This window comes from Caretta caretta, chromosome 21, assembly GCF_965140235.1.
Source record: "Caretta caretta isolate rCarCar2 chromosome 21, rCarCar1.hap1, whole genome shotgun sequence".
In the NCBI taxonomy this organism is placed as follows: domain Eukaryota; kingdom Metazoa; phylum Chordata; order Testudines; family Cheloniidae; genus Caretta; species Caretta caretta.
Genome location: NC_134226.1, coordinates 379511 through 523689, shown reverse-complemented (window position 1 = coordinate 523689; position 144179 = coordinate 379511). Strand labels below are relative to the sequence as shown.

Sequence of the window (144179 nt, the reverse complement as noted above, 5' to 3'; positions counted from 1 at the left end):
TATCTCTTACTTTCAGTATATGTCCCAGGTACTGTAAAAGTGGGCCCATAAAAATCAAAAGTGCTCACGGAGAAGCTTGCTCCTGACAGGCTAAAGTTCTCTGCAGCAATCTGGTCGGCTGGCACAGTTGGAAAGCTGCTCTGTCTCTGTCTCCATTGCTGCTCTCCATCCCAGCCATGGCCAATCTGTAAGGAAAGTATACAGAGCTAGTCTAGTGATCTAACACATTGCTCTGTAACGCTATGCAAGAGACCCTGGTTAGATGCCTAGTTCCAGCCTCTCACTCCCTGGGCCAGAAGGCACAAGGGCATGCCAAAGCAGTTTGGTCAGGCCCTGGCTGAGAGGGGATTTCACTCATGTCCTTCTAGCAGACTAAGGTGAAGTACTGACTGATCCCAAAAGGAATTCCTTCCAGTCCTCCTTGCCTGAAGGATGTGAATGTGCTGTGGGGCCCATAGGCAGGGGAAAGTGGGGTGGGTCTCAGGGATCCATCTAAGCTTGATTAGTCTTGGGGAAAGAGAGGAGAAGAGTAGATAAATGAGCAAGTGCCTTTGGATCTGCATGCCTGTGTTTGAGGCAGGAGAGCTCTGCTGGTTTTTCAATAGCTTCTTTTTAAAAGCCAACAAACTTATTACTCCATTAATTGTTTCAGGTAAAAACCCCCCCACAGTTCCATTAACCAGAATAATTTTAAATTTCACAACAGATTTACTGTTTATTTTGCCCTACTTGTTTCTGATTTGAATAGTCTAGAGCGAGTACAGGGAGAACTGCAGGGTGTGATCCTCTCCCCCCACCAATATCAGATGTAAGCTGTGAAATGGTTAAAAGCTCACCATTCTATTGGGTCCCCCCTTTCAGGGAAAAGAAGCATGGTTTTTATGTTTGAACAGTGTTCCCTTCTCTACAGCTCCCTGGGAGGAGATTTTTTTCTGTGTTGGATGTGGGGGCAGGAGGGAGTCCCTGCTTTACAGTCCCTTGACTGGAATTTTCTGCAACCAGTCACTAGATCAAAATGGGAAGTCCTAGGAGTTTGGGAAGCCTCCATCTAGCTTCTCCCACAACATTCATTCTATTTTTGGATTGTCTGAAGGGTGGAAAGGGAATTTTAAGGAACTAACAAAGTACTGAATTCTGCTAATGTGTTTGTGTTCTACACTTTAAGCAAATAAATTATACTCCAAGACAACTGTAAAGGAGCAGACTCATCCCTGCAGCGCCTCCTCCTGGTCATTGGGAATTAGCTCTTTGCACCGCCCTTGGAACGCCCTCTGCAGGCCAGTGATCTACACAGCTCTTGCCCCCGTATCCCTCACGGACCCCAGTCCCCCTTTCCCTGGGGTTCTGCCTCCCTGGCAGTACCCCCACACTCTGCCTCTGGGTCTCCCCTTCCTGGGGAACCCCCAACCCACTATCCCCACCTTGCCTCAGTCTGGGCTACTGCCAGTCATCACCAAGCCCCCACTCCCTGGGGCAGACTGCAGTATAAAGGCCACTCATCATAGGCAAGGGGGTTCAGACCTGTTGTCTTCTTCTACCTCCCAGTATCTCTAGAGGCCTTAGACCAGGCCCTATAGCCTGAGGAGTTGCCAGCCTAGAGCACCCCCGCTCAGCCTGCTCCTTCCCCAGCATTGCACCACCCTCAGAACCCTGGCAGCCAGGCCCTACTCTCTCCTAGCCTGGAGAGAGACTCCTGGGGCCACTGGCTCACAGCCTTTTTATACAGGACAGCTGGGGCCTGATTGGGGTGTGGCCCAGCTGCGGCTGCTTCCCCAATCAGCCATCCCCAGCCACAGCCCTCTCCAGGACTGCTTTTAACCCCTTCTATTTTAGTAGCAGGGTGCCAACCCGTTACACAACCCTTTAGGTAATTGTATGTAAACCAGTTAATATGCTATTCCCTACTGCACCTTCTTTGGTGCTTACAGTGTGTGCAGCCTGCTTCTCCCTACACTGGGATTCAAGGAATGTGAGGCCATTCTCAGGATAAGCAGATGAAGTTGTAACCAGAAAAGCTATAAAACATGGGAAGGAAAGCAAGAGTGGGAAAGAAAGAAAGTAACAAAACAACAATGAGAAGCAAGTGTCAGGGCAGGACACAGCAGCTGCACTGGACAGGCATCTGGAAGACTAAATTCCAGGAATAAAGAGCAAATCAGAGCTAAAGCTCAGTGGATGCAAGAGGAGGGACATCAACCGTGCACTCCTGAGCTCATTAGAAAAATACAAGGGGAAGAGTTCATTCAGTTACGGAGGCCAAGCATAGAAGAGATCAAGTATCCAGAATAAGAACCTCAGTATATCTGCATTCAGAATCCTTCCGACCAAACCACAGCAAGGAAGCTGATGTGTCATTTAACCCTGGGGGAACATACTAGGAAGAGAATCCAGTACCAGCATGTGAATGTACACGCCCTGTGTTGGAGAAGCAGAACAGAATTGCACTCAGGCAGGGCTGGCAGTAGATGTAGTCTCAGATTAGTAATCTGCTACAGAAAAAGTGCACACTGGGATTATTTTGTGAGCTATATAACTGAGAAAACTAGTGAGAAATTAGCTGACACCATTGCTGAGATAAAAGGCAATGTACTAAAGCACCTTAATAACACAGCAAAATCTGAACAAAAGTCCATGGCAAACTGCGGAAAAAAACTGGCTGACCTTCCAATAGATTTCCCTGCAATAAAAATCACACTGGCCATCTAGGTATACTTGTTAACCACATGATTTAGGTGGGCCCTTGCAGCTCCTATGCTTGCTTTCAGATTCTCTATCTCTGCCACACCACCATAGCATTTGGGTACCTTGTTACTATTTACATGGGTCCTATAATCTCCGAAGAGGAGCATGATTTCCTAGTTTCCTCCAGATTTTTCTTGTTACCTTCTAAAATAGCATATAAATTACTGAATTGCCATCACATACAGCTGATCCTTCTGAGGGTCATGAGCTGCTTCTGCTCTTCCCTTCTGACATAAAACTTGTTTGGTTTGGCAGCAGGTCATTCTCACCTGCAGAGCTCACTCCCTCTCGTGGTGTATCTGAGCATCTGTGAGGTGCATTTGTTCCAGTCACCTTTTAATTTAATTTTGATTATGGCAATGAACTGGCTTCTTTTTTGTTAGTTATCAGTGGGATGTGACCATCTTCTATAGGTAGCATTGTTGTTGTCATTCTATGTTTTCTAAAGGATATAGGGATTATCAAATTATTATTTATTTATACTATAGTTGCACCAACTGAGATCAATGCCCCATTGTGCTTGGTGCAAAAAATACATAGTAAGAAACAGCTCTCACCCCAAAAACTCATAGACCTTAAGGCCAGAAGGGACCATCATGATAATTTAGTCTGACCTCCTGCACACTGAAGGCCACAGAACCTCACCCACCTGCTCCTATAATAGCCCTATAAGCTCTGGCTGAGTTTCTGAAGGCTTCAAATCATGATGTAAAGACTTCAAGTTACAGAGAATCCAATCTCAGTAGATATGGAAGACAAAGGGTGGAAGAATGGAAGGATTATTATCCCTATTTTACAGATGGAGAGCTGAGGCCCAGAGAGACTGAGTGACATGGCCGTGGTCACACAGGGTGTCTGTGCCAGAGCCAGAAATAGAACCCAGATCTCCAAGTGCCAGGTCTGTGCCTTAAACACAAGGCTATTCTTCTCAAAGCATTTAAAGTTGCTTATGGGCCATAAGTATTTGGAGGAGAAAAAATTAATGCCCAAACTCACGGCTTCATTGTAGCACCAGAACTGCCAACACCCTGCATTCTCCCCTTACCCTCAGTTTGTGGGGTTGGAACAGAGAAGGCGGTTACCATGCGGCTCTCACCCCCAATAAAATGTTAACAGATAGATGCACAAAGGGACTCCGCTCTGTACTTGTGCCTAGCCTTGGTTCACTGACTGTGACTTTCCAGAGGTGCAGCCATCTTAGGTAGCATGTTTTGCTTGTGGATCTGACTACAGTTTGGGGTAGGAAGAACGTGTTTGTTGCAGCTGCTTATCCCACTCTGGACCTGTTCCCTTTCCCACCTGGCCACAGGCTCCTGTGCGGAGAGGAAAGGTGGTGAAGTGGAGTGGGTGGGGAAGCTTTTCATGGTGCCGGGAAGCACATGGGCCTGTATCTGTTACTGGTGGGAGCACAGGCACTGACTTTTATTTTTCCCTGTGGGTGCACCACCCCCACCCTGCTCCCAGGCCCACCGCCACTCTGCTCCTTCCCCAAGGTGCTGCCCTCGCTCTACCTCTTCACCACTTTGCCTCCTCCCAGAGGCCCAAGCCCACCTGCCACTCTCTGCTCTCCCGCAAGCACCTCCTTCCAGCCACCAAACAGCTGATCAGCAGCACCGCCGAACAGCTGTGGCTGTTGGGTGCTGAGCACCCAACTATCTTTTTTCCCATGCATGCTTGAGCTCCGGAGCATCCACAGAGTTGGCACCTATGGGTGGGAGTGTTTCCAGAGTGCCCAGGCCTAATGGTTGCTTTTCAGGGGAACTGATCTCACCTTACCCCAGGTGAATTCACGAAACATCAGGCCAGTCATCCCTAATGTATGCGCCTTTGACACACATTAAAAATACAACACAACAGTTCCCCAGACCAGAAAGAGGCAATAAAGACCCTCATTCCAGCCAGCAAACCAAGCCCACAATGTAACCCAGCCCAGTCCCCAGCTCACTACCCCCAAAAGGCCTAGGAGAAGGGTTGGGCTTTACTCAACAGGCACAGAACCATCATCAGAAAACGCCACAGAGTGTACTAGCAGTGTAATTCTATTGGCTTCACGAGAGTTACCCTAGGAGTGAATGTGTCTGTTGCTTTGGGGTTTTCTTGTCTGTCTGTGGTTTGTTTCAAATCCATTCGTATATATTTGCACAGTTCTCTGCTTTTCGTATTACCAAACATGTTCTTAAATACTCTGGGTAAACCCCAGTCTGCCCTCTTCATTTGATCAATATGGAAGGAGTGAAAAAGGTCAGCAAGATTTGCTGAGTTTACTGCTAGGCTTATTACTAGAAAATGTAGAACAATGTAAATACTTAAGACTTGGGTTGAAGTCATTGAGTGGATTATGACTACGAGCTGGCTGCATTGTTTGGGAGTTTCAGGTTTCACACTTGTGTCATTTGGTGCCGTGGTGACACTGCCAGTTCTGGAGTAGGGAACCTGATTTATTGTGTGTCGTTCGGACGAATCACTGCTGAAACGAGGCAAGTTTCATTACAGCTGGTGTGCGGTTTGTACTGAAGTGTCATCATTATACACTTGTGCCAGTGGTCGTGGAAAAGCAGATGGGATTTTACTGGAGCAAGAAGCTAAGCAGCAGCACCAGATTTGACCAAAAGAATTCTATCGTCTTAAAGTCATTATAATATGTCTCAGAGTAGCAGCCGTGTTAGTCTGTATCCATAAAAAGAAAAGGAGGACTTGTGGCACCTTAGAGACTAACCAATTTATTAGAGCATAAGCTTTCGTGAGCTACAGCAGCTGTAGCTCACGAAAGCTTATGCTCTGATAAATTTATTAGTCTCTAAGGTGCCACAAGTCCTCCTTATAATATGTCTGAAAGTCAAAATTACTATAGACCAAAAACGTTGAACAAACACATAAAATGCACATGTGCACACTGGGCATGCACACACTTTTTTGGATACAGCTGCAATATCGGAACTTTCTACTGCTGAAAATGCAATGGATGCAGAAATATGGAAAGTTTAAAGGGAAGAATTTATGTCTGTAACTTCGTTAGGATCATCTATGAGTGTTAGAGCTGGGTGAACATTGAAATAAATTGGATTTATCACGTCCTAGGTTATTCTGTAAATAAATAGATACAGTATTGCCAACCGCAAGCATTCAAAACTCATGAATCAGGCCCCCAAAATTAGAAGATAGGCTTGAAAATTATGAAATTTAAAAATGATAAATGTTTGGTTCTTTTTACTTGTCTTCTAGTGGTTGACGCTTGGGGGTCATATTTTCAAGCTCTTCTCCACAACCAGGAGAGCTAGAAACTTTTTTTTAAACAAAAACGTAGATTCTTTTGTGATCAGCTACCTCCAAAAGCTGTAACTTTAAGAAAAACATCAAATATTATGGAAGTTTTCAATACTGTAGATAAAACAGGATTTTCCAAATAAAACAACTGATGATTGGAGGACACCAAATACAGAGACGCTGAGGCAGGTATAGTGGATGAGAGAAGAAAGTTGGTCAGAGATTTATGGCACAAACTAAATTGGTTGCAACAAATTTGAAAAACTTAGAGACTAGAAATATTCAGAGCAAGACTTTAATGATTCAGGTACTTGCAAACAAACTATCTGATTACCAGTAAGTTTATTTCTCAGAGAAACTCTAAGGTACCACAAGTACTCCTTTTCTTTTTGAGAATACAGACTAACACAGCTGCTACTCTGAAACCTGTCTAATTGAAACGTGACTCCAGGAAATAGATTTGGTAGTCAATCAAACCCACTTTCAGCTCTGCCATCCTTCTCTCTGAATTATAAACATGAGATTATTACATCTTATTTCCTGCATGTGTCCTACATGTGTCTCAAATCTTTACATCATGAACGCTGCAAGTAAACACTCCAAACACAATATTAAAGTGAGGCCGGATGCGTTACTCATCTGACCCAGAGATAATGTATACACAGAAAGCACAGGAATGGGACAACTGTGAGATGAATAAAGAGTAATTCTCTTCTCTGTAGCAGTGTAATCAGAGTCCTGTCTGTTTCCAGTGTTAGAATCTCAGGTGTCAGCTACTCAGGAATGCAGAAAATGCTAAGAAGAAGCCCATTTCAGTCCATCTCCCCTGCCTGTTTCCCTTAGATACTTTATGTCTCCTTCAGAGGTCTCCCATTCCTTTCTAAACTATTTAGACAAGATGTTTCTATTGATGATGATTGTGGAAGTTTATTATGACTAATCTCTTCATAAATTCCCTTAATGCCTGGCACTTCTTTAGCCTAAGCAGAGGCCCCAGGTTTCCTTTCAGTGACCCCAGTTCATGAAGCCTTGTTACCATTCACTTTAGAATTTTTCAAATGTAAGACATGGTTCATTACTAAAGTCTCATCTGAATTTCTTTGCCATGTGTATAGGTGGGATAGAACAGCTGGTGGTGGCTGCTTTGAGGTGTGGATACTAGTACATCCACCCTCTCTCTTCCCTGGCCCGAGTGCACATGTTTTATTCCCATCTGCTGCTTTCCATGCTGTGCAAGGACAGACACATAGGGCCTCAAGTGATCTGTGCTCATCGCTTCACACAAAGCTTTTTCTTTTACTTTTCTTGAACAATTCAAATATTTTGGCACATTCTCCCATGGTGATTCCATAGCGACTCCTAAATTGAATCCAGATATTCTAGACACTTGACTCCTGTGTCTGTCTATTTTCAGTGTATCTATTGGAATTGTATGTGCAGGTGTATAGTTTCTTTGGTGATATACCTATCAGTCTGCAGCTTTTCTGTGACTACATTTGAATGACAGTTATCTTAGCAGCACAAATGTTCCATGTAAATACAACTGAACAATCAGGGTCTCCTTGTCTTGTGTGTTCGGCCTTTTGTGTTCTGTCTCTACTCGATAATTGAGGAGCCTCTCCTAGGAACACAGAGCAGTATTATCAGCGACTTCTTGCCCTGTATATGTATAGCAGACTGTGCTACTGAGGACATTCCCTCCCATGTATGCAGTGGAATGTTATTGGGAACCCCAGCACTGCATTAAATTGCTTATGGGATAAAATTGCTATGAGAACCCTACTTCTCTGCATAAAACTGCTAAGGTTGAACTTCACGTTTCTAATCAAAAGTTGAAACCAGATGGAAGTGAAATGCCAGAAGTAATATGAAAAGTATGTTGAAAAAAGATCAAATGGAAGAAAAAAGATGAAAATGTTTTCAATTGAGTGGAGTGTTCTTTCAAAAACAGATGTATGTGAAAGCAGCACCATTTGCACTTTACCCCTGTTTTGCCTTTAGATGCACACAGGTGAAATAAAATACAGCCTGGCTTGGTTGGGAGCCCTCCACTGTGACAATGCTAGTGTCAAGGTCACACAGCTCAGATTTCCCACATTATGGGGTTAGATTCAGTGTAAGCATGTTTCTGTGATCTCTGAATGTAAACCTTGCAGTGCCTACCAAAAAATGCAACATTTGGGTGCAAAATCTTCCTGAGCGGACCCCTCTGTAACTTCCTGTGTTACTTCATTTACTTTCTGAGTTAGGGTATGTCTACACTATGAAATTAGGTCAAATTTATAGAAGTCGGTTTTGTAGAAAGCGTTTTAATACAGTCGATTGTGTGTCCCCCCCCACACAAATGCTCTAACTGCATGTAGTCGGTGGAGTGTGTCCACAGTACCGAGGCAACCGTCGACTTCCGGAGCGTTGCACTGTGGGTAGCTATCCCACAGTTCCTGCAGTCTCTGCTGCCCATTTGAATTCTGGGTAGAAATCCCAGTGCCTGATGGGGCTAAAATATTGTCATGGGTGGTTCTGGGTACATATTGTCAGGCCCCCCTTCTCTCCCTCCTTCCGTGAAAGCAAGGGCAGACAATTGTTTTGCGCCTTTTTTCTTGAGTTACCTGTGCAGACGCCATACCACGGCAAGCATGGAGCCCGCTCAGCTCACCGTCACCACATGTCTCCTGGGTGCTGGCAGACACGGTACTGCATTGCTACACAGCGGCAGTTTATTGCCTTTTGGCAGCAGACAGTGCAGTATGACTGGTAGCCGTCGTCAACGTAGTCCTGGGTGCTCTTTTAACCGACCTCGATGAGGTCAGGGGCGCCTGGGCAAACGTGGGAATGACTCAGTCAGGTCATTTCCCTTTTAAGTTTCGTCTCATGGCGATTCAGTCCTACCGGCAGTGCACTGTCTTTTAATCAGCAGCCAGCAGAAGATGATGGCCAGCAGTCATATTGCACCATCTTCTGGCAAGCACCCAGGAGATGACGATGGCTAGCAGTTGTACTGCACAGTCTGCTGCCAGCAAGATGTATAAAGATAGATGAAGTGGATCAAAACAAGAAATAGACCAGATTTGTTTTGTATTCATTTTCTCCTCCCTCCCTCCGTGAAATTAATGGCCTGCTAAACCCAGTTTTGAGTTCTATCCTTGAGGGAGCCATTCTGTTTCTCGCAAAGTCACCCCCTTTGTTGATTTTAATTCCCTGTAACCCAACCCTGTAAACCATGTTGTCAGTTGCCCCTCCCTCCATCAGGGCAACAGCAGACAATCATTCTGCACCTTTTTTCTGTGCGGACGCCATACCACGGCAAGCATGGAGCCCGCTCAGATCACTTTGGCAATTAGCAGCACATTAAACACCACACGCATTATCCAGCAGTATATGCAGCACCAGAACCTGGCAAAGCGAAACCGGGTGAGTAGGCGACGTCAGTGACAAGAGTGATGAGGACATGGACACAGACTTCTCTCAAAGCACGGGAGCTAGCAATGTGGGCATCATGGTGCTAATGGGGCAGGTTCATGCAGTGGAACGCCGATTCTGGGCTCGGGAAACAAGCACAGACTGGTGGGACCGCATAGTGTTGCAGGTCTGGGACGATTCCCAGTGGCTGCAAAACTTTTGCATGCGTAAGGACACTTTCATGGAACTTTGTGACTTGCTTTCCCCTGCTGTGAGGCGCAAGAATACCAAGATGAGAGCAGCCCTCACAGTTGAGAAGCGAGTGGCGATAGCCCTGTGGAATGCCAGACAGCTATCGGTCAGTCAGGAATCAGTTTGGAGTGGGCAAATCTACTGTGGGGGCTGCTGTGATGCAAGTAGCCCACGCAATCAAGAATATGCTGATATCAAGGGTTGTGACCCTGGGAAATGTGCAGGTCATAGTGGATGGCTTTGCTGCAATGGGATTCCCTAACTGTGGTGGGGCCATAGACGGAACCCATACCCCTATCTTGGCACCGGAGCACCAAGCCGGCGAGTACATAAACCGCAAGGGGTACTTTTCAATAGTGCTGCAAGCACTGGTGGATCACAAGGGACATTTCACCAACATCAGCATGGGATGGCCGGGAAAGGTACATGACGCTCGCATAGAATCATAGAATATCAGGTTTGGAAGGGACCTCAGGAGGTCATCTAGTCCAACCCCCTGCTCAAAAGCAGGACCCATCCCCAATTAAATCATCCCAGCCAGGGCTTTGTCAAGCCTGACCTTAAAAACTTCTAAGGAAGGAGATTCCACCACCTCCCTAGGCAACGCATTCCAGTGTTTCACCACCCTCCTAGTGAAAAAGTTTTTCCTAATATCCAACCTAAACCTCCCCCACTGCAACTTGAGACCATTACTCCTTGTCCTGTCCTCTTCCACCACTGAGAATAGTCTAGAACCATCTTCTCTGGAACTACCTCTCAGGTAGTTGAAAGCAGCTATCAAATCCCCCCTCATTCTTCTCTTCCGCAGACTAAACAATCCCAGTTCCCTCAGCCTCTCCTCATAACTCATGTGTTCCAGACCCCTAATCATTTTTGTTGCCCTTCGATGGACTCTCTCCAATTTATCCACATCCTTCTTGTAGTGTGGGGCCCAAAACTGGACACAGTACTCCAAATGAGGCCTCACCAATGTCGAATAGAGGGAAACGATCACGTCCCTCGATCTGCTCGCTATGCCCCTATTTATACATCCCAAAATGCCATTGGCCTTCTTGGCAACAAGGGCACACTGCTGACTCATATCCAGCTTCTCGTCCACTGTCACCCCTAGGTCCTTTTCCGCAGAACTGCTGCCTAGCCATTCGGTCCCTAGTCTGTAGCTGTGCATTGGGTTCTTCCGTCCTAAGTGCAGGACCCTGCACTTATCCTTATTGAACCTCATCAGATTTCTTTTGGCCCAATCCTCCAATTTGTCTAGGTCCCTCTGTATCCTATCCCTGCCCTCCAGCGTATCTACCACTCCTCCCAGTTTAGTATCATCCGCAAATTTGCTGAGAGTGCAATCCACACCATCCTCCCGATCATTTATGAAGATATTGAACAAAACCGGCCCCAGGACCGACCCCTGGGGCACTCCACTTGACACCGGCTGCCAACTAGACATGGAGCCATTGATCACTACCCGTTGAGCCCGACAATCTAGCCAACTTTCTACCCACCTTATAGTGCATTCATCCAGCCCATACTTCTTTAACTTGCTGACAAGAATACTGTGGGAGACCGTGTCAAAAGCTTTGCTAAAGTCAAGAAACAATACATCCACTGCTTTCCCTTCATCCACAGAACTAGTAATCTCATCATAAAAGGCGATTAGATTAGTCAGGCATGACCTTCCCTTGGTGAATCCATGCTGACTGTTCCTGATCACTTTCCTCTCATGTAAGTGCTTCAGGATTGATTCTTTGAGGACCTGCTCCATGATTTTTCCGGGGACTGAGGTGAGGCTCACTGGCCTGTAGTTCCCAGGATCCTCCTTCTTCCCTTTTTTAAAGATTGGCACTACATTAGCCTTTTTCCAGTCATCTGGGACCTCCCCCGTTCGCCACGAGTTTTCAAAGATAATGGCCAATGGCTCTGCAATCACAGCCGCCAGTTCCTTTAGCACTCTCGGATACAACTCGTCCGGCCCCATGGACTTGTGCACGTCCAGCTTTTCTAAATAGTCCCTAACCACCTCTTTCTCCACAGAGGGCTGGCCATCTATTCCCCATGTTGTGATGCCCAGCACAGCAGTCTGGGAGCTGACCTTGTTCGTGAAGACAGAGGCAAAAAAAGCATTGAGTACATTAGCTTTTTCCACATCCTCTGTCACTAGGTTGCCTCCCTCATTCATTAAGGGGCCCACACTTTCCTTGGCTTTCTTCTTGTTGCCAAAATACCTGAAGAAACCCTTCTTGTTACTCTTAACATCTCTCGCTAGCTGCAGCTCCAGGTGCGATTTGTCCCTCCTAATTTCATTCCTACATGCCCGAGCAATATTTTTATACTCTTCCCTGGTCATATGTCCAACCTTCCACTTCTTGTAAGCTTCTTTTTTATGCTTAAGATCCGCTAGGATTTCACCGTTAAGCCAAGCTGGTCCCCTGCCATATTTACTATTCTTTCGACACATCGGGATGGTTTGTCCCTGTAACCTCAACAGGGATTCCTTGAAATACAGCCAGCTCTCCTGGACTCCTTTCCCCTTCATGTTAGTCCCCCAGGGGATCCTACCCATCCGTTCCCTGAGGGAGTCGAAGTCTGCTTTCCTGAAGTCCAGGGTCCGTATCCTGCTGCTTACCTTTCTTCCCTGTGTCAGGATCCTGAACTCAACCAACTCATGGTCACTGCCTCCCAGATTCCCATCCACTTTTGCTTCCCCTACTAATTCTTCCCGGTTTGTGAGCAGCAGGTCAAGAAAAGCTCCCCCCCTAGTTGGCTCCTCTAGCACTTGCACCAGGAAATTGTCCCCTACACTTTCCAAAAACTTCCTGGATTGTCTATGCACTGCTGTATTGCTCTCCCAGCAGATATCAGGAAAATTAAAGTCACCCATGAGAACCAGGGCATGCGATCTAGTAGCTTCCGCGAGCTGCCGGAAGAAAGCCTCATCCACCTCATCCCCCTGGTCCGGTGGTCTATAGCAGACTCCCACCACTACATCACTCCTGTTGCTCACACTTCTAAACTTAATCCAGGAACTCTGGTCTGTTTCAAAAGCTGCAGGAAGGGACTTTATTCCCAGACCAGAAAATAACCATTGGGGATGTTGAAATGCCTATAGCTATCCTTGTGGACCCAGCCTACCCCTTAATGCCATTGCTGATGAAGCCATACACAGGCAGCCTGGTCAGTAGTCAGGAGCTGTTCAACTACAGGCTGAGCAAGTGCAGAATGGTGGTAGAATGTGCATTTGGAACATTTAAAAGCACGCTGGCGCAGTTTACTGACTCAGTTAGACCTCAGCGAAACCAATATTCCCACTGTTATTACTGCTTGCTGTGCGCTCCACAATATCTGTGAGAGTAAGGGGGAGACGTTTATGGCGGGGTGGGAGGTTGAGGCAAATCACCTGGCTGCTGGTTATGCACAGCCAGACACCAGGGCAGTTAGAAGAGCACAGGAGGGTGCGGTGCGCATCAGAGAAGCTTTGAAAACCAGTTTCATGACTGGACAGGCTACGGTGTGAAAGTTCTGTTTGTTTCTCCTTGATGAAACCCCTCCACCCCTTGGTTCACTCTACTTCCCTGTAAGCTAATCACCCTCCCCTCCTCCCTTCGATCACCGCTTGCAGAGGCAATAAAGTCATTGTTGCTTCACATTCATGCATTCTTTATTAATTCATTACACAAATAGTGGGATAACTACCAAGGTAGCCCAGGAGGGGTGGTGGAGGATAGAAGCACCAGGAGGGGTGGTGGAGGAGGGAAGGACAAGGCCACACAGCACTTTAAAAGTTTAAAACTTTAAAACTTATTGAATGCCAGCCTTCTGTTGCTTGGGCAATCCTCTGGGGTGGAGTGGCTGGGAGGCCGGAGGCCCCCCCCTCCGCGTTCTTGGGCATCTGGGTGAGGAGGCTATGGAACTTGGGGAGGAGGGCAGTTGGTTACACAGGGGCCATAGCAGCGGTCTGTGCTCCTGCTGCCTTTCCTGCAGCTCAACCATATGCTGGAGCATATTAGTTTGATCCTCCAGCAGCCTCAGCATTGAATCCTGCCTCCTCTCATCACACTGCCGTCACCTTTCAGCTTCAGCCCTCTCTTCAGCCCGCCACTTACTCTCTTCAGCCCGCCACCTCTCCTCCCGGTCATTTTGTGCTTTCCTGCACTCTGACATTGTCTGCCGCCATGCATTCGTCTGTGCTCTGTCAGTGTGGGAGGACAGCATGAGCTCAGAGAACATTTCATCGTGAGTGCGTTTTTTTCGCCTTCTAATCTTCCCTAGCCTCAGCGAAGGAGAAGATCCTGTGCTCCTTGAAACACATGCAGCTGGTGGAGAAAAGAAAAGGGGCAGTGGTATTTTAAAAGACACATTTTATAGAACAATGGGTACACTCTTTCACGGTAAAGCTTGCTGTTAACATTACATACATAGCACATGTGCTTTCGTTCCAAGGTCGCATTTTGCCTCCCCCCACCGCGTGGCTAGCCCCTCCACCCTCAAGAAAAGCACCCTATTTCAACCAGGTGACCATGAATGATATCACTATCCTGAGGATAACACAGAGAGATAAAGAACGGATGTTGTTTGAATGCCAGCAAACATACACTGTAATGCTTTGTTCTGCAGTGATTCCCGAGTACGTGCTACTGACCTGGAGTGGTAAAGTGTCCTATCATGGTGGATGGAATAAGGCTGCCCTCCCCAGAAACCTTTTCCAAAGGCTTTGGGAGTACATCCAGGAGAGCCGCAAATGCCAGGGCAAATTAACCATTAAACATGCTTGCTTTTAAACCATGTATAGTATTTTAAAAGGTACACTCACCAGAGGTCCCTTCTCCACCTGGCAGGTCCGGGAGGCAGCCTTGGGTGGGTTCGTGGGGTACTGGCTCCAGGTGCAGGGTGAGAAACAGTTCCTGGCTGTCGGGAAAACCGGTTTCTCCGCTTGCTTGCTGTGAGCTATCTACAACCTCATCATCATCACCTTCCTCGTCCCCAAAACCTGCTTCCGTGTTGCCTCCATCTCCATTGAAGGAGTCAAACAACACGGCTGGGGTAGTGGTGGCTGAACCCCCTAAAATGGCATGCAGCTCATCATAGAAGCGACATGTTTTGGGCTCTGACCTGGAGTGGCCGTTCACCTCTCTGGTTTTCTGGTAGGCTTGCCTCAGCTCCTTCAGTTTCACGCGGCACTGCTTCGGGTCCCTGTTGTGGCCTCTGTCCTTCATGCCCTGGGAGATTTTGACAAATGTTTTGGCATTTCGAAAACTGGAATGGGGTTCTGATAGCACAGATTCCTCTCCCCATACAGCGATCAGATCCCATACCTCCCGTTCGGTCCATGCTGGAGCTCTTTTGTGATTCTGAGACTCCATCACGGTCACCTGGGCTGATGAGTTCTGCATGGTCACCTGCAGCTTGCCACGCTGGCCAAACAGGAAATTGAAATTCAAAAGTTCGCGGGCCTTTTCCTGTCTACCTGGCCAGTGCATCTGAGTTGAGAGTGCTGTCCAGAGCAGTCACAATGGAGCACTTTGAGGTAGCTCCCGGAGGCCAATACTGTCTAATTGTGTCCACAGTACCCCAAATTCGACCCGGCAAGGCCGATTTCAGCACTAATCCCCTTGTCGGGGGTGGAGTAAGGAAATTGATTTTAAGAGCCCTTTAAGTTGAAAAAAAGGGCTTCGTCGTGTGGACGGGTGCAGGGTTAAATTGATTTTACACTGCTAAATTTGACCTCAACTCCTAGTGTGGACCAAGGCTAAGTGACAAAGTTTCTGTGGCTTCACCTACAAGAGCTGGAGTAAGAGGAACAGGAGTCTACTGAATACACTATGCTATGTGACTCAAGGATCCAAAAATCCAGGAAGGGAAACAGAAAAGAAATAAACAATAATGAAATAATCCTCACAACCAAGTGATGTGTCCTTATTCAGAGCATAGTAATACCATCCTTTCCTTCTTTGGAGAATACATGAGCAGAAAAATGAACCCATAAACAATAAGAGAACATTGTCAAAGTATTCAAGAAAAATAAATGAGATGCTAAATGAGAATGCCAAATGAGATGTACAGATGCCAAAGAGAACTTTGGCTGATTCTCTGTTGAGAATTTTGCAGGGTAATCTTCTGAATTCTATTAATTTAATATGCAAATACAGTTCAGATGTTGTAGCTCTATGTTGTGAGAACATGTGAATACAAACATCGTCAACTGTCTTAAGAGGCCAAGACCAAATATGCTTTTCAATAAAAAATTTAATAGAGAACCAGAACTAAAGATGATTAAATAATAGAGTAATGAAAGAGGACTGAAAGGAGTGGGCAGCACAGGAAGAGTAAAATATCAGAGATCTGATTAATAAGATAAGAATACCTGGTACATCGTTCATCTGAGGATCTCAAAGTACTTTACACATTTTAATTCTGACCCTCACCCATTTTGATTTAGGTATAAAATTGAGCTAATAATTCATAAGGAGTACACTAAAGCACCGAGGCTTGCCTGTATCAAATAGCAAGCCAGAGCTGGATAAGAATCTAGAGTCCTAACTTCTAATTTCCTACTCTATCCATGAGGCACAATTCCTTATGCAAGACACTCTCCATCTAGCTATAAAATGAGATCAACAATCAGAGGAAGAACATTACTGTGTAATATTGAAATAAAGCATTCAATATTGTGCAAAGAGTACTTTTTCTGATTTTAATGCAGAATAAAAACTGGGCACTGAGCAACCATAACTGGAGTCACAGATGTCATTTTTCAGCAAGATGCCCACCAGCGAACTCAGAAATGTCACTTTCAATTAATACCTTTATTTTCACCTGATAGATTTTCCAGATTATGCAGGGTGAGATTTACTCCCCTTCTCACAATTTTTTTGAAAGAGCTTTGCTGAACAAAACTGATGGTGCCTTCCTTTAAAAAAAAAAAAGCCAGTGAGCTTTTAATTCACCATTTACACTCTTTTTAGGTAAGATCATTCAGTAGATTAGGCAACATATTTAGTGCACATGATTGGCACCTGTCAGTTAAGATATCTTGCCCATCAGGCCTTTCTTCATGTTAATGTAATTAGCGGCGGGCTTTCTAGTATTTTAGACTTGTTCCTGTGTACCACTTACTATGAGGCCACCTTGTAATGGACGCTGGGGATGTGTGTCTAAACCCACTTAGCAGATAATAAACTATTATTTGTGCTCAAGCATATGCTATTGTAACCCACACACCTGCTAAGTGTGGTGTTTTGTCCCCCCTAGTGGCACCAAGATCACTTAGAGATTAATGAGTCTGCTACAGCCTTAGCTGGGGCCCTGAGGCTTCTAGCTCATACAGTAGAGGCTCATACACTAAGTTCCTGAGGTCCCAGATTCGATCCCACCCGCCGACTCCGTGTTATGCTATCACTGAATCCTAACATGTGTGGTGTTCCATCCATTACAACCCCCCTTCGCTGCATGGCCTCTAAGCCATTTCTGACATGTTATTTGTAGAACACCGCAGTTACTTAAGAACTGCAGATTAGCTGTATGTTTCACAGGGGATTTAAATTTCCTCTCCTGCTCCGAGGACACAGTGTTTCTAAGCAGACTGGTAGACATTTTATTCATTTTCTTTTGACACATACGTTATTGTTTAACTTAAAGTGATTGTATTTACTCCAGAAAAATGTCCTATAATTGATTCCCTCCAAATGGGCGGTTCACTCATGTCTCATGGTCCTATCTGTTTATATAATGTGGGGCCCTCAGCTGTGCAGCCCCAGAAAAGCTTGTATGCAAGAATAAGCTGATCTCTAGGCTTCCTCTGAAAGGCTGCTAAAGATGCATGAAATACAAACTCTGGAAATGTGATGAATGTCTTTAATTAAAACATAATTTTGCCTAGAGAAATGTCTCTGTGAGAAGAAAATCTCATTTCCACAGATGCTTTGGTAACACAGCCAAATCCCCTTCAAGCTTCTATTCATTCATGTATCTACTGTAGAGTATATGAACTGCTGGGAGTTGTTGGAATTTGCTATTCTCATTTAGAAATTTTACTTCAGTAGCCATTGAGTTCTGTGTTCTTATACAAGTTCTTACCAAGAAGGTCTGAGAAGCAGCCTATGGAGGTATTGTTGATTCACGCTAACCATGCACTCAGTTTCTAGAGCTTCATGAAGAAAATCCTCTTAGCTTCTAATCTCATTCTACGCTACAAGAAAAGGGGCCGCAGCCATGAAGAGGGAATCCTTGTGTAAGTGACTTTTTGATTATGATGCATTGTGTTGAGGACAGACATGGGGAACATTCAATGAAACTGAAAGGAAGCAAATTTTAAACTGATGACAGGAAATGCCTTTTCACATAACACACATCCAGTGGAGCTCATTGCCACAAGATGGCAAGATTAAAAAAGGGATTACATATTTATATTGATACAAGATTTATCCAAAATGTTAAAGATAAACAATGGTTTTGGAAGGGATGTCATTCCTTCTACCTCATGGCATGACCCAGGCTCTCACTACTTGGGGTTTGGAAGAAACTTTCCCTGTGGGCAGGTTATCCCATCACAGCTGATGCAGATTTTCTTGGACCTTCCTCTGAAGCAGATGCTGCTAGTCTCTGACAGAGACACTGGATACTGAGCTAGATGGAGTTTTGGTCAGATCAGGCCTGGCAATTCCTACATTCTTGAGAGGACAAGGAATGAATCACATTTTCTGTGTATCTTAATGGCTCTATCTATGTGCTGAAAGTCAAGCACCTGCTTAAGTGCTTTGCTGGACTGGGGCCTGAGAGCCCAAAGGAAGTGTTTCTGCAACAAACAGAGGGAGCTTCTGGTTCTTGCTGCTGTTGGCTCTAAAGGCCTTTCTTATTTGTTACTTCAGAGTTTTATTTTCTTTTTCTTTCACTTTCACAGAACTTCCTGCCCACTGGCCAGATACTCATTGCCTCCTCCTTAGGCCAAATTCTATACACATGCAGCAGGGTCATCAGCTTCCTAGTATTTACTGGAAAAGGGTTCTCAGCTTTGTGGTATTATTCCTTCAAAATTCACCTCTGATAAATCTAAGACATTGTTTGTAATGTACATTAACATGATTTATCACATAAAAACACCAGGACATTCTGATTATTCCATCACACTGTGAAAATAAATACAAAGAATTTCAGAATGACCTTTGACTCAGAAGTGAAGTGAATTTAAACATCTGAGAATAAACATAAAATTGGCCACATTCATTTAAGAAACAATAAGTCTTCCCTGTCTATTTATGTATTTCACTATTGATTAGACTTTAGTTTACAATGGACCTTTTGTTCTAAATCACAGCAGATATTAATGGAAATAACTAACACAGTATTGTGCTAATATAACACCAATAAAAAGACAGAGTTACTTTGTGCAACCTTACTTCTGATTTGTGGCAGGTTAGAAACAATCAGTCTGCAAAAGATTTCATCTTCAGAAAACCTAGGTTAGGAAGACCTTTAAGCAAGGCCCTGAATAAAAGAGATATTTTCTTCACTTGAAAATTGAGTGGTACGATAATATACTTGAAATAATGAGTTATCAGATAACTGAATGTTGAGATGGAGCAGGAAATACATGGATCGCTACCTCTTTCAAGAGAAATAAGAGGGATGAGACTCATACATGAATACAACTAAAAAGGACAGAGGATTATTTAGTTGGAACTGAAACCCTAAGTACATTCTCACTAATATATCACTGTATCATGGGCTATAGTGTGGGTTATGTATGTGCATGTGTGCATGTTGTGGCTTTGTGTTATCTATGCCTAGGTATTGTGGCCATAGGTGTGATAAAAATTATTAAGGGTATGTTTACACTGCAGTCAAAGGTGTGATTACAGCTCTGGCAGGCATACCCACACTGGTTTTAATCTAGCTAGCACAGTTAAATTAGCAGTGAGCCGCAGCAACATAGTCTAGCAATATAAGTATGTACCCCCATTCTGGCCAGGCTTATATGGCCTGCCCTTGCCACCATTCCTTCACTGCTATTTTTAGCCATGCTAGCTAGATTAAAGCTACTACAGGTATGTCTTCCTGAGCTGCAAATTGTACTTTCAGTTGTAGTGTAGGCATACAGTCAAAAGCACAGATGAAGAAAAGGGTTAAAATATGTGTTATTCTACAATGTATTTTTGCATAGCAGCCTTCAAGCAACACATCAGAGCACTTCTGAGAGAGTGAAATTGCTTTAAAGAGTTAGCATGAGTGAGCCTGATTCTGATCTCACTGGCTGTTGTACACTGGTGTAATTTCATTGGTTTCAGTGCAGTGATTGCTAATTTATACTACTGTATATATAAGACCAGGCCCAGGGACTCTAGCCTAAAGCAGAAGGGGTAAATGACAGGCAGGAAAGAGAACAAGAAGCTTCTTTTAAATATCCCTGCAAAATAGAAAGGGCGGGGGGGGGGGGGGAGACAGGAAGGTGTTATAGGGAGTAGAAAACAGAAGGTGTCAGGAACTGGGGAAGGGAAGGTATGAGGAGATGAGTTACAGTGAAGGAGGAGCGGAAGGAGATGGGAATGGGGGAGCACAAAATGAGCGGTCCTTTTGGAGTGACTGACACTATACTGTGTCGATGCTTATCTTCATCTTCGCCTTAGAGACTGGCCCACGCAGCTGTCTCTCTAGCCCTGGTGTGTCTCACCTATCTTTCTTCTGCATATAAGTCATTTCATTGGTTCCTATTGTCAGAAACATTTTCAAGGAAATGTAACCTCTGAAATTTCCATCTCCTCACAGATGGAAACAACTTGGGGCCCAAGTCGGGCAACAGAGCCAGCTTTCCCTGCTGGAATGTCTGTGACACTAGAGGAGCCATTATCATCATTACAGAATTCCTGAAGCAGGATTAAGGGCCAGATGTTTAGATTAAATTCACCAGTCTCTGTGAGGTGTACTCAGGTGCACTCCCAATAACTCGCAAAGGGCCAGACTCTGATCTGAGTTACATTGTCATAAATCTGGAATGACGGAGAGCAGACTCTGACCCAGAGTCTGTAGGTAAAGCTCAGTGAACACAGAGCGAGGCAGAGGTTGGATATTATACCTTGAGCATGAGGCGAGGGAGGGATAGCTCAGTGGTTTGAGCATTGGCCTGATAAACCCAGGGTTGTGAGTTCAATCCTTGAGGGGGCCATTTAGGGATCTGGGGCAAAAATTGGGGATTGGTCCCGCTTTGAGCAGGGGGTTGGACTAGATGACCTCCTGAGGTCCCTTCCAACCCTGATATTCTATGATTCAGGAGCTGGCTGGCTCAGACATAGATCTAAGGCCTAAATGGCATCCATACTCCACCCTTTGGATACCTGTCTGTCAAGGAACAATGTCCTGCATTTCCAGTGCTTCCCTGTAATGTTTTTTCTCATAATGGTCCTGCCCTTCTGACTGTACATGATGGGATGTATAAAGTCCACACTGGCCAGGAAGGGGTTAACTGGAGCCTGAGCACTATATTAGTCCTACCTTGTTACACCTGGAGCTTGCATCAGGCTCAGGGAGGAGTTAACAGGAAGGAATTCAGAGCAGTTGCTGGAGGTGGGCTGGAGGTGGGCTGGAGCTGTGGAAGGGTCTGACAGAAACCAGGTGAAGGGAGAGGAGAGCCATGGGAAAAGCTACATGAATGGATTTACCTCCTGTGACAGATCTTGGAAAAGGGGCAAGACTCCAGGGAGGCAGCCCTGTGGGTCAGTGTTCTGCAGAAGAATGGAAAACTGGGGAGAACCTGAGATGGACTAAAGGCTCAAGCTCAGTATGGTCAGAACTTGCTTGGTTTGTATTTTCATCTGTTTTTTGAGTTTTGCTGAGGGGCTCCAGGGGGAAGCCCTGTGAGCCATTGTCCTGGAAGACAACTAAGACTGAAGAGGAGCCCAGGATGGGTGGAAGAGGTTGTGTAGATTGCCATTATTTATTTGGAACACTGATACCCTGCGAGTGGTGGAACTACAGCATGACCCAGACTCCTCCATGACTATTGGAGGAGGAGTCTGAGACAGAGTCACTGAAACTCCAGGTCACACCACAAGTGGGTGACTTGACACTACCTTCCAAATCTCCTTTGGTGGCTCCTTGTCCTCTGCTCTCTCATCCTCTGTGGGTTCCCTCAGGGCTACGCCTTTGGCCCCCTTCTCTTCTTGCTTTACATCTTTACTCTTGGTGACCTCATGCACTCTCATGTCTGTGCTGATGACTCACAAATCTACCTCTCTGCTCTGTCCTGCACATCTAACAGTCCCTTTGACACATCATCTTGGATGAACAGTGTTTTACACACTTAACATGGCTAAAGTTGAACTTATTCTCTCTCCAAAGCCCTCTTCACACCCACTTTTCTCCATTGCCAATCTTGGTGTGCCTGCTCCCCCCATTTGGGCACTGAGATATGAAGATGATGAGCACAGTATACTAATTTAGTTCCTCCTAAAGATTCACTTTTTCATCAGATCTCCAAACCTAATACATGGTTCTGGTGGTGAGAACATTTTATACAGAGAGAAATATAAAGTAACTCCTTCCTCTGGTCTCCTAGCCTCTCTCTCTCTCTCTCTCTCCAGGCAGGGATTTTCTTCATATTTGTGTTTTGTACATAGCTGGTGCTTAACAGATAATAAACGTGGTACATTGGGTCATTGGCATCCCTGCTTTTGGTTCTGTCCCTCCTGCTCAATGTTTCTCTCCCTCTGAGCATGGTAATGTAGCTGGGTGTTCTCTCTGTAATACACATCATGCTGTGATTGTATCTTCTTTGAAATTTTCCCGTAAACTTTCCTTTTATTACATAAATACCACAAGTACATCCCTCAGGAGTATTGTTGACTGCAGTACTTTGCCTAAACATTTTCCCACTGTGATACTGGATCAGATCCAATTTGGGATCGCCACTGTCATGAGAACATAACAAATCACTCTGGATAGGTCTAAACTTGCCACTATTGGTCAATGTAAAATCTGTGTGTAAAAGGCCAAACCGCGTGGGACTCAGGAGACAATACTATTGCACCCCTTCTAATAGTGTACTAAATAACCGTAGAGCTTCCTCATTTTTATATGCAGATTTGCAAACCGCAAAACTGCTAGTTGAACAACTGCTGTTTTGAACATCATTGAAGGAAAGCCAGAAAAGCAATTCAAGTCAGCTCAAAAATAAACATCCTTGGTTCTTAACAGGCACTTTTCTTATTAAAAAAAAGTTAGCAAAATTTCCTCTCAGAAGCACAAACAGTGTTTGTAAAATACCTTTTCAACCTTTGTTTTACTTCAGCACCTCTTTGAAGGAAATCTGTTTTTTGGGGGGAAAATCACAGGGTATACCATAAATCTACAAATATCTCTTCTTCAGTGATTCTAAACATTGTTTTATATCTCAGTATATCTTTGCAAATTACTGTGTGTGTGTCACTACGTACCAGGATGCGAGAAGCCACCATCTTACCTGACACCCAGTACAGACTATGATTAAAAATGAATAATTTCACAAGCAGCCGTGTTTTGAATTTTTCTAGCTGAATAGATTATGGGCTGATTTATGTCCCCAGGGTGCTGCTCCGATTGCCCTTTCACGAGGAGAATTCTGGCAAGGCAGAGCTGCATAGCTAGGGCAAATGACCATAAAATATTCCATTGCTGGAGTCATATTAGGCTTTTCAGAGTGTCTGTCTATTTTTCCCCCTCTGCCTTAATGGGTGCTACTGATCCTTATATGCAGTAATGATCCTCTGCATTTAACGGATGTCACACGAGCCTAGAAACAGCACCTCTCCAATGCAGGTTCTGTCAAACCATGCCTGGTGCCAGATTTCTACCTCAGAAGCTGCCAGTGCCACGTGGGGTATTGCCAGAAATGATTCTGTTACACAGAAAATTATGTCAGTTTAGACAGGACTGCCGCTGGAATAGCTAATTACCAAGCCCCAGGGAGCCCGTGCTCATGCAATATTCTATTCACACACATGATAAGTGTCACTTATAGAATCTGCTGAGGATTACTAACCAAGGTGGTAGTCTGAGAAGCAAAGAAGCAGCAGGATAGAGGAGGAAGATTTACAGGATTTGGTGCAAAGTAAATAATGTTAAGTGGAAGTAATAATAAATGTCCAGAATAAAGTGTGAGTTGCAGCTATTGAGAAATGTTCCTTAAGTGAAACTGGGTGGCCAGATGCTGAGCAGAAAAGGGTATGCTACATGAGAGTAAACTGTATCCGATGAAGTGAGCTGTAGCTCACGAAAGCTTATGCTCAAATAAATTTGTTAGTCTCTAAGGTGCCACAAGTACTCCTTTTCTTTTTGCAATCATATGGGAGTGGGAAAAAAATCTGAAAAAACCCAATACAAATAAAAATGAAAACTACACAAATTTCTGAAGAACATTGTTCAACTCAAATTCCCATATGTCTAATTGGTTTTCATTAATATGAAGAATAAACAATCCCTTACCAATGAAAATTACAGTTTTCCAGGAAGTTAAGGGAAGGTAGTTAGGGGAAACCCTGGTCTCCAAAATCTCACTTCTTTAATTTGGCTTCCTCTATTTGGCCTCAGGCACTTTGCCCTTTGGAAGGTTATTGTTGGTTGGTTTTAATCTTTGTTGCAGATTGCAGCTGTCGGGGAAAGAACTGACTCATACCCTAAAAGCATTATTTGTGCACTTGTCCTATATAAAGTCTGAGCCGAAGTACAGGGTGATGAGGATGACATATATGTCTGCATGAAAGACTGGATAATTAAGTAATACATATGTTTTAATGGATCCCAAAACCATTACAGGAAAATAATTTGTGTAAGAATTGCCCATACAGGTAACTGAGTATTCTTCTAGGAACAAACAAGTAAACTGGGGTCTTTATTGTCTAAAGTGGGTGCAGAGCAGAGAGCAGATATTGACTTTAGACTGGAATCTTTGGGGAAAAAAGATTGTTTCTAACTTCTCCTCAATCTACAGGGACCCCAAACCCTTCTAATTCAAAAAAGAAGAATAGAAGCAAAAATCTCTTTGATACAGACTATTGGGTAGAAGTTATCCAGGATGGAAAAGGTGTGAAATCCTCCAGTGCAAACAGCAGAATTATAAAGGATTTATCCAAGTCACCAAAAGATTCATTCCACCTAGTTAGTCTCACCTGCTCCCCATGGGAAAGGGACTGTCTATAGCTGCGAGTTATGAAAACTGGACTGAAAATGCCAACTGTGAACGTTGCAGTTCAGGGACAGACTTCAAAGATGTGTGATGTTTCTTCCCCGTTCACAAATGAAGGCAGGGGATAGTGTTGTCATGGGATCTTTGAGATTTTGTTTGCTAATAAAATAGAATTTCTTACTGTTATATGTTCAAATGAGATGGCATTGTTGAATGTTTTCCACGCTATGGGGGTGGAGTGGGTGGTGCTGAACAATACACAATGCTTAGCAAACTGATTATAATGAGACTTCATGCTGTGTGGCAAATTATTTGCCTCTTTCCCATGGTCCTCACAAACTAATCCCAGGAGTGGATATTTCATTTTGGGAGTGTCTCCTTGTGACAGGGTGTACTAGGCCCTTTGTGGTCCCCAGCTGTAGGTGGTCCTACTACACCCTGCCTGAGAACAGGAGCAGTAAAGGTGGGTCCTCCAGGCCTGCCTAGAGAGGCCACAGGGAAGCAGCCCTTCAGAGTGCAGCAGGCCTAGTTTAAAAGGAGCTGCAGGGCCTGAGCAGATCAGTTCCTGGAAGGGACCAGAGTAGTAAGGAAGGTGCTCCTTGCTGGTGCAAAGGAACAACCAGAAGATGTGTTCGGGTGACACTTGCATTCCATGAGGAAGGAGAGAAGCACTTCAGCCCTGAGGTGAGGGTGAAGCAGAAGGGGCTACATGGGAAGTGGCCCAGGGAATAGCAGCAGCAACTATTACAGGAAGCAGCATGTGGCTACTACTTATAGGGCCCCTGGGTCAGGACCTGGAGTAGTGGTCGGGCCAGGGTCCCCCCACTGGCAGGATGGTCTAAGCCCCAAGAAGGGGATAAGGCTTGTTCAGAGGCCCAAGTAGGCTTGCCAGGTGTCCAGTTTTCAACCGGAATGCTCTGTTGAAAAGGACCCTGGTGGTTCTGGTCAGCACCACTGACCGGGCCATTAGAAGTCTGGTTGGTGGTGCAGCCGGGCTAAGGCAGGCTCCCTGCCTGCTGTGGCTCCGTGCGGCTCCCAGAAGCAGCGACATGTCTCCCCTCCAGCTCCTATGCGTAGGGGCAGCCAGGGGGCTCCGCACACTGCCCCAAGTGGTGGCTCTGCAGCTCCCATTGGCCAAGAACCGCAGCCAATGGGAGCTGCAGTGGCGGTGCCTGTGAACGGGGCAGTGTGCAGAGCTGCCTGACCGCACCGATGCATAGGAGCTGGGGAGGGAGGGGAGACATGCTGCTGCTGCTGCTGCCAGGAGCTGCTTGAGGTAAGCGCCACTTGGAGCCTGCACCTCTGACCCCTCCCATGCCCCAACCTTCTGCCCCAGCCCTGATCCCCCTCCCACCCTCCAAACCCCTTGGTCCCAGCCTGGAGCACCTTCCTGCACCCCAAATCCCACATCCCCAGCCCCACTCCAGAGCCCGCACCCACAGCCGGAGCCCTCACCTCCCTTTCCCCCCAACCCCCTGCCCCAGCCCGGAGCCCTCTCCCACACTCTGAACCCCTCATTTCTGGCCCCACCCCGGAATCCGCACCCCCAGCCCAGAAACCATACCCCCTCCCACACGATAACCCCTGCCTCAGCCCGGAGCCCCCTCCCATACTCCAAACCCCTCAGCTCCACCCCCATCCTGGAGCCCCCTCCTGCACACCAAACCCTCATCCCTAGCCTCACTCCAGAGCCTGCACCCCCAGCCGCACCCCAGCCCCCTGAGCCAGCCCGGTGAAAATGAGCGAGTGAGTGAGGGTGGGGAGAGCGAGTGACAGAGGGAGGAGGGGGTGGAGTGAGCAGGGGTGGGGCCTCAGAGGAGGGGCAGGGTAAGGGTATTCGGTTTTGTGTGAGTAGAAAGTTGGCAGCCCTAGGCCCAAGTGAAGTGCAGGCCTTAAAGAGGCTCCAGCAACACCACCCTGGGGGCACTGCTCTATACCAGGGCAGACACAGACTTACAGCTAGCCCAGAAGGGGCTGAGGACTGAGCCCATAGAAAGGGCTAAGGATACCAACAAGGTCTGTTAGGCCCTGGTGGATCTTTGTTGCCCCAGAAGGGGTTCTGTCATGTGATGAGACTGTGCGTGACTCGGCCAGAGGGCTGAGCCACTGAAGATCTGCCTGACGAGGGCAACAGCCAACCGGGGTGCCAGAAAAGGAAAGTGTGCAGGTTTGCACTCTGCCAACAGGAAGCGCTGGGTCAGTGTCCCCATCGCACTCCTGTACTGTTTAAAACAACTGTTTGGGTTTAGCCTGCATAAAAAGCTATTTTATACTCATATTAGAACACATACCCCTTTATGCCAGGTCTGGAGTTAGGACTTCACAGCGTTAGTGTCAAAGTAACCAGCTAATCACATCACAGAAAGTGCATACAACAGATACTTTTAAGGAAACGGTCATGGTTGGATTTAGTCTCAAGCTACTCTATTTTCAAGTAACAGAAAAATAACCTTTAATTCCCATTAAAACAAAAACCATCTCGGGAAATATTTAGCTTGTGGCTGATGTGTACACACTTTTTGGTAAAATCTCCAACACACAGACCCACCTGAAACACATGGATCCACTTGCAGACTTTATTTTGCCATATTTTAAGGCACAAAGGAATTAATTACAAGCAAAAGAGACTCACTGAAATCCCAGAAAAACTCCCCAGAGATGGAGCTAAGAATGTACAGTAAAACAGCTCCTTTTGGTCAACTCTTTGTTGAGTACATCATGTTTTAAAATAATGGAATTCTTGCTCTCCTTTTGCTGATGTAGGGGAGAAATATTGTAACATTAAATGTGGGTGCACACAGTGACATGATGTAAACCATCAGCTGATATGGAAGTCAGCATCTCTAGTGGTTCAAGCACAGAAATAGGAATCTGAAAATCTGAATTTTGGTCCTGGTTCTGCTATGACTTGCTGTGTGATCACTGGGAGTTCGCTTTACCTTTCCATCCCTAAATTCCTTATCTCAATGATGAGGACAATAAATATTAAAGTTTGCAAAATGATTTGAGATCTTTGGATGAAACTAAATAAATACAAAATCTTAGAGGGCACTGGTTAGTTAATATGGGAAATGAGTGTAGCAATGTTATTGGTAAGCAACATATATATGTATGTTTGTGTATTTGTATACTTATGAAATGTTTCTTTATATTATTACAAATATATGGAATAATACAAATGCTACATTCGTGCACGGACCATATAGAAAAGGATGAAGGGCAGCAGAAAACAATTCACAGTTTAATTAATTTATGCAGTCTTATTGAGAAACGGTATATAAAAAAGACTATTTCATTTCCATTAAAGAACACTGAACTATTTGCAGAATAGTCTAACACGTTGTCCAGTTTTCGGTGATTGCAATATGCCAGGTCCCTACTGTAAGGGGTGAGAGCATTTATTTTCCTTCCCTCCTCAACATCAGCTCCCTCCCAAAATACAAACTGAAAAAATTTAACTCAAAATGAATTATTTAGAAATCAAAAATGTGCTCTTTTTTAATGTTTAATCATCTCCAATCTTCAGGGGTCTCTGTCCTTCCTCACATTGTCTCTGTTACCATGCTAATGAATGCCTTGCATTATTTCCCATTAGAATAATCACTTTCTTTACAATACTTGGCATTTCCAAAGATAATGCTGTGAAGAGGCAGTGGATCTTGAGGTGTCATTTCTCCAGTACAGTGCCCCAGAATAACACCAGCATATGCTGACTGCACCAAAAATATTACGGTTCCAGATTATTAAAACAAACATAAGGCAGAACAATAGATTTAGCATGTATGGTACCACTAAGGTGTGGTCTTCGGTATCAGAAACATCAAGCGTTGGTTGTTCGAACAAAATGAATTCCGCGTGTTTGGCCCTGCACATATGTCTCTCATCAGCCAAGCTGCCCTTCTTGGCTTTTGAAGAGTTTCTGTTTGAAATTTTCAGAGCTAGGGATGGAAAGACTGTTTAGCTCAGTGTGTAGAAATGAGGCTCATCCACAGCTGTAGAGAGTCCCAAAAGTCACTCCAAACTGCTGGGCAAGGTTTGGACAATTAATTTGTTTTGAATAATCCACATTCAAATTACATATTGTTTAGAGGAGGCAAAGGAAAATAATGTATGTTATGCTTTCAGCCACTGATGGCTACCCTGGTGCCTTTCCCTGGCATCCCTTGGTAGGGGCAGAGGCTTTTTCTATGAAAAAAGAGCACATTAGCAAGGTACCAAGGCCTGTAAAGATCACTACTGCTCTCAGCATGTCAATGGACCCTATGTTCAGGGCCTTGGGCTGGCAGGCAGCAAAGCAAGAAAACTAAGAGAATGAATTTGTCAGGATTATTTTTGTTTTGGATTTTGGAGAACTTCCACTCACTTGTCTCTAGGACTTGCTACCTGTGCAGGCTTAAGGGGTAGAAGGACATGAGCACAGGATCATTTTGTACCTTTTTAAATGGAACCAAATTTCAGTTCCAGCTTGTCAAACATACAAATATTTTATGTCTCTAGAAATTGATGTTCAGGTAAAGAGTGAATAAGCAAAGTTTGCAGATCTCCCCTCTGATTTATCTGCCCATCCTTAAACCATCTGCCTGAGTTCCTCATTATTTAAATGTTTTTATCTTCTCTGTTGCTGTATGAAAGACCCACACAAACAGTGGAGAAACTAACTAAAAGTGGGAAATAGTGCAAGTTACTGTAAGCAAAGTTCTGTCAAATGCAGAAAGTAAACAAACCAAAAAGAGAGATTTTTCTCTAATCTGTCACCTCTATTCATTTTAGATATTACTTGTATGTTGAGAGTGATGCAATGTTTGCGTTGAAAGTGTGCCTTTAAGACAGCAATGCTGGGGATAAAGTCAGATGGTAGTGCTTATTGCAGGTAGGTTTCCTGCTCCAACAGCAAGTTGCTGACAGTCTCACAGTATAAAAGCAGCTGAATTTTTGAGCTGGTCTTTGTCCAGTTTTTACTTTTTACTGATATAAAAGATGGTGTGAGATAATTGGAGTTGGTGAGTTACTCATAACAAGAAAGACTTTATGTGGAAAACTGGAAGTGCTGTTGTCTGAAATTTCTGGACTTTCTTTTAATGTTAATTGGTTCAACTATAATCAAAGTAAAGTTGTTTGTTCCACTGCAACTTTCAAAGAAATAAAATAACCCTTGTTAGGTTTGTTGTGTTTGGCTCCAGTGCTTTGCTTTCAAAGTGAATTGGAGTGAACGCCTGCGTCCCCTAGCTCAGAAGATTGAACTTTCATCGCCACAAAGTCAATAAACATCCCCATTCAGAATAATACTTTCCCAGCAGACTCTGCCTTCCCCACATTGCTGATCGCTTTAAAACCTCAGTCAGCAATATTTTTTTAGAAAAGGACTGCAATTTTCTCTTTCTTTCTTCTCCTTTTCTTGTGTTTCCTTGTTATAAAGATAGAAGAAAATGATGGAGGACAAAGGACATGTGGCTGTGCTCAAACTGTTTTCTCTTTTCTGTTTTAATTCCTCCTTGTAGCTAGCTGGTTCTCTACAGAAGTGATTCTTGGAAGACATTTTCATTCTAAGCCCTTATTTTTCGTAGGATATAACTTTCTCTCAAATTACATTTTGGGCTATAATTTCTCATGATTGTTGTCATTCCAAATGTGAGGCATCTTAGAAAGTTTGTGTAAAATCTGTCTGGCTGATTTTTATTTATCCTAGCTGGAAAAGGCAGTTTTTCACACTTTCAAAAAAGTGTCTAGAGGCCATTTTTTTCACGGATAACTCAGAAACAAGTTAAATTTTAAAACGTTAGGGTTGGCATAGATAGTGCATTGTCCTTAGTGAGGAGTACGGCTTTGCTTGAAAAAAACTGGTTATGAATTTAAGTTGTAAATGAGTGAACATAGTATATTGTGCGCACATGCAGTCTCCTCTTTTCTTAACACAGCCAGTCACAGCCTCCCATGCTCAACACATTAGTTCCCATTAGCTACCTTAAAACTCATCCAAAGGGGCCCAGTTCCAATGTGAGGTGTTCTAAGGGCTGTTCCCTTAAGTGCACTGGGCCCTACACAGCATGCCAAACTGCACTGCATATACAGTGTAATGATCACAGTCAGGTGATTTACTAACATTTCCATCTTTTTATCTCATTCCCATTTCTCTTTCTTTAAGCTTTCCCCCGCCCCCAAAGAAATGCAAAATTAAATTAATGGAGCATTAATGGTGATTTAATTTAAATAGATGGTTCCAACAGCACCCCAGAACAGCCAGATTGTGCATATATTTAAAAGACACTAAAGTTAAAGCTGCACATAGTAATATAGAATGTTGCATATGCACAAGGGAAGGGGTAGGGGAAGTACAATTGCTGTGGGGACCATAACTTTGAACTGCTTACTTTTGAGTAGGATTAGCTAGTAGCCCATTGATGTATTTGCATTTGTGTTCCTTTAGTGTGTGAGTCAGAACATAGTTAAACTCCTGAATCATGCAGCTCCTGTCATAATTAGAGACAATAATGAAGGTTTTTATATTTAGGGATTTGGGATGGTGCACATTCCTTCTTTTCCTCAGCTGCTTAAATCATCCCCAGAGTCTGAAAAATTCCAGTACTAGCTGCACAAAACCCAATTAAATGAAAAGATGATTCAATAAGAAAAAAAACCAGATGCATGTGATCAGTAGCATGCAGCCAACACACAGGCAATCCATGAAGAATCTCAGAGCATCTGTGGTAAATTCATCACCAACTAAAGCTATCACAATTTCATTGGTCTTACTCCCCAACTCACTCCCCTTAGCCCTACAATTGTATGAATAATTTGTCAAGTTGTGCCACAATTTAGATTGCAAACTTTTGGGTAGGGACTGTATAATGGCCGGAAAAGGCCTACCATGTGTATTATGCCATGTAAAAGTCATACCAAAAAAGAGGCGATCCCATGCAGTTGATGTAATGCAGGCAGCACACTTGGATCCTCTAGGCAGCACTGAATATAATTCAACAATTAAAGTGGTTAAAAAGTATTATATAGTGAAACACCAGTTTGCACAATGATTTGCTTATTGGCCAAAGCGAATTGCAGTGCTCACACTCTAGTGCTGGCAGAGGGAAGGCATCCGGGACAAGGCATCGCATTCCTTCTGTTTTGATGGCTAATCACTTAAAAGGGTGACTTGGCACCTAAGGAATAAGCAAGATTCTGACCCACTTGTAAGTGGGTATGAATGTAAGGAGCTAAGAGACTGTGAGTAAGATTCCTAGCCAAGAACAAGAAATAGCTGTCTGCACAGTGTAAGAGGATGCTCAATATGTTTAATCCCATTGAGCTGCCTTGATCGCCACATAATAGGATTACACCACCAGTATAAAACAAGCAGGCAGGTGTGTGGGATGTAGAGAAGCATTTTAATGAAGTATCCAATTCTAGCTCTCCACAGGGGGCCCCATCTCTGCTCCACTGCTTGGCCAAGTTTCACGTAATTAGGTTGGCAGGTACCCAAACATGTTCCACAAGGGAGAAGCCAAATACAATGTGAACTAAGCCCACGGTTCTCTGGCACTCTCAGATACAGTGCTCCACATTCATTCTCACAGGGCAGGGCACCAGTCTCTATCCAGCAACACAGGGAGATGCTCAGAGATTCACTTTAGCAGACAACAAGCTGTAAAACATCAATAAAAATATTCTCAAATCTGAGAAATGTCAGCACTGACCAGGGAAGAAGAAATGAGACAAGTCGATGATACAAACAGGCCTGTAAAGCAAATGTTTGTGTTAAGTTGGTTAAGTGCTGACAGCATGCTCAGTGTTGTGCAAGGTGAGTAAGAGGGGAAGGCATCATTAATCATAAGGGGAAAAGACAAAGGATTTTATTCATCATCACAGACGGAGCTGTGCTTGTGTGGTGATTCACCCCTGGGTGAAGGCAAACAGCAATATTGCCACCACCCTCCACTGGAGAGAGCACTTCTAGGCTCCAACTGGGATTCCAAAGAAGCCTTAGTCGAGGCCACGCCGGTCAGCTCCAGGTCACTGGCAGAATGGCGTCTGTAGTCCTGCCACTCTGCTCAAGGTGAGCTTTGCTCCAGCAGGGGCTGCTGCCTCAGTTCTCCCGGTGGAACCTGGGCAGCGATTCAGGTTGCCTTCTGGTCTCTGCCTTTTACACAGAAATATTTTTGGCAGATACATTTCCAAAGTCAGTTTATGGCCGGTAAAAGGTGTAATATCAGCAGTCTTAGAGACTGAAGTCATCGGTGTATCCTAAAAATAGGTACAGCAAGGGTCATGGCAGAGCAAGCTTTCCTCTCACACTGCCCCCTACAAGCATCTACAACCCTGATCCCTTAAGAAATAAAGAGAACAATTGTAACAGAATAACGAACTGCTGATTGTATTTAATCCTAAGAAATACAGCCCCAGTTACAAGCACTGCTTCTTTCCTTCTGTTGTTGGCAGCTTTAAACAGAGCCTGAGGTAGATGGGCTCTGGAGGAAGTGTTTTCCAAGAGTTACAGACACAGATGTTTTGGAAATTTAAACAGGCTGTCAAAACTAATATTTTGTAAGTAAAGAGCTGTTTGCATTTAAAGTGATAATAATACCATTTAATTCAGTGGTTTTTTATTTGTGGAGAGAGCAAATTTAACCCTCGATCATCCCTGCACAAGTCCTTTGGTCTTTGGCAGGCATGGCCCAGGAACCACTTGTTACCAAGGTTTTCAATGAAGTGTAAAATCAGTGATGTTCCCATCACATGCTACTTGTAGTATGTCTATGACTTTCCTGCACCTACTAAGACAGTAAAGTCCTGAGATCTCTTCCTAGCTCCTAATTTCTGCAAGAAGGGGTGAGGGAAATCTTCAAAACTAATTAAAAATATCAAATTCAGTGAGGAAATACTCAATGCAAACTTTTAAACATTTGGGAAGACTACAAGGAACATGTTCCCATTGTGACAGAAAAGTGAGGGAGTTTGCATTTGAATGGGATAGTGGAAAACAATCCTTACAGGAGCTATTAGCACTAGTGGAAGATTAAAGGCACCATATCTCATCCAAGGAATTTTGACTCATCCCCAGGGTTTGCCATGGAACAAAGAACACAAGGAGATGAACCTCTGGTGCACAAGGTTCTGCTCTTGGAAAGCCAGCCTCTCTATCTAAGTGTAAGATTGTAATCATCATCATCATTTACATAACAGCAGTGTAGAAAGGTGCCGAAGTTGCAAATTTTATTGCAGGACAAACACCAAGAGAACAACACTAGAGATATTTTGCTTTATAACTATACGAAAATTCCCACAGGAGCCAGTGGGTTTAATCGGGGGAAAGCACAAATCCAATGTACAGTAATTCCGACATGACGTGAAGAGGCTGTTATATTCACTATTGGGCAACTTATATAACTGCTCTGGGAAACTGAAGCTTGTGACAGAGTCACCAGCTGAGGGTCTGGTATCAACAGCATTTCTTTTTATCACATGAATTTAATAAGGGAGAAGCCAATGTGGTACACACAGGTTGTGGAGGTAGTATTTAGGGTATGAGTGGCTCTTGTCTTGTAATGGGACTCTTGGCTGTGATCATGTTGAACTTCCTCTGTACTGTAATAACAATAAAAAGCGTCTGAGCAGGACCTCATAAACCATAACCTGCCTGGGGGGTGGGAATGTTAGAAAGAGATTTCTGGTGTTCCAGGTTCTCGCATCAATTCAGTAAGCAAAGCAGTAATTACTCATCCAACAGGATTTCACCCTTTCATGTTTCAAAGACTCCAGAAACCCATTTAGTCACAGCAGTGATGAGACAGTGAGTCCCCTATTAGGTGATGGAAACTGATTATAATCCTCACCCACTCCATCCTACAGGAGAATGAACTGCATTCCCTATGGCAAAATCTACACTTTCACCCCTTAGTCCAGTTAGTGAGCAGTGCTGGATTCTTCATCCCAGTGTGTCTAGTGTTGTGCTTGGTTAAAGGTGATGCCAGGAAGGTCACTTCCACTCTGCTGAGACGGAGCATATTCTGTTTGTTGGTTTGTTTTCTCTCTCTCAGAATCTGTGGGTGAATTTGGTACTCTTGCAAGAAATAATTCACCCATCTCCACTCAGAATCACATGCCTGATTCACAGCCCTCCTAGCAACCGTGATTGGCTTCAAGTGGCTTCTATATTGCTATTGGCTTTTCATGTTTGTAACACTGATGTTAAGAAAAAAGCAAGACACAACACAATCCAAACACGCCTAATGGCAGTTAATTATCTCACTCTCTACAAATGTCACTGAAATCCTGACAGGCATCTTAATAACCCAGTTCCCAAAGAGAATCGAGAAAACTAGATGCACAAAACCTACATCTCACACAGGAAATGGCAAGTTGTGGATGCCTGGGCCACTCTTGTGAAATGAGGAGCTGCCTGCTAACTATTCCCTTCACACTGAACACAGGTCCTGTGGTTCTCACATGTAGAAGTTCTTCTCTCCAAGTTCCCATCTATGCAAACACTTTGGTGGGACACTCAACGCATCTCCTGGTGGAGGGGCTGCAAACCCTCCAACCCGTCTGGATTGAACAAAAGAGTCTTGAAATGCTGTAGAAGTTCACATGATGGACTGAAGATCATGAAAATACTGTGTACAGATCACAGTGTCCCAGATACCCTCTGCATACAGCAGAAACAAAGGGAATGTGGTGTATAGCTTGGGAAGGTGTATGTGGATTGAGGTTTTTGTGATAATTTTGTGAATTGCTAGTATCTTGGATTATTCTAATTCTTTCAGACTTCCTCAATAAACAATATGTATTAAAAAGTTATATAATAGAATATCAGGGTTGGAAGGGACCCTAGGAGGTCATCTAGTCCAACCCCCTGCTCAAAGCAGGACCAATCCCCAGCTAAATCATCCTAGCCAGGGCTTTGTCAAGCCGGACCTTAAAAACCTCTAAGGAGATTCCACCACCTCCCTAGGTAATCCATTCCAGTGCTTCACCACCCTCCTCGTGAAAAATTTTTTCCTAACATCCAACCTAAACCTCGCCCACTGCAACTTGAGACCATTCCTCCTCCTTCTGTCATCTGGTACCACTGAGAACAGTCTGGATCCATCCTCTTTGGAACCCCTTTTCAGGGAGTTGAAAGCAGCTATCAAATCTCCCATCATTCTTCACTTCTGCAGACTAAACAATCCCAGTTCCCTCAGCCGCTCCTTATAAGTCACGTGCTCCAGCCTCCTAATCATTTTTGTTGCCCTCCGCTGGACTCTTTCCAATTTTTCCACATCCTTCTTGTAGTGTGGGGCCCCAAACTGGACACAGTACTCCAGATGAGGCCTCACCAATGTCGAATAGAGGGGGACGATCACGTCCCTCGATCTGCTCGATATGCCCCTACTTATACATCCCAAAATGCCATTGGCCTTCTTGGCAACGAGGGCACACTGCTGACTCATATCCAGCTTCTCGTCCACTGTCACCCCTAGGTCCTTTTCCGCAGAACTGCTGCCTAGCCATTCGGTCCCTAGTCTGTAGCGGTGCATTGGGTTCTTCCGTCCTAAGTGCAGGACTCTGCACTTGTCCTTGTTGAACCTCATCAGACTTCTTTCGGCCCAATCCTCTAATTTGTTCAGGGTCCCTCTGTATCCTATCCCTGCCCTCCAGCGTATCCACCTCTCCTCCCAGTTTAGTGTCATCCGCGAACTCGCTCAGTATAGAGCTCTAGCTCCAACACTGCTAACACTGAAGACAGTAGATTCAGCCTTTGTATTTTACCTATAAGAAAAGTTGTATGTGATTATTGAAGCCCAGGACTGCGTTTACTTGCATTTATGATGCCGAAATTGATCTGAAAACAGTCCAGGAGGAAGGATTTATTTATGTAAATTGCATCTCATTGATAGGCAGGAGCACTGGTGGATATTGTGAAGGAAGAGCTTGTTAAACATTATATAATGTTTTATGCCCGTAAGCTATACTTGTCACAATGGCATTTAATATGTTGAAAGCTCAGCAGAGGAAATCTTATCACTAATTAAATTGTTTTGAACCAGAACAATGTCAGCTCTTTTCCTTGGTTTGTTTCTTTCTTAATCAAAGACAAACATTTAGCACAGCGGAAAAATATAACCTAGTGACTTAACGTCTACGTCCAGGCTACGTCCATGTCCCCCTCACAGCTGCTTATTTGTGGGGCCCTTCCAAATTCACGGTCCATTTTGGTCAATTTCACTGTCATTGGATTTTTAAGATAATAAATTTCATGCCTATTTAAATCTGAAATGTCACAGTGTTGTAATTGTCGGGGTCCTGACCCAAAAAGGAGTTGTGCACGGAGGTCGCAAGGTTATTGTAGGGGGTGGGGTGTGGTGCTGCTACCCTTCCTTCCGCGCTGCTGCTGGCGGGGCGCTGCCTTCAGAGCTGGGCAGCTGGAGAGCGGCGGCTGCTGGCCAGGAGCCCAGCTCTGAAGGCAAAGACACTGCCACCAGCCCTGCAGAAGTAAGAGTGGCATGGCATGGTATTGCCACCCTTACTTCTATGCTGCTGTTGGCAGGGCGCTGCCTTCAGAGCTGGGCAGCTGGAGAGCAGCAGCTGCTGGCCGGGAGCCCAGCTCTGAAGGCAAAGACACTGCCACCAGCCCTGCAGAAGTAAGAGTGGCATGGCGTGGTATTGCCACCCTTACTTCTATGCTGCTGTTGGCGGGGCGCTGCCTTCGGAGCTGGGCGCCCAGCCACCAATTGCTGCTGTCCGGCCACCCAGCTCCGAAGGCAGCACAGAAGTAAGGGCAGCAATACCGCAATGCCCCTAAAATAACGCCATGACCCCATTTTGGGTCAGGAGCCCCAGTTTGAGACACGCTGGTCTCCCCCGTGAAGTCTGTGTAGTATAGGGTAAAAGCACACAAAAGACCAGATTTCACGGGGGGGAGACTGGCTTTCACGATCCGTGATGCATTTTTTTAATGGCTGTGAATTTGGTAGGGCCGTGCTTATGTGTGAGAGATCAGAGCCAACATCCAAGCGGCAGAGGGCATTTACAAGAAGTGTGTCTCATCCCAGCCAGGTCAATCAGAGAAAGAAATTTTATTGAATCATAAGTTGGGGTTTTCTTGTACTCAAAAACAATCATTTGGGGAATAAAATAAAAACATTAGTTTTTAGTACCTTAGTACTTAGTACATTAGTACCTTAGAAACCTGTTATGTGAACATCAGATGAGGACATATCAAACCAGACTCTCCTGCCGACTTCCTGTAAGCCAATGGAGTAACGCTGGTGAGTAGCACTATTGGATCTGATGAGAGAATAGCTTGCTACAAGGAAAAGGGCAGACAAGTCACTTAGAGAAGGCTTTCACATTCTACATACAGCCAGTTTATCTCATCTGATGTCTACACCACTTTCTGGATTTTGTCAAATTTTTTTTTCTAGAGATTGGCATATATGGTACAGAGTTCCTATTCTACACAACTGAGTTCCTGGATGCCTTAGTTAACTTCACTTGGTCAAAGAGGAAAAGAAATGTGTCCAAGTTCTTAATATGCATTTTTATATGTTCAGAAGTGGTTGAATGTTCTTCTAATATTTATGGTTTTATCTAGTGATCCTGTATCTTTAAAGAAGTGAGTCTCATTCTCCATCTGGCACTTTGCTTCCTGCGTCCAGACAAATAGTGTCTTTTCCAGTGTATTTCCATCTGTAATCACATTGTATGTATCTGGCTGTGACATCACAAGGTCTTCTGGGTACCAATAGAAATTTTAAAAAAAGAAAGGGAAATAAGAGAGATTACAAAGTGCAAATTCTTTCCAGTTAATAACAACAAATAAAGATCATCCTGACCAAAAATGTTTCTGAAAACGCCAGAGACTCAAGACAACAGGATATGCCAGAGGCAGCAAAGAAGAGTTAGTGAAATAACTCAGACGTCTACTTTTCGCACTTGACTCCTGGCTACCCAAGTGGTTTCTTTTGTGTGAACTGATCGAAAAAGAGTGAAATGTCCAAATGATTTACACAGTGATGATCATAATCAGAACCCACACAATGATTTTTCTGCTGTTGTAGCATGAAAGAATATAAGTGACTTGGTGATGTCATCAGATGAAATCAGAGAATATATGAAGCTCAGATTTGTTAATTGCTCCGGGGATACTTTAAGTGGATGTGCCAGTGTTTTATAAATATTTCCCATCATCATCCTCAACTGGCAGTTACTTGTTCAGATCCAATATTTGCCTTACCCACTCAGTTAATCATCTATAGAGATTATAATTATGTTACAATCTACTGTCTGTCATTATTATTCTATCTCTCATAAACATTCTGACAGTGATGTTAACAATGAGCTGGGAGTATTTCCCTTAGTCTGTCAGGAAAACAACTTCAAACTAACATAGTCAGATCTGTTGGGAATAGATGGAGAGAGAACCTGAGAAATTATTTAGAAGGCAGCGTACCAGTCAGTGATGAATTTGCTCTTTTGGTTGCCCTGGATCACAACTGAAATGTTGCAGCTGGGTCCCCGTAAAGGCCTGAAGTAAAATCCCTGTCCTCAGCTTCTGCACTGGCACCAAACAGGCAAAGCTGTAAGTATCTCATGCAGCTAACCGCTGGAGTCAGTTTGTTGATTAATAGTATAGCCAACTGATTGAATATGCTTGCGTTCATTATTAAGAATGTTCAAGAGACCAACTAACCAAATTTAGCCAAATTTACCATCTAAAGACAAAACACAAAGGAGACATACATACCCTCTGTCTGGGAAGCAATTCTTGCCTCACAGGATGTTCACCTTACACAGAAGGTATGCTTCAAAGACTCCTCCCACAAAACAACTTATATTTATGTCATGGCTTTTTACAAGTTAAAGAGCACTTTATAGCTCACCTAAGATCCGACCCACTAATTCCTTAATGTGCTTGTCTGTACCTTCCCTTAGCCTAGTTTTGTACGCCACACTCCAAACAGTGGGGTGTAGAGGTACAGCCTGTGCTAGGGCACACCATTCGTGATCTCGGCTTTGACAGGCTTCCTGTTTTCTGTCGTCAGCGCTGACCTCAGCTTTGCACAGCGTCGTGGAATACATACCATGGGTAAATAGAACGGTGCGAAGAGCATAATATATTCAGTTTACTTCCCAACACATATACATATATAATGGATATTGAAACCATGCACATACCACCCGTTGACGTGGTGTATACTGCACCTCTCATATATGGAGTGTCTAACAAGTGGTTACAGCCCTCCAGGGATATTGACCTTTGTGACCCTGCTCCAGGTCATGTGACTGAGGACAGGCCATAAAGTTCAGTCTCTTCCAGCACCCTTATTACACCGGCCATGTCGGAATGCAGGGGGCACAGTGGTGCAGAGGCCAGGGAGCAGCTAGGCGCCCCACTGTTCACAGCTCCCCGGAGTCAGAGTCCTAACCAGGTGCAGCGGTGCAAAACGCCACCTTTGGCAATTAGTATTCATGACTAGCATTCACAATCCATCATGTCAAATCCAAACTGGACTCATCTGTGGCTCCTTTTCTCTAACTTCTGGCCACTTCGTGTTAGCCCTCATTTACTGTTGCTTGGAGCACTGGCCCATCTGGCCCATAAGGACTCATGTGTCAACGGGTTCTGCTACAAAATGAGAACAAAGGTAATGAGAACCCAACGCTCACTCCTTATGTCTAGTGCCAAGGTCAATATTGATGTTAGCTCCTGAGCACTGAATTGAGTGGGAGGAGAGAAGATTAACTAATTGTCAGTTTGTTTATGCTTAAACAGGTTTCTTTTCCTCTGCAAGGTCAGAGTGCTGGTTTGAAAGAAGTTGGTACAGTTCCCTTTACATAATAACACGAACAATACTGGAGCACGATTATATCTTTCACTGAAGAAATACTATAGTGATGCCTGTCTCCATCAATTGTTTATGGGCCCAAAGCCCTCCAGGACGTGTCAGAAATCCACATACTATTCTGCAGTTTGCATTTGGATCTCTAATTAGGATAACACATGTGAGAAAACACCCATAACAAGGCAATTGTCTCTTGTGTGCACATCTGCCGCTGTTGAAGAGTGTAGATTATTCCAGCTAAAGTTTTCATTAGATTAAGTTGACTTTTTCCTCCAGAGATGCCTTTTTTTCAGACAGTACATTACAGCATTTTGTCTTGTTTTACTAAGAGTGCCCACGTTTGATACACGCCTTCCTTCTGGCCCCCTAGTGGCAGGTCAGTAGGATGTTACATACAGATACACAAACTGCATTATGCAAGCCTCTGTCTTCTGTAGGTCAGTGTCAAGAAGCAGCTTCTCCATTGACCTGTAAAAGGCAAGATTTCAGACAAGCATTTCAGTGTGAATGCAAATGTTTCTTCCAGACAGTCAGCTTTTGTGTTGGAACCTGCTCACACCATTAATAAGAAAAACTCCTAGAAACTATAATTTAAGAAAAGTTGTCATCTAGTTTTTTAGTGACTTCCCAATCATGTCTCTCACTGACACTTGATTGGCTATAAATCCTCTGAAGCATGGGAAGCAGGAGGTCATGGAAGTTGTTGTTGCCAACTAACTAAAGAATAACTGAGATTGTTTTGTTTTTTTTATTTTTAAACCACATTCTTTAAATATGACAGTGTAAACATGCTGCCTTCTGAAAAGTAGAATAAATTACATGAATACTGCCCTGGGGAACTTCACAAATCCAGTTTCAGTGATGGCAGCACCGTATATGCGGTATTGAGTGGCTATCCAAGCCAACTGCTTTAAGGTGAAAGCACAAATACCAGTTTAGATTGCAATATTTTTGTTACTAACTCAACTAATTTTATTTCAAACTTTTCCTTTATTTACATTACCAAAAGATTACAGATTTGCATGGATAATACGTTTTCCTTTCCACAGATGTCCTTAGTCTGCCACGTCCCCTTGGCAGCATGCATCACTCTACCAAACACCTGCTTCTCTATTATGCATCACACTGGAGAGTGGGTCACGAGAAAAGTGGCCAGGCCATGAGAATAGGGATGCGTAGCCTTAGCAGTTCTGAGTGTCACAGGCTGGTGTTTGTAGCTATCTCTACTATGTATGGAATTCTGAATTCCATGGTTAACTACAGTGTCAGGATCCAGGTGCATAAATTCCCTCTGGGAATTTTCTGATGATAAGGCAGAGACATCAACACATAGCACAGTTCCTTGGCCATGTTTCTGTACTAAAGGATGAAGTAATATTCTAATCTCAGTGGTGGGAGCACAATCAATCTCTGAGGCAAGAAGCTGGGTGTAATAAATCAGTACCCTCACTAAAAATATGCAAAACCACATGGAATAGCTGAATGTTTTACTAGTGGAAATTTTAATCAAAGTCAAGATTTATAATAATGATGACGGTTATTTTATCAGCAACTATAGGCCCCCTAGATTGAGCTTTGTTGGGACTGATCTCATCCTTGGCGAGAATTTGTTTTAAGGAGTAACAGAAAGAACTGCAAGTGGGCTGATTGTGGAAAGAATGCCAGCTCCCCAGATTCCTATTGCAATCAGAAGAAAGCCTATCTCAGAGTTCCACAACTCTCTGAAGAGACTCCAGGTCTTACACATGTTTCAGATTATCAACTACAATCTTGAGACAATGTTTGAGCTGCAGTTTTGTTATGTCAATGGTAAAATAATGGCAGAGTTTTGATAAACCATGAAAAGCTAAGACATACAGAGATTTTATTCTTTGCTAACTGCATTGCTCTCAGGTAAGGCAGAAGATCTGACTAGAACACATAATATGTAACATCATTCATTGCTGTGAGGTCCCCCTCCTTTAAAGGTTGCAACCAAAAAGCATACACAGGATTTAGCTCCGACTCTGGATATTTCTCTGCTTCAGTTGCTCTGCAGGTGGCATCTCATTCCATTACTCCTCAGCTGATCTGCAGGAGGTTGCCACTGTTAAGAGCACATTCCCAGCATAGTTGGGGGCTGCACCATTATCCATCACACCATGAATGTGCCTGTTTCACGTACATCCCTCCCCAGAGCAAGAATTAATGATTCTGGAGGCTTTGAACAGGGCAGAGTGAGAACCATATGATTCTGCCCTCCACCAGCCTTCTACCTAGCAGCTGTACATGCAAACTTTGCATCTACCTTGCTATTGAGAGGGAAAAACGTTAATCTGGTGCCTCTGTTCTGCACTATAACCAGCCACTAGAGGGGACTGGAGAGTAGCTTACTGCTGTTCTTCTCAAGCCTGAAAACACTCCTGCTTGAATGTGATAAACTAGCCCAAAGGTGGCTCAGACTGATAGGCCGGGATACACAGTACTAGGGTGACCAGATTAAACGGAGAAAATATTGGGACACATGGGGGATGCGGGACAAAGACCTAAAAATCGGGACAGTCCCGATTTTATTGGGATGTCTGGTCACCGTACATAGTACATCCCAATGGGCTGTCAGAATTTGTGATATATGCCTCCTGATGCCAGCCCAACTGGCAGTATTTTAATAAAAAGAATATTTTGTCTAGTTTTAGGTTATTTCCTGCTTAGTGAAAAGACAGTGACACAGGATGGGTTTGGGGTTGGTTTCAGACAATGTGCGGCCTTCAGTGCAAACATCAATGTCTCTGTAAGTGAAGAATTGAGTGAAGAGATCAAAAGCTGCTGTCCCTCTTCGCTGTTTGTATAGGCCAGGTAACAATGAGAGAGGTTTTTTAGAGGAAATAACAGTATTTGTGAGGTGGTGAAAGTTGGGAGATGGGTTCATCCTCTAGGGCTTGGCAGACACCAGACGAAAAGTCCTTGGAATACTTGTTTTGAAACAGTTTATTGGAGGGATAGCTGCTGCTTTTCCAAAGGAAACAATGGGAAGGTTTATAGATTTTGTTCAGATTGCAATGGCTGGAACACACATTACAGGCCTCAGGCTGGCAGCTACACCAGGTCTATAAACCGTAGTGCTCTCAAGAGAGTGAGAGCAGAGAAACCATAAATGGGAGGAAAAAGAAAAGGAGGACTTGTGGCACCTTAGAGACTAACATATTTGTTAGTCTCTAAGGTGCCACAAGTCCTCCTTTTCTTTTTGCGGATACAGACTAACACGGCTGCTACTCTGAAACCTGTCATAAATGGGAGGGTGGTTTTTGGACCATTCTTACTGAAATGTGGCCAAAAAATCTTTTTCTAACATTCGCTCCACGTTAAGGCACTGTCGTCAAGATCCAGCTTTAAGTGAATGCCTACAGTTAAGGTATACACCCCCGGAAATAGAGATTTCTGATTAAAACCATCATTAGTCCCATCACTCTAGTACAACTCATAAACGATACCATTATTCGACAAAAATCTGCATCTTGAGCAAAGTCATAGTCTTCTTTTCTCCAACATAACTTAGAGCTGGTTATTTTCATCATTGAAATATTGGGCAGTTTTCTCCGGCACACTGAGAATTTTACTCTGAAATATCCATAGTGGTATAAAACTACTGTACACTGCACCAACAGTTCACAGGATCCTATGACTGACTAGAAGAATGGGGGGTAAAACCAGCAATATTTCTGTGGGTTTTTTTCACGCTTTCATGAGTTGGAGAAGAACATAACATTCTGGAACAAGCCACATTTTCACACCAAAAAGGCAGGTTTTGCCTGTGAAGATTGGCTTTTTGTGGCAAAGAGTAGGGAGGGGGAGATGAAAAGTGCAAAATGTTTGTTTTTCACAGTACTCTAATGGCCAAGCTCTGTGACTGACAAGGCTGAGATGAACATTTCTCCAAAAGATTATTATGTCATTAAATTAAGTTCACAACACACAAGGAGTTTCCAAAAGAGTTTAATAAATAGCGAGGTTCTTTCTTTACTGTATAAACTATAAATATACCATGCAGTCCTTATAACTTAAAATAATTTACAGGCTGAGGTAGGGGGAATGGGAGGATGTGGGCATGAGTGTTTGTTCCATCTCAGGGTCTCACTGTTTTCCGGCTGAGCACGCACACACAGGCGGTATCGATTCGGATAAATCTCCAGGCTGCTTGCTTGCCTTCCATTGTCAGTGCTTTGACAAAGGTGTGCGTGGTGGTGCAGTAGGAATTCCAGTGCTTAGCATCAATTCCCCGGCACCCACTGGAGACTGGCTTAGGGTCCCTGCACTTGGTTTCGAAAAAGTACTGCTTGAAAACATTGTTGTTAATGTTCACCTCTCCCAGCACTGTCACCTCTTTGCCTTTGATGTCAGTAGCTGTGGTTTTGTCCCCAACCCACAGGCTGATGCTGTCACAAACTGAGAATTCTCCCCGGTGCAGCACAGGATGAGCAGTCCGCTTGGTTCGAATAGTCCTGTTAAGAGAATCTGCACTGCCCAGATACTCCATGTTCTGTCCATCCCCTAACACTGGAGGGGGCTGCGTGCTGAACAGAACCCGAGGGGATCGGAATCGTCTCTTTCTGAAAAGCTTTGGATCCACAGTGATGTTTGCTGCCTGTCCAGCTTCTCTACTGTCTACCTTCCCAGCAAGGTGATGATTGGCTGTGTGTGGAGCTGCCTTGGGACTGGGATTTGCTTTAGTCCGATGGATATTTGGAATGGTGGGTCCTGCAGGAAACCCCCATGGAGCATTGTCCTCTGACTTTGGTGCTGCCTGTATGCCGAGCAAAAAAGCTATAATCAGAGTGTAGTACAGCATGGACATTACGCTATGCACCTAGAATGAAACAAAAACTGAGGGTTACTACAAGTGACACGGACGTGAACCGAAAGCACTTGTACTACATGAAAAGTGCCCACTCTGACCTTGACGGGGTTTACTGATCTAATGCTGCTAATGACAATGACTTTGCTGGATATTTAGTACTGTAATGCTGATCATACAGATCTCATCAGGTATTCATGTGAGTCCCAGATGTTCTTCCAGAAAAGCTCATTCAACCAGCACTAATGTGCTTAATAAAGTAGGAATCCAAGGAAATAATGGCTGGATTATAATTAATTCCTTTGGTATTTGTTATTAGAACATTATATATGAAGCACTTGTTTGGGGTTATTAATGTGGAGACCATAGGATAAGAAGATGTTCTCTGGAGTACATATCTCCATTGATACTTTTCTCAAGCTCTTTAACAATGGCTACTGCCACTCTGGGGCCATTTTGGGCACAGCACTGGGAGTTATGGGTAGAGAAACACCCTTCTTTATTCGGACAGTCATGATCAAGTTCAAGTTCCACAGACGTCACTGAATAGAGAAACAAGGCCAGGGCTTGTCGCTCTGGAAACTGGAGAATATGCACATCTGTTTGGGTGTGGAAAAATGTAAAATCAATTTCTAAAAATTCTTCAAGAACAACGTTATGCCACAAGTCCAGTGACAGTGAAAGCTGCATCAAGCAACACAGACGTGTGTTAGGTAATGAATCAGTAGTGGGCATCCTATGAATAAGAGAGACATTCAAAACATAATCTGAAATTGCACTTAAGGGCAGACATTGAATTTCCCCTGCGAAGCATTAATAAGTAGAGACGGTATAAACAGAACAAAAACTATCAAGCCAGACTCCTCCCCTGTCTCAGTGTCTCATTTTGCCTGACATGTTTCAGCTGGCTTTGGATTTCACTGCATGTCCGGCAGGCACGCACTGACTGGACAAACATGGTTTCACAGGGGAAAATTCAAACTCTGCAATTTAGCTCTAATTTCCCATAATGTTTTAATATTTTTCTGGACATGGATCACTTATTACTAAAGCTCCCCCCGCCCCTTTCTGCTCAGTCTTTCTCCCTAGCCTAAAATTGGGAGGATTACTAGAATACTAGTTAGTGTTTTATGCTTTTGCTGGATCTCATGGAAAACTCAGGAGCCTATGAGAAAACTGATATCTGAGATAAGAGCTGGATAGAACTAACCAGCTGAGTTTGTGCAGGACTGGATGGTCTGATGGATTCAAGAAGCGAGCCGAAGATGCCAAATGGAAGGAGTTACTGAAGACGGTAGTGATGCGAAAGTCCCTGCAATAAGGGGAGAGAGAGAGGCCAAGAGCCACTTTAGCAATTCTCAGCGCAGTGACCACACTGGATTAGGTGGAGACTGAATGTTGGAGAGAGAGGCAGGTCTTGCTGGAATGAAAATCTTCACCATTCCAAACCTAGCCTCATTTAGTAGGGCCTGAGGCTGCCTTCTTCCCACATTCGGCTTGTGCTACACAGGCATCGTCTGTGTAAGGAAATGGAATTTGGAGGTGGGAGTAGCACTATAGCCATGTGAGTCTACGAGTAACCTCCAGTTCTCCAACTCAAATTAAAGTCAGATGGTTCACAACATCTCTAAAGAGTTTTCTTTTTTCAACAGAGATGTTATTGAAAAAGGTCTGCAGGCGTAGTTTAAACGCCCCCACAGCAGCCTCAACCAAATGTATTTACATATAGACCCTTTGTTTATACTTTCCTTCTATAGGAAAGAGAGCTTAGTGATGCCAATAAAAGCCTGTGTTCTGCTTTTGTGTGATTCAGAATTCACTAAAATGCAGCAACATGTAAAGAATGATTTATCTCCCTTCCTCAAGCTCTTTTATTACACAGTTACTAACATCATTGTAGTCTGCTTTTAACCTACTAACACAAAATTGAAACCATCTCCAATTTTTTCTGCCCCGCCCCCAACTTTACAATTGCATTGCTCCATATTTCTCTTCACTGTAGCAAATACTCTGCAGGCAGCATGGTGTGAGGTAGGACTAACCAGGACAAAGCTATTTGTTTGGGATTTTTGGTAGTTATTTTTTAACCTTGAGAAAACATTTTCAAAACTGGATCTCTCCATCTGTCTATGGGAAATGGAAGATGGAGGATTAAAGCAATGTGTACCTCAATCACAGTTAATTGTATGTGCAAAATAAATTTCAGGCCTTGAAGTATGTGGAATATAGATTTGCTATCTTACGGAAATGGCCATTCCACAAGGTCTGTTTCTGTTCTTCCATTCACGTGCTTAGTACATACTTGACTCTTAAGTGCTGCTCTTTGAAAATGTGTAAAGTGTATGCCAACTGCATCTGAGCTTCAAAGAGGTTTTTTGGAGTTGCAACCTTTAGGCATGAAATTCAGGGACACCTCTTTGCAAATATAGCCATGTGGGTCATCACAAACCTTTCAATACTAAAAATGTAAACACTGCAATGGAGAGTACTTCATAACAGATGTGACTTCAGAATGGCTAAACCTCCATTATAATACAGTAATTAGTAAACTTTTCCCACAAATGATGTAATCTGCTAGAAGAAGAAGAAGGGAAGACTCAATGAAATTAAAAGGCAACTAATCAAAAAATTTTAATGATCTGTTTAGGTAACCTGGGAGTTCACTGCTACAGGATATTATTGAGGAAAATCACTTATCAAGAGTCATAACAAATTCGGTGCTTACAAAATAAGAATATTAAGTGCAAAGAAGTGGCAACAGTAAAAATGACAGGATCTGTTGGTCTTCCAGCTTCAGAGTATAAACTGATCACTCTTTGGGCTAAGAAAAAATCTGCTCTTTCCACACCTTGTTGTACAGTTGATCACGTGTATTATTATTTATTTATTCTTTTACTTCTCCTCTGAGGCAGCTGGTACAAGCCACTGCTGGAGACAGGAGGCTGGTGTAATTAGACTTGGTCTGTTTTGATATAGCAGTTACTATTACGCTTACCTCTGGGTGTATTGAACGGAAAGCTGCTCCCTGGCAAGGTCTTTATTGCCTCCAGACTCTGAGCTGAAGTTGGATGCAGCATGCCATCAGGCCAGTCTGACTGCACAGCTAAGAATCTCTGTACAACCTAGTCTGGGTTCTGCGAGAGGAATAAAAGTATTGTTGTCAATAATAATGCAGAAAAAAAGTTTTTCAAATAACCTTTCCCCATTGTTAGAAGGAGCACGGGAGCAAGGCCTAGCAGGCATGCAGGTAGGAAGCTCCCTTGCAGGGCTCTTTGAACTATGACTTTTTTGCTAATTTAATGGCATAGGAGTTGCCTGAAGCACACGCTCTCTGGCTCTGCGGGCACTGGCCTTGAAGAACAGGAAAGCACGAAAGCACATGCTTAATTTTCACACATGAATGCCACTGGAGTCAATGGAAAGTAAATTTTGGCCAGTTTAATTTCTTCGGTGGCTGATTGTGCGAACCTCCCTCAGACTGCGTCTGACCTTACTCTGCAAGTGGTCCATTCGGTTTCAATCTGAGTCAAGGTGGCAGAACTAGGCTCCAATAGTGTGGGTGCACCGAGTGAGAGGATCATCTGCCAGGCACCAAGGCATTAAAGAAGCTTTAGAATTTGTTTTAATCAAGTTATTTTTAAACTGAAATTTCACAGGCCAAATCCATAGAGTCAAACTATGCTTTTGGCTCCACCTGCACAATCCCCAATTTTCATTAATAGGAGCTGCACATCAGGAAGTGAGGTTGTGGGATTTGGTTGATAGTGTGGCTCTTAAAAAATCAAAAGGCAAAGTTACTTCTTTTTAATAGTGTATTGAAAATTTCCAAAGCACTTTTAGCAGGGGGCCTGCACTAACTAAACGTGGGAGCAGCTAGGATAGCATCATGGACTGTTGGAGCCTTTTGATTTGACAGATCAAGGACCTTGCATCACTTTGATAAGATGAGGTGGCCAATGTCCAAATTCATTACTGAATGTAGATTGGTTTCAGACTAACCAATTTATTTGAGCATAAGCTTTCATGAGCTACAGCTCACTTCATCGGATGCGAAAGCTTATGCTCAAATAAATTGGTTAGTCTCTAAGGTGCCACAAGTACTCCTTTTCTTTTTGTATGTAGATTATGGTCCACAGTCTACAGTATGGAGTTTGTTACAGAGAAAATTTCAGAATAAGGCAAATTACAATTACATGAATTTGTTAAATTACATCAAACCCTACAAACAAAATCTTCATGCTATAGAACTGAGTAAACTATATTTTTGTAAGAATGTACTAGTAAAATAATAACCCTTTCAGTGTAGCCTGTCAGTTTAGTAACACTAATGATAGAGTTATAATATTCATGCCACTGCCAAAAATAATCCAACAGTTTTTCCAACTGTTCTGCCACCCTAAGAAAACACTACTCAGTTCCAACTGGCTGGTTATTTAACCACAAGAAAAAGTTTCATTTCAGCATTTTTTTTCAAAGTTCTTTTACTCCATGCTTCCCGGATTCACCATCATGGCTGAATCCAGTAAATGATGCAGTGTCATTCAAATGATGCTGAAGACAGCACCTATCCATGTTTCCATTGTACATCCAATTCTCAGAGATTAATATCATGTTAGACATACTGAAGCAAAACTTTTTTTCAGAACTTGTCAGTTTAGATTTCTTTTTTCTAATTTTAAAGCTAGTTTAAGCCACTTCAACAAACATTTTACATGGAATTGCAAAATATACATTTTCCTTCTTTCGGGATCTTCTCTTACTCATGCACTAGTTAAAGAAGTAGCACGTTATAAATGTTTACGACACTATTCACATGAGTTTCTCATGGTGATCTATAGAGAAACAAAACACTTTACTACTTAAAAAACAAAACAAAACAAAACACCTCAGACAAATGGTTGCTGGAAAAGGCATCAACCTAGATTTAAATAACCTTCTCTCTTCTTTTGTATCACGTGTTAAGTCCTGGCTGCCCACCCTACAATAAAGGCACACTAGAAAAAAGCAGAACAACATGAAATTAACAGTTTGCTAACAAGTATCAGGTTCTAGAAATGAGGACCCATATTAAGGAACACAGAAGGAGACTCTCTTGTCACCTGGGAGACCCTAAGCAATGTACGCAGGCAAACCAAAATCTAACCTACAATACATAAAACAAAGGAACTCAGCTCAGTTTTTCTTCTATTAATAGACATCTTACCCCACATGCTCCAGGATCAGGATTACGAAAATAAAAAAGAAAAAAAAGGATACATTTCCCGGATGGAGGTTATTCAGTACTTGAAATATATGAAATGTATGGCCTCTGTGCCTCCTCCAAGATGAATACCAGTGGTTAACATTATTGCCAAAGTCTTTTCTTTTCCTTGTTATGCTAAAAAGGCAAAAATCCTGTATCCATTGATTTCGATACATGTCTCGGAAATTGTTGTGTAGGATTATTCTATACAATCTGAAGAATCAGTAGACAGCCTTAAAGCACACGCACGCACACACACACACACACAAAAGGGGTGGAAGTTCTTGCAGGAATGTATGGAATTAACACCAATATCTGTCAAAATTACAACTAAATATTGGCAGCTCTGCATTTTGCGAGAAATACAAGAAATAAGTACATAAAAAAAGGAAGTTCATCTTTCGTTAGATCTATAGTAAGTAAAAACTTTCTGAAAACTACAAACCTTTTTCCAATGCCATTACAATGGGGAAACAATAGATACCCATGCAATGTCAAAATAATTCCAGTTCATGGTTATAGAGACCCATTACTCTACTAACATGAAATACAGCACTGCAAGTTCAATACTGTCTGCTTCTTCTTCCTAGGAAATCCAGAGTGCACCAACACTCCAGTAATATTAATGTTTGATTTAAACCCACTAAAAGAGAAATGTTTGAGTTTTATTTGTCACAAGCCCAGCTCTTTGGTGCCAGTGTTCCCTGGCACACTGAATGATGTCACAAATATAAAACCTTGGCTCAGGGCACCAGTGACACCTCAGCCTTACTGTGGAATGACGGGCAACAAATACTTGGGTCTCCTGTGGCTACGCTGGGAGCTAGAGGAGCTTTGTCACCTTCAAATCAGAATTCCCCTTCCCAGAATTTCCGTTTTTGTGTTTGTCAGAATCCTAATGTTGTATTTAATAGTATTTTTCTGTACAATTTTAACCGACAGACATTATAAACTCAGCTTTTATCACAAAATTATATTATATATGCTTGATGGTAACTGCCAATACGTCAACCAAGTGGTTGGATATAATGAAGGCTGGATTTCATGGGTATTTTTAAGCTTATGTTTAAAGTGGATTCATCTAGGTCTTTCATTAACTCAGTAGCAAAGGTCGGGGAGATGAAAACCTGGTATCCTAAATTTACTTGATACACATATAATTATGTTTCAAAAAGTTCACAGTCTTCTCGTGTTTCTTATTTCTGGTTCCATTTGACCATGACATCATGAACAAAGGACAACTTTCCACCAGGGAAATTCACTCTGGGGCTGACAAGAGCTCCACAGTATTCATCTCTCCCAAGGGTCTTGGATCATTTTGAGTAAGAGAATTCCTGGGATTAAGAGCAGATTCTTTTCCCCCACACCTATAGAATGAAGGAAACCAGCCGCTTTCTCCTTCACCACTAACCTAGTGCAATTTAGATATTTTAGACTCAAAGGAACGTGAATTCCAGCAATTCAATTCCCAGCAGAAATTGCAGTCTCTCACTACAGATTGCCTTGTTTCAATTATATAAAGCTCAGTCACCCACTTTTTTGAAAGCAAGAACAATCTTCCTGTTCTTTATTACATGTCACCCCAAAATGAGCCATATTGTGAGGCCAGGGGAAATTATTTGATGTCAGGACCAAGACTGCTGGAAGTTTTAGCTGATACTTTGTACAATTATGTTCCCCTTCTGTATTAATCTACAGTCACCCAGCAGTTTAGTTACCATGGTCTGTAATCATTAGATTATAAATGTTACACTCCAATCTCTCTTACTGAATCAGTTAGCGCCTTAACGTGCATCACTTTCCCAGCTGCTCTCCCAATTGTCCAAATCCAATTTATTAATTGATAAATGAAATGTATCAGCTAAATAACATTGTGCCGCATGCTTGAAAAATATTAAAAGTCAATAAATGTGTTAACCCTGAGTGTGCAAAAGCAGGATTGTGATAGCATTTCCCATTTATTACAAGATATCTGGAGACAGATTCTTATCAATAATGTCTATAAAGAAGCCTCTCCTGTCCTGAACAAGAAGGTACAGGAGCAGAAGACGTGCCTTCAGAGCCAAACACGTACAAATACAAATCACAGTCCAGTTAGCTTTTGCAGAACTGTCTATGTGATTTTACTGTTGATAGCAATTAATTCTTGCTAAAACATGAATTCTGACCAAAAAAACCCTTCCATTAGCCTGTTAGAGACTAAAATGTGCTGTAAGTATTAACAGCTCATAATTCCCATCATGTCTGGTTGGAATGTACTCTCGCTACACGGATTTTCCTTAAAGATTGCCATATTCCATTTTTCCTTTGAGGTTTCACCCCTTATGTTATGCAGCTCTGTAAAGAAGGTGATTTCATTGCTCTGTCATAGCCCATAATGCAAGACATGAAAGATCAGGAAAATATATAAAAACCTGATTGTGCAATCGGTAATTAAAGCCATACTCCTATGTTACATTTTCTTCAGTGTAAACTGAAAACTAAGATGCAAACCTTGAGTTTATACAAGGACACCTATGAAACAATCACATAATTGGTGGCCTGGTACTAAACTGGTGGGAGCAATACCTGTGCAAAAGCAGGCAGTTGCTGTTTGAACTGAAGGAGGAGATTCTCCCAAAAGTGCTGCAGAACCTGAACTGAAGGAGGAGATTCTCCCAAAAGTGCTGCAGAACCTTCTGACTCGCTGTTCATAAATGCCCCAGTGATTCTCTTCTTCTAATTAGACCACAGTTTCCACCCTGAGTCTTCAGTTCTTGTCACACTATTTTGTGAACGGAGATTACATATATTTTTTTGCTCAACTGAAAGAGACCTTCTTTCTTTTATGTAGCAATATCTGATCACTTTCTTCACCCATGTTGTTTTAAGAAGATGCAGACCGTTCACACCTTGGAGACAGCCCTCTGAACAGAATTGGTCTAGGGCTACTAGAGTTCAGAAACATCTAAACTACTCAGTTTTTCCACCTACACATTTCTTCTCTATGGATTTCCATCACATTAACCGGAGGATTGGTGCCTTCTATTAGTTTGCTTTTGTGTGGTCTACCGTTGTGCAAAAAACTTCTGCTGGTGAAACCAGACAAAAGCCACATTTTTATGGGATTATAATAAAAATTATCTAGCACTTCCATACGCACACTTGGGAGGTAAGTGAATCTTTCAAAGAGGGGCAAATAAAAGTCCAGAGAAGACAAAGACTTACTTTTTCAGAGGTGTTTAGCACCCATAGCTCCAATTGTACCAGCTTTATTATGGAATAATGTACTATTTGGGCTATGGTTAATGTTGCCAGTACCTTTCAATGCTAAATCCTATTTTTGACCCATTGAAGGGAAGTTGGCTGATAGATGAGTAATGACAAAGCCAATATACTGTATGTAAGCTCTGTTATCTGCCCAATTCTTACTGCATATTGGGGTCCCTGAATACTAACACAGTCCAGTTATGAATGTAATCATTTCACTGGATGAAGGGAAAATCTGCATAATGTTAATTTGTTATGGGAAAAATAAGACTCCAGAGTTAGAACCTGCTTTGTTTGCCGAAGTTCTTCAATCTCAGCAAAAAATGCATCTGAGGCATGTTCACTGATTCTTAATACTGCAACGTTTTCCAAACACTGCAGCATGGCATTTAAATGGAACTGACTTGCAGAACATTCAGCTGTGTGTGTGGTGGAAGAGAATTCTGAACAAAACTATCAAGTCACAGGAGACCACTTAGGCCCTTTGGCCCTCTTACACTGCTCATCACCACACAGTATCTAACCTTTATGTGTGCTGAGAAACATCATTAAAGTTAATTGGGACTACTAATGTGATGTTACTCAGTGTGAGTAAATGCTGCAGAATCAGGCCCTATATGAGAATAACACAAGAAGTAAGGAACATTATTTTTATCTTGGGCTCTTTTTTGGTGTAGATATGTTGGTAGAGAAAACAGAATTCAGCCTGCTGGCATGCACATTATCACAGTCGTGCAGTAAAAACAGATCTCCTGCATTACAAGGGAAAATATAACTAATATCCCAATCAAAAGTAACAGTAAAATTCCATTCTACAGAAAAATAAACCCAGCCACATGGGTTATGTTCTAGTCCTATGCATGACACTATTTGGAATGCCTGTTTGTGTCATTTCTGAAACAATACTTTAAGGAGGATGGCAGATTTGGGAGCCGGGTAAAAATGAATGAATACTTAAATAAAAAACACAAGTGATTCAAGCGTGTCTTAATGATTAGAAAAATTCAGATGTGCCTTGAATTTATTAACTGATGTGTATGTCTCCAAATGTAAAGTGTACTTCTCAAACTCCTAGTCACCACTGAGTCATAAAATCATAGAAATGTAGAGCTAGAAGGGCCCTGAAGAAGCCATCAAGCCCCGCCCCCTATGCTAAGGCAGGACCAAGTAAACCTGGAACTGCACTAGTCATGTTCCCTAGAGCAAAGGTAAAAGAGCAAGGCCTGGTCTACTACAAAGTTAGGTGGACATAAGTAGACTTGCGTTGACCTATTTGTGCATGAATCTACATTCAAATTTGTCACCGGGCAATGTAAGTATCCCATTACAGCAACACAGTAAAGCCACCTCCCTGAATGGCATGGAGCCCTGGTTGACCTACAGAGGATGATGCAGTGCAAGTGTAGAAAGGTGTGTCACCTGTGTCAACCCTAACAATCCTCCAGGAGTTGTCCCACAATTCTGTGACCACTTTGGTCACAACTGTAAACTCCATTGTTCAGGGGTCACAGAGACCAGAAGCCATCCCCCACACTTTAAAACCCTCTTGCATGTTTTTGAAATGCCTTTTCCTGATAGCTCATCTTGGCGAGCACATCTAGCAGCTCACCTCTGTTGTGCGCTACTGCCCAAATGACCGTGTCAGCTCCATGCACTAGACACACTCCTGTTTGGAGCAGACAGGAGGTTTGGATTTCCTGGGCCCATGGGAAGAAGAGGCTTTGCAAGCACAGCTAAGGACCGGCCATAGAAACATGGGCGTATATGAAGAGATTACGCAGGAGACGCAGGCACAGGGGTACAACAGAGATCAGCAGTAGTAGTGCCAAATGAAAGTGAAGGAGCTTCGCAAGGCACATCACAAGGCCGGGAGACCAACAATAGGTCTGGTGGTCCACTGGGGAGCTGCTGCTTCTACAACAAGCTGCATGCCATACTCGGTGGAGAAACCACCAGCACCCACAGACCAAGGTGGAAACCTCCGAGGAGCCTGAGTCAGAGACCCCCTGCTATGAACAGTGAGGAGGAGGACACAGTAGTCATGCTGTGAGCCACAACCTGTTTGAGACTCCACCATAGTCTAGCCAGTCCCACAAGGAGAACATGGATGAGCCAGATGAAGAAAACTGGGGTAAATGTATGCATGAATTTTTCCTTGCAATGTTTAAATTGAAAGATGGTACCTGGTGTCATAACCCACAGGCCTCAAACCCAGGTCCATGGGGTTTACAGGCACAGCCATGCTCCAGCCTTCCACTTGGCAGCTTGCTAAGAGCTGCTGACCCAGGACCCATGAAGCCCAGCCCCAGTTTGAGGCTCCACCCCATGACATCCCATTGGCGGAGTCCCAGAGCAGCCGATTGGCCTGCTGCCCCTACTGAAACCGGCAACAGGCACAGGAAGCTTTCTGAATAACTGGCAGTTACCTACTCTGGACCGCGTACCTTGTGCTGCCTGCTTCCCCCAGTTGGACTTCCTGGTGCCCTGACCTGACTTGGCTCCTGGCATCTGACTTGTGGTTTTGATCTCGGGTTTGCCTCTTGTCTCTGATCTGGCCTGACTGTGAACCCTGGCTCTGACCACTATATCTGCTGCTCTTCCCCTGACCCCTGGCACATCTCAAGTTAACAAGACACAGGTATTGATTTTTCATTGTTTTACTCATATGAGAACAGCTAGAAGTAGAATTGGCATTTGCTTTTCATTCTCCTGTTGGGGTAGGTGGGGGAGGGCATGTAGAACACTGTATGTGCAAGGGGATTTCTCTTTTATCCTCCTGAGAGCTCTTACTGAAACTTCTGCAATCCTTTCCTCAAGGTTTGTAGGAAGGTCTACCTTATTTTTGCCTCTGCAGTAGGATGTTTTCTTATGCCACTCTGCAATGAGTTCAGCTGGTCAAGCTTTACTAGGTTTATAATCTGAAGCAGTAATATGAGTTCTGATTATAGGATATAGAATGAAGCCAACATCACAATAACAGAGTGTAATAGTTATTCAACATCCTGAAAGACTAATAGCCTACCCAAAACATTTGAGTAGAACTCTGTGCCTCAGTGTGCGAAAGGGATTGCTTTGCTCTCTAGTGATGAAGCATGCCTAATTATTGCTACCAGATGATTTGTAAAGTATTGACAGTTCTTGGCCCTGCACCTGACACAGTGACACCAGGTGCTGCCCAGAAATGCTCACAAACAAAAAAGGCAGACGGGCAAAAGTCTGGAATCCTAAAGGGAGGTATAACTGGGAGGTGAGTCTTCACTGTCATTGTTGCTGGATCACTTCATTTGGGCATCTTCAAACACTTAGGAAGGCTCGGAATTACTAGAGGGTGGTGTCTCAGTAGAGATAGGTGGGAAGAAAAGGGGACAAGCAGGGTAGCGTGACTTGCATCCATGGGGCGAAAGTGATAAATGAGATGAGGGAGGGAGGCCAGAGTGGAGCTGTGCAGGGCTCTGATGGTGAGAATATGTGTTTAGCATGGGAAGCCCATGTTCGGGCTCAGAGTGGGAGGGCTTGACATGGTAGGAGTAACTGGCAGAAGGGTAAATTGGAGCTGCATTTTGATGGACTGGTGGGGTCTGATATGGCCATCAGGGAGACTAGAGAGGAGGATGCTTTAGTAATCAAGGTGGGAGGACATGGACAACCACCCTAGCTGTCAGGACAGAGGAAGGGATGTATTTTTGATAGGCTATGGAGAATTTGGACATGACCTGGATGTTTTGGCAGATTAAGAAGGCAGAATCAAAGCCGATCCCCCAATTGTAAGCTTGAACAGCCAAGAGGATGTGGGAGCAACAGTGACAAGATGGGAAGGTTTAAGGGGAAAAATAAGGAGTTCAAGTTTAGCCATATTAAACTAGAGTCATTGGCGAGCTATCCAAGTGGTGATGCCAGGATGAGACCTTGCTGAAATATAGCACTGGGCAGAGGGACACCAGCCCAGAGGGAAAAGCTGGTTTGAGAGTCACCAGCAATGAGGTAATAGTTGAAGCCATTTGAGTGGATGGGTGTAGGCCCTGGGGTTTGACTGGGAAGAGGTTGTCAGAGCCCCTGAGTCATTTCACAGAAGAGGGGTGAAAGCTGGAATAGAGGCTCTAAGCTGGAGTTGGAGGTGAATAAATGGAGGAAGGTTTGTAAATGACCTGTTGCCTGAAGGGAGCTGGAGTAATGACTCTGTCCCGGTACCTACTACCCATTCACTGTACAGTCAGACCCCAACAATATATATCTGATTGTCACTAGTAATTCTGGCAGTGGGCTCCAGAGTGACATAGCTGGTTAGAGCCAGGAGCAGGCCACAGAGTGGGGGTAACAAACATTTTAAGTTGTCATGATGCAAGTTTAAGAAACCTTTTTTGCCCTGATCCTGCTTTCATACCATTTTTACATCCATATCATTCCACCAACTTTAATGGTGTTAGTCCTGATTTACATCAATGCAAGTGAGATCAGAATTAGGCCCCCCATTGTAGGAGAAAAGGAAAATTCCCTGTTTATCCTCAAACAGGGCAGTTTGGCCTCTCCCAGATATAAAAGTAAAACCCCAGTAACATTACATTCCACAGTCATCCAGTTTTTGCTTAATAGTACCCAACACCAGTGAAAACCACTAGGAAATGTGCATCTCAGAAATTTTCCTCACGTTTGACTCTGACTTTGTTAAAATATTTGTATAGGAGATAAGCATGCTTGTTGCCATCCTCCCCTTATTACCAATGTGTGTAAATTACAGTGATAAAATGTAACTTCAAACATTGAAAAGCTGGAAGGTCTGGGGAAGCATGGAATCATGCTGAATAAGAACAGCATCATGACTGGGTCTTACTCAACCAAGGTAAGATCAAGCAAAGTGTAAAAAAAGGGAACTCTAATGAGCTCATTTCTTAGACTGTTATGTTATCAGCAAGTTACCATCTAGTGCAGGGGTGGCCAAACTTTCTGGCCCTCTAAGCTGCCTATGATAACCCTCAGAAGTTTGAGAGCCACAAGACCCGCACAACCTGCCCTGTGGGACAGTGCATGCTGGGGCAGGGGGCTAAAGCCCTGAGACCCCTCTCTGCAGAAGCCCCCTGGTTCCACCACCTCTCCGCAGGACAGAAGCCTCAAGCTCTCCCAACCCAGTCTGGTAGGTGGACAATGTGGGGGGGGGGGGGGGGAGGGGAGGGGAGCTTACTTACTCCACGAACTGCACTTTAACTGCAAAGAGCTGCGGGCAGCTCACAAGCCACCGTTTGGCCACACCTGATCTAGTGCATGTATTACAGTGCCTGTGGGATACTACTTGTCTCTAGCTGCACATATACAGCCCTTCTTACCAATATGCCTCCAATGCTGTAATGTTCCATGAGTGCTTCCACAGGAAGGTGATACCTTTGGGAATAATACATTGCAGTGTCCCTTCCTATGCTGCAGTATTATTCTGCACAGTTGTAGAAGGATGGGCAGCAGATCTACTTCTAGACTTCGGGTTCAAATCCAGCCCAGACAGTGATGATCAAACAGGTACTATCAGCTGTCTGTCTGATGATCAGTGAGGTCGCTGTCTGCTTCATGGGGTTAAGGAAGACCATGCTAGCCATCTCGTTGCACTCACTGCTATTGTTGGCTCTCACAAATACAGGCTATGGAATTCTGGTGGGAGAATGTGAAGATGTATGAGAGTACCCTCATATTTATGGGTGTCTTTGGGATCAGGGCTCTCTACAGTTTCTCCCAATCTAGAGCACGTACTCAAGAGTATTTCTAATCACCAACAAATGTCTAGAGAACTGATTTCCTTTTAGTAACAACACATGACCTTTAGAATGCTTCCCCAGTTAAGGGTTTCCACTGGGACGGAACTGTCACTGTCAATCCTAATGGTTAGCAGGGTGATAAAGCACACAAAGTTGCCCTGACAGATACAATTATCTAATTTAGATAACTAAGACAAAATGGCTTACACAGAACAAACGTTACTAAAATTAGCCATGTCATGCCAAAGGGCCTTTATACACAGTGAAGGAAAAAATGAGTTAATAGTCACTCATGAGACTGGTGGGAAGTTTCTCTGAAAATAACGGACAGGACAAATTATCAGAGGAATTGTGTGTGAGGCTCAAGACACAAGGGCCCTAATTCTCAGTAAGTCAATGGACTCAAAAGGTTTACTCGTATGATGGAGTGGTGAATCAGGCCGAACATGCCCAAAACTCTGGCTGCAAAGCATTAGCTGAGCATGTAGTTGTATAATGATGATGATAATAGTAACCTAAAGCTAATGATTGACACATGATGACTAGCTTGGAATCTTCCTCTGCAGACTTCAGTCTGTATATGAGTGTTTTATTGGACTTTTGGGTTTCATAAATCCTAACTCACTGGCACAAGGCACTGACTGTAAGAGGCTAAACCCTCACACAGAGGCTTCGGCCACTGTCTGACCAGAAAATCACAGCTGAGGGCTCAGGGTGAAATTCACTCCATGAATGTGAAGCCTTCCTATTTGGGGTGGATGGCAAGTGAAATTCACTCCCGCTCCTCCCCACCCCAATCCAGAGCCAGGGTGCTGGGCTGCCATGCAGCTACCACTTTAGGCACAGGAATAGCATCATAATATTCACTTTTTGTTCACAGTTAAAAAGATGTCCGTTTATACTGCAGTGCATAGGGAGATCTCTAAAAATCTGTTACCGCCTGAGATCAGTCATACCTTGTGTAGCATGTAACATGGAAGCACAGAAGTGTTGTATAAAATTAAAACTGGGAAGTAGACCTGGGTGAATAACTAACTGACTTTTTGCTTCGGTAGCAGTTCTGAAAAATCAGGAAAACTCTGTTTGACCTGAACAGAATCTGAAACTTTTCAGAATTTTCACTCAATTGAAAAAGTCAGTTTTGGATCAAACAAAATGTTTGTTTCTGAGCATTTTCAATGGCTAAATTCACAAACTGGCCAGAGGAGGAGGAGTTTGTGCTGGCCCCCCGCCCCCCAACCTTTGGCCCAGTGGTTTGGGAACTTGCGGCTTGGTTATACGTGCGAGTTAGAGCACATTAAAGCAGCCCTGGGCGCCCTAGCTCACTACCCGTCCACACTGGCAAGGCACATAGAGCACTCTGACTCCACGGCTAGAGCACTCCTGGTACTCCACCTCAGCAAAAGATTAACGCTTGTTGCGCCTTGGCTGCAATGCCTGGGCGTCAGTGTGAACGAGGTGTTGCATTACTGTGCTCTGATCAGCCTCTGGAAACATCCCATAATCCCCTTAAGTCAAGTGGCCACTCTTCTCATTGTTTTGAACTCACTGTAGGAATGCGGTTATGCCCTTTCAAAGTTCCGTTTCTGACATCCGGCATGCTTATCTGCTCTGAGACAAAGCAACCATTACTGTGGAATGCTGTGTGTGTGTGTGGGGGGGGTCTGCTGCTGTCTGAAAAAAACCCCTCTCTCTCCCCCCACACACACACAACACACTCCCTGTCACACTCCACCCCCCTCCCCCATTTGAAAAGTACGTTGCAGCCACTTGCATGCTGGGATAGCTACCACAATGCACTGCTCTCTGTGGCCTTTGCAAGAGCTGCTAATGTGGCCACGCCAGTGCGTTTGTAGCTGTCAGTGTGGACAGATTGTAGTGCTTTCCCTACTATGCTCTGCGAAGGCTGGTTTAACTCAAAGCGCTCTACATCTGCACATATAGCCATATCCTTACCTGTGAAGTGAGAGACATGGGTTCAAACTCCTCCTCTGCAACAACGTCGACCCAGGTCTCCCCTGTCCGAGGTGAATGCTCCAATCCCCAGGCTATTGAGTATTCTGAGGCAGCTCGCTCTCTCCAGTTGAAGCTGTTCAACTTTATATAAATATTAATTGGAGCAGGGGGATTCAGAAACTTTTCTCCCCCCCACATGCCCCTCCTCCAGTGAGTGTCTTAACCATCAGGCTTAGAGTAATTGTCTCTGCCTCAGGGACTATTTGAGGTTATCAGGGACGGGAGGAGCATGAACACCACAACCTTCAACCCTCCTGTTAAGTCTCCTTGTGAATCTAGATTGAAAATTGCTTTTGTCCTAAACTATTTGGTGAATGTGTGCCAAATTTGTGACTAGTTTCAAGTTGACCAAAATGCATTTTTTGGCAAATAAACTATTTGTCCAAAAATTTTTGCCCAGTTCTACAAATAAGTCATGATCAGAATCTCTTGGGCAAACAGATTCCATCATTGTAAAATTTCTCCAAAACTTTATTTTAGAAAAACATTCTTCAAATACACAACCTCCAGGAAATGCTGACATAATCCTCATGGTATTGATATTTTTTTGTTTGTTTCAATTCTTCATTCTCCATTCACTCTTTATCCAAACAAGGAATTTTTACCTCCTACCAAAGTCTCTCTCAAACTTTCATGTGGCTTTTACATTTTGTAAAAGCCACAGAAGTTTTTCAACAGGATGGGAATTCTATTCCATGTGAACATTATTACACTTGTTTGTAATTGGGAATTCAGAGAAGGAAAATAGATCAGCAGTGAACAGAGATCAGAGTTTGCAATGTAGTAGGCCCTACAAAACCAGAAGCTAGATGAAGATCATAAAATCCTTATGATGAAATCAAAAACAATGAAATTGTATTGGAAATGATGCCAAGATGTGAAAGACGAAACAGATTTGTTCATGAAAAGGAATTAAAAACTTGAATAGAAGAGATCCCCAAATAAGCCTGTACCCTGCAAGAGGAAGATGCTGCTCTGCTGATACAAGGCTTTCTAAAACCTACAGAAATACTGTTAATACTTAAATAGAATATTAGTTGCATTTACAGAAATGTTGTTCAAAGATCTCAAATTATTTTATAAACAATAATTAATTAGGCCTCACAACAGACATATGAGGTACCAGTAGGAATTATTTGTGGCAAGTCAGTGGCAGAGTCCAGAATGTAACCTAGGAATCCTGTCTAGCAGTTTGCTTCTCTAGTCACTAGATACGCTCCCTTGCTTTTCTTTACTTCAAGGAGATTCTTTCCCATTTCTAAATGAGAGATCTGTTTCCCACATGAGACACTGGGGGGGCTTCTTGTTCTTAGCAAATGAATTCCCTCTTTGTTCACTCATGTTACAGCCCTGAAAAATAACCTCCTAATTTGAAAAAGGTAACAAAAAATACTCATGAATGCTTCAGAGATGTACTACCTCACCTTCCAGTGCACTTGATGTATGAAACAGCCAATAGCATCCCACTGCAGTATTGTTGACTCTCTGGGTTGTATGCTTTTTATTTCAGGGTTTTATGGTTTTGTGTGACTCACTGTATTACAAATCCACGTGAGCTTTAGGCATGATATTTTAATGTAAAATTTAAATGTTAATGATCTAACTTAAATCAACAAAGCCTTTGTTAATATTTCAAAGGGCTTTGAAATGCTCTATAAATGTGGAAAATATTGTTTGGAACATGAGTTCTGCAGATGACCAGGTACCACTGGGTGTAATGAGTTAAACAAACTGAACCTGGAATATAGTTCTTAAATATTGCTTTAATTCAGGTGATAAAATATTTTAATTTGAGTAGAAGAATGAAAAAGCAAATAAAACCCCAAACCAACTCATTTAACTTATATCAAATCCCAAATAATTTGGACCCATCACTAGTGGGTTGAATTCTGTGCTCTCGTTTACATCCAGGAAATCCTATGCAAGTGTATTGGTTCCAACTGACCAGCCCTACATATGCAATGGGGAACATAAAAAGCACACTGCTCTACAAAAGATGACATATAGGGACCTAACATGCATGCTTGTGCCTATTCTTGATGTGAAGCTTGAGTCCATTCTAGCGATTGTACAGGAATAGAGGCCCAATACCATTTTTCTTGTTACTTTTTAAATATAAATATCCCAATAATTTCAAAGCAACCATGCATCAGAATACTCAAAGCAATTACTCCATCTGGTACCTGTGATAACATTTTCTTTTAGAAAATTAAGATTCTATTGCTTCAGTTTAATCTAGGGAAAAAGGTAATTTTTAGGGATTTCATGTTGGTTTTTGGTGACCTCCAAATAAATTGTCAAATAAATGAAAGTCTCATGTTCCCTGTCTCTGCACAAACAAGCCCCATTTAAATCTGATGCAATTTTGAAATGACCAGTTGTGAATCCCTAAGAGGGGTTATAGCTGAATTACCCACAAGAAAACGACAATCTTGGAAATGCTACCAGAATACAGTATAATCTGTATTACAGTTGTAACATTCTCTGGAGCCACAAGCAGTTCCTCATGAGAACAAGGCTCTCCTGCCATATTGGGTAGTTCACCAAGAAAAACATCAGATAATAAAAGCAATTTGTACTGATACTTTGGCTCTTCTGGACATCATCAGAAAGAAAACGAGCAAAAAAAGTCCAGCTTTGAGTTCTCCGCTTGCAGTATACAAGCGGACCCACTGAAGTGCTCTCTAGGTAGACCGGGGCACATTGCACATAGTGGGGTGTTCCCAGAATTCATGCTTTCTGTGACTTTGTAGTTTGCATGTTTTTGCTACCATGAAGATGTGGTATTTGCATAAATCTGAAGACCTTTTTAAATTTTTTTTTTAAAGCCTCATACCTCATATTTTCTGTCTGTATTCTATCCTGGACTGTCTTTACATTGCTCCTTTGTTTTTGATTAATTATCAGCCGAGTACACCACTGTCATTCCTATCTGTGTAAATCTGCAGGATGTTTGTGCAGCTGATGCTGTTACTTGGCACTCTTATATTTACTGTTCTTGCATTTTTTCCACTTTGCCCACTGACTTCCCCTCTCCCTGCTGGGTGCTCATCGGCACCAACTTCCCGCCCCTGGCCTTGCCCCCTTTCCACCCCCTTCCCCCAAGTCCCCACCCCTTCTCTGCCTCCACCCCTGAGCACACCATGTCCCGGCTCCTCCCCCTCCCTCTGGGAAAGTCCTAAGCACCGCCAAACAGCTGTTAGGAGGTGTGTTTCCCGGAGGGAAGCACTGGGAGGAGGAGGGAGGCGTGCTTGGGAGGAGGCGAGGCAGGGGAACTTGGCTGCTGGTGGGAGCTGAGCACCCGCTAATTTTTCCCCATGGGTGCTCCATGCAAATGAACAGATTCTACATGGCCCTTACTCTGGTGCTAGATGTGGGAGTAAGAAAGGGTAATTCTTTCCCCAATCTGCATCATCCATTGCAGGGCCAAGCTAGATGGCAGACCCTCTTCCCTAGTGACCCCCCAGGTAGGGTGACCAGATGTCCTGATTTTATAGGAACAGTTCTGATATTTGGAGCTTTGTCTTGTATAGGCGCCTATTACCCCCACTCTCACTCTGATTTTCATTTTTTTTTTTTGCACGTGCTATCTGGTCACCCTACCCTCAGGACTGCTCTACTTGTTTGCTGGGATGTATGGCACCCAAAGGAGCAGGGATGTCACTCCACGTTGCCTCCCCACCCCCGCACAAACCAGTGAAGGAAGAAGGCTGCATGCCCCCAAGGGATGTAGCAGCACAAACACAACTTCACACTGGGGAACTCTGGGAGACATTGGGTATCCCAGTGATTCTTCTGGGGCAGTACAGAGTTGCAGCTCCCCAGCCTAAAAGGCAGTCTAGTCCTTACACTGAAGGTCCACATGGCTGTGAGAGCTGTCCAGTTCGTTGAGCAGCACGCTCAATAGGCATGACAGTTACTTTCCAGTATGAAATTTACGTCTTTGTAAAGCTGTAAACGTCTAGGAACATTTAAAACAATCTTCCAGACTCTAAAGAGCCCTGCCCCACCTACACCACCTGGCTCCTCCCCTGACTCTGTTCCCATTTCTTGGACTGCATTCAGGCTTCCTGTGCTCTGTCCAAGTATCTCCGCTGACAAACTCCCTTCGGCTCCAGCCTCTGTACCTCCCTCCATGCCCACCCACAACGTTTGGGGAAGCCTCTCCTTTAATGTTGGCCAAGCTCCCGCCTCCTTTCACACACACTGAAACACCTCTCTTCTGTGAAGAGTTCCTGCTCTGCTGACCAATCTCCTCCTGTCCCGCACTCCCCTGTTTTCTGGTGCTTTTAGGCTACAGAGTCTTTGCTGGAGGGACTCATTTGTTCTCCTTGTCACCAGCACACAATGTCATGTACAACTGTGGTGTTCTACGCATGGCAGGAACCACACAGTCAGGCGATAAGTCACTAAACATCTCCATTTTCACAGTGAAAACTTCATTCAGAAAGATTCTTGACTTCCGTTGGGATGTAACAAGAACCTGACAGTGAATCCGGTCAGGCCAGAAATACTCAGCCCCACTGTCTTCATCGGTGGAAACCCCAATATCATGTGAAAGTGTCAGGCCACACAGAGGCAAGGAGGTGCTGCCCAGAATACCAGCTAATGCTTCCAGGGAGTAAGGAAAGTTTGAACTGAGTTCATATCTTAGCTTCTGGGCTCTTGGGAGTGGACCCAGTGTGGTGTGGGAGTTCTTTCTGTACCATGTCTGAGCTTGAGGGAAAGGAGCAGCTGCAAGCCTTTCATTGCAAGAGGGTTTCTCACCCACCAAGAACGTTAGGAGGAACTTGAAAAGGGGTTGACTCTGAATCAGAACTCCAACTACAATTGTTGGGGTCTGAGAAACACTGATTTACACAGGTGCAGAGGGGGTGCAAACTGTGACTGTTATGTTATGGGGTGAGATTATACTAATATGAATAATGTACACAGATGATGAGCCCTGCTGCCTGACGGTCAGTGTTCAGCATCCAGCCCAAAGACTTCAGGAAGGGTTTTGGGGAGTTTCTGTCCAGCTCTGCTGATCCCACATCAACTTACTCCGAAGGATCAGATGAAATGCTCCTTAGAGGGGGCCCAATCCTCATTTACACTGAGGCTACTTTTACATTTATGCCCGCTACAAGGCAACATAAAGGGGCCTTTGTGTATATGAGAATCAGACTGCTGAGCAACTTCTGCTTACAAACAGGAAATGTTCCCCTATTTATAAGGGCTTGGACTAACTGTCATCCTCAATATCCTTATAAATCTACAATTGGCAACAGAAGTTCCTGGTAGCAATATTTGTAGGCTTTTTATTATTTGTTTGGTTTCAGTCGTTTGTAGAGATTGAATGCATCCTACAAAATACTTGGAAAGTCAGGAACCTCTTGCTGTCATCAAGGGTTTTTTGTTTTTGTTAAGCATTTTGTAAGGTAATGTTCAATCTACTTTAGCTCAGGGTAGATACTGCTATCTGAATACTGGAGGTTTTTTACCATATTCCTCCAGAAATATGGCTTTTCAGTGTAGGCTAAATTATTCCTGGTGTTTAAATTGTAAAGTATTGGTGGTGGTTTTGCTGCACAGTTTTGCTGCACAGCTATACCTCTCACTGATCATCTGACTGTGCTGGGCTCTAAAATGTAGTAACTCAGCAAAGAATGGAGCAGATCAGATACGTAGTGTTACCGTGCTCACCTATGCCCTGCCTAGATTTGGTATGATATGATTCTCTTCCTCATAGCTCTTTTGCTGTATTAGATATAAACCTTTCTCCACTGTCACAGGAAGATCACTCTATGGTACGGCTATGGAAATCCTCGGGATTGGGGTGACCTGTCTTTTGAAAGTGATGGAAATAATCCTAACTCTTTATGTGCATTAAAGGAGCCTGGCAGAAGCAAGTTATGCTAATACCTCTGTCCCCCGTTAGAAAGTGGAACCTGCAAGCAGACGAGGAGAGACTAGACAGCAACCATGGGAAGAGGGTTAAGCACCAGACCCCAGAAAGATAACTTGAACAGCAACACAATCTTCAGAATTTATTCCAAATTCTTCTCTCAAACTGATCACTAAAATGTTGACATTTACCTTTTCAATTCAAAAACATATGGGCCTGATTCTCATTTAGTCAGGTCCCTCCACACCTCCGTGGGTATAAATATAATTTTACCAAAGCATGTAAAGGGGGCTGAGTGTAACTGAGAGTCAGGCTCTGTACATTTAAAGGAAGTATTAATGCATTTGGTTTCACAGACTTAACATTTAGAGGCCAGGTCCTCAGGACTGACACCATCACTTGTAGATTTCTCCACAGTGGGAGAATGCTTGGTTATCCATTGAAACCAGTTTTGCAGATATCCACAAAGCTGCTCCCTGATGGCCAGCAAAATTCTCATCAGGATCTTCACAAAATATGATTTGGCTGAGAGCCTTAGTATGAACTAAGGAAGAGGGATTATTTCAACTCAGTAGCTCTCAGATGTGTATGGTTACTTAAAATGTTTTTTGTTACATTCAGGGAACAATTGGGCTTGCACTTGAAGCCAGTTACCATGCATATGTAAGGAGACTGTTGGCCCCTTACTAAAACTTAGTGGGCTTTTTGGTTGGCCCTCTCCCAGTACCATGGGAAAGGGCCAATGGGAAATCAGGAGCCTGAGACTGATGGTCCCCAGGGCCAATGGGGAGGGGCCAACCTCCAGGTCAGCCCGATTGACAGGGCAGACGGGCCAGTGAGGGAGTCAGGAGCCCGGGGTCCCGTCCTCCGTGTGCGCTGGAGCTGCCTGAGGCAGCGCGGGGCCGAGCTAAGGGGAGCGGGGGCCCGAGCTGAGCCGGGAGCAGAGCCAGAAAGGAGCAGCCCAGAGGGCCGGGCCGGGCCGGGAGCAGAGCCGCGCCGGCCGGCCGGAGGGGCGCCTGGGGAGCCGCGCTGAGGCCGGGGCCGAGGCCGGGGCCGTCCGGAGCCGCGTGCGGTGAGCAGCTGGGGACTGCGAGGGGGGACCCCAGGCCGAGGGCCCAGCGCAGGGAGAGGTCACCAGCCCAGGGGTCTCACAGGCCGGACCGGGAGGGGGGCCGTGACCCCGACGGGGGGAGGGGGCAACACTGGGGGAAGAGCAAGTGTCCGACCTGCAGCGTCCCTGCCGCGCGGCCAGGGCCTGGGACGTGCGAGGGACGGACTGACCTTGCCTTGCAGCCCAGAGGCGGCTGGTGGTGTGTCCCCGGCCCACCGAGGGGGTGACGTGGTTTCCTGTAACCGGCCCATTTGTCCTTATTTTGTTTGTTGGTTGCTGTTTAATCAGTCATGTTTGCTTTGAACCACTCTATGTAATGAGCAGTGGGTCAGGGACGTGGCCGGGGCGGAGAGACCCCCCGCCGTGGGGACACCCTAGCCACTGTCCTAAGTGACCACAACAAGACTGGGGGTCCAGCCCCCGCCAGGGATCCTGGGCCTGGCCTTGTTGGGGTTATGAGGACTCTGCCCCACGGGAGGGAGGAAGGGGAGTCCTTGAGGGCAGGCAGGCCTCTGGGTAAAGGGAGTGGGAGCAAGGACTCAGATCCTTTCACTAGCCAATTCCACAAAGGTGGTGTATAATCCAGGAAAGTTCCCCAGGATAGCAGGACCATTCCCCTGCTTACACATCTTTTGCAGTCCAGCGGATTGACCACTTGCTTCCTCACACTGCACCTCCAGTATTGGTTACACAGTTATGGTTAAAATTTCCACTGTGTCTCCTCATTCACTTTAGCTTTCTGAAACCTTTGCCTTTGTTGCCAAACTTTTGCATGCTTGGACTCTGCCTGAGGGGAGGGAGTAATGGGGTTGGGCTGAGGGAGTTATACCAGTTTTCCACTGATTTCCCTGCAGGAATTTGTGTAGATTGCTAGCAAACATCATCTGGAAGTGAAATGGAGCATTCTGAAGTAAATCAGAAGGCTGGCTTGAGTGCTTGGTAGCTTCTGTTCCTGTTTATAGGAATGAAACCCAAAAAGGATGTTACTAAGACACTTACAATACTTTTTATTCTACATTGGGAACCCACATTTCTCCTCTGAGTTGATTATAGACTTTATCACTTTTGACAACCCTTTGGCAAATTGAAAAAGACGTGGTTCCTTAAGGCACGTGTTGGATTCTTAATCTGCCCCAAATTGTGCAATGAGAATTTTATTGACAGCACTTCTGTAACTGAATCATCCTTATTTCCAGCTCCCTTGTAGTTGTGCATTTTTAATTTTATCTGTGTACTTGCTTTGATGTAGCATGTGTGATATTTCCTATTTCATCACATTTGTAACATAGGAAATTCCATACAAACCTAATGCCCCTGACACAATCTCACACTTACTGCATTCAGGAGTGAATTATCATAACTGTATCCAACTTGGTGCAATACTCTTTAATTACCAACCACATAGTAATTAAAGTTTACAACACAAGGTTGCCTTTCAAATTATGTATCTGGGGTTTAACATCTGTTCTTATAGTTGTACTATGTACTGTAACACATGCCACTAAATGCAGGCAGCAGAAACATGAGCAGGGTTCATTGTTACAGCAGAAGCAATTACTTCTCTTCCTATGCACCACTGAACATCACAGTAAATGCTAAAGAGTGCCTCCTGCCCATAAGGCTTTCACCAGCACAAGCCTAAAGCTAATCTCCTTGTTTCACTTCAGAATGCTGAATATTTCTTGTCATTTTCCTTAAACAAAAGGAAAGTTCACTAAAATGCTCCCTCTTCCTGTCTGTTTTGCTGTTTGTTTGAATGGAAATGTGAGAAGGAAATACAAGAACTTATTCACAGGTTTAATTAGATGTTCTAGAGAACTCACTTCTGTTTTACCTTATCCCCCACACTCTGATTCCCAGCACAAATCTGTGGTGCATCATTACAGGAGCCTGCCCACTCTGAGTGGGCTTGGTGCAAAATTCTATCAGATCTCTTACTGACACTGTTTTAAGTCTTGGCTATTTAGCACTGCATAGCCCTGGGACAGGATTACTTGAATGCACAAGCAGCACCATTGCTAGAATGTATAGCTCTATTACATTTTTTTTTTTTAGATAATATAAATACAACATCTAAATCATTTGTTTATCTAGCCTGGTGCTGGACTCTGCCAAACATGGCGTTTACATTTAATCAGACTTACTTCAGAGTTCAATATTCCCTTGGATGGTGATCTGTAGGGCACTTGGTGATTGTGTACAGGCAGCTGGCTAGTCACAGATTGATGTTTCCCTTCCTGTTACCACATGATACTTCATAGTAGAAGCAGCTAAAAATGCATCAATACTTTTCCATGTAAGCAGTTCCAGTCATTTGTTTTTCAATTAGCTGTCCACAAACTCCTTCTCTGCAGGTCACTAAGGCTAAGCATGGGTGCACATAGGAATGATCAGGCAGCAAAAATACTGAACAGTGAACAGATCAGATTAGTAAACCAGACCTTTCTAAACGTATGACACACTGAATCTGATTTATCCTCTAACAAAGATTAAGAGGATCCACAATTTTAAGGATATAAAGTTGTGACCGTCCTGGTGGATCAAACTCTTCTTTTCAGTGTTGAATGAAGTGATTCCAATACACGTAATTTAAATGAGTTCACAAAATTTTCTGGGAGCTTTCTTAATAAAAAAGCATCAATTGGGATGATGCTCAGGGTAAGCCACGACTGCATTATAGAGATGTGCACAAACCCAAATGTCAAGACCATACACATTTTATAGCTCCACAGCAGCAATTAGGCAAAGTCTGATGGAAAATCCATATTTCAATCTACCGTCAGTCTGTATTAGACAGTAAAATAATCAGTCACATTTGAAGTTTGCCATCATTATATCTTTCATTATTCACTGTAAAAAGTTTATAATTTTTGGCAGGGGGAGGGGAAGAAGGGGTCTATCTGGGTATATTATATAAACTTCAAGGAGTTTTATTTTAATACATTGTTGGACCAAGGCATTAACCAACAGTCCTGAATAGTCTCAGTTGTTGTAATGACATTCTATTGTGAATGGGAGGGGAGGTAGGTCACACAAGTGTGAAGGGAAAGAAGAGATGTACAAGATAATCTCTGTATTAAAATGCGGTCTACAGTACAAAAATGTTTCAGAACACCTGCCCTGGGAACTGGTCCTAGAAACCTATGTGGTGTTGAATAGTCAGGGCCTAGGCTGTGCTCACAATCAATGCCACAAGAATGAACCTTCTCCTTGGCCATTTTCTATTTGTATTACAATTTTCACCAGAGCAATGAGACCTCCAGAACTGTAGAATAATCCACACAACAGGAGAAATAAACTATGGAGGAGACTTTCAAAGACATGAATGCAAGTTTGTTCTTTGAAAATCTTCCCCCAGCCTATAAAAAGGCCTGATATGTTCTATCTGACAACACTATTTCTGCTTTTGCCTGTTTTCTCGTGGGTGAACTTGAGTTTGAAAAGGATAAGCAAATCATTGTGTTAAGCAAAAGTCTCAGTTTATGCAGGTCACTTTCTGCCTACTGTAAAGTAAAAAAAATCTCAAGAGATAAAGGAACAAAAAATGTTTCAGAGAATATACTTCCTATGCCCAGGATACCAGAGTTTCAAAGTGCCATCGAAAAGTAATTTTGATTACTTTCTTTGATTAGGTTACTAAGCTCTTACTAGGCATATAGAGCAATTAACTTTAAAATCTTAACATAGAACATAAAATCAGCCATTTTCCAGCATGAAGAATGTGTCTGCCTCCTGGCAAATTATTTCCTTTCACTTCCAAGACATGTTGAGGTTGTCAACAGGCCATAAAGCTGCAGGCCAAATTGAAATTGATTATGAACTCTCTTAAAAAGCTATCTTGTTAAAGGACAAAACATTTAAAATTCAGATCAAAGCAGGAGGAAATTCTGCAGTTTGTTAAATTGTTGTATGTGACATGGAGGAAAATGTTCCTTATCAGGAGCCATAATTTCTTTAGTATTCTTGCAACAACTAAAAAAAGAGAGAAGGGTGGAGAGAACCACATTCATTCTTTCTTTCTCTCCCCCTCTGAGTCAGACACAAAAGTGGGAGAGGGAGGAGGGAGAAATATTGTTCATTTGTTGGACCCCATGTTGCCTTAGTTCTTTTTTTTGGGAAGCACACAGATAGTACAGTGATGGGTGTCTAGATAAGAATATAGTTTGTAGCCTGATTTCTTCTCCCTCATGTGAGTGGTTCCACGTGCTTTGGCAAAGCTGGGAATGCACAGTTCTGGCAGAGAAGAGACTCTGGAATGTGCAGCTCAGCACTGAACCTTGTGCACTCTCCTATTTACAGCGTATGCCTGAGAAGATGAGAGAAGAGTTGGCAAGAACTACTGGGGCAGGACAGATCTGCATCTGGGAAGAACTGAAATGTCTCTGAGTATTTATAGTGTGGATAAGATGCATTAATAATAGGGATAGAAATGGGGCCTGGACAGGATTCCTGACATGGGGAATTAAAACCTGTCTATTATCTCTGGCCTGTACTTTCTGTAAGTAAAGCATAAGCCACTATGCTGGGTGAGATATCACTTTCTCATCCCACAAGAGTTTTTTTTCAGATTTTGAAACTTTTTCCATCTCAAAATGGGACAAAGTCAATCTTGAAAATTTTCTCAAACTGATCATGTGGGGGAAAAAAAAATCACCTTGAGTCAACTAAAATGTTTTCAATTTTGACCTTTTTAAAAAGGTCAGACATTTTTAGTATAAATTAAAAAATTTCAAAACAAAATTGTTTCAAATTGAAAAACACAACTTTTAATTTAAGTGTTGAAACGAAACATTTGTCAAAAGCGACCCTTTCTCACAAACAGAAATTTGATAATAGAGGGAGGGGTTTCCGCTAGTAGACACAGGTATAAAAAGATCCAATGGCTGGCAGTTGAAGCTAGAGAAATTCAGGCTCAAAACAAACTACACATTTTTAACAGGATAATTAACCATGGAAGCAATTTACCAAGGTTGTGGTGGATTAATTGGAAATTTTAAAATTAAGACTAGATGTTTTCCTAAAAGATGTACTCTAATTCAACAACTGATATTGCCTTCAAGCAGTAATTAATTAATTTAGAGGGTCCTTTGGCCTGTTATGAAAGTCAGATTAGATCACAATGGTCCTTTCTGGCCTTAAAATCTGACAGTGGAGTCATGGCCTTTTGCCCAGTCTTAATCAGCCCCTGGAGCTCCCTGGTTGCAGAGGGGAGCATAAGGGTGTAGCTGTGTGGGAGCCCCCTGTCACCCAACAGCTCTGGAAGGGATTGGGCTCTGCAGTGACCACAATGTGGGATGCTGCCCAGAGGGCCCAATCCTCACATCACTCATGATGGCTATGGTTAGGCTAGCATAAGAAAGCAACAAGCATCTCATCTGATGGCTGTTATTAGTGGATTGGGATGGTCCAGGCAGGCAAGTTACAGAGAGAGCATGATCAGAACTGGTCCTGTCTGCATGGGATATAGGTTGCCAATTAGGGTTGGTCATATTCCTGGAGGTATCATCCCATGACAAACTTTAAAGATTAATTAATTAAAATTCCTGGAGACTCCAGGATAATCCTGGAGGGTGGCAGCCGTAGTGGGGCAGAGGCTTATCCCTAGATTGTGCTTAGCTCAGATGATAAATCTCAAGAGGAAGGAACTCAGCTGGGGACTGCCAGCAAGTGAAGGCTGTTGATGGGGGAGAGAGAGAACAGAGATGGGGTTTTCCAAGTGAAACATTCTGATTCTCCCCTAGTGGGAAAAATTATTGGTCACGGGTTAATAAAAGTTTCTTCTGAATTTGTTTGTACTATCCTACATAGTCTGCTCCTTTTCTTCTTTTGATACACTGCACAGGCTTGTCCCTTTCTTCCCCAGGAAAGGGACTGACTGTCTGAGCTGCTCTTTTGATGAGGAAATTGCATAGGTTGCTTGGGGGCGGGGGAAGAATGAGTGCGTTCCCAATTAAAGAGAATCACTTTAAAATACCTTTTCAATGGTATCTTGCTCCTATAGGACTTAAATACATATCCATAGTAGTATAGAGTGCTGGAGACTTGGGCATAATTTTTGTCCTTTGTTAAAAGCGCAGCACTCTCATTGACTTCATGAACACTGGCTTTGCTTATACCACAGGAACAACTGAGGGAAGAACTTGGCCCTTTGTACGGATAAGTCTCCATATATGGTGGAGTCACTCTGCTTGGGCTCCTAGTCAAAGACAAACATGAAAAGATATATATATGGAGCAAATATAACTCTTATTAATAGTTGCTCATGGTGAACAGCAGTCAGATGGAACAGAAAGGAGGCCCTGGGCATGGAAAACCAGTTGGAAAGGGAATGAATGGAAGCTGTTAATGTTGGCACCCACAAAGTATTATGTAGGAGATATCACATACTGCCGTCTACTGATGGAGTAAGGAATCAGGAGAAGCCAGTGGAATCAACTGGAGTTTTGCCTGCGGTAACTGAGAGATTGTCAGGCTCTGGCCCATAGTGGTGTCCCCTCTTTATAAGTCTATTGAAGATCAAGTTGTCGGGACCTATTTGGTGCACGCAGTGTGTCCTGTATTGATCCATAACAGTACTCCTCTCTGCACTGACCTGACTGCTACATGAAATATCACAAATAGGTTAGAAAAGAAATGACATCACTGTGGGCTAGTTGATGAAAAGATTTCAAGAAAATTAAATTGCACAAAGCTTGGTCCACCTTATCTAAAACCCAGTTCTAATCCCTTTGCCCAATGTTACATGTTCTTGCCTGTTACAAGGAGGCCTTTTCCCCTCAATCTTTTAAGGTGCTGATTTCCTTCTGTGCCGCACCCCTCCCCCCACCAAATTCACTTATATCTGATACGTTGTATCTGCTGAACATCCAAAACAATACTTATTTTCACAAAGGAGAGGAGTATGGCATGCAGTAGTCCCTGAAAAAATGATGCTCTGTGGCTCAACTCGACTTGCTTTGGAAACTGGCTTTTGTCTGGATTGCCTGCACATACCACAAAGTTCCTGTTGGGTACATAGGACTCTGCCTTTCTCCTTTTCTTTTTGCGAATACAGACTAACACGGCTGTTACTCTGAAACCTTTCTTGAAATGAAGTTTTCTAACTTGTCACAGCAGTAGTCCTGAATTGTGTAACTGCTATGGGGAAATCATGCTTACTGTGGCAAAATTACAGTGGGGGTGCTGTTTTTCTACATCAGTTGAAGCACATTACTACCACAAAGCTGTGATAAATCAGGTCATTTTCCATTGCTATGCTAATGCAAAACCACTTAAGTGCAGACATAAGATGACAATAATGATACTCCATACCCTCTTACTTTTGTTGCAAGGATGTCCAAGCACCTTGAAAACATTAAATACTCATAACTTGCATGTGAAATAAGTAACTCATCTTATCCCCGTGCTGTATATTGGGGAAAATGAAGGTCTGTCTGCACTGCAGCCAAGAGACAGCCTCCCAGTTCTGGTAGACACTTGCACAAGCAGGGCTTGAGCTAGCCCTCTAACAATAGCAGTGTGGATGTTGCAGCTTGGACTGTCAAGCCTAGAGAGTCAGATGGGCTGGGATGCACAAGACACGACATCCACACTGCTATTAGTGTATCCTAAGTCCCACTAGCACAACTCTGTCTACCTGAGTGGGAAGGGCACTCCCAGCTGTTGCATGCCTTGAGGCACAGAAAAGTTAAGTGACTTCCAAGGGTGACAAGTACTATATGCTATAAAACAGAAGAATACTTTTTCTCCTCTTGTGTCTGTCTTTTCTGTGTAGAATATAAGCTCTTCAGGGCAGGGACCATCTCTCATTGTATTTGTAGCACCTAGTATAATGGGGCTCCAATCCCATTTGGGCCTCTAGGTGCTATTGTAATGTAAATAATACCACCTAATCAATGGGGCTCATCAGTGTCCTAAAAAGACCATTGTTAGGGAAGAGGGATGCTCAGTGTCTAGGCATTGCCAAGTGTGATGGCAATTTAAATCAGAAACAAATAGGAGCGAAGATGAAGCAAAATGAGGCCTGTATCAGATGAACTCAGATACGGTTGATTAGACTGTGTTTTGGGATCATGATTCCATGCTGAGCAATGTGAAGTATCCATTGTAGTTTCAAGAAAAAAATCCAGATTTGGCAAAGTACTTCTTCATCTTCCTTTTTAAATTCCCTGAATATTCTCTGTTTGCATCCAGAGGGGCACTTGGATTATCTTTTGTGATGCCAGCATTTCCAGCTGCATCATAATATACCAATAACCTTGCTGATGGATTACTAATATTTAGGAATGATTTCCCACTATGAGTTGCTGTACATAAAAATTAAGAATTAGATTAATATTTGCATAATGGTAACACTTACAGGCCCCTTGGTGCTAGGCATTGTACAAACATGCACCAAAAGGCAGCCCCGACCTCAAAGAATTTCCAGTCTAAATAGACAAGATAGACAAAGTGGGAGACAGGAAAGTATAGTTTATGCCCATTTTATAGAAGGGGAACTGAGGCCCAGAGAGATTAAGCGACTTGCCCAAGTTCACAGAGTAAGTCTGTAGCAGAGACAGGAATTGAATCCAGGTCGGAGTCCTAATCCATATCTTAATCATAAAACTATCGTTCTCAGAGGAGACTTGCTGATGGGATCCCAATATACTTCAATTCCTATGATATCCTTATAGGGATCAAACCTCAAACAGATACTGGCTCCATAAACTTTAACTCCAGTCCTCTTCTGTAAGAGTGACTACCAAATATGAATCCAAATATAGAGATTTCAGATAAACTCCTATCAGATATTGAAAGGAATACAGAAATTTGGCCTTGTAAGGGACAGAAAAGACAAAAAATGTCTGCATCTGAGAACTCTTAAAACCAGCCATGTTTTCTCAAATACTTGAGGTGTTGATCCTACCTAGGTACCTTGGGAAAGAGAATATTGCAAAGGGTATGTCTATACTAGCCGCCGGATCAGCAGGCAGCAATCGATCCAGCAGGGGTCAATTATCGCATCTAGTCTAGACACAATAAATCAACCCCCAAGCGCTCTCCCGTCAACTCCTGTACTCCACCGCCGTGAGAGGTGCAGGCAGTTGACTGGGGAGCGGCAGTGAGTAGGTCTAAGCAGTGGTGAGCTGGAGCCGGTTTGCACTAACCAGTTGTTAAATTTAGAAGCCGCTTTAGAACCGGTTGTTAAAGGGTTGGGAAAACTCCAGCCCGCGGGCCACATCTGGCCCGCAGGACTGTCCTGTCCGGCCCACCTGAGCTCCCGGTTGGGGAGGCTCCCCTTGAGAATCCCTTTTTACTCACCCGATGGCGCTCCGGGTCTTCAGATTCACTGAAGACCTGGAGCGACTGAAGGAACCGGTTCTTCAGATTTTGGCAGCTCATCACTGGGTCTAAGTACATCAACTTCAGCTACATTTATTCACGTAGCTGAAGGTGTGTAACTTAGATCCATTTCCCCCCTCCCACTCCCCCCCAGTGTAGACCAGGTCAAAGACATCAAATATCTCATATCTAGACACACAGTCCCTGTGACCAGGCTTTTTAAGATGCAATCTAAAAAACAGAGTAATGAGTATTTGCTGTCTTAGCAGTTTCTTCTCTTAATACACAAGGGCATTTACCCAAATGATCGCAGTTAATGCGAATAAGAGACCCTGTAATCTCAGCCAGAATGCTGTGACCTTTTCAACACAAAATACTAGCTTTACAGATGGCCAGAGTGGTAGAAGGGTAAATAATCTACTTTAAAATAGGGCCTTCCCTCCTAGGTAAGAATGGATGGTGTGTGCAACATAATTCTCTGAGCCCTGGTTTAAACTGCAGGGTTAGGTTGAATTTAGCCTCCTTAGGCCAATTTTAAAATGGATGTGTCCACGCAACCAACCCCGTTCTGTCGACTTAAAGGGCTCTTAAAATTGACTTCTGTACTCCTTCCCAGCGAGGGGAGTAGCGCTAAAATCAACCTTGGTGGGTCAAATTTGGGGTAGTGCGGACGCAAATCAACGGTATTGCACTCTGGGAGTGCTCCAATGTGACCGCTCTGGACAGCACTTCGAACTCTGATGCACTAGCCAGGTACACAGGAAAAGCCCTGGGAACTTTTGAATTTCATTTCCTGTTTGGTCAGCGTGGCGAGCTCAGCAGCACAGGTGACTGTGCTGTCCCCCCAGAATCACAGATGAGCTCCAGCATGGACCGAAAGGGAGACACTGGATCTAATTGCTGTATGGGGAGAAGAATCTGTGCAGGAAGAACGCCGAGCAAAAAGAAGAAATGCAAATATATTTGCCAAAATCTCACAGGGCATGGTGGAGAGAGGCTACAACAGGGACACAGAGCAGTGCCTCATGAAAGTTAAGGAGCTCAGACAAGCCTGCCAAAAGACAAAGGAGGCAAACGGGCACTCCGGGTCAGACCCCCAAACATGCCACTTCTATGATCAGCTGCATGGCATTCTAGGGGGGACCCTACCACTACCCCACCACTGTCTGTGGACACCTGCAAGGGGGGAGTCTCACGCAACAGGGAGGAAGATTTTGTGGATGAGGCAGAGGAGGAGAATGCGCAGCAGGCAAGCGGTGAATCCGTTCTCCCTGGCAGCCAGGACCTTTTTATCACCTTGGAGCCAATACCTTCCGAAGGCGGGTTCCCCGACCCTGAAGCCAGAGAAGGCAGCTCTGGTGCGTGCACATTTGTAACTACAGTACAGGGTTTAAAAGCAATAGTGTTTAATGTTTGATTTGCCCTGAAGAATTGGGATGCATTCGCGGCCAGTACAGCTACTGGAAAAGTCTCTTCACATGTCTGGGGATGGAGTGGGGATCTTCCAGGGACATCTCCATGAAGCTCTCTTGGAGAAAGCCTTTGCAGAAGGTTTCTGGGGAGGGCTGCCTTATTTAGTCCTCCATGATTGAACACTTTACCACGGCAAGCCAGTAGCAAGTATTCTGGAATCATTGCAGCACAAAGCATGGCAGCGAATGGTCCTGGGTTTTGGTCACATTCAAGCAACATTCAGTCTATATCTTTCTGTGTTAGCCTCAGGAGAGTGATATCATTCATGGTCACCTGGTTGAAATAGGGGAATTTTTGTAAGGGAACAGTAAAAGGACCCCGTTCATGCTGGGCTGTTTGCGCTTGGCTAAAAGGGATCATCCCAGAGAATAGCCACACGATGGAGTGGGGGGAGGTGTGTCCTGCACATCCACCCGAAAACCGCAGCCCCTCCTTTTAAATGTGAAACCCAACCCATTGCTTGCTATGGGAAAGGATGGCGCTGCAGTTTGAAACCATTCCCACATGTTATGCATAAAAAGCCAACCCCATGTACCCTGTGCCTTACCATGGCTGTCTGGGAAACCGAATTCTGTTGCCCAGCTGTGTGTGATGTGTCACCATACCGGCAGGCGCGCAATATAAAAGGCAAAATGCAACCTTGTACCTAAAGCACATGTTCTGTCTGCTGTGAATTGCTTGATTCACTGTGAAAGAGTATCCCTTTTGTTCTCAGAAATGTATCCTCTTAAATTTTACTCTCCCTTTTTATCTCTTCCCCTCCCCCCACCACCACGTGCAAATGTTTACACTTCCCCCTATCATCTCTGTCCCTGAGGTTATTGCAGATTAGAAGGCGAAAAAAACACACTCGCGATTACATGTTTTCCGAGTTCATGCAGTCCTCCTGCACTGATAAGGCAAAGCTTAATGCATGGAGGCATTCAGTGTTAAAGGTCAGGAAAGCATTAAGTGAATACGAAGAGCAGAGGCAGGAGGCAATGCTGAGGCTAATGGGGGAGCAAACAGACATGATGTGTCTGGTGGAGCTGCAGGAAAGCCAACAGGAGCACAGACCCCCCCGCTGCATCCATTGTATATCCATCTGACCTCCTCCCCAAGTTCCATATCCTCCTCACCCAGACGCCCAAGAACACGGGGGTGGGGGAGAAGAGGGGGAGGCTCTGGGCACCCAGCCACTGCACTCCAGAGGACGGCCCAAGCGACAGAAGGCTGTCATTTAAACAGTTTGCTTTTTGTAGCCGCACTACAAATCAATGTGGCCTTGTCCTTCCCTCCTCCCCCACCCGAGCTACCTTGTCAGTTCTCTCTCTATTAATTAAAAAAAAAAAAAAAAAAAAAAAGAGAATGCATGGTTTCAAAACAATAGTTACTTTATTTCGAAGTGGGGAGGGAGGGTGGTTTGGTTACAGGGAACTAAAATCAACCAAGGGGGGGTGGCTTTGCATCAAGGAGAAACACACAGAAGAGTCACACCGTAGCCTGGCCAGTCATGAAACTGGTTTTCAAAGCCTCTCTGATGCGCAGTGCACCTAGCTGTGCTCTTCTAATCGCCCTGGTGTCTGGCTGCTCAAAATGGGACGCCAGGCGATTTGCCTCAACCTCCCACCCCTCCATAAATGTCTCCCCCTTACTCTCATAGATATTATGGAGCGCACAACAAGCAGCAATAACAATGGGACTGTTGGTTGCGCTGAGGTCTGACCTAGTCAGCAAACTGTACCAGCGAGCTTTTAAACATCCAAAAGCACATTCTACCACCATTCTGCACTTGCTCAGCCTATAGTTGAACTGCTCCTTACTACTGTCCAGGCTGCCTGTGTACGGCTTCATGAGCCATGGGAGCAAGGGGTAGGCTGGGTCCCCAAGGATAACTATAGGCATTTCAACATCCCCAAAGGTAATTTTGTGGTCTAGGAAGTAGGTCCCTTCTTGCAGCTGCTCAAGCAGCCTGGAGTTCCTAAATATGCAAGCATCAGGCACCTTTCCCGGCCATCCTACATTGATGTCGGTGAAACGTCCCTTGTGATCCACCAGTGCTTGCAGAGAAGTACCCCTCGTGGTTTATGTACTGGTTGGCAAGGTGGTCCAGGGCCAAGATGGGGAATATGCATTCCATCTATCACCCCACCACAGTTAGGGAACCCCATTGCAGCAGAGACATCCACTATGACCTGCACATTTTCCCAGAGTCACTACCCTTGATAGCAGAATGTCAGTGATTGCATTGGCCACTTGGATCACAGCAGCTCCCACACTAGACTTGACTTGCCCACTCCAAATTGATTCCCAACCGACCGGTAGCAGTCGGGCGTTGCAAGCTTCCACAGGGCTATCTACTCGCTTCTCAACTGTCAGGGCAGCTCTCATCTTGGTATTCCTGCGCTTCAGGGTGGTGGGGGGAAAGCAACTCAGAATTCCAGGAAAGTGGCCTTACGCATGCAGAAGTTTCACAGCCACTGTGAATCATCCCATACTCACATCACTATGCGGTCCTACCAGTCAGTCTGTGCTTATTTGCCTGGCCCAGAATCAGCATTCCACTGTATCAACCAGCCCCACTGCCGCCATGATGTCCCAATTGCCACAGCCCGTGCTTTCAGGAATGTCTGTGTCCATGTCCTCATCAAAAGCCTCCTTGTGCTGGCGTCTCTTAGCCTGGTTCCACATATACTCCAGGATAATGCGCGAGGTGTTTACAATGCTCACAGCAGCAGCGGTGACGGTGAGCTGAACAGGCTCCATGCTTGCCGTGGTATGGCGTCTGTAGGAGAGCAGAGTTGCAGCAGCAGAAGCGGTGGATGACGACGGTTAGCAGATCTACTTCAGCATCTGCTGACAGCAGCACCCAGGACACAACAGCCGTGGAGATGGTGAGCTGAGCTGAGCGGACTCAATGCTTGCCGTGGTATGGCGTCTGCACGGAAAAAAGGCGCAAAACGATTGCCGTTGCTTTCACGGAGGGAGGGGTGACTAACGACATGTACCCAAAACCACCCACGGCAATGTTTTTGCCCCATCAGGCATTGGGAGCTTAACCCAGAATTCCAATGGGCGGTGGAGACTGCAAACTCAGAAATACAACACTGCATCAGTTGCGTTTAGAAGATTTTCTTCACATCCAAAATAACTGGAGACAAGTTTAATATCCAGAAATGTATGGCTCAGCCTGCTTCCCTACTGTTTACCTGGTAAAACTGCCCACTGATGGGTGGATTTTTTTTTTTTAAGCCTTGATATGTAGTTATCGCAGGGCAGGTCTATACTACGGGGTTGAGTCAACCCAAGTTATGCAACTCCAGCTATGTGAATACCATAGTTGGAGTTGACATAACCTAGGTCGACTTACTGCGGTGTCCACACTACACTGGGTTGATTAGAGAAACTCTCCTGTCGACTTACCTTATGATTCTCGTTCAGGTGGAGTACCGGAGTCAACGGGAGAGCGATCTGCGGTCAATTTAGCGATCTGGGGTCAATTTGCGCTAAATTGACCCCCAGTGTATTGATCGCTGCAGCATCGATCCCCAGTAAGTGTAGACATACCCTCAGTATCAACTTTCAGACATCTGCATGATAGAAACTTAGTCCTTTTTGCTTATGTAAAAATGTGAAGGGCCAAATTCATCCCTCCACTAAAGCCACCAGAATTGCATTGCTTACATCAGGGCTGCATTGAAAAGTGTTTAATCACTGATGGCTATGTTGTTTCATAGTTACAGGTTTGATTCTGGAAGGTGCTCAGCATTGGAGTCAATGGGACTCCTCATATGGTTAAAGGAAGCATGTGATTTGGGACCAAAGTGCTCAGCACCTTGCAGGAGCAATCCCCATCAGAAGTGATGACCAGATGAAGATGCATTATGCACAATTTCAGTTATCCTTGTAGTTACTAGAAATCTCTTTGAGATTAACTGGAGCCTAAATGTGGACTTGCTTTTTCATATTTCAGTGAACTACCCAGCACTTGGCTACTTCCCATAATAAAGGGTAAATTTCAAAACAGAAAAGTGCTCACTTCTGAGCCAAAGCTGTTTAACCAGGAACAAAGATAACATGTAGCATGGGGTGGTTGGCAAGTCCACATGTGGAAGATTTCTGATGAACTCAATGCACTTCCTCTGTTTTTTATTTAGATTTCATATGGCTCTACTGAAAACAAAATAAAGAAAATGGATGAATGAGATCAACTCTGTTAAAATCAGGAAAAGTTCTGAGACACAATTACACACTCGATCACTTAGATGAAAAAACTGTGAAATTAATGAGTTGTAAAACATCATTAAAATGTTTAGACTAGCATACCACGCTAGCTGACAGCCAGAAAAATACTCAGAGTAATAGGAAATCGTCAAAGAAATAATCCCCACCCCATTGACATTGGTAATCTACTTTCCTCTGTGTGACTAAAGACTGTCAAACAGTCTAATCTTCTTAGTTTTCCAAGCAGCCACCCTATAGAAGGGATCTCGAAGTAAGCATATCACAGCAACTTCAATACTGTAGCACCTCTCACAAATGTAGCAATTAAAAATAAATGACTAGCCACCAAAGTGAGAGTCATGATCACATTATTTCTGGAAAGGATTTGATATTTGAATCACATCTATGAATGTCATAGCTTTGAGGGTTGGCAAGTCTAAATTATCAAAAAAAAAAAAAAAAGCCAAAAATCATTTCACATGTGGGTGGACAATTTTTTCTCTTTATGTTTGAAACAGTTTCCACTGAAATGAGTGGGAGTTTTGCTACTTAATTCAGTGGGAGCAGGATCTGCTCTTTTATTGGCGCATTGTTATGATATACCACTGCAAGGGACATGAGATTTTGGAGATAGGATTATACATTTAAAAATGATCTTTTGGAAGAGCCCTTTTAGAATACATTCAGTGGACCAACTTCAGTTTTCAATTTTAGAAACTTCCTGAGCAAATCTATAACAGTATCAACTGAATCAGAAGTTGCAGGTACAGTACCACTTTACAATCAGTGGGTTCTTGGCCAGGAATGTCTGAATATCACCAGGAAGATAACTTTGGGGGTTGCCAATCCAAGGAGAATGCCTTAGGTTTGACAAGCTGCAGAGCCTGTATCATGCAGCTTCTTAGGATTTTTATTGGAGACTGTAACCATAACACAATTTTTTTCCCAGAGGATTCCACTGAGAAATCTGGAAAGTGTAATCATGCAATACAACTGTTCCCAGTAATGGAGAATGTGATTTTGATAGGGGTTGATATGGCCTTCTGCCAATGGGAACCACTTTACAGTAACTCTTTGAGGCTTTATGGCAAGTGCAGGATCCTTGGAAAAAGAAGAAAGGATCTTTGCTAGGAGGTAAATATTTTTCTCCTCCGTGTTTGAGATGGAGTCCAAAGGGTTTCATACACTGAAGCAAGAGATTTAAAGTGATACTGCTGGAGCTTGATATGCTCACTCAGGCTTTTCAAACTATCTCGTACAAAAGTTTTGATCTGGGACTAGGACTTTGCTCCACCAAAATGTCATCCAGATTTAGAAATACAAAGGGCCCTGGTCTTGTTATGATAGCTTTAATTTTATAGGACCTGAAGAAGAGCTCTGTGTAAGCTCAAAAGCTTGTCTTCACCAACAGAAGTTGATCCAGTAAAAAGTATGACCTCTCACACCTTGTCTCTCCACTAAATTTGACCATTATCCAATGCACAGCAATGACCTCGTATACAGCTTTCTATATAGTATAACATTCTGTGTATTGACTCTCGTGAATGGCTGAGCAGCACATTCATTATAAGCCCCTGTCTTCAGGTGCTTATAACTCTCCGAAAAACATAGCCTTTGGGCTCAAAAGTCTCATGCTTGATCTTAGAATAAAGGAGGCTTTTGTGTGCCTTGAGAGCTCAGTATAATTTTATTTGGCCTTTTATGCATTCTCAAAGTATGAAAAAAGTTCACATATTAAAAAAAAAATAATTCAGACACTTTTGAGGGGCTAAACTCTATTAACCACTTCAAATGCAGTTGTGCTTACTGAGGACTTTATTAAAGATCTACTGTTTAGACATTTAGGATCTGCTCCTTCTCACATTTTTACTTCATTAGTTATTCCTGATTTAAACAAGTGTAAGAGGAATTAATCATTCCCAATTAATGTTTAAGAGTCAAACCCTAAAGTTACATATACCACCCGTGTTGCTTGGCTTTGTCTTTAGGGAAGTTCAGAGGCAGAGGACTTCAGCTTCAGGCACACATCAATGACTGCACAGCTGGAGCCATGAGACATTGCAATAATGTCACTTTATGCAAAACACATCATAACTTGGTCATACTTGTACATACCATAGAGTATAAAACATAAATTGTAATAGCAATATAAGATGCTACTTTATGCTTCCTGTAGGAAACATAACATTGGTATTTCCAGACTTTAATTGTACTTTTATCTGAGCTAGAGTTACTGAGATGCTAAGGTGCCACAAGTACTCCTTTTCTTTTTGCGAATACAGACTAACACGGCTGCTACTCTGAAACCTGAGATGCTATTTGTATTCACATAAATCTTTAGTCCTTTCCGGAACATTCCTGAACTATTTGCCTCTATATGGGGTGGGGGGAGTATTAATTTAAAAGGAATGAAATATTTGCTTTTCAATATGAACTCGCTGTGTGACACTGTGGCCAAAAGGGCTAATGCTTGGGTGCTGTGATAGGGTGTACAAATCCCTCTCTGGGCCCAAAGGGGTCAATGGACAACACTGGATCCGGGTAGCCCTGCCCTACCCCTCCAGGCCTGCAGAGCATGCTCCACCTGGAGAGAAACCTTAAAAAGGAAAAGACCGGGGCGGAGGACAGACTCCTGAACAAGCCTCACTGTGAGGAAGATGAGCCCAGCTGAGACTGAAGGTTTAGGTGTCTTCGTTTTTGCTATATTGGACTTATTTGTCTTGGTCTGGGAGTCTTTGGGGGAGACAGTTGGTAGCATGTGGGCAAACCAGAGTGACTGACACTGCTGCCTCTCAAAGGGCTCTGGGTCAGAGGTCAGTGGTTTGGGAGGGCCCTAGCCCCCTGTGATGGGGTGTTCAACCCACATCTGCCCTGAAGAGGTTAAGGTGGCCAGGTGGGCCGATTAAGTGCTTAGGCTGCACCTGGAGGAGGAGCTAGGGAGCAATGAGGACTAATTAAAGGAGGAAGCTCACCTGGACAGGAACAGGCAGGGCTGGTATAAAACTGGGTAGCTGAGGGCAGACTGGGTGGTACGGAGGAGGCCTGGAGAATGTCTGAGGTGAGGGAGAAAAGGGAGTTTGGCCTGCAGGGAACAGTGTACCTGGAGGTGGGTGGAGAAGGAGGCTGATAGAGGCAATGTACGAAATAGTCCAGGGAAACAACAGCAAAGCATGGGGCAAACCTTAGCTGCTGGTTGTAGGGTCCCTGGGCTGAACCTGGAGAAAGGGGTGGACCTGGGTTCCCCTATCAGCCACTGAGGAAGTGGCACCATTGAGAAACAGTGAATTGAAAGACTGCTTGGGACAGCTGATACAGAGAGACATTGGTACACAACCGCATCCCCCCACCCGGAAGGGGAAAATTACAGTGACTAGGTGGGTGGGCCAAGGGAGCAGTTGAGGAGTGGGGTGGGGAGAGAGATGGAGTGAGCACCCACCGGAAGGGGTTTGAGACTGTCAGAGATAATCCCCAGCTGCGCCTAGAAGGAGGCACTTCAGTGGTGAGTAGAGCACCGTGTGACACTCCCCTGCCAACTGCCCTTGTTGTGAGGGTGTAACCTCATTTCCACCCCACCTCCTGCTCTAGTAAGGAGAGAGTAAGAATGTTGAAAACCCTGAAATGAGGATAAGCCACTGAAGGCCCTTCCTGCTGGGATGCAAGAGAGTGGAAACCAAATGCACTGAGCACGAGGCCACCTGGCTCTGCTACAGATATAAAAAACAGAGAACTCTCAAGTAGGCATAGAGAGGTTATTTTACTTCTGTGTTTGGCACTGATGCAACTACTGCTGGAATATACTGTCTATTCTCGTGTCCACACTGTAAGAAGGATGTTAATACATTTGACAAGGGTTAAGAGAAAAGCCACGAGAATGATTCAAGGATTAGAAAACGTGTCTTATAGTTGCGCTACAGGAACTCAATCTTAATTAGCTTCATAAAGAGACCATTAAGGGGTGTCTTGATCACAATCTATAAGCACCTTCCTGGGGAACAAATATTTAATAATGGGGGGGTCTTCAGTCTAACAGACAAAGGTATAACAAAATCCAAAGGCTGAAAGTTTAAGCTTGACAAATTCAGACTGGAAATAAGATGTACATTGTTAACAGTGAGTAATTAGCTCTTGGAATAATTTACCAAGGGTCTTGGTGGATTCTCGATCACTGGCTATATTTAAATCAAGATTAGATTTTTTTTTTTTTAAGAGATGCTGTAGTTCAAAAAAGGAATTACTTTGGGTAAGTTGTGTGGCCTCTGTTATACAGGAGGTCAGACTAGATGATCACAATGGTCCCTTCTGGCGTTAGAATCTATGAGCTTCAAGTGCTCTCGTACTCTGGTATTTCAGGAAGGAGTTAATTACAGTGCCCACTTAGCCTTGTCTGTTGTTCAGCATTTCATGCCTCTCATACCACTTCAGAATATTATTATTCTCCTCATGCTGAAGATCCCTTGTACCCAGAGCCCCATTATTTTCATTGCCTTTCTCTAGACTTTTATTTCAGCTGCATATATTCCAGCTGTGATGCAGTATTCACGGCAGAGTTGTATTGACTTTTCTATAATATTTCCTTGCTGTTATTTATCTCGTTTGTTTGTTGCACATTTGGCAGATGTCTGTCTTGAGCATCTTATGCTGACAGTGAAATTCTTCCTTCGACTTTACTTACAAAATTCATCACTATATACAGATAACCTTTTTTTTTTCCAGCATGCAGAACATTGCACGATTCCCCTGAATTACAGCTGCCCTCAAATTGACCTATTATATAGTTTTGTTGGGAGTTTTCTGCAGTTCTTTAGTCATAATCCTCCCTGCTCTTGAATAAATATTTTTTTTTTATGCCCTGGTATGAATCTCTTTCTACAGTGAATAAATGAATGCACGTTGCCTATATCATTGATTTTTCTTTGCCATTAGTCTTTAAATCAGTAATTCTCAAACTGGTGATCCCTTTCACATAGCAAGCCTCTGAGTGCGACACCCTCCCCACCCAAATTAAAAACACTTTTTAAATATATTGAACACCATTAGAAATGCTGGATGCAAAGTGGGGTTTGGGGTGGAAGCTGACAGCTCACGACCCCCAGTGTAATAACCTTGCAACCCCTGATGGACCCCAACCCCCAGTTTGAGAACTCCTGCTTTAAACAAACCAAATACAGTTGGTATAATCAATGAATTAACAGCCTGTATTAAAGTTTTTTTGTAAGTGAGCTTTGTTAAATACTTCGTGTAAATGAGACTCAGACCCTATGGCCTCTTTGCAGCACTTTGGCAGTGTAAAAGGACCTTAAATGTAATTTCCACCCATTTTATAGCCTCTCTTTGCTGTCATTATGGTGTAAACAAGCCTTTGTATAAATGAGAATAAGGCCCATGTGCTCTCAATATGCATGCATAAATCATGCTAATAGGTTTTATGAAGTCATATCTAAAGCAGAAATGGTTCTGTAGTATTTGACTACATTATGATTCCTACTGTAAAAGTAATAAAGCATTGAGGCTTGATATAAATATATATTTTTAAAGGTATTTAAGTATCTAACTCCCATTGATTAAGGTTCCAAAAGTAGATTTTACTGACCTTTATTTTTATAGGAACTTGGGGAGAGGAGTTAGTTTAAAAGGTAGAGTTAAAACTTATGAATTTTTAGGGCACTTAACTTAGGAAAAATATTTTTCACAGCATGATTTGGCTCTTCTGTTCCTGTTGCAGTTCTTGTTGGAGTCCAAATCTTAGGTTTCTAATCGATGAACTGTCTTCTATGTAGAAAACACTTCAGTAGGTAGATCCCATCTCCTTCACAAGTCTCCTGAGTATTCTCTGGTTCATTGCCTTAGTTACTTCTTGCTGTTCTCTCCAGACGTGGTTGTAGTGGATGAATGCTTAGATTCTTATGGGTGGTCTGCATTGCCTAAAGGAGTTCTTGTTCTTTCAGAAGGCCAGATTTTCATATGGTATAAATTGGTGTATTCACACGAAAGTCACCCATTCAATCCAGCTGAGAATCTGGCCCACTATCTGCATGTGGATCAGGCTGGGTGTCAGTCCCCAGTTCCTTCAATCTCATTATAAGCAGAAAATCCAACAGGACACTGAGCCAGAGCTTTTACTCTGCTTCCATTTGGGGAATTAATTCCAGGCCATTGCATCTTTTAATATTTAGCCTATAGTGAAGTGAACTATTTCCATTTCTAATGGTGACAGTTGAGGCAGCAGACTTTTCCCCGAAAGTGTGTGTTAGTGCTAAAATTACTCCTCAACACTGGACTGAACGCAGTATTGCAAGACTTGCTGGAGGAAACTTAGAGAAACATCTCTTTTCCCTGGTTTTCAGAAGTGGAATATGTGTACAAGGGCTCCATTGTTCAACAGAGAGATATACACACACATAGATGTGCAAAGGAAGGACTGGTTAATACACGCACATAGATGTGCAAGGGAAGGACTGGTTAACAAACACCATTAGAGCTGTTCATTAATGAAATCTAGAGCAATTTCTACGTTTTATCAAATAAACCCATTACACTCATGGTGATGAGATGGCAATTGCCAGCAGAGGTCACCATTGTGTTAGATGGTTTGAAAGATCCTGGCTTCATTTGCTTTTGTAGGGCAGAGATTTTAATGACACTCAGCAATCTCTAATTCCTCCAATATTGGACTGATTTTATTGGTGGTGAGATTTAATTTCAGTCTTCTACTACAGATTGCCTACAGTACTTATACCTGAAATACAGAGTTGGTCCTCAAATAACTACACAACTGCATTACTGCCTTAAAAATACAAGTACTGGGGAATTATATACATGTCAGAATAGCCTTTATAATTTAAAATAGAAGAGGTGGTCAGAATGCAAGAAATGTTCATTAATATATTGGGATTTTCAAATGGTTTTTAACATTTTTATTTCTTTAAATAAACTCAAATTAAGAGTAAAAGGGAGCATCTTATACATGACCAAAGCAAGTGGAGTCATAAGTGAGCTTTTGGGATCTAATCTACCCATTAATACACGGCTGCAGCCTCCACTTTGCCTAGCTTCAGTTCCTACATGTGCCCCAGCCATCTCTCTTCTATATGCTCCTTAAAGGAAGGGCAGTTAGCATAACACTGACCTCCTAAAACATGTTCAGTTTTTCTGAACCCAAATTTTGATGCACATTTTAAAGCAAGTGGGTAACAATTGTAATGAATTAGTGTTGCGACTGTTTTTATTTAATACATGTGTCAGAATAAGCCATTGTGCTCTTTGGGTAACTCTTAACCGAAAGCCCAAGAACACAGCTCAAAAGAGGAATTCTTAAATTTTGGGTGAAGAAATTAACATTGCGTAGCTAACACGCAGAGAAAGTAATGAGCAATATAGTCATCACTATTTCCTCTGCTATTACATTGTGAAATAGATCCCTTTAGGGTGAGTTGTCTGCATTTCTCAAGTTGTTGAATAACTACTTCTACTTTGCATATACTCAACAGAAAAGTTACTGTCTTGCTGTAAGATCTCTCCAGATCCTGCTGAGATTTATCATAGAATGACTCACACATTTGAGGGCCAAATCCTGCTTCTCTTACTTATTTGGACAGTCCACTTAATCTGGCCATTGATCCCACTGTTGCAGTCCTCTTGAGAAAGTACCGACATCACAGCAACCTTGCAAGTTTGACACACACGACATCGCAGTTGACAGAATTGTTTTAATGGAACTTCTTTCTGTAATGTATGCAGCAACTCAGAACTGTAACCAATGTGCATATAGGCAGGACCCTCAGATGACTGTCTTGGGGTGCAGAGGAGAACTCATGTATTTTGTTTTAGCTTATATCAAAAAGTACCCAAGAGGCTCTACTGTGCTACACTTCAAGGCATGAAAACAGCCATGAATTATTTTTTCTAACTGTTACAGAGCAACTTCCAAGTTGTGGCAACTTGGAAAAACCAGCCTGACAAGCAAGCTTACTATTTTTTTCCCTAAAAGTTCTGGAGCATATAATAAGAATTTAAAGTGAAGGAAGAAACCCCCAAAGCACGCACAAACTTTGTCAAGTTACATTTTGTTCTGAACTCCCCAATTCTCTTTCTCTTTCCCTGACCGGGGTCCCCATCTCTGTCTCCCTGACTAGTGTCTCTCCTAGATAAAACAGCTTTATCATCAAATACAAATCAATAAACACTCAGTTTCATCCTGTCACAACAGGTCAGACAACAAGGAGTTTGCAAGCTTTTCCATGTGAAACTAGAGAATCTGTATCTCTGGTGACCTGCTGCTTCTGCCAATGTCTGATAGCCTTGAATCAATTCTGCTCAGCCTTACACCACAATTCAGCTCTGATAATGAACGTTTTCTGAACTAAGGTAGGATTGTTTGAGGAAAAATGTGGCTAATGTTAAATGAGCCTAATTCTCTGAAATGAGCAGGGTAATGGTGATTTCTTAGAAGATTAACTGAGGTACCTGTGAACATTAAATTAGTCTGATTTACCTGGATGAAAACAGATGAGAGAGAATCCTTGTATTTTTCTAAGACTGGGGTGCTCTGTAAGGATGTGTCACAGGTTTTTGAACTTAGCCACAAACACTTATTGAAGCCTTCCAGATAAGCATGACGTCAAGCCTGTATTAGGTCCGTTTTAAGTCTCAACACACCAACCAAAATATGGGAAAAAATCTTAGGCTTTTTGCATAAATGTTACTTTCTAGTCACAGCCAGTACAATCCATCTTTCAAACACATCTGGACTGCCCCCATCCAGGAGGATGAGGTTCAGAGTATACCAAAACCATCTTTGCTAAGTATAAAAATCCCAAACTTCTACAACAACCACCGTGATTGCTTTGTGAAAGCCCTTTGATCAGAGTGTTGTCACTCACCTCTGAGCTGTACCCTGAACACCACTGGGAGATGGAATCCTAAGGGGTGCCCAAGCTGTTCGGTAGACTGTAGTATCCTAGTTTGTGGACACTTTCCCAAATCAGATGAGCCATTCACACACACACTCTGCTTCTCCAGCCTTATTCACTGCTCTGAGGGGTGAGAGCAGCACTGACTCATATGAGATTCAAGCTCCGCCTGGGTCCTAGTGCCTGGAAACCAGAGCTGCATTGATTCAGGAAACCAGCCTTTGGCTCAGAGCCTAAATCCATGCAGAGATGCACAGATGTGCAGAGGAAGTTTCAAAGTGTATGCACAGACTCTGTAGGAATATGCACAATAAATATTAAGCAAGGCCAGGGACTCCCCACAGCATAAATCCAATACTTTATTCTCAGCTACAGTCAGTGATTTTAAAATGTATGTTAGCTTCTGGTCTGCATCTTCGTTCCTGCCTCCTGCACTATACACTGATCTTGGTCTTAAAGGAGCTGCATGTGTGTAGAGGGACCATCCAAGCTCCCTGTGGGATGGGTCCTCATAGTAATGGCTCACAGTGACCCTCCTCACAGCATCCTGCTGTACAAAAGCCAAGATTACATCGCACAATAAAGGGAGTTACAGGGAAGCTTCTCTTAATTCTTTGTGTGCAGGAAGATTAAATGCATTGAGAAATTAATAGTGTCTCAGGCACTAAGGATTTTGTCACCAGCGTCTGGGAGGGATATTGAGAAATACAAAGAAGAAAGGCAAGAGGAACTCTGGAAAATCTTGTTGAAGAGCTATAGACAGACCCCAGAAAAAATCAACCCACTCAAAGAATCTTTTAACAAATCTCTGGTTTGGCCACTTTGGACTTCAGTTACCATTCTGCTGCATGGCACGGGCCTTGGAGCTTCCCAGAGACAGGAGGGATAGAAATTAGATGTTCCTCCTCCAACATATTGTCCCCTACCATGTGGCTGCTACACATTTAGTAGTATAGGAATTATCACACGTTTTAGCACTTCTAATTCCATTCAGCAGATAGCAGTGGTGTGAGGAGAGGCATGCTGTTTCTTTAAATCCATCTCAGGAAACCGTATATGCAAGAGGGAGATGGGGAAGATTCCAGATAGAAGCTGTACAGTGAAACAGAGGGTATGTCTATACTCTGGAGATTAGTTATATTGCATAGTTATGCCATTATTTGTAATGAAGATGCAGCCTACAGTGCGAGAAAGTGTTTGTTTTTTCTGAACAGCACCTCCCCAAACAAAGTTAGTTTTCTCGATGGAAGCCCTTTTCTGTCAACATATGTTTTTTTCCTAAAAGAAAAGTGATTTCCCACACAAGGTACTCACCACAGGTGAAATGCTCAAGTCGTCATTGAGTCTGCATTCAGGTGGACTGCCATCTGATTCAGTGGGAGTTTTGCCTGGAGATGGCTGTTAGGATTTGGCCTCATGTTCATATTTCACTATAGAAGTGTGAGGCTATTCTTGTGGTGAAAATTTGTATTGCTCAGCTAGAAACTGCTCATATTAAATCTTTATACTGGAAAATCTGAAAAACCATTATGAGCAGCCTTGAAACAGATACAAAAAGACCACTCTTTCTGTACAAAAGTCAGTGAACCTTAAATCTAAACTCTAGTGCTCAGAATTTCTGCAATGGATTTTATGACCGAAGCTCCTTGTTTTCCTGCAAAATCAGTATGGACTTTGTACACAGATAACCTTCTTCCCAGGTTGATCTTGCATTTCCATTTATTTCATTATCACTGATTTCTGATAATGAAATATCTTTTTTTCACCTTGCCATCCTCAAGTTCACAACGTAAGCAGGTGGACCTGAACAAAAAAATCATTGAAATCTCCCTTGACAAAGGCCAATTCACTGTACGTCAAATTCCCATCATGTCCCAAATAAATTTAAACTCTGGGCTTCAAAGTGAAGTAGGTGAACCCTCAGGGCACTGCTGCAATAATTACTAATTAGAATCCCAAGTGGACTGCTGTCTTAGAGCTGAACTGCAGTTGTTGGCCAGAAGTCATGCATCTCTTCTTTCAGTATTGGCTCAAACCACTACTTAAGGGGAACATTCTTGTTTCATGAATGGACAGTTAGCCTTACGTCTCTCATTAGTTGGGGGTTTGTTTGTTTTAAATCTGGATATGAATTCACTGGTCATGAAAGTTTGGTACTGATAGCTTTAATCTGAACTAGAGCAGAGTGTTATTGTTGAATCAGCTGAACCATTGGATAAAGTCAAAAATAGGCACACGCCCATTGTAACAGGATGTAAAGGGGGAAAAAGCTGCACTTGTCAATTGAATTTGTTACCCAAATATTATTCCCTTGATTTTTGGAATATCAAAATTGTTAAATCCAAAAAGGAAAAGCAGAGTTGTCCAGCGTTCATGGATACAGCCAAAATACTGTGTGTGTTACTGAGGCAAACTCTTAACTATATGCCAGGCTGATGAACAGAACTAGATGAAGTAAGAAAAAGACTTGTTAGCCAGTGTTCTTGAAAGCAGTGCCAAAGTGAAGTGACCTAGAACACCGATTCCCTTAGTGCATCTCTTTCTCCTTCGGAGCTTGACAGGTTCCTTCACTCAGACTAATGCTATGCTTCTTTCACTGGTGGTTTATTTTATTTTTGATGTTTAACTGTTCTGAGACCCTGATTTAAAAAACAAACAAACAAAAAACCTAGCTGCTTATTCCTTCTCTAGCTAGCTTGAGAAATATTCACAGTCTATACTAAGTCCTTCTCATTTCATATAGTTCACATTAGTGGGGTGTTCTGGTCAGGCCATAATACCCTCGAGCAAAATAAGGTTTTCTCAGAAAAAAGTACCCCAAAACCTGGCCTCATGTATTGGTTTTAGAGATTTGAATACAAACCACATTCTGGTAAAATCGTATAGCCAAATTTCCAATGATGCCTCAACCCAGACTCTAAATTTATTCTTGCAGTTTTGCACATAATTTTTTTTGTCAGGCATACAGCTTTTGCATCTGCGCCTAGAGTTTTATGCATGCAGAAATGTATTGGTGCAAATTCAGAGCCATTTGAAAAGTTAATCCTTTTGATAAATTTTGTTTTTTCCCTCAGTACTGTCAGATCATGAGATTTGAAAAATAAAGCATATTTTAATGAAGCTGGACACATTTTCCTAGCCAATGGTCCTGAGTGATGTAGGAGGCAGTTCCTATTATGCAGTATTTTGGCCCATTCCATCAGCCACAGCGAAAGACTATCCAGCATTCCAATTCCTTCTTTTTCTCTGAACGTAACTTTACATTTCTTGCTGTGAAATTCTCAGTTATATATGGGAACAAACTGTAAGTGCAAAAAAGACAGTGAAATGAGGCCCCCAGAGAACCAGCAGTATTTGGAGTATCTCCTAAAACTCTCGGGGAGGGAATGGAGATAATAGCTCTTCTTTTTTGTTCCAAAAATATATATCTTTGTTATTGTTCTGGGGGCAAGGGAGGGTCTCCTCCCTACAGTCAGTTACATTCACTGCTCCCCCTTTTTTTTTGTTACAGTTAGTATCTGTTTTTCCCATATGATGCTTCTATACAAAATAAGTAGAAGCGTTAACTTAAATGTGAGTGCAGAAGATTTCTTTAAACACCATAAATGGTACTTTTGAGTATGAGCTATAGTCTATATTATCCACTAAAGATTTATTTCTTCTCCAAATAAGTAAAAGAATTTATGGAAAATAATGTTGAGATGAATATATTCTATTTTGTGTAAACTTGTCTGAAGACTTCAGTCCTAAACCTGGATAATCTTGAATGAGACACCACACAACAAATTCTGTTTCTGTTTCACATACAGTAGAGGAAGAGTTGGAGTCAGGAACTAAATGTTTTGTTTTGACTGTTTTGCCTCAGAGTCAGAAAGTGTACTACGAGAGAAAAACTTATTTCCGATCGGGGAGATGCATTCTGTAGCATTACATTATAGTACCATGGTTAAGAGAGAAATGATTACAGAAAATCAGGAGCTCACTCGTGAGTTATAGATAAATGGGTCATATAAGCCAACTCATTACTGACTTGCTGTAGAGCTCAGTGTCCTGTAAATATTGTCTTAACTGTTTCTGCCATATGAGTTCTCGCTGAAATCAATAATACATGGAATTCAGCTGGGGCACAATCAGAAAATTGATCCACCCTTGATTAATTTATATTATATTGCAGCTCAGACTAAGCTGTGCTAGAAATGTTCAGAGCTGGTGAATTATGCAAGTGATCTATGCTAGGCTAATCCTTTTTTTCTTGTTTGGAAGGGCACAGTAGGAATGCACTGTCTTATTACTATTGTTTATAAGAAAAAAAATCCCAAAGACCTGGGGAAAACGGCACCGAGTTCAGTAAAGGCAAAATGTGTGTTGGCTGTATGAGTGCAGTAACACCAATTGAAACCTATAGCAATCGTTATTGTGTTATAGAGATGGAGCATCTAGTAGAGTAGGGGTTGGGGGTGTCAACCTGAGAAAGATATGAGGAGATAATAGGGAGACCATACTTCAAAGGTTAAAAATGGGGCTGCTGTAGCAGAGGGTGGGGTGCAGTGCAGGGGATTGTCAGAGGGAGGTGGACCACAGGGGGAGGAGTCATACTGAGTGTGGGGGAGCTCATTTGGAGGTCTTATGATCGGGAAGGTGACCATATGAGATTGGCTTTGTGGAGGTCATTGAAGTGCATGTGTGCCACTCTCCTGGTGTTGGTTTCACTGGCTCAGCTGAATGACAGCATTTTCGGGGGGGAGAGGGGCAGTTTGAGAAGGAGAACCTGAGGCAAAACACTGTGTTTTCTGTAAAATTGAACAGGCCCATGGGATAAACCCTGAAAACAAGGACAGTCCTGGTTTCAGGGACATATGGTCACACTGAGAAAAGGATACAGTGAAGGAGTTGTAGGGTATTGTCAGTGGATTTGGAAACTCAGCTGAAAGTCTGAAGTCTCTGTATAAGGGAACAATACAAATCAATAGGCAGGTTAACTACATGTAGCTTTAGTAACCTTCCAAAAATGTTCTTTGCATGCATAGGATGAATCCAAAACACTTTGGGTTAGAAGAAAGCAGGGTTTACTCCAGGACACATTGTGCAGTATTTGCAGATCATTGGACAGAGCAGCTTAGTACAGATCATGCCTTTTTATGGGGACATTCCTGCTCCAGAGAAAGCAAATTCTTCTGAAACACATTGTCTTAGTTAAACTTTTAATATGTTTTGATATTTCTAGCAGCAGCTTTACATAATGCAGCCATGTAATAGTTACCCAACAGAAATGTATTCTATACACTGCTCAAGTGTGGGAGAGCCATTACAGATGTAGTTTGTATGTTATTACAGATGTGATTTGCACAGTATATTAGCCTTATAATTAAAGGGTTAATTATCTCATAGGGTGTGGACATGTACTAAGTCAGAGGACCTCCTGTATGTCTGCTGTATTAGCTAAAATGCACTTAAGCAGAGCTATGCTGAGAAGCGTGCTGATTTTCAAATTCTCTGAAAGTTTGGAGCAGACTGATGGGTTACTCTCCAAGTTCCTTTAAAATCTATTTTAATAGATATTAATAATTAAGTAAGGAAATCCAAATGTGTGCTTCATAATTTTTCAGTACATAGGTTCCTGCAAAGATTTGGGTCACTCTGAATATGGAGGTTCATATTTCTACCACTGGGCATTTGAATCTGCAAGCTTTTATGCAGTCTCATTTTTGAATATGACTTTCGAGGGTAAAACACATGGAGTTTTGCAGGAAATCTGCAGATTAATGCTGAATAGTCAGTCTCTGCTTGCCATATACAAGAAACACTCTAGTTCAAATTAAGTCCTATGGCCTGTATTATACAGGAGGTCAGAGTGGATGATCTTGATGGTCCCTTATGTCCTTATCTATGAATAACACAATGGATGCAAAAGATGTTGTACAGCCTCAGACTAAATATTTTGATATCTCTACTCTGTATCAAAGAGTGCAGAGGGCTGTTCTCTAATCAGAAATGACCATTCCATGCTAGAAAGCTAATTGTTTCTCAGTTTTAGTCATTACTTTGGCCTAGTGAAGGAAGGCTGAAGAATGCACTGCTAAACCAATGACAGAGATGTGACGGAACAGAAAACAAGGAGGAAAGGTATGGCTTAAAAGACTCTTGTATTGGTATGTCATATTACAATATAGTACAAGACAGAAAACCAATTTAATCTCATGTACTTCTCTGATTGCCAGGTTAGTTTCTCTGCACTTGAAATATTTTAAAACAGTTCCTCAGACAATTGTTGTGAAAGGACTGGAGAACATGTAAGTGAAGAGTCTGCTCTTAAATAAATAGAAAAAGCATCTTTGCCCCTTGTGATGGCATGTATCCCACACACAGGTGACAAAAGTGTTAACATAAGCCTGAGAGGCCAATTATGCTACCTGGCCGTGCTGGAGGAAGGTGGACCAGACAATTAGTCCCAGCTGGGAAAGGAGCTGGATGAATAGTTTTAAACAGATGAAACTGAGCAAAAAAAGAGGCTACAGGGAGAGAGAGTGAAGAACTCTGTAATCGCTCTCTAGGACTACAGAGGTTGTGAGGAGAGAGTTGGCCCGGGATCCTCCCCTGTGTTGGGAGGTCCTGGCAAGAGACCAGGAGAGACTTGGAGCAACTAGCAGGGTAGAGCAGGCTCTGGTGGTGAGCCCTGATAAAATGGCAGGATCTGGACTTCTGGGAAGAGAGTCTTGGGAGGTTTTCAGTAGTGGAACAGAGCAAGGGAAACAGAGGAGCAGAAAGGAATGAAAGGTCAAGCCTGAGAAGGGCAGAAGTTGGTACTTTAGTTTTGGATTTTATTGAAGGAATCCAGGGGAGAGCCCTGTGAGGCCAGGCCCTGAAAGAGGGGTGAACTTGGAAAGAGTGATGATGGAGAGGCCTGCTGACAGGCAATGGTAAGATGACCAGGGAGGCAGCAAGAAATCTGAAAGAACAGACCTTGGCTGCTAGTTATGTGGTCGCTGGACTGTAACCTGGTGTAGTGGGAGGGCCTAGGTTCCCCTACCAGCCATTGGTGAGGTGGCATGAGGCCAGAGAAGGGGATTGCTATTATCCAGGAGAGATCTGGGAATGTAATTCCCTGAGCAGTTTTGGGAAGAGTCCCTGTTCATTTCGTTGTCAGCACAGCAGAGAAGGGCTTACTTCCCAACCACTTGCCAGAGCTTGGGGAGCCCAGTGTATGCTGCAAAAGGACTCATGAAGCAGAATGTGTTTGTAGTGGAGTGAAGGACAGCGAAGGTTGTGCTGAGAAAAATCTGATTCTGTGTTTACTGCTGACTGCCATCGTTTGAATCTTGGAGACTGAAACGTATGTAGGATCCTTTCTGCTTGACTGCATCCTTCTTCCTGCTGGTTGATCCAAGAGTTTTCTTACAACCCTATAATCTATGATGAAAAAACATTAATTGTTTATAAATTGCAACAACCCTACTGAAAAGAAGTCCATACAAGATCAAGTTTATTCCCTTGCTGGTACAACTTCTCTTAGTAAATACACCATTGCTCCTCCGATAGGAGAGCAATTGCACTAAAAACCATTTTGGGCCACAGGGGAGGGAAGGGAGGCAGCTATGCTGGCTGTTTCACTGGCCCCTATGTCCAGTGCAGCGCCCTGATTCCCCTTCACCTCCCATGCATCTGACAGGTTATGAGAAAAGAAGCATGGCCTGAGAGGAGGGAGGAACCAGCAACAATCTCTATAAACAAGATTTTATTGTGAACACTGAGTGTTATGTAGAAAAAGTTCAGAAACCTAATGCTGCTGAAGCATCTTTAACTGCCATCATTCTTTACTCCCCTCTCTTCTGTGTCCCAATGGGTCATGACGCATGGCTAGCAACTGTCTTGTGGTGCAGCCATGGCTGTCTTGGGAGTGCTGAGGGCAGAGAACCTTTGTATTCATGGCCAGGATGTGCAGGGTTGAGGGCTTGGCTTCCTGGCCTCCTGCTACTTCTCTTAGCACCATCCCCTGCCCACACTGCAAGCTTGCTGACACACTGCCTGCAGTGGAACATGCACCTGATTCACGTCTTACCATACTGTACAGTATTATTTCATTCTTCTACATTATGCAGAAAGGGGACATGTATTTTTGTTTTTTCCCCCGCTAGCAGTAATATCTCCTTTCTTCAGCACATGCATATACAGTTTTTGAAGAGTTTTACACTGCATTTATTGTTCCATAATTTAGTCCGGTATCCAGATACAAGCTGTCAGATGGGCAAAGTCAGTCTGCCTTGAAGTTACTCTAAAAATTACAAGAGTTACTATATTAAGAGCAGAGCTCAGATTTATAAATTGCATGCTGTAAACAGACTTCAGTTTTCCCTATAAAGAGCAGACAGGACCTTTGGGTCTTCTACAAATGTTATAGCAGTTGTCTTTTCTACAATAAAATCAAATATAATTTGTTACTTTTCATAAAGTAGAACTAGTTCTTAGAGCCCATCCAGCTAGTGCAGTGCAAGTGTTTTGGTTTTCTGAGAAATTTACTGATACTGATTTTTACAGTAATATAAAAGAAGTTTTCCATAGAAAAGATTGTGCCTTCGAGGTAAATCAAGAATAAATGAAAAACCCAACTGTAAAGGGCACAAAAAGGCTTCTTGACCCTACACAACAGCCTTACTGAGTAAAATGTATTCATTATGCTACATAGAGCAATAGACAAAGTGACAGCCACACACACGGCTATGTATACTTGTAGACATAAAAGATGGTATTGCTTTGTGCAGCATTTGAAGATGTTGTCAGGCAAATTTTTATAGAGTGATACAGTTTGACATCAAGGAGGAATTCTCCTATCTTCTCAGCTTTACTTCAGAATTCAGAGTTATTTTAAAAGATAACTGTTTACTCACTCATCTCTCCCCCACCTTGTACCAATTCACACGTGCTCTGAGGATGCATGACTTGGCCATCAGCCATGATGTAATTCGATTCTCCCCACACTTAATTATGAAAAATGTGAGCTTTTTAGAACCTCTGGTCAGAAGCACTCCATGGCCTTTGTGCAATAACTGAGAAGCTGGTCTAATTCCAACCTGAATGTTAACCTCTGTATTCACATTATCATCTCTTCTATAGGGTAGAAAAGGGGCTTGGTAGCCACAAATGACAATGAGTTTTGTTTTTCATGCTAGTCACCATTTATGTCTGCTGCAGAAATGCCACACAGACTGGCACAATTTGACATCATTGACAATCTTTACTCAGGAGTGGACTTTTAAGGGGTGCTGGATGTCAGAAATGAGGTGCAGTGGCAGAGTGTGAACAGCTTGCCTGCCTTACTCTTTGGCTCTTCTCCTGGTTCCACCAGTCCAGCATTTTCATGGGCCCTAAATCCTCTCATAACCTTTCACAATGAAGTGCCTGGTGTATTAACCATAATGTAAAAAGTGAAACATGCTTCTTTAGAGCTATAGTTTCTGTATAATGTAACATTACTCATAAGCAATGCATATCATAGAAATCTAGTATATATACAGTACTGACAAAACCTGTCACTACTTGCCTGCAGCCAGCCCAGCCCTGAGAGGAGTTTTGATTTCCACCCATTTGAAGCTCAGTAAACGGACATAGCACAGTTCACACACTGTTGTTTTGGAACAAAATCCTGCTTTTGAGAAGAGCTACCTCAGAAGTGAAAAGGGCACACGTTGCATGGTGTTGGCATGGGCCACTGGAGTAGAGCGTGATGGGCGGGGCAGTGGACAGCAGAGTAGGGCAGGGGGACTCTGCCCAGTGCTGAGTGGAGGTGAATTGTTGAGCAGTAGGTTTTAATGTCTCTGTTTCTCTTTGTCTAGATCTGGAACCATATTTAACTAGCTCATAAATTACTGGAATTTGTACAGTGTCAATTAGTCTGAATTCCAAAAAAGTGAAGCACAGGAGCTCTCACTTTCGCGTATTAACTACGAGTTGATTGACAGCAAACTGTCCCTGTCTGGAAAGTTGCTTTTGTGACCCAGTCAAGTGTGAGCTCCTCAAAATCCCCAAACCTGTTTGAAGATTTTAACCTGCTGGCTGTGAACAAGGAAAACTCTCTTTCCCAGTATTTTCTTTTTCACATTCCTCTTCCTGTCAAGAGGACTTCAGTGAAAAGCAAATAACCTTCATTCCGGAGGCAAATTTGCAATGAGAATCTTTGCGTCTATTTTTGGCCAGTACCAGCTGGACACAAATCAAGAATTTGATTCCTTCTCCCCCTCCACCCATACACGCTACTTTTAACTTTTTTTCTTTGTACTTTAACTGACTCTGAGAGCAGAGTCTGAACCACAAAATTCAATTAAAACATGAAGAATAAACAGATAATTTCATTAGGTTCCATGGATACTCTTCCTGGTGTACACCCCATCTTTTGGCAGTCAGGCAGCTGTTGAGGTGGAACAAGAGTGATAACAGATTTCTTAATGATTGAGGCATTGAAGCTTCTCAGCCAGTGTCAAAAAGCTGGTTCTTTAGTGTGAGACCATTCTCTCATATGCAAATTTTTCCCATGTTATGGATTAGTTCAGTGATCTTAATGAGTTTGAGAATCCTCTACAATCTCACCTGGATTTAAATAATGTCTGAAACCAGCCCAGTGCAGTACACACACCAGAGTCAGCAGTCTTTTGGTTTAGAAGCATTGCATGTGTCTAGTAAATAAGATCAAGACACCTGCAGCAGAATTCTAACCTATGTGGGTATCTAAAGAGAAATGTTTACTTCTATTGTCAGAATCAGCACCTTCTCTAAAGCCACAAAATTTAACGTATTAATACCTATTTGCACCCTCTGTGTTCCATCCGTGCCTGTCACTTTTCCATATAGCAGTATCTCTCTTGAAGTTCTACATCAAGGTTTCTAAAAATCAATATCTGTGGCAGTCACTACAAAGAGCATTTTCAGAGATATTTGTGGCTGTTTTGGGAATTGGCTGCAGTAGCAGGACTTTGGGTTTTTTTAAAATAGATTTTAAAAATCTGAAAGATGAAGATGTAAGAAGGTTTTTTTGCGTGAGGAAAGGTGTACTCAAACATTTCAGACACTGTGATTAGCCTCAGTCTGTTTTAGTAGCTGAAAAGTCCTCCGAAGTGTTGGAAGCTTGGAAGAAGATTCCATTAGTAATTCATCACCCTGGACTAAGGCACCAAATCACAGAATGGCTAGATCACCACAGTTGAAAGTAATTGTTACTGACTCAGTAACAAATATCAAATAGTCAACATGATGGAGACATGGCTGTGGAGCTCTATGTGACCCAATGTGCGGCTCCACTGCTTCTTGGTCTTCAGAGATTCAGAAGCTGAAAGCCTTTCTTCTTGGAATGTGCACATCTCAGTTGGCGGCCATTTGGGAAGAAGCATGACGTGGGGTAAACTTTTCCTTATGTTTTCCATTAATACCCATACTGGTATTAGTAGGGCTGTCGATTTTAATCGCAGTTAGCTCACGCGATTAACTCAAATGAATCACGATTAAAAAAATGTATCATGATTAATCGCAGTTTTAATTGCACTGTTGAACAATAGAATACCAATTTAAATTTATTAAATATTTTTGGATTTTTTCTACATTTTCAAATATATTATTTCAATTGCAACACACAATACAAAGAGTACAGTGCTCACTTTATATTTTTTATTACAAATATTTGCAGTGTAAAATGATAAAAGAAATAGCATTTTTCAATTCATGTCATACAAGTACTGTACTGCAATCTCTTTATCTTTGAAAATGTAACTTACAAATGTAGATTTCTTTTGTTACATAACTGCACTCAAACAAAAGAATGTAAAACTTGAGCCTACAAGTCCCCTCAGTCCTACTTCTTGTTCAACCAGTCACTAAGACAAACATGTTTGTTTACATTTACGGGAGATAATGCTGCCCCACTTCTTATATACAATGTCACCTGAAAGTGAGAACAGGCGTTCACATGGCACTTTTGTAGTCGGTGTTTCTGGCATGTAAATACCTTGGTACGCTAAACATTCATATGCGCCTTCATGCTTCAGCCACCATTCCAGAGGACATGCTTCCATGCTGATGATGCTCGTTTTAAAAAAAAACTCTGTTAATTAAATTTGTGACTGAACTCCTTGGGGGAGTATTGTATGTCTCCTGCTCTGTTTTACTCACATTTTGCCATATATTTCATGTTATAGCAGTCTCGGATGATGACCCAGCACTTGTTCATTTTAAGAATACTTTAACTGCAGATTTGACAAAGTGCAAAGAAGGTACGATTATGAGATTTCTAAAGATAGCTACAGCACTCGACCCAAGGTTTAAGACTCTGAAGTGCCTTCCAAAATCTGAGAGAGATGAGGTGTGGAGCATGGTTTCAGAAGTCTTAAAAGAAAGCAACACTTTGATGTGGAAACTAAAGAACCCAGACCACCAAAAAAAGAAAATCTACCTTTGGCATCTGACTCAGAGGATGAAAGTGAATGTGCATCAGTCTGCACTGCAATGGATCATTATTGAGCAGAATCTGTCAACAGCATATCCTCTGGAATGGTGGTTAAAGCATGAAGGGACAGATGAATTTTTAGCGCATCTTGTGGTGCCAGCTACAACAGTGCCATGTGAAAGCCTGTTCTCACTTTCAGGTGACAAGAAGCAGTCAGCATTATCTCCTGTAAATGTAAACAAACTTGTTCAGCCAGTCTGAGCAATTAGCTGAACAAGAAGTAGGACTGAGTGGACTTGTAGGCTCTAAAGTTTCTTACTTTGTTTTATTTTTGGATGCAGTTTTTTTTATATACCTAATTCCACATTTGTAAGTTCAACTTTCATGATAAAGAGATTGTACTAAAGTACTTGTAATGGGGGAACTGAAAAATACTATTTTTTGCTTTTTACAATTTAATATTAGTAATCAAAAATAAATATAAAAGGAACACTGTCACTTTGTATTCTGTGTTGTAATTGAAATCAATATATTTGAAAATGTAGAAAACATTCAGAAATATTTAAATTGTATTCTGTTATTGTTTAATGGTGTGATTAATCACAATTAATTTTTTTAATCGCTTGACAGCCCTAATTATTAGTATTGGAAATTGGTCCAATAAAAGATATTACCTTGCTCAACTTGTCCCTCTCATAGTGGTTCTATGCATTCAATTTAAAACATATTCTCTTTCAGTGTGGGGTGGTTTCAGCTGGGCGCATGTGGTTGAGTTTGTCCCTGGATACCATTGCCCTGACATTGAAGAGGAGTTTTGAAGGAGGATCCTGTAAGATTTTGGGGTGGGAGAAGGACCCTACAGAACAGTGTAATGTTTGCATGGGTACTATAGTGTCTACTGTTATGTACTTCTCTCATGTATTTTCATGAATGCTCAAATTATGGTGAAGTGTCATGTGAATAAAGAAATGGATGTACAGACATGATCAATGTTTCACGCTCAAGGTAGCCTTATTGGCTTCCTCGGCACCTAGAAGACCAATACATTTTCTCTCATTGGCTGCCACAAATACCCATAAACATGTCTTCTTTTCTTCACTCCTTAGGATATATTTATTTTTGTAGCGGAGAAGGAAAGACAGAAAATCCTCTGAGTTTTGCCACAGGAGCTGATCCATCACTGAGCAGGCACCAGGCCAACTGAACGCATGGCCATAAATGTACACAGTCAAGGGGACAGATGTATCAAGTCAGGTTTATGAGGGCAATTTTCCCAGCCAGTAAAGTCCAGATTGCTGTCTGCACTGTCAAAACCTTCCCATGGTTAAATGGATGTGAAACAGATAATCCAGCCTTTAGCGGGAGCAGCACTGATAAAACCACAAAACATAACTGGCGTGGCCACATAAGATGACATTTCCAATTCAACAAGATGTTTTGGCTTGAGGATTGCTGGAGAGGTCACATTATTATGTACTGGTTGAATGTGAATATTCCTTCACCAGGACTATGTAATTCTTTAGAGTACATCTCTTTACTAGGCTACCGCAGGAAGGAAATTCGCAGCTTGTCCTAAAACAGCCACTGAAGATACCTCTGCAGCAGATATATGCAGTTTACCTCTAATTTTGCAGAATGAGTTTCTGTTAATTACAGTTTCATACACTGAAAGAATTTGTCATCTCCCGTACAGACAAAAGACTAAATATTACACAACATGGTGCTGTGCAGAGAAGTATACTCACAAGCCAGCCATTGTTCAGGCTGCTGCCAGGTGCTCAGGTAGAGCTAGTTTTGGAATTTCAGTCATGGGACATGTGTAGCAAGAAAGGATTGCAAGGCCAGTGGACTTGAATGCACTCCGCTACTGGCAATAATAGAGGAAAGTGGAGAGTGAAAAGGGTGTCTCACAGCACTTGAGGAGTTGGTACTTCTCCAGATGCAAGCCATCCAGCACAAACACAAAGACCAGCTCTGTCTCAGAAGGAGCTTGAGTGAAGCTGATACGTTCCTCCTGCATCACTCTTTTGCTGTGACAGAGCACAGGGGATCCAGAATGAGATGCTTGCCAGCTTGCTGTTATCCTGGTTCGTACTGTATGTTGGTAAGGTTATCATTCCTATCAAGATAGCTGTTTAAGTAATGATATGCCTTGAAAATGCCCAAATCCATATTTTCATGATTATTTGGAAGTCCTATTCTTGATGAAGATTAATGCAAAATCCATAAACTGCTTGTGATGTTCCCCTGGTTTTATCTGGACTGGTGATCTGCTAGGTCACTCTGATCCTCATCTCTGGGAGCCAGCCTTACCCTGCTCAGCTGTGAGAACCCGCACTCCCGGGCTGTTCACGCACAGCCTCTAGCATTTAAGCTGCTCCCAGCTACGTCAGTGAGCACTTTTGACTAGCTGCTGCTTGGATTGTGCAACCGAATGACACTAGCCAATATCTCCGGTCCTAGACACAACCCTAGGAACCTCTCTCTTGCAGCGTCCAGTTATGCCTGCTGGATGCTGCAAGCTTATATGAGTTTGTCAATTTAACAAAGAAATTGATATGTACCAGGCTTGTTATCCCAAGGGGAGTCTTCGACATGCTTCAAATCAAACGCACTGCTTCAGGTAGAATAAACAAATTTATTAACTACAAAAGATAGATTTTAAGTGATTTTTAAGTCAAAGCACAAGAAGTCAGATTTGGTCAAATGAAATAAAAGCAAAACACATTCTAAGCTGCTCTTAACACTTTCAGTGCCCTTACAAGCTTAGCTGCTTCTCACCACAGGCCAGGTGGTTGCCCTTGAGCCAGGCTCTCCCCTTTGATCAGAGCTTCAGTCGCCTGGTGGTGGTGTCTGTAGATGGAGGTGGAAGAGAGAGAGCATGGCAAATGTGTCTCCCTTTTATCATGTTCTTTCTTCCCCCAGGTCTTTGCCCCCCCCTTCAGAGTCAGGTGAGCATTACCTCAGCATAGTCCCAAACTGACCAAGGGAAGGGGGGTGACTCACTCGAGAGTCCAACAGATCTTTTGTTCCTGCCTAGGCCAGTGTCCTTTGTTCCTGTGAAGCTGGGCTGGGTTTGTCCCATACGTGCTCTGATGAGGTGTGAATTGCCCCTCTGCTCCTGGAGAGTTTTGCCTGGGTTTGTTGTAAGCCATGAGGGCACATTTTCAGCCTCATAACTATATACGTGAAATTACAACCTATAACATTACTATAATAACAGTGCTTCCAAAGACGCCTGTGGGTTGCACGAAGCCCGTCAGGTTAATCCGCTGTGGGAAGCGGTGCGGGCTGCAGAGACGTGCTGGCCGCTGCTTCCCGCAGCTCCCATTGGCTGGGAACAGCGAACCATAGCTACTAGGAGCTGCAGGTGGCCGTGCAAATGTAAACAAACTGTCTGGCAACAGGCCAGCTGATTACCCTGATGGGCAGGTTGCCCACCACTGGTCTAAGGCCATAATATTTTATTCTAGAACTGGCATTAGCCACACAGCTCACTACATTCCCAAGAAGAAATTTGGGCAGATAAGGTATATTTAGCCAATAGCATGTTAAATATAATATCCTAGCGCCATCCTTGATGTCCTTACACATAGATAGCAAGCTCTAGGGTAATATCACTTGTGTATCAAAAGGTGGTCTCAATCTTATCTGTCCTAGATATGGAATTAGCTTTACATGCTGAGTATTTCCAGGCAATAGTTCTTCTGTGGAGCAAATACTGCAGTAAATTAAGACATTTTTGAAATGTAAATGATCTGATTCATTTGTGTTGCACACACTGATACCCAGTGCAATAGTAGTCCACATTGAAAACAATCTAATAAAGTGGCAGCCGGGGATCACCAATCAATAATTTCCTTGCCAAATGTAACATGCCAAGTAAGCTTACAGCCAAACTCTAAGATATAAAACCAAATACAGACATTTAAAATTCTCCAACAAAGACAAATGACAGTGATTGAACCCTGGTGGATAAATCTGTTGGATCCCAAATGCAGAGTCGATGACCTCTGTGTGTCTGAACTAATCATTTTAGAGTAGTTTTACCCATCCTGGGGTAAATCACAAGCATACAGATTCATGAACAATCTTGGATAGAATTGTATTGTCACATGGCATCTCATATTTAAATTAAACAAGTCCCTCACCAACGCTCTCACTGCATGTTAAGCTGTGGGGTCCATTGTCTGGCTTGTAGGAAAACATGTGGCCCCTTTTAGGGCTAGAGAGCCAAAGTGACTGGCTGCAGCAGCTTCAAACCAGGTCAGCATGGGAACAGTGACCCAGTGTCCCCCCCCCTCCCCCCCGCAGGTGACTGGAAGAGAGGAGGAACTGTTTAGGTCCACGTCCCTGCAGGAAAAGCCCTCTTTCTACCTGGACCAGGCAGAGCTGCACCCACCATCCCACCCATGGAAGTAGTTAAATACCAGGTTTTGTCATGACCCACTGTGGGCATGACTTTCTTAGGGGAGGAGGGGCTTGGAAGGACATTTTCCCCTCACTGCCAGATTGGCCAAGGTGAGGTGAGGGTTTTTTTGTCATCCCCCAGTGGGTTGGGGGCTTAGTTGGGGCAAACATGGAATGGGAGTTTGTCTATGATGTTGCAAATCATTATGTAAGCGTGGGGTGAATTTTAAGTGCTGGTACTCCATAGGGAAGGGATACAGTGATCTGATCAAATGGATTGGTAAAGGATATTAAGGAATACCTCCTTTAAGGAGTGGAAATGGGGGGGTGTATGTCAGGGCTTCTATGACTGGTACACAGAGCTAACCCCTCCTTCTTTATGACCCCCGCCCCTTAACCCTTATTCAAGGGGTGAGGGTGGTAAGGTCCCAGCAGCAGATTGGTGTGGGACCAGGATGGGTAAAGTGGGGAGGGTTGACAGCAGCCTCCAGTCCCAGTGTATGCAAATTATTATGGAATTACCTGCATTGTACACTTTTATTTGCCAGGTACTCCCAGACATTTAGGAATATAGTGGCAGCATAATTAAACCACATCTGGGGTCTCCTGTCATTTTTCTGTCGTAGCTGGACAAAGGCTCTTAAGTTAAGTAAGCAGTCGTGGGATAGGAGGGAAGGTCCTCTCATGCCTCCGTAACTGGTTAAAAGATAGAAAACGAAAGGTTGGAATAATTGGCCAGCTCTCTCAATGGAGAGAGGTAAATAGCTGGGGTACTCAAGGATCTGTACTGGGACTGTGATGTTCAGCATACTCATAAATGACCTGGAAAAGGGGTTAAACAGTGAGGGGGCAAAATTTGCACATGATACAGAATTACTCACAATAGTTAAGTCAAAAGCTGACTGTGAAGGGTTCAAAAGGATCTCACTAAACTGGGTGACTGTACAACAAATAGCAGATGAAATTCAATGTCGATAAGTGTAAAGTACATTAGAAAAAAATTAGGGCTGTCAAGCGATTAAAAAAATTAATAGTGTTCTATTATTATTTAACACTGCAATTAAAAGTGCGATTAATTGTGATTTTTTTGAGTTAATCGTGTGAGATCATTGCAATTAATTGATAGCCCTAAAAAAAAATCACAGCTCTAGGCACAATATGATGGGTTTTAAGTTAACTATTATGACAGAAGAAAGATATTGAAGTCATTGTGGATAATTTCCTGAAAACATCCACTCAGTGTGCGGCAGTGGTCAAAACAGCTAACAACGTTAGCAGCCATTAGGAAAAGGATAGATAATAAAACAGAAAATATCATAATGCCACTACATAAATCCATGGTACATCCTCACCTTAAATACTGAGTCCAGTTCTGGTCACCCCATCTCAAAATAGATATATTAGAATTGGAAAAGACACAGAGAAGGGTAACGAAAATGAGAAGGGGTATAGAACAGCTTTCAAAACGAGAGATTAAAAAGACTGGGACTATTCATTTTAGAAAAGAGATGACTAAGGTGGGATATGATAGAGGTCTCTGCAATCATGAATGGTGGAGAGAAACTGAAATAAGGAAGTGTTATTCACCCTTTCACATAATACAAGAACCAGAGGTCACCCAATTAAATCAATAGACGGTTTGAAACAAAAAAAAATAAAGTACTTCTTCATACAACACATAGTCATTGCCAGGGGTTGTTGAGAAGACCCTGAAGCTCTGGTCCTGGCCACTCTAGGAGACAGGATCCTGGGGTAGATGGATCATTGGTCTGACACAGTATGGCTGTTCTTATAAGTCTTAGATTTGTTACAGACTAACCTTTTACATGCATGAATCTGCAAACATTCATGTTTTGAAATGAAAAAGTTAGTCTAGACACAGTTAGGTAAATAGATTTTTAAAGGCCTGTTAATTACACACTGAAGTTCTTCAAGAAGTACACCTTCTTAGGGTGTGGTTAAGGAAAACCATTCACGTAGCATAAACTTTCAGAAATTACCCTAAAATAGCTTTCATGGGAATCCAGGTACACCCGTATGTGTGTGTGTGTGTGTGTGTGTGTGTGTGTATAAAGTGGCATGTGGCCTTTATAACATGCCTTGCCTATGAGAGTTTTTTTCCCTCGAAATATATGATCATACAAAGAAAACTTGAAGATTTAGTCATGTAATGGGAGAATATTTCAAGAGAATTAGGAAGAAATAATGTAACTCGGGCAATCATTAATGGTAACTGAATACAGTTTTACTCAATGTGTTTAGGACACAGATGTAGAATTAAGTATGAAAATAATTCCATGAGCATATCCTGTCTTCTTACACTGTCCTGTATCAAATAATTACCACCAATAAAACCATTTGAAACATAGAGGAACAAATGACGTCTTGTTTTATACTTGGCTGTAGTAAGTCCCTCTGTTTTGTGTTCCATAATACAACTATCTCTCTTGAGCAGACAAGATCTATCAGCATTTTTAATGACGGTATATAATTTACTTATCCTGTGGGAAAAATACTAATTAAAATATGACCATTTTACACAAGAAATTTTAAGAAAATACTCGAATAATAAAAATAGCTTCCTGATGGGAATACATTAAACACTGAATATAAAGGCTGGTTGGCAGTGTCAATTGCCAGCTGTGAAAACATGCAGTATTAGGTTGGGAAACATACCAGCAAGAAGCAGGCACTTAGGAAGAATATATTAGTAATGCATCCTATTTGTACTTTAACGTGCATCTAGCCAAAATTCTTCTTTCAGTGTTTGTTAATGAATTAGGCAACATGGTGGTGAAGTAACATTATTGACTTTAGTGGGATTACAGCAGCAATGTTGTTGTTCCATTATGTTAAGCATTATTCTTGTTGAGACAAACTCTGTAAATGTTATCTCTTCTTCAACTGTCTATGGCAGTGGTTCCCAAACTTGTTCCACCGCTTGTGCAGGGAAAGCCCCTGGCGGGCCAGGCCGGTTTGTTTACCTCCCGCGTCACAGGTTCGGCCAATCGTGGCTCCCAGTGGCCGCGGTTCGCTGCTCCAGGCCAATGGGAGCTGCTGGAAGTGGCATCCAGTACGTCCCTCGGCCTGCGCCGCTTCCAGAAGCTCCCATTGGCCTGGAGCAGCAGAAACCAAACTAACGTCCCCCCATCCAATTCTCTGGGATGATTGCTTTACTCCTCACCCCACTTCGTGGCTGGTATCAGGGAAGATCCCTGCTAGCCAAACGTGAACAGCTTGGCGCCAATTCCCCCCCCCCCCACCGCGTGGCTAACTGCGGGAAGGATTTCTTTTCAGCCACAGGCAAACAGCCCAATAGGAACAGCCACCTCTGAATGTCCCCTTAATTAAATTCCCCTATTTCAACCAGGTTACCATGAACAATATCACTCTCCTGACGATAACACAGAGAGATAAAGAACGGATGTTGCTTGAATGCCAGCAAACACCGGGATCATACACTGCCAGGCTTTGTCATGCAATGATACCAGATTACTTGCTACTAGCATGGCGTGGTAAAGTATCCTACCATGGAGGACAGAATAAGGTTGCTGTCCCCAGAAACCTTCTGCAGAGGCTTTTAGAGTACCTCCAGGAGAGCTTCATGGATTTCATAGAATCATAGAATATCAGGGTTGGAAGGGACCTCAGGAGGTCATCTAGTCCAACGCCCTGCTCAAAGCAGGACCAATCCCCAACTAAATCATCCCAGCCAGGGCTTTGTCAAGCCTGATCTTAAAAATATCTAAGGAAGGAGATTCCACCACCTCCCTAGGTAACATATTCCAGTGTTTCACCACCCTCCTAGTGAAAATTTTTTTCCTAATATCCAACCTAAACCCCCCGCCCCCTGCAACTTGAGACCATTACTCCTTGTTCTGTCATCAGCTACCACTGAGAACAGTCTAGAACAGATCCTCTTTGGAGCCTCCTTTCAGGTAGTTGAAAGCAGCTATCAAATCCCCCCTCATTCTTCTCTTCCGCAGACTAAACAATCCCAGTTCCCTCAGCCTCTCCTCATAAGTCATGTGTTCCAGTCCCCTAATCATTTTTGTTGCTCTCCACTGGACTCTTTCCAATTTTTCCACATCCTTCTTGTAGTGTGGGGCCCAAAACTGGACACACTACTGCAGATGAGGCCTCACCAATGTTGAATAGAGGGGAACGATCATGTCTCTCGATCTGCTGGCAGTGCCTCTATGTATACATCCCAAAATGCCATTGGCCTTCTTGGCAACAAGGGCACACTGTTGACTCATATCCAGCTTCTCGTCCATCGTAACCCCTAGGTCCTTTTCTGCAGAACTGCTGCCGAGCCATTCGGTCCCTAGTCTGTAGCGGTGCATGGGATTCTTCCGTCCTAAGTGCAGGACTCTGCACTTGTCCTTGTTGAACCTCATCAGATTTCTTTTGGCCCAATCCTCTAATTTGTCTAGGTTCCTCTGTATCCTATCCCTACTCTCCAGCATATCTACCTCTTCTCCCAGTTTAGTGTCATCTGCAAACTTGCTGAGGGTGCAATCCACACCATCCTCCAGATCATTTATGAAGATATTGAACAAAACCAGCCCGAGGACCGACCCTTGGGGCACTCCACTTGATACCAGCTGCCAACTAGACATGGAGCCATTGATCACTACCCGTTGAGCCCGACAATCTAGCCAACTTTCTGTCCACCTTATAGTCCATTCATCCAGCCCATACTTCTTTAACTTGCTGGCAAGAATACTGTGGGAGACCGTGTCAAAAGCTTTGCTGAAGTCAAGGAACAACACGTCCACCGCTTTCCCCTCATCCACAGAGCCAGTTATCTCGTCATAGAAGGCAATTAGATTAGTCAGGCATGACTTGCCCTTGGTGAATCCATGCTGACTGTTCCTGATCACTTTCCTCTCCTCTAAGTGCTTCAGAATTGATTCCTTGAGGACCTGCTCCATGATTTTTCTAGGGACTGAGATGAGGCTGACTGGCCTGTAGTTCCCCGGATCTTCCTTCTTCCCTTTTTTAAAGATGGGCACTACATTAACCTTTTTCCAGTCATAGAATCATAGAATATCAGGGTTGGAAGGGACCCCAGAAGGTCATCTAGTCCAACCCCCCGCTCGAAGCAGGACCAATTCCCAGTTAAATCATCCCAGCCAGGGCTTTGTCAAGCCTGACCTTAAAAACCTCTAAGGAAGGAGATTCTACCACCTCCCTAGGTAACGCATTCCAGTGTTTCACCACCCTCTTAGTGAAAAAGTTTTTCCTAATATCCAATCTAAACCTCCCCCACTGCAACTTGAGACCATTACTCCTCGTTCTGTCATCTGCTACCATTGAGAACAGTCTAGAGCCATCCTCTTTGGAACCCCCTTTCAGGTAGTTGAAAGCAGCTATCAAATCCCCCCTCATTCTTCTCTTCTGCAGGCTAAACAATCCCAGCTCCCTCAGCCTCTCCTCATAAGTCGTCCGGGACTTCCCCGGATCACCATGAGTTTTCAAAGATAATGGCCAATGGCTCTGCAATCACATCCGCCAACTCCTTTAGCACTCTCGGATGCAGTGTATCCGGCCCCATGGACTTGTGCTCGTCCAGCTTTTATAAATAGTCCCGAATCACTTCTTTCTCCACAGAGGGCTGGTCATCTCCTCCCCATGCTGTGCTGCCCAGTGCAGTAGTCTGGGAGCTGACCTTGTTCATGATGACAGAGGCAAAAAAAGCATTGAGTACATTAGCTTTTTCCACATCCTCTGTCACCAGGTTGCCTCCCTCATTCAGTAAGGGGCCCACACTTTCCTTGACTTGCTTCTTGTTGCTAACATACCTGAAGAAACCCTTCTTGTTACTCTTCACATCTCTTGCTAGCTGCACCTCCAGGTGTGATTTGGCCTTCCTGATTTCACTCATGCGTCCCTGAGCAATATTTTTATACTCTTCCCTTGTCATTTGTCCAATCTTCCACTTCTTGTAAGCTTCTTTTTTGGTTCAAGATCAGCAAGGATTTCACTGTTAAGCCAAGCTGGTCACCTGCCATATTTATTATTCTTTCTACACATCAGGATGGTTTGTCATTGAAACCTCAATAAGGATTCTTTAAAATACAGCCAGCTCTCCTGGACTCCTTTCCCCCTCATGTTATTCTCCCAGGGGATCCTGCCCATCAGTTCCCTGAGGTTGTCAAAGTCTGCTTTTCTGAAGTCCAGGGTCCATATTCTGCTGCTCTCCTTTCTTCCCTGTGTCAGGATCCTGAACTTGACAACTCATGGTCACTGCCTCCCAGGTTCCCATCCACTTTAGCTTCCCCTACTAATTCTTCCTGATTTGTGAGCAGCAGGTCAAGAAGAGCTCTGCCCCTAGTTGGTTCCTCCAGCACTTGCACCAGGAAATTGTCCCCTACCCTTTCCAAAAACTTCCTGGATTGTCTGTGCACCGCTGTATTGCTCTCCCAGCAGATATCAGGGTGATTGAAGTCTCCCATGAGAACCAGGGCCTGCGATCTAGTAACTTCCGTGAGTTGCCAGAAGAAAGCCTCGTCCACCTCATCCCCCTGGTCCGGTGGTCTATAGCAGATTCCCACCACGACATCACCCTTGTTGCTCACACTTCTAAACTTAATCCAGAGACACTCAGGTTTTTCTGCAGTTTCATACTTGAGCTCTGAGCAGTCATACTGCTCCCTTACATACAATACAACTCCCCCACCTTTTCTGCGCTGCCTGTCCTTCCTGAACAGTTTGTATCCATCCATGACAGTACTCCAGTCATGTGAGTTATCCCACCAACTCTCTGTTATTCCAGTCACATCATAATTCCTTGACTGTGCCAGGACTTCCAGTTCTCCCTGCTTGTTTCCCAGGCTTCTTGCATTTGTGTATAGGCACTTGAGATAACTCGCTGATCGTCCCTCTTTCTCAGTATGAGGCAGGAGCCCTGCCCTCTCACGCGCTCCTGCTTGTGCTTCCTCCCGGTATCCCACTTCCCCACTTACCTCAGGGCTTTGGTCTCCTTCCCCCGGTGAACCTAGTTTAAAGCCCTCCTCACTAGGTTAGCCAGCCTGCTTGCGAAGATGCTCTTCCCTCTCTTCGTTAGGTGGAGCCCGTCTCTGCCTAGCACTCCTCCTTCTTGGAACACCATCCCATGGTCAAAGAATCCAAAGCCTTCTCTCTGACACCACCTGCGTAGCCATTCGTTGACTTCCACGATTCGACGGTCTCTACCCCGGCCTTTTCCTTCTATGGGGAGGATGGACGAAAACACCACTTGCACCTCAAACTCCTTTATCCTTCTTCCCAGAGCCACGTAGTCCGCAGTGATCCGCTCAAGGTCATTCTTGGCAGTACCATTGGTGCCCACGTGGAGAAGCAGGAAGGGGTAGCGATCCGAGGGCTTGATGCGTCTCGGCAGTCTCTCCATCACATCGTGAATCCTAGCTCCTGGCAAGCAGCAGACTTCTCAGTTTTCCTGGTCGGGGCGGCAGATAGATGACTCAGTCCCCCTGAGGAGAGAGTCCCCGACCACCACTACCCGCCTCCTTCTCTTGGGAGCGGTGGTCGTGGAACCCCCAAGCCTAGAACAGTGCATCTCGTGCCTTCCAATTGGCGGAGTTTCCTTCTGTTCCCTTCCCTCAGATGTATCATCTAGTCCACTCTGCGCATTAGTACCTGTGGAGAGAACATGAAAACGGTAACTTACCTTTATCTGCATTGCTGGTACATAGACCTGGAGGATTTCCGCTCCATCCCCAGACACGTTAACAGACTTTTCTAGTAGCTGTACTGGCCACGAATGTATCCCAAGTCCTAAGGGCTACTTAATCATTAACAGATGCTTGCTTTTATAACATGTATTATATTTTAAAAGGTACATTCACCAGAGGTCCCTTCTCCGGCTTGGTTGGGTTGGGAGGGTATTTCAATCAGGGTGATAAAAAGATCCTGGCTGTCGGGGAGAACAGTGTGCTCTCCTCAAGCTTGTCCTCCTCCTCCTCATCTTCCCCGTCCGCAAAATTCTCAGGCATGGCGGAGAGTACCCCATCATCAGAGTCCATGGACAGGGGTGGGGTTGTGGTGGCGGCCCCCCCTAGAATTGCATGCAGCTCAGCGTAGAAGCGGCATGTCTGGGGCTCTGTCCCAGAGCGTCCGTTTGATTCTTTGCTTTTCTGGTATGCTTGTCTGAGCTTAAGTTTCACGCAGCACTGTGTTGCGTCCCTGCTGTAGCCTCTGTCCCTCATGGCCTCGAGATTTTTTTGAAATGTTTTGGCATTTCGTCTTTTGGAATGTAGTTCTGATAGCACGGATTCCTCTCCCCATACAGTGATCAGATCCAGTACCTCCCGTTCGGTCCATGCTGGAGCTCTTTTTTGATTCTGGGACTGCATGGTCACCTGTGCTGATGAGCTTTCCTGGCCAAACAGGAAGTGAGATTCAAAAGTTCCTGGGGCTTTTCCTGTACACCTGGCCAGTGCATCCGAGTTCAGAGTGCTGTCCAGAGCAGTCAGAATGGTGCACTGTGGGATAGCTCCCGGAGGCCAATACCTTCGAATTGCGTCCACACTAACCCTAATTCAAAACTTTGATGTTGATTTCAGCGCTAATCCCCTTGTTGGGGAGGAGTACAGAAATCGGTTTTAAGAGCCCTTCATCTAGAAAAAAATGGTTTCGTTGTGTGGACAGGTGCAGGGTTAATTCGATTTAACACTGCTAAATCTGACATAAACTCGTAGTGTAGACCAGGCCTTAGTTGCTTCCAGCAGTCATCTTGGGTGGGGTAGCAGGAAGTAATCAGCCTTGTTTTGTCTGCTACCTCCTTAACTACTTAAAATACACCTGTTATAGTTAATAAATTTATTTCTGGTTTATAATACAACCCAGTTTATGTGATTTCTAACTGGGGGCGGGGGAGAAATTGTGCATACCCTCTTCCACATTGAGTGGGGGATATGATAGAGGTATATAAAATCATGAGTGGTGTGGAGAAAGTGAATAAGGAAAAGTTATTTGCTTGTTCCCATAATATAAGAACTAGGGGCCACCAAATTAAATTAATGGGCAGCAGGTTTAAAACGAATAAAAGGAAGTTCTTCTTTACACAGCGCACAGTCAACCTGTGGAACTCCTTGCCAGAGGATGTTGTGAAGGCTAGGTTTATAACAGGGTTTAAAAGAACTGGATAAATTTGTGGAGGTTAAGTCCATTCATGGCTATTAGCTAGGATGGGTAAGGAATGGTGTCTCAAGCCTGTTTGTCAGAGGGTGGAGATGGATGGCAGGAGAGAGATCACTTGATCATTACCTGTTGGGTTCACTCCCTCTGGGGCACCTGGCATTGGCCACTGTCGGTAGACAGGATACTGGGCTGGATGGACCTTTGGTCTGACCCAGTATGGCCGTTCTTATGTTCAAATATAATATATCTTTGGGTCTGTACTCCAAGGGAGGTGGACATCTGAGTGCTGGAGCAAATCCCTTAAGCTGAGCCTTCCCAGAGCTGATCTGCAGCTGGATGTGGCCCTGCGTGTGTGTGTGTTAGAGAAGGTTTTAAGAGCCTGGACCAGCAAGAAATGTAAAAGGGGGCCCATGCTGCTAGGACAGGTAGACTCAGTGGTATCTTAGCACATCAGGTGACTTCCCAAGGGGTCCAACCCGTCACAGTTTGGTTTTTAATATTTAACCAGTTTTTATATTGTTTTATTATAGTTTTGATTATGCAGTTGTATAACATTTTTGTCTGCTGTGCCTAATGCCCCTGGGTTGGGCACTTTTTATACATGAAAGTATTTGGGGCAACTTTTCAAAACTATGTGGTTTAAAATGCATGTGTAGTTTTGCACACATACAAACTCCGGTTCACGTGCCCCGATCCGGACTTGTGTGCATATGTATGCACCTGTATAAATCTGGGTTATCTGCATGCAGTCTCCAGTGTGTGTACACTGAGCTGGGTATGTGAAAAAGTTTATCACATGCTCTTCTGAAAATTCAGCTTAGAGTAGTTATTAAACATGGACAGAAATGGGCTTTTACATTGAGATCTGCTTATTTCTGTTTCTTTGTGGTAAGGCTGGCTATTCCATTAAAGACAGCTTGCATTTGGTTACTAAACTGTCTATTTACATAAGCTTCTCCACACTGGTATGCCAATGTGTCTGACCCCTAACCATGAGGGACCACTTCTAGGTATCAAAAGGGAGGCAAGGTTTATTCCCTTTCATTCCTTGGCTTTTCTAATGAGACTATTAACAAGGATTGCAATTAGTGTTGGGTATGGTGTTTATTACACTGTGGATGTTTGGCAATTAGGAATTGGTATGAGATGTCTAATTCAGTTTACAGGGGCCACATAGTAGCCAATGAAAAATAACACTTTTCAGTCACTCTTAACTTTGTCTGCATTTCAAATTGGTACTCAGAAGGTGAAAGACTCCATTTCCATTACCTTTCCCTGAATTTTCTAGTCCTCAGTAACCATAGATGATGTTTTGAATTGAAAGTTTAATTTGGAAAGTGGTCCTGTATTTGATGTCTTGGCTGGTGGCTTGGTGCTCACACCATTCTGTGTTGTATTTCTGCTCTGTTACTTTGGTCCCTTTAGGCCTCAGTGAAGATTTCAAAGGTTCACTAACCTGCACCCACTCCACTATAGGCTGTAATCTTTTCATATCTCGTATGTCAACAGAGTTGGCCCTCATCATTACTTTGATAAAAGATTTCCCAAGAAAAAGTAGGAACACACACCTTTTCTATACTAAAGTGCTATTTTATCTCCTACAGAACCTTTCTCTGCAGGTCTGGCTTTACTTCTCTCCTTGCCAACCCTTTCAGACACACAGTTCTGATTTATTGATGAATTTACTTTACATGTGTTAATTTCCTTTAAAAATTAAAGAACACTACATGCAATTATTACATTAATGAAATACTGAGAGTAAGATTTTAACGGCAGAAAAGTAGGAAGTCTAAAATTCAGGTTCCCACAGCAGCCTTAATCCAATTTATTGCATGTACAGTATCATCTCAAAAATGTCTTTCATTACAAACACCAGAATTCTGGGGAAGGTGTTGTGGTACACTGTAGCAAATAATACAGTACAGTAGTACATAGGAACCACAAATGTTTTTTTCTGTAATCATAAAGGCACATGTAATATAATCACAGAGTGAAAAGTCCTATTGTGACACATGCACAAGGGAACAGAGTTACGGAATCTGTGGAAATCATAATATTTTCTAATTTTGGTGCAATAAAAGGGCAACCTTGTATTAATGTTTATGAACTTAAAAGGACAATACAAACAAAGTTGCTCTCCATAGGCCTCCTGAGGACAATGTTTTTTTATTATATAAAAAGGAACGTTCTATGGATATGCTCAGTATCTTCAATACATTTTAAAACATTCTGAACTATTTCTATAAGTAGCTGGAACTTCACCATAAGAATGTGAATCAGTGCAGCACTTTGAACTTGTTAATGTTCTGATTCAATCTCCACATTCCCAGTTCTCACCCTGAACTTTATCAGCTCATTTGCTTTAATTTCCTGTTCTTCAGTTTGGACATGTGCTTTTGTGAGGGTTAACTGAACATTTGTATATGTTGATGTTGGACTCTGCAAATCCACTGGCTGTTGCAGTTTGCTGATGGAACTGTTAATTTTGACAGGGAATGGATTGTTTTAAACAAATGTATCTCCAAGAAGTCTCTAGGCAAAGAGATGGGATGGTTTAGTGGCTTATCCTGATTGCTTTGCAATCACAAGGCATTAAACAGAAACGTACACCTTTTTGGTAATCCACTTACGCTTAGTTGTGGAGCTCACCTCATGAAGAGGTGGGGAGCGGATGGGATGCAGACATGATGCTGGCTGGCAGAAAAACACAGAATAATAATAAAACTTAGCTCTTATATATTGTGTTTCCTGGCTTTTGTGGCTGGGGAATATGTGGATGGAATTTATCTAAACTTTTCAGCTTTTTATACAGAACCATGCAAAGAACTAATCTCCCAGTTCAGTAAATCAGTTCCGTTCAGTCAGAAGCAGATCTTGTTCTTGTTTCCTCTGGGAGCACGATGAAGCGTTCCACATGGTGGAGAAGATAAAATATCAGCCAGTCTTCAATAAGCAAGCCAGTTCTCATCCCCTTCATCATCTACATTACAAATTTCTGAATCTTGAAATTGGGGCCCTGATTCTGATATCCCTGTCGCTTGCTTTAACCCTCCTTTTGACTTCGGAAAGAAGACTGCAGATCCCCGAGCACAACTGTAAAGTTCAGGTAGATTTTATCCAGTCAAGTTGGCCAGGAGCTCCCCACTCAGTTTGTGAAGATGTTTCCATGATCTTTCCCATTATGGAAGTGAAGTTTTCCAGATCTTCTCTTGATGATCATGTTCTAAATATGTGTATTACAACTGTTGCCTTAGAAGGAATCTATGGCATGTATTTTTTGTAGTCCACCTCTTTATTTTGATATTTCCTTACCAAATCCACTGATGAATGCAGTTTGTCTCTGGAGGTTACCCCTCTTCATACATTTCAGTGGCACTAATTCTTATACTTAACAACCAGTAAATCTTGTACATTCTTTGAAAAGATACATTAAAATTCTGGACATCAAACAGTTTAATTACAGCAAAGAGGGCTATTAGCATGGTATCATTTTAACAGAAGCCCAGCTGGCAGCACATTTTAAAAGTAAGAAACATGGTGGTGTTTTTCCCTTCCATGTGTTTATATTTTTTTGTATATTGTGAATGTGCATGAACGTGAGCCACAGCTGTAAAGTATCTATTGAAATGACTTTGTTCAATGTGGCACATATCACATGGAATATAGTGCAAAGTCCACATTAAATTCCTGCATTGAAGATGTCAGCACATCACACCTTTACTAAGTGTTTGCAATATTGTGCTGCCATTTTCAGCTGTCACACGTAAGTAAAATATCCAGATCATTTAGCTTTGTTAACTGATTAGGTGAGAGTGTTAAACACTAAATAAACTAACAATTTCATGTCAGTGAAAATGCCCCAAACCATACCCTGGATCTGACTGGCAGAAAGAGAGTTAACCACCAGCTCAGGGGATTAATTGTGCAAAGTTCTTTTTGTAAGCTGAGGATGCTCAGCACCTTTTCAGAAAAACAATGAGGAGTCCAGTGGCACCTTAAAGACTAATAGATTTATTTGGGCACAAGCTTTTGTGGGTAAAAACCCCACTTCTTCAGATGCATGGAGTGAAAATTACAGACACAGGCATAAATATATACTGGCACATGAAGAGAAGGGAGTTATCTTATGCGTGGAGAACCAATGTTGAAGGCCAATTTAGTCAGGATGGATGTAGTCCACTCCCAGTAATTGATGAGGAGGTGTCAATATCCAGAGAGGGAAAATTGCTTTTGTAGTGAGACAGCCACTCCCAGTCCCTATTCAAGCCCAAATTCATGGTTTTAAATTTGCAAATGAATTGTAGCTCTGCAGTTTCTCTTTGAAGTCTGTTTTTGAAGTTTTTTTTTGTTGAAGTGTGGCTACTTTTAAATCTGTTATTGAGTGTCCAGGGCGATTGAAGTGTTCTTCTACTGGCTTTTGTATGCTACCATTCCTGATGTCTGATTTATGTCCATTTATCCTTTTATGTAGAGACTGTCTGGTTTGGCCAATGTACATGGCAGAGGGGCACTGCTGGCACCTGATGGCATAGATCACATTAGTAGATGTGCAAGTGAATGAGCCTCTGATGGTATGGTTGGGTCCTATGATGGTGTCGCTAGAGTAGATATGGGGACAGAGAAGGCAATGGGGTTTGTTACAGGGATTGGTCCCTGGGTTACTGTTTCTGTGGTGTGGTGTGGAGTTGCTGGTGAGTATTTGCTTCAGGTTGGGGGGCTGTCTGTAAGCGAGGATTGGCCACCTTTTCAGAGCCACTCAGAATCTTGCAGGTTTAGGCCTTTAAGGCCCAGTTTTCCTTTTATTGAAGCCACTATCATAACTCCTGTTGACTTGTTAGTGGGTGGCAAATTCAAACCCCAATTCTCCAGCAAGCCAATCCCACCAGTTTACAAGCCCCTAAACAGCTGGGTTCTGTGTACTTGACAATGTTTTATGTGACTGTGGGTGATGGTGGGCTTTAAATGACCTGTTATTAGCATTTCATTTTCCATATTGAACAATTTCTTTGGGTCTTTTGCTCTGACAGGAATTTAATTCCCTCTTTAGTGACACTTTTAAAGTCAGTGGTGCACTCTGTTAATCATTTACAAAAGTTATGATCATCTGATTTAGTTGTTTCTATTTTTCCTCTGATTATTCAGTAGACATTACATGACAGAACTGTCCGATCTTTTCCAATGTGCCAAAATCTCTCCTGTGCACTGCTCTTTCATTACCTGATTGTTTCTGCTGAGGGAAGTAACACATGGTTTAAATATAATTCAACAGTTACCTTGAGAAAAGTCAAAAATAGCAGAACAATACCAGAGAAAGGTTCAGATAAAAGCTTAGTTCCTGGCATCATGGATAAGGCTACAATTTTGTCATGGATATTATTAGTAAAAGTCAGGGATAGGTCGGGCCATAAACAAAAAATCACAAAGCTGTGACCTGTCCCTGACTTTTACTAAAAACGGGCCTGACAAAATGGGGACGGAAGAGGGTCGAACACCCTGCCCGCCCTCCCCCCCACAGTGGCTGGGAATGCAGGGACCCCGGTGGCTGGGAGGGGTCCCTCTGCTGCCCTGTGGGGCTGGAGCCCCCTGCCGCCTGTGGTGGCAAGGGACCTGTGGGGGAGCCCCTGCAACCAGTGGCAGCTGGGGAGCTGTGGGCCCCCCACCACTGCCTGCGGCTGCTGACCACTCTGGGGTCTGCCAGCAGTGGCAGCTGAGCAGCTGCAGGCTGGCCCCTGCCAGCGGCAGTTGGGCAGCTCATGGGTTGCCACCAGTGGCAGCAGCCAGTCAGTTGCGGGGGGTCCCACAGAGGCTGGGCTGCTTGTGGGGTCCCCAATGTCATGGAGTTTGCAGGAAGTCACCGATTCCATGACCTCCGTGACATAGTCTTAGCATTAATCATGGAATAGGAAGGGGGGCAAAATTCAAATAAAGTTGGGAACAGAATTAATTAGATTCTACCTCTAGGAGGCTGCTTGTAGTATCATACAAAGACATCAAAACAGGTTTGTTTGTTTATTTGTTTTGTTTTGTTTTTTTTACAAATTTTGCTACTGGTTGCAGAGATAATCCATTCATTTTATAATGTAAATCTCAAGCACATGGTGAAGATCATTTCAGATGTCTGACCCTTTCATTTTTCTTATTTTCCTTCCGTTAGCTGAGTGTAGGTGGTAATCATGGAAGTGCCAAAAAAACCCTGATGGGACAACATAATAATTTGGTGATAGCATACAAATGTCAGATTTCAGCAAATTAAGCCCAGGGTAGTCACCCGGATGTGTGTATATCAAATAATCTAAACTAAAAAAATAACACTTTAATCTGCATAACGATGACTCAGTAACAGATGCCAGATACATCCTCCTTTAACCCCAGGACAAACAATCAGCGTCTATTGCACAGAAAGCTGAAAAATGCTAAAGACATTGAATATTTTTAAATCAGTGGACTAAATTATTTTTATAATCATAATCACACATTACAAAATACTAGATATTCCTTTGAAATACTGATAGTTCAGGACAGAAACAAACAAACAAACTCAACAACAAACAACTTTGGATACCGTGGGAGCAAGCTGGTAAAGTTGGTGAGCCTGACAGTGCTTAGCCCTTGCAGGTTTAGCACCTCAATGAGCCAATCCGTAATGTTCTCAGTATTTTATTCAGATACTGTTTCACGTAAAAGAGAAGGAAACGGTCTGAACAATATTATACATGTGGCTGTTTCAAAGATACCAGATTAAGATGTAGATACTTAGTACAGGACTGTAGGTCACTGGTATTTTTTAAATCTCCTTTTTCAGTATGGGTGAAATTCCCTCTGTACAAAGGCCCGACACAAGGCCTGCATGCTATTTAATTCTCCATTCAACCCTCAGAATAAGGCTGAATTTCTGCAGAGAGATAACTTTCCCCCTGTGTATGCTGCTCACTTGCATTTTGTTTTCTGCAGTATAATGAATAGTCTATGCTGTCTGTGCATCCATCTCCCACTTCTAGGAACTCTCTTCTCAAATTCACAAATTTCAAAGTACAAATTGTTTCCCATGGAAAGGAAGTGATGTTGGTAATTATTGCACTGGGCTTACCTGGGATCTGTGGCCTCCAAGCCACTGTGATCATGGGGTTATTTCCAACTACTACAATTGCTTATTCACAACAAGAATTTTCTTTTAGAAACTTACCAGCACCAGAAAGTCTTCCGTTAAAAATATGGTTGCCTTCATCTCAGGGTATGCATTTCCATAACATGGCAAAATGTCTATTGCAGAATGGTAGGTTATAAAGGCTTGCATAATGAGAAATAAAAATGTTCTTTCTACAAAAACTAAACTGCAGCATAATAGGCCACCTTTTGATGGCCTTTCAACTTTTGATGGACAGTTAGTATGTTAGGGCATCTCATATTAGTGAATAATTCCCATAGTAATTCCCCTGAAGAGAAAGATAAGGTACACTGACAACCATTGAAAAACTAGAACAAAATGGGATTTCAATCAAGTACCTTAGCAACTACTGAAATCAATGATCTGCTTCAGCATTTATACTCAGGTTGTGTCACTTTTCAACATTATTGCTCATTTATTTTATTGGTTCCCAATTTTAAGCAGAATGTCGTGTGCTGCATACTGTCTATACGCTCAAGGAATTAATTTCAGATAAATATTTCTGATAAACTCCCTCTGCAGAAAGGAAGAGCGAGAGACCCAAATGTCAACTGCAATGGGATATTATTACAAACACAAAAAGGAAACTGAATACATCAATTAAAATACCAAACAAAACCATAGCAAAAATTTCCCAGGCCAAAACTCCCAGGAGACATGGACTTAAACTCAACCCAGTCCTTATAGAATTCATACTCAGACCTACAAAATGAATGATAAACAACTTAATGTCCCCAAAAGATTACTTTCTACCCGTGACAGTTAATAACATTTTGCATTTATGTAGTACAAAGTGATTTACACACAGACTTACGAAATAAAAATTAAGATATGTAGACAATAGAACTATGACAATTTACATCAATCAAGGATCTGCCCCTTAAGAGGCATATTAGCTACATTGATGACTGATTTTCATATCACTTTCTGTGTTCTGTTCTTCTGGCAAAGTGTGTGAGCTCTGCAAAATTAATAGCTCCAGATTTTTTCTTTTCTCTTTTCTCCCTTTAACGGAGTACATTGAGCACAGATGTATGTTGCACTCTTTGTAAAACTATAAGGCAAATCTTCATACTTTGTGGATGCACCTGCTAAAACTCTGGACAAGTTTCTTTCTTCATAGAGACACCGTGAGTTTGCATCAACTGGCAAAGCACTGTTCATACGTCATATGATTTGTACGTTTATGCATCAGCTGTAAAACCTATTAGCTTTGGTGAAATTTTACTCTTCTGAGGCTCTGAATATAAGTAGATACACTTACTATTTGATCAGTGAATTTCTCCTGTCAGAGCAAGATAAGTTTTACTTTAGAGTCTCTTTTCTTAACCAAACTATCCCATTCAGTCTTGTGTTTTTTAAATTTGAAGTTTAAATGAACTCAGATTATTTTAGTGACACTGGTATATTATGAATTATTCAGATATGATTTGCAATTCCCTGGTCTGGTATTTCAGCCTTCCATTGCTATTAATTCTATTTAAACAAACACACCACATTAAACCTCTTTATAGAAGAGGACGGAGGCCTCAGCATACTATGGTCCAAACACAGAAGAGAGGTCTCTAAGATAAGTGCCAGACGCTTATAGTGGAGAACGCAACACTTTTGTCTAAACCTTTTTCTTAATTTATTTTCAATTAACAGAATGTGTACTAACTTCAGTGTCATGACTAGTATTTGAGATACTAAATTCCAGTAATAAGAAGATAGGAGCCGAGTTGTGTGGGATGCAGGTAAATATGGGTCTACAATAAGAGGAACTTTTCTTGTGGTAAATTGGATTGGAATCAGTTGCATGCAAACCTCCAGTTATCAATTATTTTGCAGTCTCCATATCAAATGAAAGTCTGGCTTATACATTTTCCAAGTTGAGTTTCTTGCACCCCCACTTTTGGGGTTGCCACCTTTTCTATTGCTGTGTGAACATACAGTTGTGAGAGTCTTTGTCCAGAATCAACAGACACGAATTTGACTCCAGCAGAAAGAGATCGGGGCTCTGAGCAGTACTTAACTAGAATCATAGAATCATAGAATATCAGGGTTGGAAGGGACCTCAGGAGGTCATCTAGTCCAACCCCCTGCTCAAAGCAGGACCAATCCCCGACTAAATCATCCCAGCCAGGGCTTTGTCAAGCCTGACCTTAAAAACTTCTAGGGAAGGAGATTCCACCACCTCCCTAGGTAACGCATTCCAGTGTTTCACCACCCTCCTAGTGAAAAAGTTTTTCCTAATATCCAACCTAAATCTCCCCCACTGCAACTTGAGACCATTACTCCTTGTTCTGTCACCTGCTACCACTGAGAACGCTCTAGATCCATCCTCTTTGGAACCCCCTTTCAGGTAGTTGAAAGCAGCTATCAAATCCCCCCTCATTCTTCTCTTCTGAAGACTAAACATCCCCAGTTCCCTCAGCCTCTCCTTATAAGTCATGTGTTCCAGTCCCCTAATCTTTTTTGTTGCCCTCCGCTGGACTCTTTCCAATTTTTCCACATCCTTCTTATAGTGTGGGGCCCAAAACTGGACACAGTACTCCAGATGAGGCCTCACCAATGTCGAATAGAGGGGAATGATCACGTCCCTCGATCTGCTGGCAATGCCCCTACTTATACATCCCAAAATGCCATTGGCCTTCTTGGCAACTAGTCATTTTAGGCATCTATAAGGCATCTCTGACCTTTGCATTTAAGTATAAAGAAAACATCAAGGATGATGTCTTGCTTCTCTAGCCTGGAGAGTGTGCATTCTAACATGGGGATAATAATATTTACTGACCTCACAAGGCAGTTGTGATGATAGATTATTTAGGGCTAGATTTTGCAATTTATGCACAGCCCTGGGTTGGGAAAGGTACAGAGCCCCTCCCAGGACATAAGGATGTGTGCTGGCTGTACTATGCCATGGCCGTGCACAAAGGAAACAGGCTTGCTCTCTCCTGGGCACAAGGACTGACCATGGCAGAAGCTTGCTCAGAGACAGTGCACAGACTGGGAGGTTTCTTTTGCACCCCAGTCTAGCCCTCGATATTTTCAGAGCATTATGCGTACATGCAGATCCCTCCAGGGCCTGAAGGTGTAGTGTCCCTCAGACCCCTGGCTAATTTGGACATTTGTCCCTTCCAAAATTCAGCTACACCTGGACCTCAACAGCTGAGCTCTGTTCCTTCTGCTGCAGGAGTCTGGCAGTAACCTGACAATTAATGTAAAGTCTCTCAAATCGTCCGGCTGTTCTTGTGCAGAGCGTGTGATTGCTGTTGTGAGGAGTAATCTAAATTGGGAGGGGAAAACTAATCCAAAGGCTCACCCCAAAATTCTAACCAGACTCTGTCTGCAAGTGTTTTAAAAAAAAAAAAGATTTTTCAGTCCACACCTATCGGGTTTCTCCTGTTTATTTCCTAATAGTCATTTAAGATAAAAATCAAATGGTAAAAACTAGGGAACTTCCCTATAAATCATGTAACTGGCCATTGTATTTCAAAAGTAGCTATATAACTTTTAACAGTCTTTGGCCACGCTTACATTTTTTAAAAGAAAATGTTCTCCTTCCACCAGAGCTGAAGTAACATGTATCTTTTCATAGATGCTTTAATTGTCACAAGGGTCACAGGGTCTTACCATGCTAATGACCCTTACTATTATGCTTAAATCCTTCAGAAATGGATGGGACCACCAGTGAAGTGCTGGAGCATTGTTCCACCCCATTACAGCTCACATCAAGCACTGCATGCTGAAACCTGGCTGTTGCGGCTCTGTCATTATTATACCTTCTGTGTGCCTAGAGCAGCTGTCTCCATGCTAGCATGAGAATATGCAGGAACCCATGGATGAGTGGCTTACTTTGTTATACTCCTTGTTTACTTTGGGTGTCTCTGCTTGTCAGCTAGCCTCTTGGGGGGGGGGGGGGGGGGAGTGTCCTGGAGAGAATTCTGATTCCTCAGGTGAGAGGAAACTTTTGGAAAGGAGACTGAGAGGTGTGATTGGTAGGAGTAGGACTGAGGAGACTTAGGCCCTTTAAAGCTGGCTCTTTTCCCAGTACAGTCTGCTGACAAAACTCAGAATATGGGCAAGGCTGATGCAGGAGAGGGGCCTAGAGACTCTGTATATTCCCTTCTGGATCTTAGAGTTTTGGGTTTTGTGGCATTTAAAAGGTTATGTCCTGCACTGTAGCTCCATTGGGATCTGGCTGCCTAGGGAATTGTTTTCCTTCCCACAAGAGGCTGGAGAGTGTGTGAATAGTTGAGAATTTTGTAAATGGTCTGGAAGTAAATGGATGCTCCCATTTTCATGTAAACCTTGGGGTTTTTACCTGCTTTCACTCAGTTGTTTAGCCACTAGGATTCCTGAGCCAGTCTACCATATTCATAAAAGCTGGGCTACATGCTAACATCTGGGCAATGGCAGTTTACTGAACACTACAAATATTCTGTTTTTATTCTTCATTTTAAAGAAAATTTGACAGTTGAGAGGCATGTAAGTGGGGTGAAATATTTAAAGAAAGGTACTGGAGATGACCCTTGAATTAGCAAGAATGTGAACCTAATTCCTTTGGGATGTAGAACTAATTACTTTTTGCCTTGATGCTCAATATAAACTGGCTTGAATACTAATATTATTTATTTTCAATACATGAAAATTAGAGCTGGTTGGAAAATTTTTCTTGACTGGAAATGGCTTTTTCATTTAAGTTATTCTGATGAAATTTCATGTGAAAAAAATCAAAATCAAGTGTTTTAATAATGTTGAAATGGTACATTAGACTGTGACAGGACATTTTAATTTTTAATTTTGAAATGACTTTTCTAAATGTATGTCCTTTTATAATATAAAAATATTTTTAAAGTAAATTAAGGTCAAAATCAGAACACAATGTTTCCATCAACCCAAAACAATATTTTTTTTTTAATTTCATTTGTGGGAAACCTTAAAATTTCTTGTTTGCATGCCATTTCAGAATGAAAAAAATTCAAAATCGCAGAATTTCTCACAAAACAGAAAATCCAGTTCCTGTCATCTCTAAATAAAATATGTACTCCAATAATTCCTGTTAACACAAATAAACTTGTGAAATCCTCATCCGCTAATAAGGGCCTTAATAAACCAAAAACTGGCTAAAAGTCAGCTCTTATTGTTTGAAGTACCTCGCATGCATTTTATCTAAATGAGAAGGGAATTAACACTGTCCTTAATTTAGAAGTATATGAAGGAAAAGATACCTAGCGGTCCTTCCCCATCCAATTCTTCCTGTTTTTCCTTCTGAAGATGTAGTTCCTGCACCACTATCACATCTAGCCATCCTTTTTCTTACATATTTGATGTTACCACAATTTTTCCTTTTTAAGTAATGATTAGGGTAGTGTTTTTCAACCCATGAGTTTCAACTCTCAGGGAAGTCAAGAAAGGCAATCTGTGCGTTGAGAGGTGGTGAACATTTTATTACAATGTAAAGCAAAGAAAATCTCATTCCTCAGCTCCCTGTACTTTCTTTCCCCAGTGCAGAGCCTTGTGCATATGAATTAAATTATTTCTGATTGTTTTATGTGTGAAAACTGTTTCTCTTTGTTGACCTTCAACAAATGTTTGTGAAAATAATAAATATAAAAATAAACTGGAGAAAGTGCTAAGAAAGAGTATGTGAACATTATCTGCATAAAATATTAATGGGATTCTGTTAGCCTTCATCATCTCTAGAAATCTTCTCAATTAATTCAGAAATAACAGCAGAGGAATATATTTCTGATTAACTGCCATTTTACTTATGGAGAAACATTGTGACTGTGTATGAAAGTTTCAGGGACCTCTTGGCAGAATCTACCTGCAGTGATCCTGAACATGCTAGGAATAGCCTAGCATGCCAGTGGTTTCAATGGAACATTAAGGGATGGTGGAAACACAGATGAAACAAACTGTGGAAGATCAGCAATGACATGGTTAATCCTGCCCAACACAAAACACAGAGAAAGATACTCCTGAATCAATTTTTCCTTTTCTTCCTTAAGGTGTCCACATAATTCTCTGTTAATGTGCCGCATAATAATTACTCCTCTGAAAACTGACCTGTCTCTGGCAACTGACCAAGACCTCTGTCATAAATATAAAGGGAAGGGTAAACACCTTTAAAATCCCTCCTGGCCAGAGGAAAAATCCTTTCACCTGTAAAGGGGAGGTTTAGGTTGGATATTAGGAAAAACGTTTTTCACTAGGAGGGTGGTGAAGCACTGGAATAGATTACTTAGGGAGGTGGTGGAATCTCCTTCCTTAGAGGTTTTTAAGGTCAGGCTTGACAAAGCCCTGGCAGGGATGATTTAGTTGGGAATCGGTCCTGCTTAGAGCGGGGGTTGGACTAGATGACCTCCTGAGGTCCCTTCCAACCCTGATATTCTATGATTCTATGATCCTATGAAAGGGTTAAGAAGCTAGGATAACCTCGCTGGCACCTGACCAAAATGACCAATGAGGAGACAAGATACTTTCAAAAGCTGGAAGGAGGGAGAAGAACAAAGGGTCTGCGTCTGTCTGTGTGATGCTTTTGCCAGGGACAGAACAGGAATGGAGTCTTAGAACTTAGTAAGTAATCTAGCTAGAGATGCGTTAGATTATGATTTCTTTAAATGGCTGAGAAATTAAGCTGTGCTGAATAGAATGGATATTCCTGTCTGTGTGTCTTTTTGTAACTTAAGGTTTTGCCTAGAGGGATTCTCTATGTTTTGAATCTAATTACCCTGTAAGGTAGTTACCATCCTGATTTTACAGAGGTGATTCTTTTTTACTTTTTACTTTTATTAAAAGCCTTCTTTTCAGAAATTGAATGCTTTTTCATTGTTCTTAAGATCCAAGGGTTTCGGTCTGTGGTCACCTATGCAAACTGGTGAGGATTTTTACCAAACCTTCCCCAGGAAGTGGGGTGCAAGGGTTGGGAGGATTTTGGGGGGAAAAACATTTCCAAACAACGCTTTCCTAATAAATAAACCCAGATAAACGTTTGGTGGTGGCAGTGGGAGTCCAAGGGCAAAGGGTAAAATAGTTTGTACCTTGGGGAAGTTTTAACCTAAGCTGGTAAAAGTAAGCTTAGGAGGTTTTCATGCAGGTCCCCACATCTGTACCCTAGAGTTCAGAGTGCGGAAGGAACCTTGACAACCTTTAGCAGACTTAACTAATTAGTGGTGTCCTATCCTGCATGCTGCAGGTTAAGGGGTACCTTGGGGTACGTTGGTCCTATAATTAACTACATGGGGAATAAATATTTAATAATGAGCTCTTCAAAATAGCAGTCAAAGCTAGAAAATGATCCGATGGCTGGAAGTTGAAGCTAGACAAATTCAGATTGGAAAGAAGGCATACACTGTTGACAGTGAGAGTAATTAACCATGAGAATAATTTATCAAGAGTCATGGGGGATTCACCATCACTCACAATTTTTAAATCAAGATTGGATGTTTTTTAAAAGATATGCACTACTTCAAAAGGAATTATTTTAGGAAAGTTCTGTGGCCTGTGATCTACAGGAGGTCAGATTAGATAACCACAATGGTTCCTTCTCGCCTTGGAATTTATGAATTGCAACTGAGATTCAATGGCTGTAAAGGGGCCTCCCTCTGTCATGTGAATGGGAAGCCATGTATTAGCTGTAGGTTTCTCTTTGCATAGCTTAAATGGGAAGAATAGGACATGAGGGGAATAGGCCACAATAAGAGTGAACAAATATGTAATTTATTAGAAATAAATATTTCTTTCTTATGTCATTAAGAGTTTTACATACAGAAGGGTGAAAGGTTGCTCATGCCTTTTTCAGCAATTGTGGCAAGCGGCAACACTATTTAAATGCGGGTCCAAAAGGACACAGCTCCAGAGCAGCTTTAATTAACTAGTTGGTCTGTTAATTTCCAGACTCCTGGAACTCAATCCTCACAGTCAATAGAGAGGAGACCTTGCTCTCTGATTGGTGTTAAAACAGTCATGTGGCATACAAAAATGTTTGTGCCAGTGGGAAGGGTGGTGCATTCTGGGTGAATTACAGGATAGTCAGATCAAAATTTCATCTTAATGTTTTCATGAACTCTTCCTGTACTCCATTCAGATCTGGAAAGTTATAGGCTGACATAGTTCTGGATTTTTTATGTTGTGATTCTTCCCTCTTAGGATCTATGCCCTAATGGTTCTGGGAAACTTGTGACCTCTGTATTTTTAATTATGAGATGTAATTTTTTCCATGGCAACCTATTTTGATGTCACAAATACAGTATCTGTCAAATCACACACATTCCCAATGAAAAGTTGAGGACTTCTACTGGGATACTGTCCAAATAAATACAAACACCCGGCAGTTCCAGAAACTATAGTTTAATGACACACAGCAAAGAAGTATTAAAATATAAGTGTTATTCGCACAGTTTAGGGCTCCCATCCTCTACCCTCCCTGGTCCTGGGGTTCAGTGTCCCTCTACAGATTGGTGGGATCTTTTCCCAGTGAAAGAGCCTTTACACAGTAATCCTTAACTTGTATTTATTAACAATCAACAGAATATATTTCTTAAGCATAGAATGCTTATCTCTCCCAATAGGGCAGACGAGCTTCTCCCAGTGGCCAGTGAGGATTGGATTGTTCCAGGCTTTGGCTTCTGCACAGAGTGGTCATGCAAGGTATCAAGTTTTGGCAGCTTTGAACTTGGGATGGGTCCCAGAGTTAGGTTCCAAAGAACTTCCTTTTGGACCCCCGTTTATGTAGTTAAAACTTAGGTCCTGCTTCTCTGTTCCTTAACCAATCATTTTTACTAAAGTATTATGAAACAATTCTTTAACCAATCCTTGCACATTCACCCCTACATACAAGAGTCGATTCAAATGCAAAACCAGTTACGCAACAGACAGAAACAATAGAAGGTAAAACAAAAAAGGAATTACAGATTTCTCAACTGAAACTGCTGATAAGTGGTTCGGCCGGACAAAGTGTTATCTTGCAAAGCTTTTCTATAAACATCTTAATGTCTGTCTCTCTGTTGATCTTGTCACTGTTGGTGCTATACTTCCTTAGGGCTGGAATGCTTTCTTAACAACCAGATATTCTATTGTTTTTTACATTTTAGATGGGATGTGACTCCCATTTTTAGCTAATGGCTACTGCTGCTCCTTACTGCAAAAAGGCCTCAGGCACATGGACCATTGGTCTGACCTAGTATGGCCATTTTTATGTTATGTTCTTGTGGCTCACAGATGGCAGGTCTCCCAAATGAAACAAAAAGGAGCCTCCCCAGGAGGTGACCTAGTTGGAGCTATGCTGACCAAGAAGATGCTTCTTGCAAGAAGCCTGGGAAACCAGCAAGAAGAATTGGAAGTCCTGGCACAGTCAAGGAACTATGATGTGATTGGAATAACAGAGATTTGGTGGGGTAACTCCCATGACTGGAGCACTGTCATGGATGGGTATAAACTATTCAGAAAGGTGGGGGAGAAAAGGTGGAGGAGTTGCACTGTATGTAAGGGAGAAGTATGATTGCTCAGAGCTCCAGAATGAAACTGGCGAACAGCCTGTTGAGAGTCTTTTGGTTAAGTTTAGTAGAGGCGAGAGCAACAAGGGTGATGTCGTGGTGGGCGTCTGCTATAGACCACCAGACCAGGAGGATGAGGTAGACGAGGCTTTCTTTGGAGAACTAACAGAAGTTTCCAGATCACAGGCCCTGGTTCTCATGGGGGACTTAAAAACCCTGACATCTGCTGGGAGAGCAATACAGCAGAACACAGACAATCCAGGAAGTTTTTGGAGAGTGTTGGGGACAACTTTCTGGTGCAAGTGCTGGAGGAACCAACTAGGGGCCATGCTACTCTTGACCTGCTGCTCACAAACAGGGAAGAATCGGTAGGGGAAGTAGAAGTGGGTGGCAATCTGGGCAGCAGTGACCATGAGATGGTCGAGTTCAGGATCCTGACAGAAGGAAGAAAGGAGAGCAGCAGAATACAGACCCTGGACTTCAGAAAAGCAGACTTTGACTCCCTCAGGGAACTGATGGTCAGGATCCCCTGGGAGGCTAATATGAGGGGGAAAGGAGTCCAGGAAAGCTGGCTGTGTTTTAAAGAAGCCTTATTGAGGGCACAGGAACAAACCATCCCAATGTGGACAAAGAACAGCAAATATGGCAGGAAACCAGCTTGGCTACCAGAGAAATCTTCGGTGAACTTAAACACAGAAAGGAAGCTTACAAGAAGTGGAAACTTGGACAGATAACTAGGGAGGAGTATAAAAATATTGCTCGAGCATGCAGGGGTGTAATCAGGAAGGCCAAAGCCCAATTGGAGTTGCACCTACCAAGGGATGTGAAGGGTAACAAGAAGGGTTTCTACAGGTATGTTAGCAGCAAGAAGAAGGTCAGAGAAAGTGTGGGACCCTTACAGAATGGGGGAGGCAACTTAGTAACAGATGATGTGGAAAAAGCTGAAGTACTCAATGCTTTTTTTGCCTCGGTCTTCACAGACAAGGTCAGCTCCCAGACTGCTGCACTGGTCAGCACAGTATGGGGAGGAGGTGAACAGCCCTCAGTGATGAAAGAACAGGTTAAGGACTATTTAGAAAAGCTGGACATGCACAAGTCCATGGGGCTGGATCTAATGCATCCAATGGTGCTGAGGGAGTTGGCTGATGTGATTGCAGAGCCATTGGCCATTATCTCTGAAAACTCATGGCAATCGGGGGAGGTCCTGGACAATTGGAAAAAGGCAAATATAGTGCCCATCTTTAAAAAAGGGAAGAAGGAGAACCTGGGGAACTACAGGCCGGTCAGCTTCACCTCAGTCCCTGGAAAAATCATGGAGCTGGTCCTCAAGGAATCCATTTTGAATCACTGGAGGAGAGAAAGGTGATCAGAAACAGTCAACATGGATTCACCAAGGGCAGGTCATGCTTGACCAACCTGATTGCCTTCTATGATGAGATAACTGGCTCTGTGGATAAAGGGAAAGCAGTGGACGTGATATATCTTGACTCTAGCAAAGCTTTTGATCTGGTCTCCCACAGTATTCTTGCCAGCAAGTTTAAAAGAGTATGGATTGGATGAATGGACTATAAGGTGGATAGAAAGCTGGCTAGATTGTTGGGCTTGACGGGTAGTGATCAACGGCTCGATGTCTAGTTGGCAGCCGGTATCAAGCGGAATGTCCCAGGGGTCTGTCCCGGGGCCGGTTTTGTTCAACATCTTCATTAATGATCTGGATGATGGGATGGATTGCATCCTCAGCAAGTTTGCGGATGATTCTAAGATGGGGGGAGAGGTAGATATACTGGAGGGTAGGGATAGGGTCCAGAGTGACCTAGACAAATTGGAGGATTGGGCTAAAAGAAATCTGTTGAGATTCAACAAGGACAAGTGCAGAGTCCTGCACTTAGGACGGAAGAATCCCATGCACCGCTACAGGCTGGGGACTGACTGGCTAAGCAGCAGTTCTGCGGAAAAGGACCGGGGGATTACAGTGGACATGAAGCTGGATATGAGTCAACCGTGTGCCCTTGTTGCCAAGAATACTAACAGCCTATTGGGCTGCATTAGTAAGAGCATTGCCAGCAGATTGAGGGAAGTGATTATTCCCCTCTATTCGGCACTGGTGAAGCCACACCTGCAGTATTGTGTCCAGTTTTGGGTCCCCCACTTCAGAAAGGATGTGGACAAATTGGAGCAAATCCAGCAGAGGGAATGAAAATGAATAGGGGGCTGGGACACATGACTTATGAGTAGAGGCTGAGGGAACTGGGCTTATTTAGCCTTCTCTTCGTCAGAAGAGAAGAGTGACGGGGGATTTGATAGCAGCCTTCAACTACCTGAAGGGGGGGGGGGGATCCAAAGAGGATGGAGCTCGGCTGTTCTCAGTGGTGGCAGATGAAGGAACGAGGAGTAATGGTCTCAAATTGCAGTGGGAGAGGTTTAAGTTGGATATTAGGAAAAACTATTTCGCTAAGAGGGTGATGAAGCATTGGAATGGGTTACCTAGGGAGGTGGTGGAATCTCCATCCTTAGAGGTTTTTAAGGCTTGGCTTGAGAAAGCCCTAGCTGGGATGATTTAGTTGGGGATTCGTCCTGCTTTGAGCAGGGGGGTTGAACTAGATGACCTCCTGAGGTCTCTTCCAACCCTAATCTTCTAGTATTCTAGGCTCTTTGCATATTTCACAAACATTCTGCAGATATTTGCATTTTATCAGTGTAGCGTTACATACATAATGAGACTTTTGTAACTAGGAAAATACTTGCGTGAGCATGGCCCATAAGATTTTAAGCTCCCTATTAAGTAGATGCCAGAAACAGGATTACACATCAGACTATCTTCAATTCCTAATCCTAACCTCCATAATATTTGCATTATTTTATGTGGATGGATTTCTGCTTTAGTTTGGAATAGTCTCAAAAGAATTTACTCTCCAAGAGATCTGCTTCATTGAACAGTGTAGAGAACCTCATTGAACCTAATTCTTGCTTTTGCCTGGAGCAAAGGAACACCATTCAATGTTGTGCTTTGTCACTGAACAGCCTCTTCCTAGAAAGCATCACGGCCTTCTCTATTCTAGTCTCAGATTCTCCCCTCTGCAAAGTTAAAATAATCATATTCAAAGTTAAAAAGAAAACAGATACCAGCCATGGTAATACTCTGTCATATGGACTTTTTCACTTTGTCCAAAACTCTTGTTGTCCGTCCAGCGTGGAGTCCAGTTGCTCTTAGTTACCAAAGGTAATTGTTATGCCAATTCAATGGGATAAAGTTGCATTATTCCTCTGACAATTGGTGATACGCCCTCCTTCTAAAACTAAATTTATTAGCAAGAACACTTAATAGTGGGATGCTCTCGTTAGTTTAGATATGCCTCAAAGGCCACCTGTAAAAAGTGATCTTCCCTGAATGCCTTGTCACTGGATTGACTGGTTGACTTTTTTGCACTGAGATAACGTACAAAAAGATGGGTCACCTATCACTTCTGAAATAGCGCAGGACGCTAAACTGGCGAGCCTTTTTGTAGGACTCCACACATCTGCTTGTGAAAAACAGACTTTCAGTGAAAGTCTATGTTACATGAGATGTTTGACTATTCAAACCTAAAGAAGAAAAAAAGTGTAGCAAAAAATTATGAAAAGAAGATAAAAGATACGGAATCAAAGTGAAGATATCTCACTAACAACGACTGCTGAGATTTTATGCTTTTGAAAGGAGAAATAAAATAGTAGACTGATACATTGAACTTTGAGATCTCCACGCAGATAATATATTCTTGCTAAAATATTATAAAACGTTTATTTACCTTGGTCACATAGCCCTTCCGAAAGGAGGGTTTATTTGTTCCCTACCAGAATAGCACCTAAAAATCAACACTACATTTTGCATAAAAGAAAACAATGTAGATTAGAATATCATGGGGATATATTTCCCATCTTTAATATAGCGGCTTATGACAAGTGGACTGGCAGAAAAGGAATGGAGATCTCAATAACATGCTGAGCCTCCTTCAGAGGTGTATGCTGGATCCTAATTCCTAACTAGATATTTATGAATATGACTGTCAAGATTCCTTCCCCACTCTGAACTCTAGGGTACAGATGTAGGGACCTGCATGAAAAACCCCCTAAGCTTATTTTTACCAGCTTAGGTTAAAACTTCCCCAAGGTACAAACTATTTTACCTTTTGCCCCTGGACTTTATTGCTGCCATCACCAATCATCTAACATCTAACAAATATATAACAGGGAAAGAGCCCGCTTGGAAACATCTTTCCCCGCAAAATCCTCCCAAACCCTACACCCTCTTGATAAAAATCCTCACCAATTTGCATAGGTGAACACAGACCCAAACCCTTGGATCTTAAGAACAATGAAAAAGCAATCAGGTTCTTAAAAGAAGAATTTTAATTGAAGAAAAAGTAAAAGAATCACCTCTGTAAAATCAGGATGGTAAATACCTTACAGGGTAATTAGATTCAAAACATAGAGAATCCCGCTAGGCAAAACCTTAAGTTACAAAAAGACAGAAAAACAGGAATATACATTCCATTCAGCACAACTTATTATATCAGCCATTTAAACAAAACAGAATCTAATGCATATCTAACTAGATTGCCTTATTAGCCCTTTACAGGAGTTCTGACCTGCATTCTTGCTCTGGTCCCGGCAAAAGCAACACACAGACAGAGAACCTTTGTTTCTCCCCCCCTCCAGCTTTGAAAGTATCTTGTCTCCTCATTGGTCATTTTGGTCAGGTGCCAGCGAGGTTATCCTAGCTTCTTAACCCTTTACAGGTGAGAGGATTTTTCCTCTGGCCAGGAGGGATTTAAATGTGTTTACCCTTCCCTATATATTATGACAATGACCAATCAAAATGTTGAAGAGTTACCACCTGTGATGTACAGAGATTTCAAATAAGCTTTTGACCAAGATTTAGGCTGTTTTCAACATGATCTACAAAGATCTTACAAAAGAAACAACAAAAGGTCCTTAACGCAGAAGCGTTAAGCACATGTGTTGTATGCATGTTTATGAATAATCTTTGGTTTGAAGTTAGGTCCTGTTAGAGCTCTAAGACTGTTTTTTTGCCAGTATTGTATATGGCTCATTCTTATGACCAAGACCTCAAGTTTTTACTCCTTAAAACAAGGAGGGAAAAAGTCAAGTGGAATACATAAAGAAAATGAAATTAACCAAGTTGCCAGTATAGACCTTTTTTGTTAAACGGTAGAAACATAAATTGAGTTTATGCATTTCAATTTTGTACAGCTGTAATAAAGCCTAATAGGAAGGGCTGTAATATGAAAATTCACAATGGAATCCTTTTTTCCTTATTGGTTTTAAAGTATCATGGCTAATTCAGAGGAGGGCTACATGTATGCAAGAGCTTGAAGAATGCTGATCTGTACTTTTATGAATGTAGAAAATGCTATTCATCTGTATATAATGAGAAGTGTTCACTTTTTGAAGTCTATGAGCCCAACTTGCTGCTATGAAAAATTCTAGCCAGGAGCCATGAAACTGCTGCACTGATTATTTCCTTTCACCGCTCTCTATTTTGTCTAGTAAAACAGTTTCTCAGGATAATTAGAAATCGTCTGAAGCTAAAATCATGAGTTCAAGCTCTGGATCAGGATCCAAACTTAACAGCTCTGTACTAGGCTGAAGCAAAATATCAGATCAGAATCCTCCCAGTTTGAACCCAGACCTTACATCAAGGTATTTGGATCAAGATTGATGTTCACAGCTCAAACCTTCCTCTGAAAAGGGCTCACTTCAGAATTCAGATCTAGGATTTGTGGCTAGGCCCATCTCTAACCTTTCAGTTACTTTACCGAGTTATATTATTCTATAAAAACACCTACAATGTTGACTAGACAAAAAAAAGTTAATCATTTTAAATTATTTTTTCCTCATGGCTTAAAATAAGCTGTCAGAAATGGGAAACGATCATTTGCTGGTTCTTTCTTTTATTGGGTAAGACAGATTGTTTTGCTGCTGCAAGGCTGCTCACAAGCATCAGGCTACAGCCATTTTACAAAACAAAAAAGCAACATTGAAGCATTTGATTTATTAAAACATCTGAAATGTTTACCTGGATTCTGCAAACAGATATTGCATTTAAAAAGGTAAAAAAAATCAAATTCTAATCATACCAGCAAAGATAGTGTCTCTAAACCTGTAAATCAGAGTATACTATTGATGGTTATAGATTTGTAAAACTGTTGTGTCAAGAACTCCTGAAAAAAAGATCCATACTAACTCAGCCTCAAGGTAAAATACCAATCTTGTCCTGTTTCAGAGTAGCAGCCGTGTTAGTCTATATTCGCAAAAAGAAAAGGCGTACTAGTGGCACCTTAGAGAATAACCAATTTATTTGAGCATAAGCTTTCGTGAGCTACAGCTCACTTCATCGGATGCATTCAGTGGAAAATACAGTAAGGAGATTTATATACACACAGAACATGAAAAAATGGGTGTTATACACACTGTAAGGGAGTGATCACTTAAGATGAGCTATTACCAGTAGGAGAGCGGGGGGGGGGGGGGAGAAAACCTTTTGTAGTGATAATCAAGGTGGGTCATTTCCAGCAGTTAACAGGAACGTTCGAGGAGCAGTGGGGAGTGGGGGAAATAAACATGGGGAAATAGTTTTACTTTGTGTAATGACACATCCACTCCCAGTCTCTATTCAAGCCTAAGTTAATTGTATCCAGTTTGCAAATTAATTCCAATTCAACAGTCTCTCGTTGGAGTCTGTTTTTGAAGTCTTTTTGTTCTAATATTGTGACCTTTAGGTCTGAAATCGAGTGACCAGAGAGATTGAAGTGTTCTCCGACTGGTTTATGAATGTTATAATTCTTGACATCTGATTTGTCCTGTCTCCGAGGGTCCTCTGTGCCTTGACACTGCTACCACTCAACCGGTCCTAAAGGTGGGCAGTGCCACATTTTGTCTCTAGCACTGGCAAGAAGCTGAGCTCAAGACCTCTGTGTTTTCCCATGTTACTGGTAGTTCTTTTGATTGTCACAAGTCTCCTGAAAAACATTCCATCCTTGACATTTTATAAAACTAATGGGCTAGAGGAAGAAATACTGCAAATAATCAGGAGTAATGGCATCATGTCTGTAAAACCTCTGCTGTACAAAAGGATCCGATTCAGAGCATTGCTAGGTGCAATGCAAATACAAATCTTTTCCTGTCACTCATTGCCAAATCATCAAAAGAATTTTTACTTGTTTTCTTCCCCTTGGAACCTTAAAGGGGGGAAATGGAAAAACTCTTTAGAGTTTCAGGGCCTGATTCTTCCTTCCTGGCACCTTGTGTCACCATTTACACTTATCCAAAGTGAGTGTAAAATGCTGCCAAACTGGAATGGTTATGTTTTACATCCACTTCGCACAGGTGTAGATGATGACACAAGATGCCAGGCAGGAGAGTTGAGCCTGAGGTATGATCTGAAAGTTCAGATCAAATGAAAGATCCTTTAGGAGCAGTTCCATGTGAACATAACACAATGAGCCAAAGATATTTCCCATGAACAAACCAATTTCCCTTAATTAAGGTGATTAGATGAAATGCAGTGATGGATTACATCGTCACATGGTATAAGAGATCTAAAAACCCGACTATAAAGAACATCCAGTTTTAGAAGTTCAGAATGCAAGATGTATAGAATCTCTTTGCAATAAAAAATGTCTTATAACATATTCAGGAGCAACATTTAAACACAAGTTTTACTTAAAATGATAATATCTAGAGATAAAAAAGACCTATTGGGACACACAGTCCATCTCCCTGTCTCTCGTGTTTTCTGCTGCCTAATATTCAACATCCAAAAAGACAATTCTACAGTTAATTCTCTTCTATTTAGGATTTCATACCATGGCTATTGCTGTGGTATCTGAGCACCAATCTAACAGAGTTTGCTGTTAGAAAGGCTGTTCTGACAGGAAGGAGGCAGACATCCCTACCAGGCAGGGCTGGTTCTAGGCACCAGCAAAACAAGCAGGTGCTTCGGGCGGTACATTTCTAGGGGCGGCATTCTGGCACCGGCCATGCCGCCCCTAGAAATGTGCCCCTGTGGCCCCAGCTCTCCTCCGCCTACTCCCCTGAGCGTGCTGCCGCTCCGCTTCTTCCCTCTCCCTCCCAGGCTTTTGGCGTGGCAAGCCTGGGCGGGAGGAGGAGTCAAGCGGTGGCGCACTCAGAGGAGGCAGCAGTGGTGGAGCGGAGGTGAGCTGGGGCAGGGAGCGGTTCCTCTACCCTCTCCCGTTACTTCCTGCGCTCCCCCCCGACCTTCGCTCCGCTCCGCCTGCTCCCCTGAACGCACTGCCTCTCCCTCGCCTGAGAGGGAAGGGGAAGAAGCGGAGTAGCAGCATGTTTAGGGGAGTAGGCAAGAGCAGAGGAGAGCTAGGGTGGGAGGTTGCGGGGAGGAGCCGCAAGAAGCAATGGGGGGAATGTGGCATGCCCGGGGGAGGAGGCGGGGCCGGGGATTTGGGGAAGGGGTGGGGTTGGGGTGGGGGTGGGGCCGGGGGTGGGGAGGGGCACGGAAAAAAAAGCGGGGGCAGCCAAAAATTTTTGCTTGGGGCGGCAAAAATCCTAGAGCCAGCCCTGCTCCCAGGAAGCTGAGCCCTCAGCCCTGTCCACTGCCATAGGAGATAGAAGACCCCAGGGAGAGACTGGAGGAAGGGCCACCCGACTGAGACTGAGAGCCAGGTCCCAGTGGCAAAGGAGCAGCACTGGCAGGAGCTGGTAGGAAGTAGCCCAAGGAAACAAGACTTTGGTCCGGTTGTGCTGCCAGGGTGCGAGGCAGCGACCTCACGTTTCCCCGTTGTCCCCATGGTGGGTTTGTCCGTCACTTCTAGGGCCCTGGGTGGGACCTGGTAGAGCAGGGTGGGGCTGGGGTCCATCTACCCCCGGCCCCATATGCAGGGCTGGTTGCGTGCTAACCTTTAGGCTGGAAATGCTGA

The 144179-nt window shown here is 43.0% G+C and overlaps 1 protein-coding gene across 2 annotated transcripts; it reads right to left on the bottom strand.

Annotated features, from left to right (window-relative positions):
* Nucleotides 1-44573: 44573 nt before the first annotated feature.
* Nucleotides 44574-92711, bottom strand: NGF (nerve growth factor). Of its 2 annotated transcripts, XM_075121957.1 has the most exons (4): nucleotides 92571-92711; nucleotides 48444-48582; nucleotides 46659-46760; nucleotides 44574-45460 (listed from the first exon to the last, which is right to left on the bottom strand). In XM_075121957.1, exon 4 carries the CDS (start codon nucleotides 45446-45448, stop codon nucleotides 44720-44722), a length of 729 nt encoding a protein of 242 aa, XP_074978058.1. In that variant the 5' UTR covers nucleotides 45449-45460; nucleotides 46659-46760; nucleotides 48444-48582; nucleotides 92571-92711; the 3' UTR covers nucleotides 44574-44719. The 2 variants fall into 2 exon arrangements, with proteins under 2 accessions (XP_074978058.1, XP_048682953.1); XM_048826996.2 differs by lacking the exon at nucleotides 46659-46760.
* Between the last annotated feature and the right edge of the window lie 51468 nt (nucleotides 92712-144179).

Bases quoted from the DNA above. Each gene is read 5' to 3' on its own strand.
- NGF (XM_075121957.1), bottom strand. From the start codon at position 45,448: ATGTCCATGCTGTACTACACTCTGATTATAGCTTTTTTGCTCGGCATA.